This window comes from Mytilus edulis, chromosome 9, assembly GCF_963676685.1.
Source record: "Mytilus edulis chromosome 9, xbMytEdul2.2, whole genome shotgun sequence".
Taxonomy (NCBI): domain Eukaryota; kingdom Metazoa; phylum Mollusca; class Bivalvia; order Mytilida; family Mytilidae; genus Mytilus; species Mytilus edulis.
The window spans coordinates 24,566,914-24,711,092 of record NC_092352.1 but is presented as its reverse complement, the minus strand read 5'-3'; the positions used below and the strand labels follow the sequence as shown (position 1 = coordinate 24,711,092).

The window sequence follows — 144,179 nt, the reverse complement described above, 5'->3', positions numbered from 1 at the left end:
TTTTTAGAGAATAAAAGAGTCATCAACTCCATTGGTTCGACTCAGAGGGAAACAGAACTAATGGAGCTTTTGGATATACTGATCAGACCGTTATTTACTTAAAGTTTATCATGTATCTTTATAGAACGTTTCGTCTATGTAACTCTATTTTACACCATTGGACATTAAATGGGGTTAAGATATCCGAAACGTTTGTAACGCTTTGCACATGTCAGGAAATTCGTCTGTGGTTGTCCTAATTCTCATATGAGGATGTGTGGTAGATCTTCGAAAGTAGTTAATTTGTTCAGATGCTGCCTAGCCTAGAGTCAATGCAAAGCTTGACAAATAATACTGAAACGTCGAGAAAAATATATAAATGTTTGAAAAGTGTTATTAAAAAAATATCGTTATAGATTGATTTGGCGATTACAACCGGATTTTAGGACAGCTGTTAAACACATTGGTTCGTTGCTTCATAAAAAGTAAAGATCGTGAAAACAACTTAATATTTCTTTTGATAAGGTCAAGATGTAAATAACAAAAAATGTAAACTCACACAAATATTAGCAATAAGATGTTTTGAAAGATCTTAAAATCAAAATACTACTTTAAAATTTAATTGTTATACTGTATGTTGAATATACGTTAACATATTTTGACTGAATTCAGAATATTTAATACGCACTGAATATATGACCGCAAACTTTTAAAATCGATTAATGTCTTTGCACGAAAGCGCATTGCAAAAAGATCTAACTTACCAAACAGTATTCATGAGATTTACTGGTTTAGGTATACCCCTGGTAAAAATATAGACTCAGATAGAAGTCTTTTTTCTTATCACTAATTGAGATATATGACTTTACGATGACATGCATATACACATTTTGAATTAACTGTTGAATCAGCTGTGTATTGGAATGTGGATGTTATTGAGTACCACAGGTGTACAAAATAGGAACAATTATTTTATCCAGCCTACTTCATAACAATGTAAAAGAAGTTCCGTGTACCGTCTAGAGAGCTAGTTTAGACGTTTGACAGATCAAAACAAAGAGCTATGTAGTCTATAATTAAATATTCCTTATATCTCATAATGTTTTATCACAAAATTTATCCAGAGTGGCAAACAAACAACACAGAAATACCCATATCGAGGTAACAATATACAAGAAATATACACACATAATGAAAAAAGAACTTTATATATTCTTTAATCAGAAGCGCTTTTCTAGAGTTCCTTCGATGGGAACACTCAAATTCCAAAATTGTTAATTTAAGGATTATAATTGCTTGAATTCGTGATGATAAATCATAATTGCGATAAGGTTTTGATTGTATCTGCTCTTTTACTATACCATCCTCTTGTCTCTAGTTGATAGTTGTTGCATTGGAAATCAACTACATCTATTTAAGTATACATTCTAATTTAAGTCTTCATTTTATATCTATTTATTTTCGCTTGCTCTTGTTTGTGCCTTTTTAGGTTAATTATGTTAGTGAACTTGTATCATATATACATGCGTATCTGTTTTTCTTTTTTTCTATTACATGGAAGAAATAAGAGCACTATGATAAGAATATCCCTTTATTTATTTGTATTCTGTAATTCAATTACTGATTTACATAAACAATATTAGCGGTAATTATAAAGAAACAGAATCTTGCGTGTAATAGCTTCTACTAGTAAACGATACAAATTGTTGATATAAGTAATAACATCTACTATCAACAGACGCATCTGATGCTAGTTAATATGTCCAGTGTTGTATTGTCATCTTGGAAGACCAAGTAACGGCCTCGCTGGTTTAAATATTTTGACCTTTCTTTCATGGACTACAGTCATACGTACCATTTAAAACATAGATCAATGTAATAAAGTTGTTTGATGCTATATCTGTTTTAATTTGTTTTCAATCTCATAAACCAATTTTTTTCTTAATATGCCCCTCCTTAACACTCTCTTCTCAAGTTAATAAAACCTCATAAAAGAGCTGCTGCGGTTGAGACGAAATCATTTACACGAAACAGGGAAATATTGATTAACAAAACAGCTGGTGATAGGTTTATACCCAGGATAATACTGAAGGTGTACCAATCGAATTGGTGTATTACTTTCTATTACTTTCTGACATTCCACTAATTGTCATATTTACATCATGTCAAGCAATCGGAGTTTTTTCTAAGGTTACTTATATAATGGAGATTCTGACTTCATTACTTTCGCCAGAACAGATCAAAGTGTCTATATATCATAATTTTCGTATAGAACGTTTCACGATTGTGAGATTATGTTCTAGGCGTTTGGTAATCAAGTGTGCATAAAATTATTATGTCTGTTTTATCCGTATTTAATGATTTCAACAAACTAGATCATTATTTAGATATTCGATGATTGCAATGTTTGATATTTGTACTCAACCGAATTGCTTAATTGCTCTAATATTTGAAACGATATTAGTAGATACAATATACATATTTAACGAAGGCAAACATGTTTATGCAACTGGTTCTTGATATATATTTGTACACACATGTACTTGAAAAAGCCTGGTTGAGATTTTTAACAACTTCTATGACAAGAGGGGAATACATGTGTTTGAGCCAACCCACCCTCTCGATCAGTTTGAGATGGTTTAACGCCCTATAATTTGTTAAAAACATCAATATTATTATATCGAAAAATCATTTTCTGTCTGTTTTCCACACGTGAAAAAATTGGGTGGACTTCAACAAATATTCATGATTTTTTTATTACGTTTTTTATCCCAAATTAGTTTATGATGAACAAACTGAAAATATATCGTTTTAATTTTGTTGTAAAACAACAAGAAAGATGGCCTTAGTTTTCCATTCTCCTAGAAAAAAATCATTCCCAATAATTTAAGACGCTATCTTCAGATATTATTTTTGAACAGCATATTTGTGGTCCAGTTTTTCTTCATTTTCATTCAAATGTATTTTCCCCACATTCATACAAAATAGTGCACAAACTGTAGCTTTAAAACAATCTCGGTGACAAAAACTATTGTTCATATAAAAGTAAAGAGATACTTTCCGGAAACATATTATCAAACTTTATCAACCAAAGTAACATTTAGTTAAGAATCCCAAGACACTTAAAGTGTTAAAAATCTACAAATTACTATATAAATGGAAGTTTAAAATAAGATAATTTGAGTAGCATTTTAGTCTACAAAAGAGTTTCAATGAATCAGTAACATGAGATAACATTAATGTACCCAAGAGAACAGTTCGACACAAATTGGCAGATAAAGCAATTGTTATCGTAACGTCGTTCAGTGCAAAGCTTTTGTATAATTTGAGTTTTTAAGTGAGATCGAATAAATTGAAAAATGTTTTGATTGTATTTGTATTTTTTATCTGGTGATAAATATACAAAATAATCTCGATCTTTAACTTGTACAACTGCAACAACGACAACAAGAAATATAAAAAATTCTAATGATTCAAATAGAAAAGACACAGGGATAAAATCACAGAAAAAGTGTAAATGTTGAAGGAACTAGAAATGATATTACTTGATGTTCTTGAAGAAACCAAGCTTCAAAAGAATATAGAAAACCTGTTGATTGTGTCGCATAAAAGGAAGAAAGAAGTAATGACATGTACGACTAGATCAAGAAGGTCGTCAAATTGAGGAATATAGCTGCATGTTAGATATTCACCATGAGGTTGTACTTTACTTTGCAAAAGAAAAGTTACCATTAACATATACTTCATGGTTAAGAAGAATTAAACAAAGACAACAAATCAAAGCGAATTATTTTGGTGCCGACGGAGTAACACATATCAGAAGATGAAAACATATAAATATATTCTTATCAATTAAAGGATAAACTTTTATAAGATTTCAATCAGTTAATGAAGATAGAGAAAAGAAATACAGAATATATATTACATACATCTTGCATTAATTTGTATATCGGTAACGCTAAATTTTATCTACAAACTTGTCCGACTACTGTACTTACAAAAGACGCTACAGCCGTCGGACAGCGAAATTACATTTATAACTCTGATTTATTTAGTGTACACCAAAAATACATAATTCTCTGACCACTGCAAACAAATATAGAAAACATTATCCATAAATACATCAAAGTAAACCTATGAACTACCAATAACATACAATTAATACTACTCGAATTGTAGGGAATTGATAATATGTCTGAAATTTCAAATAATACTAGTGGTGAAGATTTAGCTTGTTTGTAGCTAGAACACAAATCATGAAATTCTCAAAAGTAAAAAAATGTTACCCATAATAATCCCATTTTATCTATACTGGTTGCTATTTCGCATTTTATTTATGAGGTATAAAATGAACCAGTTATTGAACTATAGGTGATTTTGTTTTTTATTTCCATCTCGTTACATATACTGTTTCTTTGGTGTAAAGCATTTTATTCACATTTGAAATAGCTTATCAAAAAAACATTTACTCTAATACATGTATTCTTTCCATGCAATTGCAATTTTATAGATATTCCTAACACGAAAAGTTAGAAATCAAATTCGATTTGATAATTTTTCGTAATTTAATTTATTGCATTTTCGAAAACTTGGTAATGTTTAACATTCTTAAGTTAATGGATCTTAATTTTTTACAGGATTGTCTGATTGATTGTAATGATTTACCCATGCGCTTTGGTTAAGACTCGAGCTAAATACAATACAATGATGATATAAACATTGTAATAGTACTAATCTTGTAAGCAGGCTCAATTATTTCCGTCTCTTGTGGTACATATTAAGTAGGACATAAATAACTGATTATTGTTTGGCACTAGGTCAGATTATATCTCAAGTTGAAATATACATTGTATTATAAAGAAAAAACTACTGAACTGACGTTGACTCTTAAACAAAATGTGTATCATGACCATGTTAAATAAACTCATCATAGATACCAGGATTGAAATATTGTATTTGCGCCGGACGCGCGTTTCGTCTACTAAAGACTCATCAGAGACACTAGAATCAAAAAATTAAAAAGGTCAAACATAGTACGAAGTCGAAAATCATTGAGGACCGAAAGTTCCTTAATGTTTTCGAAATATAGCTAAGGTAATATATTCTTGAGGTAGAAAAACATTTGTATTTAAAAGTTCAAAGTTTTGTTAACAGTTAATTTATAATTATGAGTATATCAATGATAATTCAAGTCAACACAAGAGTGCTGAAAACTGGGCTAGTGATACCCTCAACATTAGATCAAAGGAATACTCATGGACTTTTAAAAGGCCGGTTGTTTAAACCCGATAGGCCTTTAATGTAAGAAACCTATGAACTGATAGATCGTAAAACTATCCCGATAGTACGAAATGATTATTTGACTACTGTATTTGGAAATTTTCGATTATCAATAACTCTCTCTCTTAGTATACATAAGAAATGAAACTGTAAGAGCAAATTTAGAACTTAAACCTTTCGATCAAATATTTTAGGTCTTAGCATCAATTACTACAAACTATGGTGGCCGGTTAATGCCATTTCGCGCTTTCGCCTTTCATATTATATAGGGCGAAAACGAGAAAACACGAAGTCGCGAAATCGAGAAGTCGAAAACGCGAAAACGCGAAAACGCGAAGTCGAAATTGCGAAACCGATTTCTCGTTTTCGCGATTTCGGTTTTTCGTCTTTTCGCGTTTAAACGATATACATGTTATTATAACATAACATTTTAATTATAATTGGAGACAAGACTACAAAGTATAAGTCATTCAAATGATTCTCATATAAATTTCATATCTGTGGTTTACTATTATTTTCATAAATTAGACAATTCCTTTACATTCATTGTTTCAAATACTCTCACAAGTCATTATCTTTTTAAAAGTGTCAAATTTATTAGTTAAGCCACAATGTAAACTATAGGCGGTTTTTGTTGTTGAAATTATATTTTGTTTATATACATCTATTGTTTACATGCATATATTAGTAGATTAATTATGCTTTAGTCATGTAGTTGATATTGTATATAGAGAGCCTTATTTAAAATTAGTTTAATCTAAATGAGTTACTCTATTTAAATAAAGATATTAATATTATCATTATTATTATTATTATTGTTATTATTATTATTATTATTATTATTATTATTATTATTATTATTATTATTATTATTATTATTATTATTATTATTATTATTATTATTATTATTATTATTATTATTATTATTATTATTATTACTGAAAAAATTTAAAAACAGATGCATTTGTAAAAAATGCCTTTGAGTTTACCATTTGCTTGAAATCATACTTTTGACATTTTAAAATATATTTGTTAATTGACCAGATTCAGTTTTTCTATCTGTTTTGTTAATCTGGTTCTGACACGTGGAGGATTGTTGTTATTGTCTACCGTATTCAACAGTATATCCCTTGTCCCTTGGTGTCTCGTGTAGATGAACAAATTTCCATCTTTAAAATTTTAAATATTAATCAATGCGTTTAGTAATATATGGGAAGCACATTCTACATTTACATGAATTTTCCATAAATCCAGGTTACTTTTTGTTAAAATTAAAAGAACATGCGACAGGTTTAGGATATCTTTGCTAAGATCAACCTACGACAGTTTTGAGGCGAGGTCTTGGGCAGTCCTAAGAGGATCATAAGATATTCTAGTATCTCATAACAGGTCTTCGGATAGCTTCGTCCCAAGTTTTATTTGACAAAAATCTTATCTCCACAATGTATTAAATTTTAAACGTTTTTTACACAAGCTAATTTAAATATTAAAAATTTTAGATTAACAACAAGAGCATTAAATGAAAGATTATGTAGTTTAAGTAACCATGGCGATAATAATGATTAATTTCGTGTTTTTTTTAAATGTCCAAACTACAACTTTCAGCAAATTGTACATTCAAAGGCATTTTATACAAATGCACCTGTTTTCAAATTTGTTCAGTAATTGTCAACAAAGAATGTAGAGAAATTGTCTAATTTATGAAAATATTTAAAACACGTCACAGATATGAAATTTATATGACAATCATTTGAATGACTTATACTTTGTAGTCTTGTCTCCAATTATATTTGAAAGAGGGACGAAAGATACCAAAAGGACAGTCAAACTCATAAATCGAAAATAAACTGACAACGCCATGGCTAAAAATGAAAAGGACAAACAGACAAATAATAGTACACATGACACAACATAGAAAACTAAAGAATAAACAACACGAACCCCACCAAAAACAAGGGGTGATCTCAGATGCTCCGGAAGGGTGAGCAGATCCTGCTCAACATGTGACACCAGTCGTGTTGCTTATAAGATAACAAATCCGGTAAATAGTCTAATTCGGTAGGTCACATTTATGAAAGTGAAGGGGATTGTAGTTACGACGTAAGGAACATGTCCGATATCATTTGTGAAACGGTTAATCCATAACGGTCAACCAACTCGTAATGGCGTCCGTAAAATTTACGAAGAGATGATTTCAACTTCAACATTTGGAACTCTTGATATAATAGCTTCCTTGTGAGCAACAACCCTCTATCAAGAAAATCATGATAGGAAATGCAAGCACGGGAATATCGTATCAATTGGGAGATATATACACCGTATGCAGGTGCTGCTGGAACATATAACATGTATATCGTAAAATCACGAAAAGGCGAAATCGCGAAAACGCAAAATTTCGAAATTGCAAAAACGCGAAATTGGTTTCGCGTTTTCGCGTTTCCGTGTTTTCGGTTTTTCGACTTCGCGTTTTCGCTTTCGCATTTTCGCGTTTTCGACTTCGCGGAAAGCTTTTGTTTAGATCCAATGCATACAGCTTTCGTTTTAGATACACAAAGAATACTTTATCATAAATAATTACTAATGTATAAAGCAAAACATGGCTTAGCTCCTGAATATATGTCCAGTCTTATTTTATCAGCTTCTGCAAACCAGAAATGCAATACGAGATTTTCATCCTCAGATAATTTCTTAATTCCAAAACCAAATACAGAGTTGTATAAGTCTAGTTTCTCTTACACTGGACCAAAAGTATGGAATTGTCTTCTTAATTCAATTAAAACATCAAATACAGTGTCAGAGTTTAAACATAACTACAAATCAATGTACTTTTAATATTACCATGATATGTGTACTGTATTGCCATATCATAATTGTTTATTGTATTTTTAAATTGTATTTAATGTTTATTTATCATTATTATTGAAAATGTATTGTTTATTTCTAAGGTAATTATTATTGCATTAAGAGAGCCTTATTGAAAATTGGGGTAATCCAAATGAGTTACTCTCTCTAAATTAAGATATTATTATTATTATAATTGTACATTTACAGCCATTTTATTGTCATCACACCAGCGAAAACTATCTTGTAAAACCGTATTAAGTTTTTGACTGATGTAACTTTTGTTTTGTCCAATGACTGATATGGTGCTATCATCAGCATATAAAATCGGTGTTATGATTAGGATTAGACAAAGGAAGATTATTAATAAAAATTAAAAGCAACACCGGTCCTAATACGGATCCTTGAGGTACACCCGTTTTTGTTTTTGTACGTCTGGTAATGTATTTGAAATAGATACTTTCTGATATCTGTCAGCCAAATATGATGTAAGCCAGTTGAAGGACGCCTCCGGGTGCGGGAATTTCTCGCTACATTGAAGACCTGTTGGTGACCTTCTGCTGTTGTTTTTTTCTATGGTCGGGTTGTTGTCTCTTTGGCACATTCCCCATTTCCATTCTCAATTTTATAATGAAGTATAAGCAAATTTGTATTTGTTTAATTTTTTAAAAAGCAGTTCATGATTAAGAAATTCAAAGGCTATAGCTAGATCTAGAAACACTGCTCCAACAAGATCGTCATCATCAATGGCTTTAAGCCACTTATCTATTAAAGCTGTTAACGCAGTTTGACAAGAATGGTTTGCAGTGACACTCGAATAGAGGACAAAAATTCTTAAAAGTTTTGCCAAATGCAGCTAAGGTAATCTATTCCTAAGGTAGAAATGCCTAAGAATTTCAAAAATTCTAAAGTAAACAGTTAATTTATAAATATGACCATATCAATGACAATTCATGTTAGCACAGAACTGACTGTTCCTAGAGGGGGCCCGCTCTAGTCCTGTTTCAGTGATTCCCTAAATAATCAATAAAATTTTTAACCACCTATGCTATATATAAGTAACATCGATACTGTCCTGCATTGGCGGCTGTGCTGTTATAATAGACTGTTTCGTACCGAACGCAGACGAAAAACTTAAATTTTTGAAAAATATAAATGTATTAGTGTGAGGCTGATATAAAGGAACAAATGCGAGGCTCTTTGATTTCTTGTGTTGTTTCGTAGTACACTGTATATTGATTTTTTTTCTGCAACCAAGCACTTAGTTAAAAGTAAAGTATACAATCCATAGCCGTTGTCGTTATTTATAAATCGACATATGAGGATGAGGAACACTGAAGCTACACTATAATCATGACCATGAACTTTGACGTAAATAGTAATTCGACTATAATCGTTCGCTCACAATAGAAGCACACAGGAAGATTTTATTTTTGAAATAAAAGAAAAATACTATCGTTGTTTGTACAGTTTTTGCATGGATATGGTCGAGTGGCAAATTGCATGATAACGATTGATTGCACAAGAAAGTTGTAACCTCCTTGGATAGGATATATGAAGTGTCGCGCCATTTATGTATTATATATGTTTAAAATGAAAGTAAATTATTTTGGTATTTACTATCATAGAGTGGAGTGTCTAAATAAAAGGATATTGGAAAGTCGTTGGTTCCCATTTATACTGGTCTTTCTATTCTCTTTATTTTTTATCAAATATCATGTAGGTCGAAATATTGTAGCTACCATGTTTCCCTATTTCAATTACTTAATTTTGAGTGTATTAGTTTAACCCTTTTACATTGTTGATACATTGCTTGTTCTTTTTTAAATTATTTTTGGAAAGGAATTAATTAGTTCAAGCAAATATAACTAGCTCTGATAACAGTAGTGTAAATCTGTAGTGTGAGAAACTCATCATTGTTATTATGGTGGCCAAGCATGATGTAAAACAAAGTGTTTTTTTCTAACCGATTTGTAGACATACAGCAGAGTTTGGAAACACAATCATGTATTCTGGTAAAGCCATTGTTATAAAAACTGGTCATACGTTAATTAGTAAACCACCATTTTTTTTGGTCAGGATTGTACGCTTAAAAAAGAATGGAATGTAAATAACTTGATCTATTCTGAAAATGAGAATCATTTATTGTTATAACTGGTCGTAATTGTGTCATTGTTGTCGTTTTGAAGTGACCTATTTTCATTATATTGCCTTAAAACAAAATTGGTTACAATTTAGCATGAAAAAGGGTAAGTGATGGTTGAATCTAAAAAGGGAAAATCGTAATGTACATGTATCGTGCAAAATTGGTTTCAAACGTTCCTGTTATTAGTGAATACAAACAGAAGCTTACAAAGAAGCACACTAATTCTGTTTGACGTAGTCCGCACTTAAAACAATATCAGTAAAGATAACCACGTATACTTATTTTCTATTAAAGTAAGTTAAGATAACGAAAATAGTTGACAAACATTGTCGCACCGAATTCAGTTAGAAATATTCTTAACTAGATGGTTTTAGTATCAAATGTAAAAGAAACCAGGACATACTTGTGTAGGAACAAAAGTTTGATACGTATTAGATACAATGTATACGTACTGCATGTAAACACATCATGACAAAAAGTATGTATTGTTTTATGTTGTGCAGTTAGATCACGCTATATATATTTTTTACATCACTGGGTCGATACCTCTGCTGGTGGACTATCAGTCCCCGAGGGTATCATCAGCTCAGTAGTCAGTATTTCGGTACTGACATGATTAAACAAACTTTTCTAAAATGGTCCGTTTAAAAATTTATAAATTATTAAGAAACTAAGGTTTCAACTCCCTCAGGCAAAGTTGGCTTTAGATGAATTTGGCTATTTATTTTAGGTATTTTTGACATACAGCTCTTCAACGGTTTCGGTACTTATACATCTTCGGATTTCAAATGTTTGGCTTTGAGCGTTCCTGATGAAGGTAAATCCAGAAAAGCGCTTCGGACGCAAGAAATTAATAACGTGTTGTTTCAATATTTTTTACATCACTGGGTCGATACCTCTGCTGGTGGACTATCAGTCCCCGAGGGTATCATCAGCTCAGTAGTCAGTATTTCGGTACTGACATGATTAAACAAACTTTTCTAAAATGGTCCGTTTAAAAATTTATAAATTATTAAGAAACTAAGGTTTCAACTCCCTCAGGCAAAGTTGGCTTTAGATGAATTTGGCTATTTATTTTAGGTATTTTTGACATACAGCTCTTCAACGGTTTCGGTACTTATACATCTTCGGATTTCAAATGTTTGGCTTTGAGCGTTCCTGATGAAGGTAAATCCAGAAAAGCGCTTCGGACGCAAGAAATTAATAACGTGTTGTTTCAATATTTTTTACATCACTGGGTCGATACCTCTGCTGGTGGACTATCAGTCCCCGAGGGTATCACCAGCTCAGTAGTCAGTATTTCGGTACTGACATGATTAAACAAACTTTTCTAAAATGGTCCGTTTAAAAATTTATAAATTATTAAGAAACTAAGGTTTCAACTCCCTCAGGCAAAGTTGGCTTTAGATGAATTTGGCTATTTATTTTAGGTATTTTTGACATACAGCTCTTCAACGGTTTCGGTACTTATACATCTTCGGATTTCAAATGTTTGGCTTTGAGCGTTCCTGATGAAGGTAAATCCAGAAAAGCGCTTCGGACGCAAGAAATTAATAACGTGTTGTTTCAATATTTTTTTCTAGATAATGAGAAGGTTTGACGTTACAAAATATCTTTAAACAATTTAAGCAAGGAGAGGTCCTCCAATGTCTGTCACTTTTGTTTTTTCGTTATAATTTGGCTATTAAAGAGATCGTTGATTGTTTTCGCTTATATTTTCTCAATGGTTGTCATGTCGGGCCTATTTAATAGCCGACAATGCGATATGGGCTTTGCTCATTATTTTAGACCGATCTGTGACCTATAATTTATTAAATCCGTTTCATCTGGATTCTAATAGGTACTGTAATTAAAGTTATCTCTTTGGCAATCATATATTATTTTCATATTTCATTTTTGTATGTTCGTGATTGTATATATTCAACAATGTTCCTTACCACCTTGATCCTGCATGTGTTGGTAAAAAACAAAGGAACGAAGAAAAGGCGATTATGGTTCTATTTGCACGAAATCTTAAATATCAACGTAATCATATTCAATAAGCCTCCTTGATCCACAAATTAAATAGAAAACAACACGTGTGAATTAATATTTAATACCAGATATGCAATATATATAAATATTTAATAGAAATAGAATATACGATCACGCTACAGGGTCTTCTCAAATAATGAATTGCATTGTGTTTGTATTAAAAAGCATTTACGTAAGTGAAGTTCAGCGCCCTACATATTCCTGAACCTATCATGCTTACGTTACCAAAAATAAAAGACGAAGGCCAGGTATCACCTGCATCGAGATCGTGTTCGTAATACAGAGACTATGCTAATAGAGAGTTCGATAAGTCATGTGTCAGTATAATGGGGTATTTCAAAAGAAGAAATAGAAATGTCAGAAATCTTTGCCATTGGTTGCGTTTACATAGAAGATTTCGTGAAAATAGAACCACAATCGCCTTTTCTTCTTTTCTTTGTTTTATACCAACACATACATGATCAAAGTGGTAAGGAACATTGTTGAACATATACAATCACCAATATACAAAATGAAATATGCAAATTTGATATGAAAATCTTAAAAAAAAATTGGGTCTTTCAAAATAGGACAACTTCATATGTTGTTTTAAATAAGCGACAAAAAAAGCGAACTATATGTACTGTTATATAGGTATCGACATGTAAAACTTTCTCATACTAAAAAAGTATTATATGTTCATTTTGTAACTAATCATGCAAAATATTTACCACTGGACATAGGGCAACCAACAGTTAATCAATCAATCGTTTTGTAATGGGTTTTATACTTATTTTGGATCGTTCAAGAAAATAAAAAAAGATTCCAAGATTCTCATATGACACAAGTAAACTGACCTAAAGGAAGCTTTAAAAGAAGCAGATTAACACCAATTAAAAAAACACACCATAGAAAAATTAAAGCTGAGCAATACGAACCGAAACCTGAATTGGGGGTGATCTCAGGTGCTCCAGGAGGTTAACAAACGGGCTGATAAAACATTTATAGCTTTTGAGTAATAAGATATTTTATTTAATTTCGGCAACCGTATATTTATAACAATGTAACTCATTAACTGTACTGTAGATGTTTTGCAGAATGGTACTATTCATTTTGATGATCTCCTGTTAAAAGAGATATTCATTATCATTCAACAAATCTGTAAAAAGTGTGTTTTACGATCCATAACATGTAATCACGTTAAAACATAAGTTCAACAAGGTTCTCAATCCGCTTCCTTTCATCAGTTAAGTCGAAAAATTCCTTGATTAAGAAATGTTTTATCAATAATTTATATGAAAGTACTTGTATCAGAGAGAAAAACATGAACTTTTCAACTTCGTTCCTTTGTTGTTTTTACAATTATATATTTATTGATGGTTCGACGTTTTAATGGTTTCTTAAGGAAATCTCGGAAGGCTTCATTTAACATAAAACAAAAGAAATGTGAAGGGAAGACTATAGAAGTATATCTTGACAAATTGCTGATTTGGGAAAACCATCTCGTATATTTTAATTATTAACAACAACGTATATTTAACTCTATTTTCTTTTTCAACATTGCATGCCAACCGATATGTGACAATAAGACGTTCAATCAATATACACAATCTTTTTAGTCTATAATTATTTTAATTATTAATATAACTGCTTATCATGAAGTAAACTGTATCAAATCCCTGTAATATCAGCTATGATTCTCTAGTAGTACAACTGAATAATTTTGAAATTTACATTGAAAATCCAGATGTTTATAAAGTCTCTGACATTTTTGTTAAACCCACGGCACTTAATCGCTTTACAGTCTCCAGAAAAATGCCCTAAAACAAATACTTGACTACCGGCGACGATAACGCATATAAACAGTAAAGTATATGAATTTAATACCTATCATTGCTCTGAGTATTATTGCTGCAAATCACTCACGTCACTGTATAAAACGTAAAATCACAATATACTGAACTCTGAGGACGATTCAAAACGAAAAGTTCCTAATCGAATGGCAAAATCAAAAGCTCAAACATATCAAACGAATAGGTAACAACTGTTATATTCCTGACTTTTGTAGAAAATGGTGCATTAAACCTGGTGTTATAGCTAGCTAAACATCTCACTTGTATGGCAGTGGCATAAAAATTCCATTATAATCATATTGACAACGATGTGTGAACAAAACACACAGAAAATTCTGTTATAATCCTAATCATATAAATAAAGGCAATAGTAGTATACCGCTGTTCGAAAGTCATAAATCGATTCAGATTCAGATTCAGGAAAAAAATCCGGCTTATAAACTAAAATAGATGTGAACTCATCAATTACATGTATAAGAAGAAAACAACGAAACAACAGAGACTTGTTGAAGGACATTTGAAAAAAATGGTTGGTTGAATCTGGTTTTGTGGCTAGCCCAAGCTCGAACTTTTATATCAATTGTTAAATATAACACTGGTATGACTATAATTTATAGAATCGCCTACATGCAAAGTTATGCAAAACCTTTCAATGCACAAACCACTACGATAACGGAACTCCTAAATGTCTAAATAAATAAACTAATGTTGATCCCTCAAATTCAAGTGTCGGCACATGTAGAAAATTATTGGTTGGAATATAGGCGGACCAGATATGAATTTGACATTTTGGTTTACTTTTTCTAAATTATATTAAAGGGCCTTTCAGGTTTTGCCTCCCTGACAGTTTATCTTTATTCTATCGTTTATTATCGTCAATTTAGTAGTATTTAAACAATGGATAATTTTCGAAAGTGATCGCATCTGATTTAGGAGTATGAATGGGATTATTTCCTTTTTCGATCTTATCTTGTGCTCTTAAGTGTTGTTCTCCAAGCAATCACAAGCCAATACCTTAAGGTTTGGATGTTTTATAAAAATACATTTTAATAAAGCGAAACCATTGATAATATGTGTTTCTTGGCTTCCTATCAATGTGGACATCAGACAGATCTACTAAAATAGGGAAAAGAAAGAAGATAAAAGTACTTTGTAGGATTTCAGATTTCATAATTACTATTTAAACAACACTTATACCGCTTAAATTTTACTGGATACGTAAAGCTACATAAAAACCTGTCGGGATAATTTTACTCCATTTGGCATTGTAAATCAATTCAAGGCTATTATATAACTACATTTCGACATTTATAACATTTTTATTATGCAAGATCATGCACGTTTAATTGGTATTTAATTTCAACATAAACACGAGTTGAATTAAACAAAATAGCATTTTTTGTTTGATTTTCTAGTAAACTGATCTTACTTGAAACGTTAAGTATTATATAGAATTTTATATATATAATTGAACTTGCTTCTAACTTACACACATTCATCAATTACCTTTGCTTTCTGTAATGTAAATTAGCATATTGTGTAACTTGTACATAAAACATAATTAGCATAACATTACCGTGTTCTTTAATTTACATTCCGTTTTAAATAATTGACTTTGAAAAGTATTTTCTTTCAAACAACATAAATAGCATCAAACTAGTTTACTTATCCATAATATTAAGTATGTCGCGATGATTTAAACATTCAATCAATTTGGCTGCTGTTTTTGTTAAACAAACTTGACGGTATAAAACTATACTCTCATATTATTTATCTTTTATAATTTAAAAGATTCGATTACGACTGATTTTCGTTTTGTTTATGTTTATGTTTTCTTTTATCTGCTTTTGGCTATTTGTTGTTTTGACAATCAGTTAATTTGTTAACGTTCCTTTTGTGATTTTTTTCAGCGCATAGTATTTGAGCAAAATGTATGTATATACATTAACATTATCAAATTTCAAGTTGTATCAGAATTATTAACCGGCTCGTTTTTGTTTTATACATAAAAAATAAAATTCAAAAACATTTCAGTCTCAATAGCTTTCTTAGATAACTAACCACTCTGCTTCAAACCGCCCCTACAATGTGCAGTTTCACAACAACTTAATAGCTCAGCTTTGATTGAATTCATTTCAAAATTGGCAGAATATTCCTTTGAATGTTATAAATTGAGGATAAATAATTAACGTAGTTAGTTTTCTTTCCGGTTTATTTTAAAACAAATGTTTCAGCGTGTGTTGCACTCGTAAATATGTAAACTAGAGTTCATGGCAAAATAAAACAAAAATATAAAAGTTCGGCCTTGAAATTTTTAGTTAATGAAACTCTGCAGATTTTTCCCTAGATGTTGATTTGAAATAGGAGCTGTTTGATTCTATTTTGTCCTTTGAACTCACACTACCAAGGCGTATTTAATTACTTCTAACATTATGGCTTAATAATTAACATGAAATTGTCATTCCATAATGCCCGCGTCACACTGTCCCGATTTTTATATACGATAGACACCTGAATGCGAAAATTGTAAGTTCGTACGAAGTTGGTCCCGATCTCGTTAAAATACCAAAAAGTGACCGAAGCAAGTACGATGAATAACGAAGTCTATACGATGGTGCCGAAATTATATACGATAGCAAAAGATGGACATACGAAGGTTAACCGAAGACGGGTTTTTAAGCTTCATATATCAGCCGAAGCCTACACGATGGATCACGAAGGCTACACGATGGATTATGAAGGCTACACGATGGATTACGATGATGGCGCGATGGCCATACGATGTCTAAAAGACGTCGTGTACAGCTTACGATGCATTTAAATTATATGCCGATTTTAACCACATTTGGCATATTGTTACTCCTTGTAATGATCTGACATATTTTACGTTCAAGGCCAAAGGTCTAGGTCATGCAGATGGACTTTTTGTTTCTCCTTGAAATAGCATAATACACAGGAAATTGGTTGCTCATTTGTTTACCTGCTGGTTCTAAAGACAATATTAAAGGTATTTCCAGTTACTGAATGTTTTTGTTGATTTCCAAAAAAATAGTTTATGTATCAAATATGCACATTCCCCATTTCCATTCTCAATTTTATATTCAATTTACCATTTTCTGCATGTGTCATATACAAATATAGTGTCCATATTTGTTCCCAATATGTTACATACGAGAGGATGCCACGCTCGGCATTGCCTTGTTTGAACTGTAAAATGTGTGCACTAGTCTGAATAATCACCCATAATTATGCCCATGTTAACTGATCTATCTTAAAGGTAAGGTAATGGGTTCGTTGATCCCTTTTATTCAAACAGAGCTCTTTCCAGGAGAATATCATAATAATATAGACAAAAGGAAGGATGTGGGGAAAGCAACAAAATAATGAATGCGGCCAAAATATGACATCTAGAAAACAAAGTGGTTATGGAGTAAACATTCGTGTGACAACAACTCAGACGATACATAAAAAATCAGAATAATGAAGAAAAGATAGTTTCCCTATATACGTGTACCTGCAGTGTTGGTGTACGAGGAGCGTTTATGATTTTCATTATGTTACTTGATATGAAAAATTGACAAAAAATAATATTTTACTTGTAAAAGTAAATCGGATGCGGATCCAGAACTTTTCCTAAGGGGGGGAGCCTGTAATAGCTGCTCTTCTGGTTCCATTTGAATTAATAGAAACAACGCTGTCGCCTTTCTTGTTCTCATAGAATCATATGATATGAGCTCCATGTTTTGTGAACGTCTTTCTTAACTGTCGTATTAGACTGACCAGTGCATATCGCGCATGGCACTTTAAATGTATTTTAAAGCGAAATTTAACTTACATTTAGCTGGATTTATTGCCGTCGTAGTTCCATCTTGTCGCCTTCGTACTTTTATTCGATGTTAACACGACGGAATTACGAGGTCTTCACGAAGTCGTGTTGCCATCGTAAGACCTTTGGATAGCTTCGTGATTCATTCGTGTAGACATCGTAATGTCAAAACTGCCCGATGGAAACGATGGAAACACGAATGCAATACGATGTTCAAAGATGCATTCCCGGTGACACTACGATGATACGAACAGTGTGACGCGGGCATTATGCCCGCGTCACACTGTCCCGATTTTTACGCCGATGGCAACACGATTATGGAAATTTTCAAAATCGGGACTGATCGTATTCAGATCGGGCTATTCGTAGTGCCATCTTTAACCATCGTAGAACCATCGGCCACTTTTTCTAGTCTTCGGGGACAACTTCAGGAAGGGTTCTTAATTTTTTAACATGTTAAAAAATCCCCGAAGGTGCGTCCGATGTTGAGGGTTCGTATTGAGTTCGTATCACCATCCTCACTATCGTAATGTCACCGGGAATGCATCTTTGAACATCGTATTGCATTCGTGTTTCCATCGTTTCCATCGGGCAGTTTTGACATTACGATGTCTACACGAATGAATCACGAAGCTACCCGAAGGTCTTACGATGGCAACACGACTTCGTGAAGACCTCGTAATCCCGTCGTGATGCCATCGAATAAAAGTACGAAGGTGACAAGATGGAACTACGACGGCAATAAATCCAGCTAAATGTAAGTTAATTTTCGCGCTTAAATACATTTTAAGTGCCATGGGCGATATGCACTGGTCAGTCTAATACGACAGTTAAGAAAGACGTTCACAAAACATGGAGCTCATATCATATGATTCTATGAGAACAAGAAAGGCGACAGCGTTGTTTCTATTAATTCAAATGGAACAAGAAGAGCAGGTAATACAGGCTCAGGATTTACTTTTACAAATAAAATATTATTTTTTGTCAATTTTTCATATCAAATAACATAATGAAAATCATAAACGCGCCTCGTATACCAACACTGAAGGTACACGTATATAGGGAAACCAACTTTTTCTTCATTATTCTAATTTTTTATGTATCGTCTGAGATGTTGTCACACGAATGTTTACTCCATAAACATTTTGTTTTCTATATGTCATATTTTGCCGCATTTGTTGCTTTCCCCACATCCTTCCTTTAGTCTATATTATTATGATATTCTCCTGGAAAGAGCTCTTTTTGAATAAAAGGGATCAACGAACCCATTACCTTACCTTTAAGATAGATCAGTAAACATGGGCATAATTATGGGTGATTATTCAGACTAGTGCACACATTTTACAGTTCAAGCCCCTTGTATGTAACATATTGGGGACAAATATGGACACTATATTTGTATATGACACATGCAGAAAATGGTAAATTGAATACGCATATTTGATACATAAACTATTTTTTTAGAAATCAACCAAATTATTCAGTAACTGGAAATACCCATGGTCTTCCGTCTTATGATTAAACCAAAAATTAAATGTACAATATAATATATATTCAATATTGATCAAACAATTTAAAACGCGTGATGCCTTCGGCATATAATTTAAATGCATCGTAAGCTGTACAGACATCGTATGGCCATCGCGCCATCATCGTAATCCATCGTGTAGCCTTCGTGATCCATCTTGAAGGCTTCGGCTGAGATATGAAGCTTAAATACCGTCTTCGGTTAACCTTCGTATGTCCATCTTTTGCTATCGTATATACTTTCGGCACCCTCGTATAGACTTCGTTATTCATCTTACTTGCTTCGGTCACTTTTTGGTATTTTAACGAGATCGGGACCAACTTCGTACGAACTTACAATTTTCGCATTCGGGTGTCCATCGTATACAAAAATCGGGACAGTGTGACGCGGGCATAAAAACACTACAAAGACAGGTAACAGTCGAACAACACGAACCCCTCCAAATATCTGAAGGGAACTAGAACCTTTCAGAAGAGTAAGCAGTTCCTTTATCTCGACCGAAAGTGTTTGATACATTATTCTTATCTCTGTCAATAAAAGTTCTGGTCCAATTGTTACAGTAGTTTGTATCGCGAAGCCATATTGTTCAGATTTAAAGAAGTTTTACAGTCTAATCTGATTAGGCTTTATTAGTAAAACACCCGTCTTACATGTGCAATGAAAAATTTGGGAAAACATTTCAAACCAACTTTTTTTTATTTATTTGAAATATTTGATGACAATTGTTTGGCTGATAGATATTTTAAAGAAAATGCTGCAACTCGCACATGCATAACTAAATTTACACAAATTCTGTGAAATATAAAACAAAAAGAAGATGGGAAATGACTGCAATTGAGACCAGTATCCACAAAAGACCAAATGACATAGAAATTAACAACTTTAAAAAGTCCATTTTAGGTTTTGATCCTCCAAAATAGAACATGTATGTGTATTTGGGTTCCTATAGCGTATATGATGCTGATTATAAAAAAAAGAATGATGAATGTTAGTCTAGATTAAAGAGCCTTGTGCAATGACTCCAATATATTATTCCTATCTGACCAAAGATGGCTAGGATAGATCAATTCTTGAAACAATAAACTAAATCTCTTAATTCTTAAAGACTTTTCACAGATTTGACCTAAATACAAATTGATAAACGGCATTAGGTCTCATTTAAAGTACTTCTGTGATTCGGTATTTATTGAAGAACATTTATAAAAGATACAATCACATTCCCTCGATACGTTATAAATTAAGTTAAAATAGCTTTATCATGGTGATTAATGCAGTTTTCTTGTTTATCTGTGCATTAACCGTGTATACCTTATAACAATTCCGGTCAATTAAGATGTACTATTGTACCTATATCGTACGTTTTGGGTTAGTTGTGAAGGACGATAACCGAAAGAAATTACGAGTACAAATAACTTGCCGTTACTGCTTCATTTAGAAACAAAACATCTGAGTAACATTCTTTTCATTGCAAGAAGAACATTTCACTACAATATTTCGGCACTTAATATGTATACGAATTCCTGCCTGTTTTTAAAACAAAAAAAAAGAACAAAGTAAACAGAAGCAAATAAATTATTTTCCGGTTAAATGCGTTAAGTTTAACAAGTATATTTTGTACAAAAGCTTTAATTTTAAATTCAACCGATACTAGAAAAAATTATTAATCCTAGAGAACAGAGTACAAACGATTTTTAAAACATTAAAGATTTGGTAAAGTGAAGCAGTTTTGATACACCTTATTGCTATTTGACCGCCATTACTGGACATCACAAAGGTTCTCGTCATAATACAAAATATCTGACGCTTCAATGGCAAATTGATTGTTGTATGTCATCAATAGTTGAAAAGGCGCAAATTTCGGGTCAACCAAAGCAAGTTTCCAAATCACGATAAGTTGTATTCGTAAAGTAGGCACCTTAAAACCATGTAACTTTACTTCCAGTATTATCGTATCAAAGTTAAGAATGTTCGTCTATCTAATTATAGCAATCATTCGTTACCTTAGAAATTTGCAAAAAATCATTAAAAGGATACCAAAAATACAAAATAACGAACTCCAAAGTAAATTCAAAAAACGGAAGTCGATAAAACTGCCAAAATCAAACGTTATCATTCATGGGAACGATTGTTCAACAATTCGCGACGACGTAACAGCTTCAACATAAAAACTGAAATCGTTTGCTACAAAACCAACTACACCAAAATATGTTACTTTTATGTTAATTCTAGTAAAAATAGGCACATTGATCTGTAAAAATAACCTACTTCAATAAGAACAGAAAGTAACTTATTTCAAAAAGCATTAAAATTGAAATACAGCCATATTTTTTTCGACATCAGAAGATGTCAGCTGCAAATGTTGTTTCTTGATAGAAATTAATAAACATACAAACATGCTGATAATTTAAGTAATAAAAGCAGCCTTGATTGGTTATGTAAATGTCATTATATATTGAACCGTATGATGTTATTCGTTTTTAAACTGTAAACAATGTTGTTTTTTACATATTTGCGCCCACAATTATGTGTTAGATTTTTATTTGGTTTACGTGCAGTATCAGCACAATAAGGTAAAACCATCTAAAAGTCTGTTTGTAATATCGTTTGTATATAATGTTGTACTCTGTGCTAATTGTAGATCGGAAGTTAGATGTATGGTCATTGCTATCGTAAAGCTTTTTGTATTCCCGGTGGGAAAACAATATTTTTTTTGTCGAACCATATTCCTCCAAACTAAAGAGTTTTCATGGCAAAGATAAATAAAAACGTAAACGAGTCGACAGGGGAATATGTATGTAAATATTTGAAAGTTATGTTTATGGAACTAATCTTTATAAATGTAAATGTGATAATGTTTTAAAAAAGTTAAACACGGTTGACCTTGACACGATGTAATGATGCCGTTTAATTTACAACAGACGTAATAATAGTCCTTACACTTAAGTTATTATACCAAAACTGATTAGAATTATAAACTGAGCTTTTAAGTTTCTTCATGAGAAAACGATATTTGACTATTTTATATAGATTTCCATTTGGTTTTGGTGCCTCAATTATATAGCTATCAACCATATGTCTCCAATAAGTGTCCAATAAAGAGTGCGATTCAAATGTTTCCATTCATAGCTTTCCTTTTTTTGTACTTATATTGTTTTAACATTAACGTTATGTAACTTTATTACTTACAGCCAAAAATTGAATTTTACAATATTTCGTGGACTTGTAGAAAAAAAAAATGGAAACGGTAATGTAACCAAGAGACCACAATCCGACCAAAGAGCGGAAAACAGCCCAACGCCACCACTGGATCTTCAACGCGCCAAGAAAATCCCGCTAAGAAAACTAAAATATTTGCGCCGAAATGTAGTTGGTTGTAAGCAATTAAAATCAAAGAATGACTTTCAAACAAGAAAAATTAGCATACAAACGGCAGTTAGTAGCTTTTATGTGCTAATTCTTCTTTAAATTATTTAAGGCTGAAAGGATTTTTTCTGCTATACAAATGTTAAAAACCTTATGATTATGCTTTTATTATTAATTACTCATATGTTGTGCATTCAAACAGCTTTTTAAGCTCTTTGTAAGTTTGCAGTATACTGTTATTAAGAAATAGATTTTTAGTGTTTGAATTTTTGTTGCCTTCACAATTTGTCATGACAACTTAATGCAGATAGCATTTCATTAGTTTGATGAAGACTTGCGGAATTAACTGGTACATATGTAACTAGCATGCACGATTAATAGCAATCCATCATTCTTATACCCGGTATAAAAGTGCGTTATAATAAGTATGGAATGTTTGTAACTTCGCTTGTTATTACACATACATGTTTAAGCATGTTAATTACAGGGTTGCTGCTCACAAGGAAGCTATTAAACCAAAAGTTCCAAATGGTGAAGTTGAAATCATCCCTTCGTAAATTTTACGGACGCCATCACGAGTTGGTTGACCGTTATGGAATAACCGTTTCGCAAATGATATCGGATATGTTCCTTACGTCGTAACTACAATCCCCTTCCCTTTCATAAATGTGACCTACTGAATTATACTATTTACCGGATTTGTTATCATATACGCAACACGACGGGTGCCACATGTGGAGCAGGATCTGCTCACTCTTCCGGAGATCACCCTTAGTTTTTGGTGGGGTTGGTGTTGCTTGTTCTTTAGTTTTCTATGTTGTTTCATGTGTCCTATTGTTTGTCTGTTTGTCTTTTTTCATTTTTAGCCATGGCGTTGTCAGTTTATTTTCGATTTATGAGTTTGACTGTCCCTTTGGTATCTTCCGTCCCTCTTTTTTTCCAATATTGATGAAATTAATATATAGTTTTTACAAGAGCTAGAGCTTGTATTAATTAATCTCATTATTTTGTTTTGAGTCAGACTGTCTTCGTTCAATTGTCATCTTATGTGTTGTTAAATGGCTTTGTTCAGACCTTGCCTGCATATGTCATGATTGCTGTCTTTATGTTGCTTTTTTATTTATTGGCGTTATATCAATATTCATTAACATTATGAAAGCATCAATAGCAGAGTAATTATAGGAAAGAATACGAAATGAGAAATTTGCCAAAGAGTCAACAAAGAGCGGTAAACAGCCTAAGGTAAGTTCAAGGAGAAAATCCCTTACCCAGTGGTGGACATCAGAGGATTCATAAACAATATTGTATTATCGTTCAGCAAAATGGACGCCACAATTAACTCGGAAAAATTTAAATAAACCGACAAAAAACCCACTAAAATAGTAAAGGGTAGCGGTAAGTGACATTGGAAAGACCCAAAAATGTGACAGAGTTAATCATTTTTTGTGAGATCGCAACCATACATCTAGCCAATGTGGAATTAACAAACACGCAGCAATATGCACAGTAAAACTCAGTTAAAACAAGTCCGAGACCGATGTTATATTAGCTAACAGGAAAAACAAAAGAAATGACAATGGTCCACATAAATTAACAAAAGACTACTAGTGGGTATTGACATGCCAGCTCCAGACCTCAATTAAACTGATCATGTCTGTATCATATAAACATCAAGCACAATCACTCTCGTTAAGTCTTGGTATCATGTCATCATAAATTATACGAGATAAATATCATGCAAACAACTGTTTTTAAAGTATTTAGGTGTAATGCTCTTCGTTTGAACATAAAATGCGGTTTGCATATACGAAATATGCGTTTTATTTGTACATAACTATAAAATTATATAAATATGCATTGCATACATGATTATCTCATTGCCCCGAGGAATCCTTTCATTCAATTGGAGCAGTAATGATAGCAATATGTTTTATTGAGGCTATCGATATTGCAAAGATACATATTGCTGAAATTCGGTCAACAGATTTTGTTCTTTGTTTCAAGTAATTTCATTTCACTTTAATTTCGTCAACCTAAGCACAACAAGTCTGTCAGGATGATAAAATTAAAAGCAGGCCTAGCTAGTATTTACCCAAAAATATCATTCAAATATTTGCATATTCTTTTTCTGGAAAATACCCTTTTCAAATACTACTCGTCCTGATACATTACCAATAACAACATAGTTAAACAGGTACGGTAGTTAGTCTGCTTTTCCATGTTCCAAAAAGACTTTTAACTATATCAAAAGTATCGGAAGCCTTCTATTTTCCTTATCTAAAAGACCATTTTAGACTCTAAAAATGTGTGTCTTGAATTAATGTAACATTCCTCTTCTTTCAAATATTGATAAAGTCATAAATACAAAAATGTGCAAAATAATAATTTGCAATCGCAGATATCTCAGAGAATTGTATCTTTTACCTTTTCAAAATCATTACATGATGAACATGATAAAATGATATTTCATATTATGTGAACAAATTATTTTGATAAAAATTAACAGCATTTTATTTTTTTGTATCTAACTGTCGAAATGGGAGTATGATAGTATCTAACTTTCGAGATGGGAGTATGATAGTATAAAGAAAAACGTTAAGTGTTGTGTAAATTGTTTCCTTATATGCTAAATTAGTTCAGACACCTGGACTCCATAAATTTTACTAGTAATTATATATTTTTTTTCATATATATAAATATTATGTAATGATATGCTATTCCTAATGGAATCCAAGGGTTTTGCATATTTTGGTACAATTTTTGTTGTATTGTTTGATTATGCAATAACATACGCAGTAGAAGATCACACGTGTTGTAAATAAATATATTACCTATGATACACTAGATTGAAATACATGTAAGCATTGTATTCTTGTAATTATCGTAAACAATAGGAGGTACTTAGCTAGATAATAGACAATGATATTACCAGAAGTTTATTGTTTCGGATGGTTACATTTATCAGTAAGACAATACAACATTTTCATAGTTTCATTGACAAAAACTATTCGCTTTGACGTCAGAAGTAATGGTTGATTGTCCCTATTGCCATTTCTACTTCGTAATATCTAATATAATAAAAACTTATAGTCTGTAGAAGTACAGACTTGGTTATATTAATTGGAAGGGATGTGTCTAGCTTAGTGTAATTTAAGCTTAAGCACTGATGTAAGCCATGATTGCATACGATTTCTTAAATCTTTCACCAGCTAAAAAGGTATCTCAGTAAACTACTTTTGTCCTATTTCATATACGAGAATTTTACCAAGCCTGTATCTCGAAAACAAGATAGAATGAAATTCAAAACAGTGTAGCTGTGGCCATTGATTGACACATTAAAATCATCCATTGACTGGGACAATTTAGGTGAACGTTTGTATGTAACGACCAATGCTCACTATGTACTTTTTAAAGACACTTAAACTATGGGGTCACCAAAGGTTCTCAACACCTAAATAAAGTAATTCGAAAAATTAATCAGAAATAACACGATATTTTGATTTATATCAATTATATAAATCAAAACACAAAGGTTATTCCTGATTAATTTTTTAATTTTATTTTATAATTAAAGGCGTTAAGAAACCTTTGGTGACCCCACAGTTTAAATGTCTATCGTAGGTACGTCGTGAACAGTGGTCGTTACAGACAAACGTTCACGTAAATTGTCCCAGTCAATGGATGATTTTAATGTGTCAATCAATGGCCACAGCTACACTGTTTTGTATTTCATTCTATGTAACTATGTTTTTTATTGTAATATTTTCACATCTTTGAAATCACAATATAAACTACATTTGGACAAGGAATATAAAAATTCGATCATGTTTTATCTATATACTATAACACTATCTTTTCAAAATGTTATAAGATTCCAATATACAATCTTCCATTTCATTTCGTATGAGATATGTTTTGATTAGTCTAAGACATGCTTTTGGATTATGACATAAGACAATATTTTAAATAAACCTATAAAGATAAATTTTGAAACAAAATAAAATTATAAACTTACTCAGTACTAAAGCTTTGCATCTGCAATACCATGAAGCTTTTTATCCGTTTGAGGTGTGAGAGGTTTTGATTTAGGCATTGATTTTACGTTTTGAATTTTCCTTACAGTTCGGTAATTTAATTATTTTATTTTTATCGAGTTCTTTTCCCTTATTTTGGTATTTAGAACAAATAAGAGGCCTGCATTCCCTTGATTAAGCGATATGTTCAATATTGAGAGAAATAAATTCATACCAAACTAATTAAAACAAATCAAACTTTCCGAATACTAACGTTCCACAGAGTTCCATATCGGTCATTCTACCGTTGGTATAGAAGAAAGATTCATTTTAAAATCATATTCCATTTGGATAGACTGCATAACAATCGACAAACAGGGAAGTTTAGACAAGAAACTTGTTTCTAAAGAACAAGATGCAATAACATTACAACTATAAGAGTGTACTACTAAGACTCCCTTATAGTACAGAAGACAATTGTAATTGTATTTTACATTATTATTTACTTTTAACACGCGATTTCTATATAATAGCTAGATACAAGAATTTATTGGCTGCACATTCATCATATTCCTCTACAGGTACTTACGCACGTAATTGAGCCATAAACAAATAGAAAAAACATCAAAGTATAGCGAGAGATAAGAGTGAAATCATACTTAATTATATTTCCCCACAATAAGGAAGCAATTCAATTGAATTAACACGTCTAAATCTTGTTCATCATACCAATATAACAAGATTCCTAGAAAGAAGATTTTCATTATTGTTTATTTGGTCTTTTTGTTGTCGTCCACTAAAAGCCGTTTTGTTTAATATTAAAATGAATCACTTTTGTTATTTACTATCATATGTTTCGAGATAATAAGCAAAAAACACTAAAATTATTTGAAATTATCATTTAAGAGTGCATTCCAATGATTTCTATCGTTTTAGCCTTTTAGTAGAAATTTGGTCTATCTATTTATTCAAGCTTTTAAGAAAATACGCAAATAAATGCAACAGTAGTATACTGCTGTTCAATATTCATAAATCGGTTAAACGAAAACAAATCTGGGTCACATACCAAAACCGATGGAAATACATCAACTTTATATATAATAGAGGAAAACAATGGAACAATAGAAACACTGAACTGATACAAAATACGAAACTCAGACAAACATTCAAGAAAGATAGCTCCTTATCAAGTCTTGGTTGTTTGTGTTATTAGCATTAGCCTCTTGTTATGCGGAACATATTCTTTTGGAACAGTTTCTATCTATTTTAATAGTTTTTGAGTTAATAAGCATGCACTTGAAAATAAACGAACATTCGTCATTGAAGGGCAAACACTCGCTCCCTTTATTTACAAATAATGTTCGTGAAAATTTGAGGTAGATGGATCTTGACATCCTGAAAATTTGTTAATTGTTTAATTCTTCGTGTATTGTGGTATTCATTATATGAGACATGTAATGAATCGTATGTTCTTTTTTAGCTATGGTGGTAAACCGTTTGGCGACTTAATGGAATTAAAAGCACACACTTTATGATAGATACACTTAGGAGCATTCACATTATTAGAAAGTTTGGTAACTATTGCTTCAGTTTTTTTCAAAGAAGATTGCATGTGAAATTTTAACAACGGCGGACAATGCATGACGGATGACGACGAGTGTCAAGTGATAATAAAATCTCACAAGGTCTTTAAGACAAGGATAGCTACAAATCACGATTCGGGGTCAAACAGTTATTTTAAGGAACATCCAAGGTGACCAGATCTAGACACAGACTGTTAGACTCGCTGTTACACTGACATCCCACCTTCAGATGAATGTTTGTCGTTACATACTATCAGTAATCTACAAGACTTGATTTATTCCTGGCACCTTTGATGTTGTATGTAATTAAATGATAAATATCACATGACCTTCGTTAGAGGTTTGCACCTTTTGATATATCCATGCAATTGCCTTGATTACTTTTACCTGACTCTTATTTATCAAAGACCGGTAAATAAATCATATAAATAAGCAAGCAACATTTCACATCTTGTTTTTACTTACCACACATCACGTTCGAATAGATTTAAGGAACTTAAGTTTTTTCTTTCATTTTTGATTAGATAGGATTGCACCTATGAGACTGTAAAAAGTATTCTGCTTCATACTTGGTACACTCTGAACTATTTGCCCTTACTATGCTAAAGGTGGCATTTAGTTAATTGTTTTAAGACTCGACAATTCCTGGTAGGTTTGCTTACATAGTTAGTTTTGTTAAATGTTTTGCAAAATTTAGCAACAGATAGTATAAAATTGCCAACAAATTAATGTTTGGTGTTTCTGTTATATATTTGCGGATAACTTATATATATTGGTCTTTAAGAGTTAAAAATGTCTGTAGTAAGTGACATATTAGCATTTAATATACAGGTACTGTTTTACTCACAGTCACACTTAACTTTACAAAATCGTACACACAGCAAAGGTTTGAAGAAAAATGTGAATAATTGGTAATTTTATTATCAGTATTTGACAGATATTTTTTTTTATTTTCAGTGTAAATGTTAAATTTATTTCGTAAAGAGGAAATCGAGTGCTATGAACCAACGTATTTTCGCGAATATTTAATATCGAATTTATCCTTTTCTATACCACTTCGCGTAAATTTAATTTCGCAATTTTCGAATTTATTTGCTGTATTTCAATACACCTTATCGCTTTTCCCGGCTGATCCGATAATATATCCTGCTTGAACTATTGACGTCATACAACAATCACTTTTCCATTGTGGCGTATGATATTTTGTATTTAGACGTCAAATATTAACGGGAACCTATGTGATGTCCAGTAATGGCGGACAAATAGCGAAAAAGTGTATTAGGGACGTTGAAAGTTTTATATATTCGCGACGGTTTATATCTAGTGTTAGTTTTCTTGACGCTAAAGTCGTAAATATAATTGGCTCGCGAAATTTGTCTGTATACCTAATGTTGTAATGCATATTTTTTGTTAATGAGGAAACAGATATTTGTAATTTTATAATCTTTTTGCATGTATTTCATTTATTGTTAAGTGAACAGTTTAATATAATCTGCAAATTTTTAACTTAAATGTCAGTTATGATGCCATTATGACGCCATATAAATGATACAATCAATTGAATGATGCTACAATGGCTATGTCATGGTGCCGGATTGGATGTTTTACTTTATATATAGTGAATCAATCCTGGCGATATTTAAACTATTTATTTTCTTATGAAATGGTATGCAATTTAAAGTATAGACTGATTTCCAATTTGAGAGTATATGAAAACCTGAGTAAAACCAAAGATACAACTTAAAACAAGACGTGAGCATAGACAACTACACACAAATGTTTGACTATCTAAAATCCACTTGAAACCATAAAAGTTTAAATCGGCATAACGTGCATCGGAAGAGATAGGATATACTGGTCTGCTCACTAGACCCCTGTATAATTTTTGATGACTGGGTGAGAAGCGTTGGAGGCAGTAATATGGTCCTATCAATATCAACTTCAAAGAATAGTCAACAATTTTAATATTATTAATGATATTGTTTAAGGCTAGTTTTGTTTCGATGCATGATTAGAACTTGTTGGATATGTTTATGGAATTATAAGTTTATAAGTGCTCTTCAGACCACTGATGTGTCTTATGAAGACACAATTCATATCTGGCGTACTAAATGATAAGCCTGTTCATGTGTCTTTGATACAATTTGTCAACTGCTGGATTGATAACATTGCTGGTAGACAATTCGTCGTTGGCCGGTAATTGGCAGTCCAACAGTCAACGTTACTGTGTTGATATGAAATATTAATGCAATCATGTTGTTTAAAATTGATATTTGTACAACTTTAGAATAATTTGAAAACACATGTCTTGCGTACTAAATCATTAGTTTGCATTTTTGTTTTTGGATGTCCTCTTCCAGCAAAACTAACCACGATTTCTATGATAAGGCGTCAATGATCTGAATTTTCTTCAGTGAATTGATTTCGTTTAAATCTTCTGTGTTACACTGATCCATTATGCTACTATGTACATCTTAAGGGTAAAATATGGGCATATTCTATGAAATTCATTATGATTTATAAGGTATACAGCCATCTAGCATTCTAAATTATTTTCTTTTTAAACGCCAAAAAGAATGCTCTTTTGCATAATGATTTTATAGTAGCATCCACCGTCTACTTTACTTTCTTTATTGCAATTTGTACGTATTATATAGTGGATTTGGTATTGGTTTGACATGAATTAAGATTCGATTGATTCATTTTCATTTTTATTAGAATACTTGTTTCCGAAGCAATGCAAGATGAAAGTAAGCAAGATGTTAAACGGTTATACATAAAATTTTATTGAAGTGTTGAAAAGTATAAAAATATTTATATACCATCAGTTTATGATGCTTATAGAGATTTGTAAAAAAAAAGATAACTCCATAACATAATCACAGAAAATTTATAAGAGCTATAAATCAATAGTGAAAAAGAATTTGGTGGTTAAGACCAATCTAAGATGATTATGACATCCAAATTATTCACTAAAAATGAAAATAAACTGTTGTTTTATTTGAATAGCGTTTCGGGTGAGGGATATTCTGTGTTTGCTTTCTAATGTTTAATAATTTGGGCTTTCCAAACTTTTGGTCTAGTTCTCACCCAATGGAGGTAATAAAAATAACGAAGGGAAGTCAGTATCATACTTTTAACCTAAAGTGATCCTCGACAATAGCAAAACAGTACTTTTTACTTTTATCTAATACTACTTTGTCGATATAACTATTGGTTGGCTGTTCATCCAGGAGGGCGCGAATCTAAGTAATAAGATAACAATATTTTCTTTATATTGCGTGCGCAACAAAACAGGTGCGGTTTACTTTATTTTTCACCCACACAATGGATACTTATATAGGTAGAATGAAGGTGCCATTTATCTAATAGTAAATGTTTTTGTTTTGACACTATTAGTTACATCATTTTATTGTCAGTTAAAAAATTATGTTAATTTAATTCTATATTTATACCTCTTTTTTATTGATATTTGTTTATTCCTAGTTTGATTTCGACTTTTTTGTTGAAGACTGATCGAGAAACGGTATTTTTGAATTTGATTACGTTATTTTAGCAAACTAAATTGTATCTATATGTAATTTTTAGATAAAAGTTTCTTGTCCAACATTATTCCTATGCTGCATAAGAAAGCATTCTTATCCAGTTATTTGTCCTGAGAATACAGATGCCTGTGTCGTTTTAAAAACATGCATTTTAATTGCTAGAAATATGTTTTTATAATTACGGTGATGCAGTTTGACCGCAACATACCGTCACTCAAATGACAGAAATTACTTTTATCAGACTGATTATGCAACTTATGCAATCATTGCATCATACACTGTTTCGCGAAATTATATTTTAATTGAAAGCAAAACAATTCGTGATCATCAATATCCCATCTTTATTAAAAGAGAAAAGTCAAGAAGAGACACGTCATGTTCGATTTGAAGAATACAGTGTTCCCATTAACTTATAAAACAAATGTAAATACGATTGACGTTATTCTATTTCGTTTAATAGTTTTTGTTTTTGCAACAAATAGAGTCAACAGATCGGTACAACATTTCAAGTAGAAAGAAAGTCAAACGGCTATAAGGGGTTAACATTTATTGCTTGCATCGAATGTGATCCTATATATTAACCGACTTTAGGAACCAGATATGCTTATCAATTAATTGTTTACCTAGAAGAACATTGTTATACATTTGTAAATTACAGATACATGAAAAAACTATTTACGTGAATTGGAGGTAAATAAAGTTGTCTTTAATAATGCATTTCAATGTAAACAATGCATTGGAACGATGAAAATCATTCAATGGAGTAGGTTATAAATCGTAGAGAAATAAATGTAAAGGTAAATTGAAAGTATAAGTAAACAAAATCCCAAATATAATCAAAAAGGATTACAAATGGTTAAAACAAAATATTTCGCCATGTTCGTTTTTATTATGAACCCGATTATAAATTCACTATCTTCTGTATACAGACAACTATAAAAATCTATAGCACTAAGATGCTGCAGTAAAATTGTAGGCTTCGATGGATAAGCATTAACATATTGTAAGTTTGAATTAATTATCAACAAAGATAAGTATGCATGATAGCAGAACATAGCACTACTATTTTGAGTGAAATGATATCTGAGTAAACAGTTTGTATTCTGAACAATTGTTGTGGTCTTTGATTGTCACTTCCTTCACCTTCAAGCATTTCCTTAATTTACCCAGCATTAAAATTTATTTTTAACCGAGGATGCCGAACATCAAAGATAATTGAAATTGGTAAAACAAAATACAGTCGATTTATTTTATGTACAACCTTTCAATCATTTCATTGACAAAATGTCAGTTTCACCACAGGAAATAGTCGTCAGAAATTTGTATTGTAGCAGTGTTGTTTCTGTTGGACAATAAAATAACAAATCAACATCTTTGAGTGTTTCCTTATATCCACAGATATAGCTTTAATTATAGAATAAAATGGTCTCAAAAGGAAAAGATAAAGTATTACACTGGTAAGAATGTGTATCATATTCAGATCTATTACATAAACACTTGTATTTATTACTGAGAGTTTTAGCTACTTATAATACCAGGTTGATCCGCCGTTATCTACATAAGAAAATGTCTGTACCAAGCCAGGATTATGGCAATGCTTTCAATTATTAATGTGTTTGAGCTTTTGATTTTGAAATTTGATTGGGGACTTTCTGTTTTGAATTTTCCTCCAAGTTCGATATATTTTTCCTGCTAGATAAACAGTTTATAGAATTTGAGTAAACACCCTGTGTTGGGTAAATTATAATCATCCTACATCTTTGACTACCTTATACAAGTTGACGTATTAACTGATTGCCTAAGAAGCTCTCAATATTAATTGACTACTCGATAAACATCTTAAATTGAGTGACTGCTATTCAAATAAACACCCTGTATTATGGTCTGCTTTCATTCAAGTAATAATTACATTGCATTTATGTTTCATTATGATGCGTTATTTTGATTGGCTAACAATCTCGCGTCCTTCTGAAATTGACATTCATTACACAATGAAATATAACATTCATGATGACACGAGGTCCAACAATAGAGTGAACAGGTAAATTAAAGAAAAAACTTCCGCGCTTCATACAAAATGTACTTCGGTCAACGCTTTTACACCCCAATGAATATACAAAAGAAGCATTAAATTCTTAAATACATCAAAACACAAAAAAGTCAATTCTTAATGTGTTCATCACAGGAATATTTTTTTTTATTGTAGCAGTGTTGTTTCTGTTGGACAATAAAATAACAAATCAACTTCTCTGATTGTTTCCTCATATCCACAGATTTAGCTTTAATTATAGAATAAAATAGAATTAAAAGGAAAAGATAAAGTATTACACTGGTAAGAATATATAGTTAGTTATCAAATGTACCAGGAGCATAATTTAAAACGCCAGACGCGCGTTTCGTCTACATAAGACTCATCAGTGACGCCCAGATAAAAAAGTTATATAAAGCCAAACAAGTACAAAGTTGAAGAGCATTAATGACCCAACATTCCAAAATATTGGGCCAAATACTGCTAAGGTAATCTGTTCCTGGGATAAGAAAATCCTTAGTTTTTCAAAATATTCAAAGATTTGTAACAGGAAATTTATAAAAACGACCATATAATTGATATTCATGTCAACACCAAAGTGCTGACTACTAGGCTGGTGATACCATCGGGTACGACACGTCAACCAGCAGTGGCATCGACCCTGTGGTGTAAATAGTTATCAAAGATACCAGGAACGCGCGTCTACATAAGACTCATCAGTGACGCTCAGATCAAAAAAGTATCATATTCAGATCTATTACAAAAATACTTGTATTGATTGACTGCTAAATAAACACCTTGTAGAATATAAATACACATCCTGTGTTGACTATATGATAAACATCCTCTATGTTGACTATCTTAAAAACAATATGTATTATCTCATTACTTAACAAACACTCTGTATTAATTGATTACTTAACAAACACGCTGTATTAATTGATTACGTAACAAACACCCTGTATTTTTTGACTTCTTAAAAAACACCTCTTATTGAGTGACTGTTTTTCGTATAAACACCATGTATTAAGTGCCTGCTATACCAGTAAATAAATTAGAAAACAAGAGTCGATACAATTCAGGTACCACTTATTGAAACATGAGGTATTTTCAGTTCTCGTTTGCTGGAGAGACGTTTCAGCAAGATGCAATATATTGACGGTGTCTCACTCACACTTCGAATTTTACAAATAGATACATACAAATTGCTGAGAAACTAATCATATTCGTTTTTGTTCTAAATTTGTCCGTATTGAATGTATTATCAAAGCTGCGCTTACGCACCGAATCAAACTTCGTATTATGACTCGCAGTTTGTATTTACAATATCTATGTTCAGAAAACCAGATAATCGGTAAATATCAGCTGACATTGTTATATATGTGCTTTAAACATCTTAACGATTCTAGGGCATAAACTTCTTACTGCTTCTAACACCCAGCTGTAAAATTAAAATATGAAATCACACACGCAGGTATTCTAAAGTGTTACTCATAGCCTATCAATAATGATTTGTTTTTGTTCTGTTCTCGTTATAAGGATATGTTACAAATGATCGCTCTAAACATGCTTAATACAGACATCAACAAAGAAGAAATATTATTTCATTTAAATACTGATTTAAAGCCAGTAAACTTGAAAGAAATGTGTTGAATTGAATTCAAAAGGGGAGCTATGTATGTCATGTAACATGTAGGCCATTTGAGGTCTCATGCATTTGAAAGTACGTCGTATCAATTATTGCATTACATTTCATCATCAATTATACAATTCTAATGTATAATAAATGATGACTTTTGAAAAGCTTCAAAGGGAGGTCAATGTGATCACGCAAGAATTTTTACTGATATTATAGATCATGATATAGACTGATTTGTTTCAGATTTCTAAAATAAATCATTTTTCCTGAAAATGGTTATTTACTTTTTCTTTTATTCAATCAAGAACAAAGCTTAATTTACTTTTTCTCTATTAGACTTTGTAGCGTATGTCGTCTGCGATTACGTCAAAAATGAATTTACCCATGATGATAAGAAATAATAAGCTTCATATCAGATATATGGTTTTGATAGCAATATGGTCTTTGTGTTCTAAATCATTAATTTTAATTGCAAAAGTAACACAATAAATGATCCATAAGTAAACTGTTTTTATTTATTGCCTTTTTTTAACGCTGCATCATAAAATATCTTTCTTCGTTTATTTCAACCATCGTCATCGTATTAGTAACATCATTAACAAATTAATTATACGTATCTTAGCATATATTTTGTACTTTTGCATTCTGTAGAATAACGGTAACTTTGTATTGTAACAGATGGCTTTCATCCGTTTTGATGTAAAACTACTTTGGAGGGCATGTTTATTGCATAAATGATGATTACATGCATTTTATGACATCGGATACGATATTTTACTGTCATCGAATAGCTTCCCCTAAAGATGTAAAACATTCATTTAACGTAATTACATTTAGTTCTTATTTCTCGGATATTGAAAACTTTTTTATCGACTATAACATTTCTAAATTATCCATTGAACATTTTCACCTGCAACTATGTTTAAAAGTATTTGCTTCATTCTTACAAATGGAAAAACAAACTGTTTGGTACATGTAACCTTTACAAATATGACAATCGCCACTATTATAAATTATAGTTATGGCCATGCGTATATTATAAGGAAATGTCATATTGTATACAATGTCAATAAATTTTGCTCCGATGTCAGGTTTTATTTTAAAGGGATCGTTTAAAGTCAGGCATTTTTCTGAAAAAGATATTAGAGATACTAGCCTATTATCATTTTTAAGGTTCATGTGGACCCTACGGTTAAAATGCCCGTATTTTCACCTCAAAATTTACTCTGAGAACAGACAAACCTGCGCATCTGTAAAAAAATTTCAGGCATAGCATGCCCTAGATAAATAAAATTTAAATATGTTTTATGATTTAGAAAAATAAAAACTTACCAGGATTTTGCTGTGCACTTTTTTTCATTCCTCCAGAAGGTGCAAAAATATACTAAGTTGGGAAACAGGTTTGAGAACTTCCCCACAGGTAATAATTGAAGTGAGCAGTATTGATTGACATGGACATTAGATGGACAATAAATACATGACAATAATTCACTGGGGTAAAGCTGATGACCGTAACTGCATTCACGGTCATCCCAAGATGTCGGATGAAAAAATAGGTCAGTATCTGTATTGTCTGTTACAGTGTTTCTGTATCATTTTCTTTACAAAGGAGACGTTGATACGATGTAAATTTATAAACGATTCACACGGAAATCACAAATTACTTCCGAGAAATGTGCATGAAACAGGAAATTCGATTTAAAAAAATCGCTAAGATGACCGTAAATCACAATCGAGATGACCGTAACAGAATCAGCAATTCATAACAAGGGTGACCGTAATTGGTTAAAAGATGACCGTACTTTGTAAAGGATGACCGTAATTTGTAATTTGTAATTCGTCAATTCTAAGAAATATCCGTATTTGTATAACTACTTTTTTTGTATCAAATGATTAATGGTGTTGATATAAAACGTATTTATATGAGAGTATTTTCCTATAGGTAGGAGAAAATGTGACGTGGTTTAAATACAAAGTAGTTCACCATATATATATTTTTTTTTACGGTAGAGGGTATAATTTTTAAAATGAACATACAACAAGACATGCACATGAAAAAGTGGGGAAAACATGCAACAAAAGCGCGATTAAATGACACCTTACAAGTATAATAAAAAAAAAAGTGTGCTGAACAGCCTCCAACTAAAAGCCAAAAGATTTATTTTTATTTCTGGAATTCCTTGTAATGACATATAATAAATGCACTTTTTTAAAAAATGCCAATGGATGTACACCCATTAATATTATATCGTCTTTGATTTGTCTTCTATTTTGTCTTGCAAGTAAAATAACAGAACCTGTTTTTAAAATACTACGACCAAACTAGTGAAGGCGAGCTCCAGCAAAATAGATCCTTAAAATAGTCTTGTGCGTATAGCGTATCACAAGGGGCAGGGGCGGATTAAGCCATCTTAAAAAAAAGGGGGTCCCAACCCACGGTAAAGGGGGTTAAAACTATGTGTCCCCATTCAAATGCACTGATCGGTAAATAAAAAGGGACCCCCCTTGTTTCCACCACTAAGGGAAACCTTGTCGATTTGTATATACAGCAATGTTATCCATATATAAAGACAAACTAAGATTTTAATCTGCTTCCTCTGGAACCATACACACAGGCTCGATTACCGGATATTCCTATGTTTGATTAGTGTTTTATGCTCCATTCATGGGCATTATGTTTTCTGGTCTGTGCGTCCGTTCGTTTGTTCGTCCGTTCGTCTGCTCGTTCGTCCGTCTGTCCAACCTAAGGTTAAAGTTTTTGGTCGAGGAGGTTTTTGATGACGTTGAAGTTCAATCAACTTGAAACTTAGTACATATGTTTTCTATGATATGATCTTTTTAATCATAATGCTATGATCTTTTTAATCATAATGCCAAATTACAGTTTTTTTCCCATTTTAACGGTCCACTGAACATAGAAAATTATAGTGTAGATGAGGCATGTACTAGAGACACCTCAGAGGGACACATTCTTGTTTCTTCAACTTTTCGTCGTATCTCTGTCAATTGGTATTAAAATTTTAAAGTCGTTATCAATAAATATTTCATTGTTTACGAGAAATTTGCAATTTACTTATTGTCATGGACTCAAAATACGGCAAATAGTTAAAAATAGATTGATGAAACATGTTTATATCCGCTAACTAAGCCCCTATTGAGACAAACACAACAAAAAGCTATGAATACAAATACGGATATTCTTAGAATTGAGGGTCATCATTTAAAAGTTACGATCATCCTTTATAAATTACAGTCAATCTTTACAAATTACGGTCATCTTTTACAAGTTACGGTCATCTGTTTACCAATCACGGTCATCCTTGTTTTAAATTACGGTCATCTTGAAAATATTTTGATAATGATTTACGGACATCTTAGCGATTTTTTCAAATTGAATTTCGCGTTTCCTGAACATTTTTCGGTAGTAACTTGTGATTTCTGTGTGAATATTTTATAAATTTACATCGTATCAATGTATACTTTGTAAAGAAAATGATATAGAAACACTGTAACAGACAATACAGATAATGACCTAATTTTTCATCCGACATCTTGGGATGACCGTGAATGCAGTTACGGTCATCAGCTTTATCCCAGTGATAATTGGTTATTTAAACTGTGTACCTGAGTGGACCATATCAAGGTAAACTCAACTGTTTGTTAATTTTATCATCTTCTGCAGGGACGAAAAAAAGTGTACGGCAAAATCCAGTTAAGTTATGAATTTTCTAAATCATACAAAGTGTACGGCAAAATCCAGTTAAGTTATGAATTTTCTAAATCATATAATGCATTTGAATATTAGTTATCTAGGGCATGATATGTCTTCCAGATGCCCAGGTTTGCCTGTACTCATAGTAAATTTTGAGGTGAAAATATGGCCATTTTAGCCATAGGGTCCACATGAACCTTAAACAAACCATAATTGCTAAAACTATGACAGTGTAGATAGATTCCCCAAATGTAAAGACTTAACTGCAATTTATACATAACTCTAACTTCGTACTGCAATTAATTAAACTAAACGTTCTTAACATAAGTTTCTATCAGATAAAGTAATGAATTTTCAGGTTAGCTTTAATTCGCGAGTTACGTGTAAAGTTATGATGGCATTCCATTTTCTATTTACACATTTGTTTATATCTGATATACATTTTAGCGTTATATTAAACTAATTACGCCATTCCAGTAATATAATACAAATGTTGAATTCAGAAAGCTGATACATATTGTGCATTAAATTTACTGTTAAACATATACGGTATATAATGTTTTGTTCTTTTGTTGGTTTTTTCTGTATGATGTATTGTAAAATTATTATGTTGATTTATGTATGCCTTCAACCCATATGGGTAAAAATGTGCATTTATATATTCAATAAAGATAAATGTTAAAAGTAGGTAAGACAAAGTACCCTTGAATAAGCAACCGTCAAACTTTATTCACAGATTATTAGTTATATACGAAAACGAGGGGTACAATCTCACAAACATCATAGATTTAAACGTTATGCAATATTCGATTAACTCAAGATGCCACATATAATTGTATTAATCGCAGGGAAATTCTTGTAGAATCCCTTGGTAAGCAAATTATCATGAAAGAGGTTTAGTTACACCCATTACATACAGCTATCCTTTCATTGGTATTTGATCACATTAAGAAGCTGTGAGTTTACATTGTACATAGTTTTCCGTTACAAGTTTACATATTTCTAAAGCAGTTACAGTATTGTATAAACTATTATAAATATAAATGACAGAAGATTTGACGAATATTCAATAATACAGTAACCTAGTAGTACCATACTAAATCACATTAACGTCAACAGGTCTTCAACCATAGACAAGTGGCTACACAATGTATCAAATACTCACAATTGCTCTCGTCTCTACAATTAATGTTAAGTTTAACAGAGACGTCAACAGAAAGATGGATACGAAAATCTGAATAATACGGTTTTTTTCCCACTTCTATTGGTTCGGTACAGATAATGGTGGACTTTAAAATTCCCTTAGTTCCCAGTACTTTCGTATTTGCGTTAGTTATAAGATACACTTGTTTCTTGAATTTCAAGTTCATCACCTATGATCACCTATGTGTTCCTGCAAAAGTTGCAACTCCACTTGTGTCGTGTTTTATCGAATGTTTCATATTAAAAAAGAAGGTGTTGTATGATTGCCAATGTGACAACTATTCACAAGAGATTAAATAGTGTTAGTGTTCCATATAAGAGCCTTGATAAAGGTTATTCAAGAGGTGCGTGTTGACCAAATGAAACTATGAATCATATAACAAGAAGAATCGAACCAAAGACAAAGAGGCATAGCAGTTAAACTGATATTGTAATGGCAACTTGACCTGAGAGAGGTACTACCATAGTTTGAGAAAAAATTAATATCTTATCACTTTAAAAAGTCAAATTAGCATTAAGTAGCAGTTTTTATTAATTTTTTATCTGAAGAAAACGTTAGAAGTGAAAAACACATTCAATGGACTGTGTGCTGAAAACTTGCTCCTACTTATTTCCGCCCTGGAATTAAACATATGTTTAAAAAAGGAAAAACATTTTATTTTAAAAAAGTTACCTTTATTTTAGATTTCAGCCGTTGTCTGTCTCTAGCATAGTCTTCGTTTCCTGGTGCCGTTCTCTTCCATAAAATAATCCCAACAATAGTATACGTTATGGTTAATATCAATAATGGGATAATATACGTAAAAAGTAATATGAAAATAGTATATATACGACGAGACTCTGCACTCTCCCAAGTCTCTATACATTTAAGGTTCCCACCACCAACGTCAACCGCACGTCCTTCAAAGAACTGAACACAAGCTAGGGAAAATGCACATATCCAAATGACGCTGATGACGTACTTCTTTCTCGAAAATGTCACACGTAGGTGAAGGGGAAATGTTACTGCTAAAAAACGATCTATCCCTATGGCCATGTTTGTTAAAACACTTGCTGTCACAGCCAGAAGCTGTACAAACAAAACAATAGGGCACATTGGTTTTGAAAATATCCATTCGTTTAAAATGACGTCAGCAAAGGTAAATGGCATACAAAACATTGCCATTACTAAGTCTGCTACAGCTAAATTGACCAGAAAGTGTCTCAAATCCGTCCTAGAATGGCGCCCCTTTGTAAAAACAAGGACGGCAAAGGTATTTCCAGTCACAGAAAACAATGTCGTTAAGGTATAAAGTACGATGAGTCCAGCTAACGACTCGTCTGATAAACTTATTTCATGGCTAGAACCATTCGACGAGCCGTTCAGAAAATTTGTTTTCGTTCGATTCCAAAAAGTATACTCCAAAGTTTTTAAAGAATTTGCATTTATAGTTGTCGCCTGTAATTCCGAAAAATATTTATTCGTTGTATTTTCAATGTCTATTTCACCAGCCATATTATGTATCATTATGTGGCTAACTACCTGTTGACAATAGTCAATTGCAAATAAATATATTTTGAATTCCAAAATTTAGAAGAAAAATTTCCATTTTCGGTCAACCATCAATTACGGTATAAAAACTTGGATTTTTTTTTTGCTTATAAGCCTCCGTCTAACTTAGGAAATAAAGTATGTGGCGTTATTCTCAATTAAGAAATTCTTCTTACTTTCACACCTCTCCGAACTTTCAACGGAATCAAGTTATTTTCTGTCGAAGGCGGGACAATCTCCACGTGGATGCCAGATCAATATAATTATCTAAGACAATTCAACCAATACACACTCATCACTAGAACTCCTCATTAACAACAATAATGATTATCACTTTCTCTCAATATACATCTCTTATGTTGTCTATTTCCTTTTCTTCCACTTCGCTGTCTGTTCATTTACTGGATCAATATCTGATCAGTAGTAATATTTTTATAAACCGTGTCCGTTTAATTGCAATTCTATATAATCCTCTTTTTTAAATCAACGTTAAGAAATGGTGACATATGTATTTTCTTGTTGCAGTGTCAGATCGCTTAATTTGTTATTTTGTTTTTTTTATCACTTTAATTTGTTTTTATATATATTGGGTAATTTTTCTTAGTTTTTGCCAATCGGATACCTTCAAGGACATTACATTCAAGATAACATTAAGACTTAGCCATCACCTAATAGAATATTTATTAACTGACTGGTTCAAAGCTTTAGATTAGCCAGCAATAATTTCAATCTTGTTATTGCATATACCTACTAGTATATAGTTGAAATCAGATACACAAAAAAAGTCATATAGTAGATCAGCTTCTTTTTTTCTTTCTTTTTTTAACCTTGCGATTTGCAGAAAAGAAAGCGTGAGATCTAGTAATGTTAAATGATATTTCTGATCATCACACTACTGAACATTACTATTGCAAGGTAATGCGAGAGTCGATGGTACATCATTACAAAAAGATAAAGTTTTTCATTATCTCATTTCATTTATTCTGCATGTTTGACAGATTCCGTTCGTTTTATCGCAATTTTGACTGAAATTCATATTATACGTCCACTGTGAATTACGCAATCAAAGCCAATGTTATTGTTTTATTAATAACATATTGTTCTTCCAATTACTATTATAATTGTTTATTTATAGAATGTTTTAGCATGTGTATTATAACTGACTTGCGTTTTAATAAATCTGCCCTTTCTGTTATAGTTCTTATACATAAATAACACACATACTGTAATTTTAGTCAAGAAAGAAAATGAATGAAAATTTACTGCCATCTCAAGTGACAAGCTTAAGTCATCTAGTTTTGCTAATACCAGTTTGGCCTCTCATAACTTGATATTTTTTTCTTTCCAAGCTATATGACTTGTGCAGACCTAATCAGGTTATTCCATAAACAACTGTCGCGGGCACTGGTATTGGCAGTATTCTTTTCTATTGCACAAACTGAATATACAAAGCGCGTTATACAAAAAAAATGATTCTATTTGGAAGCAATCGACTATTTGATAGATGCCAAATATAGAAGCAGATATACAACATACAACTCACTCGTCAACATCCCCTTTAAAAAATATATATATATAATATATACTACCAAAAAATAAAAAAAATAAAAATTATCAATGGTAGTGTAATCACTTCGAGTGTTGGAGGTCGGGGTTGCTGCTTCAACGTTTGGCTTGTGGAATTTAGGAGTTTGAGTACGGAACATTTAAAGCAAGTTAGGAATCTGATTAATCGTGTCGGTTTAGTGCAAATGGATTTATATTCATAGCACATGCACTTCTTTTTATCATTAAATATTACATTTTTTCCATTATCACCGACATCCCCATTAAATGTGAGGAAAAAATCACGTGATACTTAATTGTATAAAAAAGATGTAGCAAAAATTGACATTCCGACACGACAGTTATTGGCCTTAACCATACAAGACAGCAAACGAAGCAATACAAATAAACGAATTGGTATAAAGTTATTTTTCTATGGACATTACTTAGACCACATGGGTACTTTTCGGATAAATCACAACCCCTTTCGAAAATACACACAGTGGCTCGTTCTCCGACCAAAAAGTGGAACAAGCTTCTTACTGAAACTCTATGTCCTTAATATTTTGCCAGAATGTTGGGGTATCGGCGGTTGTCTTGCCTGTTTAGGGTCGATTTAAAGTGACTTTATCCCGTCGATCCTTTTCGTTCTTAAGTGAAACCACGTAGAACATATATTGCATTCGCAAGCTCGTGCAATATAAAATTCTACTCGGGACAATATTTCCCAATATTCATGCAATAACCCTATAGCACTGCTTATGGAATAAGAATAATAGTTTACCATTATTAAATAGTATTTCCGATAAACATTTTGTATATGATATCAAACAAGTTTCCTTTTTGAACAACAAAATCAATAGTTTAAAGCTTTTCTTTTGCAAAACATATCAAGAGTCCATGCTTCTTTAAAATGGTTAATGATTAAAAGAATATGATGATGTTATGAAATTTACAATATTGAACCACTTAAACGGAAGAATGAATTCATCAAAAATATAATTTATGTATACTAAAAAAAACAATAGCAGCAAAAGGAAATAACTAAAAAAAAAATCAAAAGCGCCCAAATAGTAAAAGTCAATATACACTAGCGACTTTCTTGGAAAAATCGATCACAGCGAGAATATCTACGATCTGAAAAAATGAAAACGACTCTTTATTTTATTGCGTAAGGATCCCGCTTTTGGAATTACATGCACAAGGAACGTCCGAAGCCAAATAGTTGACAGCCAAGAATATAGAAGTTCGAAACATTTGAAGAACTGTAATATCAAAAAGTACTTTAAGACAATAGCCAAATCCATAAATGTCACAGTCCTGACATAGTACATACTATTTCGACACCTCCCACTCATAATACACCTATATCCATTTAATCTTACTTCATTCATTTCGTTTTACTTTTTGAATGACGTACGGTGACATGTAGTTTAATATCCTTGTCGTAGGATACATGTTTCATATTGGCAATCATAGAACACTCTGATAACATATTTATGGGATTTTGTCTGATGCTTGGTCCGTTTCTGTGTGTGTTACATTTTAGTGTTGTGTCGTTGTTCTCCTCTTATATTTAATGCGTTTCCCTCGGTTTTAGTTTGTTACCCCGATTTTGTTTTTTGTCCATGGATTTGTGAGTTTTGAACAGCGGTATACTACTGTTGCCTTTATTTATAGTCTATCGGACGGAAACCAAATATGAAAAGCAGACAAAAAGCTTAGAACAGGGATGATTACATCTGGTAATGAGAATCATAACGTTTTCTGACGTCATATGTACCAATGAGATTTGGTTATGTTCAAAATATTAAGGAAAAATTTTGGTATAGAATAATAAATAAAAAAAGCGAAAATAATTTGAGGTACAAATACCGGTGTATTCCCGATTGTCACACTTTGTTTTTAGGTTACTGGTAAAAATTAATTAAAATTAGTGGAACAATCTGGAATATGTTTGAGGGACGATTGGGAAATTAAATGTGGAACAGTTGTGAGTGGTTATTTGATTTTAAATTGTATAGCAGTTACTAGTAATACAGGTTACAAATAAATGTTTCTTACAAAATGGCGGAAAAAAACTTGATTAAATAATAATATTTACATATTTTGTTTTGCACATAGTAGGTACAATTGAAGTATCACCAAACATGGAATATAAAATGAAGTCATATAATTTTAGTCTTAGATGCATGATTTCTTTTGAATTATTAGTTTTTTTATTGGCTTTGAACTCGCTAGTAACTGCTCATGTTTATAATAAGTGGTTTTGTTGTGGGGATGTACAAGTAGCCGTCCATGTCCACTCTGTTTTTTGTAAGATGTATTTCTGTTTGTCCACATCTGATGAGATAAACCTTTTTCAACTGATTTTTATAGTGCATTCTTATATTGTACCGTTACTGTTACAACACTTTCCAGGTATAAGTTGGAGGGTTGGCGGCTTTAAATAAGTTTAACACTGCCACATTCTGTATGTGGCTGTCCATAAAAGGAGCCTGTAATTCTTTTTTTTTGTCGTTTGTTGCTGTGTGGCATATTTGCTTTTCGTTCATTTTTTTGAAGATAATGATATCGTTAGTTTTTGGATTTACTCATTGTTGAAGGCCGTGTGGTGAACTATAGTTGTTAATTTCTGTGTCATTTGGTCTCTTCTGGAGAGTTTTCTCATTGGCAATCATACATGTATTCTGATGTACAGTAGTTGTCGTTTATTTATGTAATTTAAACATGTTTCTCGTTTCTCGTTTTTTGTATAGATTAGACCGTTGGTTTTCCCGTTTGAATGGTTTAACATTAGTAATTTTGGAGCCCTTTATAACTTGTTGTTCGGTGTGAGCCAAGGCTCCGTGTTGAAGGTCGTACATTGACATATAATGATTTACTTTTTTAAATTGTTATTAGGATGGAGAGTTGTCTCATTGGCGCTCACACCACATCTTCCTATATCTATGTATTACATCAAGTGTTTTTTTTTTGTTTATAGTTGGTGGCGAGTTCTGTTGACTACACTTTATGGTAAAGACACTAGTAATATTGGAAAAACACAATTAAGTAGTGATTCTTGGAAAGGCTGATCTGGCAGAGTTCTAGACAGCAGCTTTGTTGTCAATAAAGTAGGTCGTTGGGTTCAGGTGAATCTGATTTTGGGTGTTAGCAGTCTTCAATAGTGCAGAGAATGTTAATTGCATTACTGACTTCACGTCTAGTAAAATTGCAAAGACTAGTGGAAACATCTCTCCATCATTTTCCATCAACAAGTTCGGGTGTATATAAAAAGTGAAGAATGTAAACGAGTTTATACTTTCTTTCTTTTTTAAATTGCATGCATTATTTTTAGATTTATTTAAAAACTTTATAGAGGAAATGTTATTAAAATACCGGTATTGAATTATTTTTTTTTATAAATAACGGTATTTGACAAGGATGAGATTTAGGCGAATCATTTATAAGTCGATCATGACTCCAATTAACATTGCATTGAACAACAAATCGGAGGACTTACGTTGTTTGTATTTGATATATGCCTACGCTTCACAAAATTCCGTACAAATAACGGTACATTTTCATCTTCATGTTCGACTAAAGAATTGTCTGTTACAAATGTATATTGACAGCAATGGTGTCCGCAGTGAAAGAGTGAAATTCAGAAATACTGTGAAACTGTTTACACACGTTGTGGTATTAACTAAAAAAAAAGAACTTCTAGATAATTTTAAACCTCGATATTTTTCTGAAATTAGTTCTATCAAAACTTTTGATTTTTTTAAAACAACTCCCATGTGAAATTGAACAATCATCTCAAAGAAGAATCCACAACGCTTTTCAACATAAAAATGGTAGCATACGCTATAAATTTATTACTTTGGAATACCATAAGGCATATTTTGTTAATAGTCAACAAAAAGGTAAAACATCCTACAAGGAACAAGTAATCAGTATGCTTGAATTTCTTATTGACAACATATTTGTTGAATTTGGAGGTAGACTTTTACAACAAGTTGTCGGCATTCGTATGGGAACTAACTGTGCGCCTCTCCTTGTCGACCTCTTCTTATTTTCATATGAACCGGGGTTTTTTTTCAGACGTTTGTCAAAAACAAAAATATATAAACAATCAGGTTCAATAAATTCACATTCAGATATATTGATGATGTTCTTTTCATTTTAAAACAATCCAAACTTTTCTGATTGGGTTTCATTGATATATCCACCAGAACTAGAAATTAGAGAAACAACAGACACGGCTTCCTCTGCTTCATTTTTAGACTTATATCTAGAATTTGACATACACAGAGTCTATGACAAACGAGACGGCTTTAATTTGGAAATTACTAATTTTCCCAACTTAGTTGCAATATACCAACTTCACCTGCATATGGGATATACATTTCCCAACGTACTGGGTATTCAAGAGCTTGCAGCTCTTACTCAGACTCTGTAAAATGTCACCAGTATCTGAGCAGAAAGTTGATGAACCAGGGGTATGTCAAAGAAAGTATCGTCCTTTTTTCTAAAAACAGTTCATCGGAAGGTACCAAGACATTGTTGATAAATATTCCGTATCAACTTCACAAATAAAACATGATACCCTTGAAGTATAGATTCTGGATACTGACGTTGTTTTTAAAATCTTAACGTGTTATAGTATTCTTTTATTTGTCTTTATGAATTTTACTTCTACTGTCACATATGACCTGGCTGTGTACCTTTACATCCCGTCTACGTGTTATTGTTCTATAATTTTTATATTCTTGTCTTTCATTTTTTGCTTAATTAAATGTTCTTAGTCTATATGCCTTTTTGTGTTTCCTTGATACATATGACGTAGCTCTGTACTTATACATCCCGGCATTGTGCAATTGTAAAACATGTTGTACTCTTAATGTCTTTAATGTGCTTTCTTTTTAGGTTGGTGCTTATACGCCTCCGTAAAATTGATATAAGAAGATGTGACAACTTTCCCAAGTCCCAATTTAAAAGTAATCCATTATAGGTCAAAATATGGCTTTCAGCCTTATTTTATAATCTATTCCGATAAGCTGAGCGTTTTAAGATTTTCGCAACGTTCGTAAATAAAATATATCGCGAAAATAAATCGTCGCGAATATGTCAAACTTTGATTTTTTTTCTTACTTTTAAAAATACATCAAGTAAATTTGAGAATCGCGAAATTAAATATGGAAGTCAAGTTGGTTACCTATTCCCTATTCCCTATTCGTTACCTATTCGTTACCTATTCCCTATTCCCTATTCGTTACCTATTCGTTACCTATTCCCTATTCCCTATTCGTTACCTATTCGTTACCTATTCCCTATTCCCTATTCGTTACCTATTCGTTACTTATTCCCTATTCCCTATTCGTTACCTATTCGTTACCTATTCCCTATTCCCTATTCGTTACCTATTCCCTATTCCCTATTCGTTACCTATTCCCTATTCCCTATTCGTTACCTATTCCCTATTCCCTATTCGTTACCTATTCGTTACTTATTCCCTATTCCCTATTCGTTACCTATTCGTTACTTATTCCCTATTCCTTATTCGTTACTTATTCGATTTTTAATATCCTTCCCCCTTTTTAATAAAGTCTCCCAAACAAAGTTTGGAGACTTATTGTTTTTGCTCAGTTCTTATTATTTTTATGGCACCCTCAACGGAGTTGGGGTGACATATTGTTATTCTACGTTTCTTTTTATTCTTTTTTTTATTATTATTTTTCTTCCACTATTTTTGTCCGGAGCAGTTCTCAGAATAGAATGGACCAAAGTTAATGGAACTATGGTATAATGTTGACCACCATGCGAAGTTGTCCCTCTGACTTTGGAATGGTCAAGATGGCCGCCGTTTCCATGGAAACAGCACAAATGCGAAAAAAATCAAAGTTGTCCAAACTGGAAGAAACTCCACAGGAATGTTAACTGGCATGTGCTGATTTCCAGTTTGACGTTGGAATTTTCAAAATGGCTGCCGTTACCATGGAAACAGCTAAAATATCAAAAATTCTAACTCTTTCGTTATAAGATCCAACTGGATGAAACTTTATGAAAATGTTCTCCAGTATGCCAAGATGCCAAGACAATATTTGGATAGTTCAAAATGGCCGCCGTTGTCATGGAAACTGGGGCCAAGTTTTGCATTGACCCTATGGAAAAATGCATAAAATCAGCATTTTCTCAGAGAGTATTGCACCCAAGTAAATGAAACGGTATTGATATATAGCATGACATGTGGCAATGAGATGTACGCTTTTAGAATTTTGGAATTATCTACTGTAACCATGGTTGCAGCACAAATGTTAAAAATTTCAAAAAAAAAATAAAGTGCTGCAAACTGGATGAAACTTTACAGGTATAGTGACTGACATGTGCGGAGTTGCATTTTGAAGTTGGAATTTTCAAAATGGCCGCCGTTACCATGGAAACAGCAAAAATATCAAAAATTTCAAAATGCTTCAAACTTAATGAAACTTTGCAAAAATGTTACTAGACATCTGTAAATGCATTCTTCGACTTTGGAATTTTCAAAATGGCTGCCGCTCACCTGTCAATGAGGGGAAGGGTGCCATCCGTTATTGCTAGCAATTACAAATCTAGTTATTATTCTTCTTCTTCCTCTTCTTCCTCTTCTTCTTCCGCCACTTTAAAAATGAACTTGTCCGCAGCATTTCTCCAAAACTACTTGTCAGATTTAGTTAGGGTTTCATAAAATGTTAGACTAATATGTCTAGGTGAGCCATCAATCGTTCATTTGTGCATTGGGGTCTATTAAGGGGTATTTTGGGGGCAGAAAGAAGGGAGGGGTTAACTATAGAACCCTATGGGATTTTATTTTCTAAAATTTTCAAATGAATATAACTTGAAAACTGTAAGTGATAGATACATGCAGTCTTCAGAAATGATTAAAGGAAAATAAAACAAATTACATGAAATATAAGGGAGTCCCTGGGGGGTCATCCCTACCCCCTTCAATTCGAGAATATGCTTTTAACTTGTAAACGATGAAGATCCCCACCCCTAAACCATATATATTCTTGTATGGGACAATAAAACTAATCAAATCAAATTAAATAAAAGTCCCCGGGGGTCATCCCCACCCCGTTCAATTTGAGAATGTACTATTATCTTGTAAATGGTCCAGATCCCCACCCCTAAACCATATATTTTCTTGTAGGGGACAATAAAACAAATGAAATGAAATAAAAGGAAAGTCCCTAGGGGGTCACCCCACCCCCTCTTGTTTGAAAACTTATAAACAGTCAACATCCCCACCCCTAAACTATATATATTCTTGTAAGGGACAATAAAACTAATCAAATGAAATTAAATGGAAGTTCCTGGGGGTCACCCCCACCCCGTTCAATTTGAGAATGTACTATTATCTTGTAAATGGTTTAGATCCCCACCCCTAAACCATATATATTCTTGTAGGGGACAATAAAACAAATGAAATGAAATAAAAGGAAAGTCCCTAGGGGGTCAGCCCACCCCCTCTTGTTTGAAAACTTGTAAACGGTCAACATCCCCACCCCTAAACTATATATATTCTTGTAAGGGACAATAAAACTAATCAAATGAAATTAAATGGAAGTTCCTTGGGGTCACCCCCACCCCGTTCAATTTGAGAATGTACTATTATCTTGTAAATGGTCCAGATCCCCACCCCTAAACCATATATGTTCTTGTAGGGGACAATAAAACAAATAAAATGAGATAAAAGGGAAGTCCTGAGGGGGTCATCCCAACCCCTCTTGTTTGAATACTTGTAATTTCCACCAGTAAGCCATATATATTCTTGTATGGGACAAAAAATCAAATCAAATGAACATGGGACCATATGAATTGCGAGTTATGGGAGCTTTGTTTGGGAGACTTCGTAACAGCATCCTGTTACAATTACTTCTTGTTGTTTATACTCTAACTTATATCTGGTAATAGTTCTAAATTTGTTGAGGTAAAATGATCTTTTTATGACCTATTTATATGTGTTTGTGCTCAACCGATCCTTTTACTTTATGTTCAATACTCATTTGTTCCTTATTTGATTTTTATACGTTCTACCTTTTAACTGCTTTATGTCCGTATGTTTGAAGATGGATCTTGGTTCGAAGGGATGAAATCACCGTGTTAGCGCTTGCATAAAAAAAAAAGATGTGGTAGGATTGCCAATGAGACAACAACCCACAATAGACCAAAATGACACAGAAACTATCAACTATAGGTCAATGTACGGCCTTCAACAATGAGCATAGCCCAAACCGTGTAGTCACCTATGAAAGGCCCAGATATGACAATTTCAAACAATTCAAACAACAAAACTAACGGCCGTATTTCATATACCAAAAAATAAACGGAAAACAAATATGTAACACAAAACCAAACGATAACTACTTAATTTTAGGCTCTTGTCTAGGGACAGGCACATACTAACATAATGTGATGGGGTTAAACATGTTAGCAGGGTGTACATCGTTTCGGAGCATGCTATTAGCTTGTTTAATTCGTTCCATCACTCGCTTATAATTCGCTTATAACACGTGTATCATACGTTGCACCTTTTAAAACATGATTTTCAATTATTTTGTTGTCTCTGGTGGTAGATTTGGGTTCTTAGAGGTGATATAACTGTATAAGCGCATATGTACCCGTTCCAGCGCTCGGATAATACACTGTTAAATATTCGTTACTTATTCGTTACTTATTCGCTTTTAATACGTTTGTTGTACGTTGCACCTTTTAGAAAAGGATTTTCAATTGTGTTCATATCTCTGGTGGTAATAATATGTTCTTATAGATGAAATATCCCTATTAGCGCGTATGTACCCGTTCCAGCGCTCGGATAATACCCTGTTACTTATTCGTTCCTTATTCTAATGCGTTTGTTGTACGTTGCACCTTTTAGAAAAGGATTTTCAATTGTGTTCATATCTCTGGTGGTAATAATATGTTCTTATAGATGAAATATCCCTATTAGCGCGTATGTACCCGTTCCAGCGCTCGGATAATACCCTGTTACTTATTCGTTCCTTATTCGCTTTTAATGCGCGGGGTAAGTATACGTTGCACCTTGAAATAAATCGTTTTTTAATTGTGTTCATGTCTCTGGTGGTAACAATGTGTTCTTAGAGACGAAATGACCCTATTAGAGCGCATGTACCCATTCCAGTGCTCGGTTAATACCCTGTTACCTATTCGTTACCTATTCGTTACCTTTTCACTTATAATACGTTTGTTGTACGTTGCACCTTTTAGAAAAGGATTTTCACTTGTGTTCATGTCTCTGGTGGTAACAATGTGTAATTAGAAATGAAATGACCCTATTAGCGTGCATGTACCCGTTCCAGCGCTCGGTTAATACCCTGTTACCTATTCGTTACCTATTCGTTACTTATTCGCTTTTAATACGTTTGTTGTACGTTGCACCTTTAAGAAACGGATTTTCAATTGTGTTCATATCTCTTGTGGTAATAATGTGTTCTTATAGATGAAATACCCCTATTAGCGCATATTACCCGTTCTAGCGCCCGGATAATACCCGGTTACTTATTCGTTCCTTATTCGCTTTTAATGCGCAGGGTATACATTGCGCCTTGAAATAAATCGTTTTTAATTGTGTTCATGTCTCTGGTGGTAACAATGTGTTCTTAGAGACGAAATGACCCTATTAGCGTGCATGTACCCGTTCCAACGCTCGGTTAATACCCTGTTACCTATTCGTTACCTATTCGTTACCTATTCGTTACCTATTCGTTACCTATTCGTTACCTATTTACTTATAATACGTTTGTTGTACGTTGCACCTTTTAGAAAAGGATTTTCAATTGTGTTCATGTCTCTGGTGGTAACAATGTGTAATAAGAGATGAAATGACCCTATTAGCGTGCATGTACCCGTTCCAGCGCTCGGTTAATACCCTGTTACCTATTCGTTACCTATTCACTTATAATACGTTTGTTGTACGTTGCACCTTTAAGAAAAGAATTTTCAATTGTCTTCATGTCTCTGGTGGTAACAATGTGTTCTTAGAGATGAAATTACCCTATTAGCGCGCATGTACCCGTTCCAGCGCTCGGTTAATACCCTGTTACCTATTCGTTACCTATTCGTTACCTATTCACTTATAATACGTTTGTTGTACGTTGCACCTTTTAGAAAAGGATTTTAAATTGTGTTCATGTCTCTGGTGGTAACAATGTGTTCTTAGAGATGAAATTACCCTATTAGCGCATATGTACCCGTTCCAGCGCTCGGTTAATATCCTGTTACCTATTCGTTACCTATTCGTTACCTATTCACTTATCATACGTTTGTTGTACGTTGCACCTTTTAGAAAAGTATTTTCAATTGTGCCCATGTCTCTGGTGGTAACAATGTGTTCTTAGAGATGAAATGACCCTATTAGCGCGCATGTACCCGTTCCAGCGCTCGGTTTATACCCTGTTACCTATTCGTTACCTATTCACTCATAATACGTTTGTTGTACGTTGCACCTTTTTGAAAAGGATTTTCAATTGTGTTCATGTCTCTGGTGGTAACAATGTGTTCTTAGAGATGAAATTACCCTATTAGCGCATATGTACTCGTTCCAGCGCTCGGTTAATACCATGTTACCTATTCGTTACCTATTCGTTACTTATTCGCTTTAAATACGTTTGTTGTACGTTGCACCTTTTAGAAAAGGATTTTCACATGTGTTCATGTCTCTGGTGGTAACAATGTGTAATTAGAGATGAAATGACCCTATTAGCGTGCATGTACCCGTTCCAACGCTCGGTTAATACCCTGTTACCTATTCGTTACCTATTCACTTATAACTGGAACGTGAGCGCTGGAACGGGTACATGCACGCTTATAGGGTCATTTCATCTCTAAGAACACATTGTTACCACCAGAGACATGGACACAATTGAAAATCCGTTTCTAAAAGGTGCAACGTACAACAAACGTATTACAAGTGAATAGGTAACGAATAGGTAACGAATAGGTAACAGTGTATTAACCGAGCGCTGGAACGAGTACATGCGCGATAATAGGGTCATTTCATCTCTAATTACACATTGTTACCACCAGAGACATGAACACAAGTGAAAATCCTTTTCTTAAAGGTGCAACGTACAACAAACGTAATTAAAGCGAATAAGTAACGAATAGGTAACGAATAGGTAACAGGGTATTAACCGAGCGCTGGAACGGGTACATATGCGCTAATAGGGCCATTTCATCTCTAAGAACACATTGTTACCACCAGAGACATGAACACAATTGAAAATCCTTTTCTAAAAGGTGCAACGTATACAACAAATGTATTATAAGTGAATAGGTAACGAATAGGTAACGAATAGGTAACGAATAGGTAACAGGGTATTAACCGAGCGCTGGAACGGGTACATATGCGCTAATAGGGCCATTTCATCTCTAAGAACACATTGTTACCACCAGAGACATGAACACAATTGAAAATCCTTTTCTAAAAGGTGCAACGTATACAACAAATGTATTATAAGTGAATAGGTAACGAATAGGTAACGAATAGGTAACAGGGTATTAACCGAGCGCTGGAACGGGTACATGCGCGCTAATAGGGTCATTTTATCTCTAAGAACACCTTGTTACCACCAGAGACACGAACACAATTGAAAAACGATTTATTTCAAGGTGCAACGTATACCCTGCGCTTTAAAAGCGAATAAGGAGCAAATAAGTAACCGGGTATTATCCGAGCGCTGGAACGGGTAATATGCGCTAATAGGGGTATTTCATCTATAAGAACACATTGTTACCACCAGAGACATGAACACAAGTGAAAATCCTTTTCTTAAAGGTGCAACGTACAACAAACGTAATTAAAGCGAATAAGTAACGAATAGGTAACGAATAGGTAACAGGGTATTAACCGAGCGCTGGAACGGGTACATATGCGCTAATAGGGCCATTTCATCTCTAAGAACACATTGTTACCACCAGAGACATGAACACAATTGAAAATCCTTTTCTAAAAGGTGCAACGCATACAACAAATGTATTATAAGTGAATAGGTAACGAATAGGTAACGAATAGGTAACAGGGTATTAACCGAGCGCTGGAACGGGTACATATGCGCTAATAGGGCCATTTCATCTCTAAGAACACATTGTTACCACCAGAGACATGAACACAATTGAAAATCCTTTTCTAAAAGGTGCAACGTATACAACAAATGTATTATAAGTGAATAGGTAACGAATAGGTAACGAATAGGTAACAGGGTATTAACCGAGCGCTGGAACGGGTACATGCGCGCTAATAGGGTCATTTTATCTCTAAGAACACCTTGTTACCACCAGAGACACGAACACAATTGAAAAACGATTTATTTCAAGGTGCAACGTATACCCTGCGCTTTAAAAGCGAATAAGGAGCAAATAAGTAACCGGGTATTATCCGAGCGCTGGAACGGGTAATATGCGCTAATAGGGGTATTTCATCTATAAGAACACATTGTTACCACCAGAGACATGGACACAATTGAAAATCCTTTTCTTAAAGGTGCAACGTACAACAAACGTATTTAAAGCGAATAAGTAACGAAAAGGTAACGAATAGGTAACAGGGTATTAACCGAGCGCTGGAACGGGTACATATGCGCTCATTGGGTCATTTCATCTCTAAGAACACATTGTTACCACCAGAGACATGAACACAATTGAAAATCCTTTTCTAAAAGGTGCAACGTACAACAAACGTATTATAAGTGAATAGGTAACGAATAGGTAACAGGGTATTAACCGAGCGCTGGAACGGGTACATGCACGCTAATAGGGTCATTTTATCTCTAAGAACACATTGTTACCACCAGAGACATGGACACATTTGAAAATCCGTTTCTAAAAGGTGCAACGTACAACAAACGTATTATAAGTGAATAGGTAACGAATAGGTAACAGGGTATTAACCGAACGCTGGAACGAGTACATGCGCGATAATAGGGTCATTTCATCTCTAATTACACATTGTTACCACCAGAGACATGAACACAAGTGAAAATCCTTTTCTTAAAGGTGCAACGTACAAGAAACGTATTTAAAGCGAATAAGTAACGAATAGGTAACGAATAGGTAACAGGGTATTAACCGAGTGCCGGAAGGGGTACATGCACGCTAATAGGGTCATTTCATCTCTAATTACACATTGTTACATATACCACCAGAGACATGAACACAAGTGAAAATCCTTTTCTAAAAGGTGCAACGTACAACAAACGTATTATAAGTGAATAGGTAACGAATAGGTAACACTGTATTAACCGAGCGCTGTAACGGGTACATGCGCTCTAATAGGGTCATTTCGTCTCTAAGAACACATTGTTACCACCAGAGACATGAACACAATTAAAAAACGATTTATTTCAAGGTGCAACGTATACTTACCCCACGCATTAAAAGCGATTAAGGAACGAATAAGTAACCGGGTATTATCCGAGCGCTGGAACGGGTAATATGCGCTAATAGGGGTATTTCATCTATAAGAACACATTGTTACCACCAGAGACATGGACACAATTGAAAATCCTTTTCTTAAAGGTGCAACGTACAACAAACGTATTTAAAGCGAATAAGTAACGAATAGGTAACGAATAGGTAACAGGGTATTAACCGAGCGCTGGAACGGGTACATATGCGCTCATAGGGTCATTTCATCTCTAAGAACACATTGTTACCACCAGAGACATGAACACAATTGAAAATCCTTTTCTAAAAGGTGCAACGTACAACAAACGTATTATAAGTGAATAGGTAACGAATAGGTAACAGGGTATTAACCGAGCGCTGGAACGGGTACATGCACGCTAATAGGGTCATTTTATCTCTAAGAACACATTGTTACCACCAGAGACATGGACACAATTGAAAATCCGTTTCTAAAAGGTGCAACGTACAACAAACGTATTATAAGTGAATAGGTAACGAATAGGTAACAGGGTATTAACCGAGCGCTGGAACGAGTACATGCGCGATAATAGGGTCATTTCATCTCTAATTACACATTGTTACCACCAGAGACATGAACACAAGAGAAAATCCTTTTCTTAAAGGTGCAACGTACAACAAACGTATTTAAAGCGAATAAGTAACGAACAGGTAACGAATAGGTAACAGGGTATTAACCGAGTGCCGGAACGGGTACATGCTAATAGGGTCATTTCATCTCTTATTACACATTGTTACATGTACCACCAGAGACATGAACACAAGTGAAAATCCTTTTCTAAAAGGTGCAACGTACAACAAACGTATTATAAGTGAATAGGTAACGAATAGGTAACACTGTATTAACCGAGCGCTGGAACGGGTACATGCGCTCTAATAGGGTCATTTCGTCTCTAAGAACACATTGTTACCACCAGAGACATGAACACAATTAAAAAACGATTTATTTCAAGGTGCAACGTATACTTACCCCACGCATTAAAAGCGATTAAGGAACGAATAAGTAACAGGGTATTATCCGAGCGCTGGAACGGGTACATACGCGCTAATAGGGATATTTCATCTATAAGAACACATTATTACCACCAGAGATATGAACACAATTGAAAATCCTTTTCTAAAAGGTGCAGCGTACAACAAACGTATTAAAAGCGAATAAGTAACGAATATTTAACAGGGTATTATCCGAGCGCTGGAACGGGTACATATGCGCTTATAGAGTTATATCACCTCTAAGAACACAAATCTACCACCAGAGACAGCAAAACAATTGAAAATCATGTTTTAAAAGGTGCAACGTATGATACACGTATTATAAGCGAATTATAAGCGAGTGATGGAACGAATTAAACAAGCTAATAGCATGCTCCGAAACGATGTACACCCTGCTAACATGTTTAACCCCACCACATTATGTTAGTATGTGCCTGTCCCTAGACAAGAGCCTGCAATTAAGTAGTTATCGTTTGTTTTTGTGTTACATATTTGTTTTCCGTTTATTTTTTTGTATATGAAATACGGCCGTTAGTTTTGTTGTTTGAATTGTTTGAAATTGTCATATCTGGGCCTTTTATAGGTGACTACACGGTTTGGGCTATGCTCATTGTTGAAGGCCGTACATTGACCTATAGTTGATAGTTTCTGTGTCATGTTGGTCTATTGTGGGTTGTTGTCTCATTGGGAATCATACCACATCTTTTTTTTATGCAAGCGCTAACACGGTGATTTCATCCCTTCGAACCAAGATCCATCTTCAAACATACGGACATAAAGCAGTTAAAGGGTAGAACGTATAAAAATCAAATAAGGAACAAATGAGTATCGAACATAAAGTAAAAGGATCGGTTGAGCACAAACACATATAAATAGGTCATAAAAAGATCATTTTACCTCAACAAATTTAGAACTATTACCAGATATAAGAGTATAAACAACAAGAAGTAATTGTAACAGGATGCTGTTACGAAGTCTCCTCAACAAAGCTCCCATAACTCGCAATTCATATGGTCCCATGTTCATTTGATTTGATTTTTTGTCCCATACAAGAATATATATGGCTTACTGGTGGGATCTCCACCATTTACAAGTATTCAAACAGGAGGGGGTGGTGGTGACCCCCAGGGACTTTACCTACATTTCATTTTATTTGTTTTATTGTCCCCTACAAGAATATATATGGTTTAGGGGTGGGGATCTGGACCATTTACAAGATAATAGTACATTCTCAAATTGAACGGGGTGGGGGTGACCCCAAGGAACTTCCATTTCATTTCATTTGATTAGTTTTATTGTCCCTTACAAGAATATATATAGTTTAGGGGTGGGGATGTTGACCGTTTACAAGTTTTCAAACAAGAGGGGGTGGGCTGACCCCCTAGGGACTTTCCTTTTATTTCATTTCATTTGTTTTATTGTCCCCTACAAGAATATATATGGTTTAGGGGTGGGGATCTAAACCATTTACAAGATAATAGTACATTCTCAAATTGAACGGGGTGGGGTGACCCCCAGGAACTTCCATTTAATTTCATTTGATTAGTTTAATTGTCCCCTACAAGAATATATATGGTTTAGGGGTGGGGATCTGGACCGTTTACAAGATAATAGCACATTCTAAAATTGAACAGGGTGGGGATGACCCCCGGGGACTTCAATTTAATTTAATTTGATTTGTTTTATCGTCTTATTCAAGAATATATATGGTTTAGGGGTGGGGATCTGGACCGTTTACAAGATAATAGTACAATCTCAAATTGAACGGGGTGGGGATGACCCCCAGGAACTTTTATTTAATTTCATTTGATTAGTTTTATTGTCCCATACAAGAATATATATGGTTTAGGGGTGGGGATCTTGACCGTTTACAAGTTAAAAGCATATTCTCGAATTGAAGGGGGTAGGGATGACCCCAGGGACTCCTGTATATTTCATGTGATTTGTTTTATTGTCCTTTAATCATTTCTGAAGACTTCATGTATCTATCACTTACAGTTTTCAAGTTATATTAATTTGAAAATTTTAGAAAATAAAATCCCATAGGGTTCTATAGTAAACCCCTCCCTTCTTTCTGCCCCCCCCCCCCAAATACCCCTTAATAGACCCCAATGCACAAATGAACGATTGATGGCTCACCTAGACATATTAGTCTAACATTTTATGAAACCCTAAGTAAATCTGACAAGTAGTTTTGGAGAAATGCTGCGGACAAGTTCATTTTTAAAGTGGCGGAAGAAGAAGAGGAAGAAGAGGAAGAAGAAGAATAATAACTAGAATTGCCATTGCAAGCAATAGCGGATGTCACCCTTCCCCCTATTGCCACTAAGCGGCAGCCATTTAAAAAAATGTTTAAAATTGAATGCACAAATATACATGACTATACATCTTTCTGTAATTTTTTTAGTTCATTTAGATCATTTTAAAACAAATTTCATTTCTGTCGTTTCCATGGCAACGGCAGCCATTTTGAAATTTTCAAAGTCATATGTCTCATCTATACATGCCAGTTAATCAAAATATCAAGTTTCATTAAGTTCAAAGCATTTTGAATTTTTTTTACATTTTTGCAGTTTCCATGGCAACGGTGGCCTTTTTGGAAATTCCATCATCAAAAGTCTCATCCAGACTTGCCAGTCTACAATTATATAAAGTTTCATAAAATTTTGAGCATTTTGAAATTTTTGAAATTTTTGACACTTTTGATGGTTCCTATGGCAACAGAGACCATTCCCAAAAGTTAATGGCATATACCACATTGGTACATGGGAGGGACCATACCATCAAAGTTTCGATCAATTTGACCTACCATTTTAAGAAAGTAAATGCCACTTTAAGGTTTTTGAACCATTTTGACCTGTTTTGCATTGTTTCCATGGTAACGGCAGACATTTTTGAAATTCTAACGCCAAATTCCACATCTACCAATGTTGCTCATCGTTACTGTAAAGTTTCGTTAATTTTGGAGCATTTTGATATTTTTGAAAATTTTGGTGTAGTTTCCATGGCAACATAGTAGTTCCAATGATTGCCAAAATCCTCTAAAACCAGTATATAGTGGGCACTTACATTGTATCAAAATATAATGATTCTGAGTTTAAGCATATCCAAATAATTCATTAAAACCAAAAACTGATTTTTTCACATTTGTTCTGTTTCCATGGTAACGGCAGCAATTTGTTAGTTCCAAAGTTGCACTGCAACTCGAAAGTCAGGGTTCCTTGTTATAGTGAACTATCATTTAGATTGGTTCCTTTGGTTCCGAGAAAGCGGGCGGACAAAATTAGGTGGAAGAAAAATAATAATAGGGAAAAAGAAACAGAGGAAAAGCAATATGACACCCGACATTGTCGATCGGGTGACATAAAAATAATAAGAACTGAGCAAAAACAATAAGACTCCAAACTTTGTTTGGGAGACTTAATTAAAAAGGGGGAAGGATATTAAAAATCGAATAAGTAACGAATAAGGAATAGGGAATAAGTAACGAATAGGTACCGATAGGGAATAGGGAATAAGTAACGAATAGGGAATAGGGAATAGGTAACGAATAGGGAATATGGAATAGGTAACGAATAGGTAACGAATAGGGAATAGGGAATAGGTAACGAATAGGTAACGAATAGGTAACGAATAGGGAATAGGGAATAGGTAACGAATAGGTAACGAATAGGGAATAGGGAATAGGTAACGAATAGGTAACGAATAGGGAATAGGGAATAGGTAACGAATAGGGAATAGGGAATTGGTAACGAATAGGGAATAGGGAATAGGTAACCAACTTGACGTCCATAAATTAAATCGCCGCTAAAAGGGCTAGAAAGGGCGAAACGCGAAATGAAATATGCGCAAAAATAAGTTGGTTTACAGTATTTCAAGCTTTGAAACTAACACAAGTCAGGTTAGACAAGATGTGCATAAATTGAGCAGAGATTTTCTCCATTTTGATGACGGCTTGTCTAAAAACAGAGATAAATACAGTTAGTATTCTCGATTTGAAATATAACACAAGATTCATTATGTTTCAATACCAGAGATCACCAGATATATGTTTGGACTGAATCAATCGGTTGTCAGGAGAATTGAGAGTGTGAAAATAAAGCGTTCATAATGTAAAAAGACTTCTTCGTTTACTTGTTTATCTTTATGTAAATAAAATCTGATGATTTACGGAAGTGTCTTGGGAGCTAATGTAATAACCCACTGTGGAGGAAAAGTCTTGAGTTGCTATTATACATAACAGTTAAGTGCTAAAGGTAAGATTAAAAAAAAACTGATGGATTTTTTTCACGTAGGATCTGACATTCTTTTAGTGACAAGAGTATGGAAATTGTTAATTTATAACAGTTATAATGTCCGAAGATGTAATTTCAAGATCAACGGAAATACTTCAGGTTATAAATTGAAAGTATGCCTCTGATTCGACTGAATTCTTTCTTTTGTCATATAGAGGCCGAGTACAAACAGAGAAAAAAAATCAACACCAATAAAAAAAAAGAAAAAAACATGAAATTCAAACAGCAAATTTCTTCATAAATTACTTTATTTTAGATTGTTAGAAATGTATGCTTTTTCAAATCAATTAATATTTTTTGCAGGGTTTTTCTCTTCAGATTTAGGGGGGTCTTTTGGTACTCAATAGTAAATTTATTATGTTTAAATGAACACATTGCAGAATGTGCAGATTCCTTTTTTTTCATCTGTTACGTCGCAATTACATAAAAAGATTATTTTTTTTTGTAACTTTTCATAAGTTGGTCTGAACTTAGATACCGTCATTATAATTGGAATGGACAATCATATGATAACGAACTTCTGCCTCGGTATTTAATTTGTTGGAATAGACTTTACATTAAGTTATTGTATTACGACGCTGCTAATGAGATTTCCAAAATGTAAAGTTAACACCTTAAGATATATCTTAAATTGAAATATGTTGGCTATTTCTGAACAAATTCACTTTCAAGGTTTTGAACCTTGAAATTATCGCTAATTGAAACTAATGTAATTGTGTGTGTAAACTAAAAGAAAAGCATAATGTTTGCGTCGGAAAATAAAAGTTTTTAGATAACGTATTTACTATATAGGTAATTGGCCGATAATTTGGATTTGTTCAACATTTTGTATGCATTTAGAACTAATATGCATTTAGTTCTGAACTGCAACTAAGATTATAAAAATGACAAATCTTCGTTACAGACCAAAGAATGAGGATTTGAACACCCAAATGACACTGCATTGCCTTCAAAAATGAACACACTCCATAATGTATTGTAAGCTATAAACGGTCCTAGTATGGCCAAATGTAAATTAGCCAACAGAGAAACCCAACGACAAAAACAGTATCACAGGTTCACAGACTTGGGACAGTAAATATACAAGTGAAACATGTGAAACATGTTATGGAGCGCCAAATCTTCTACTAACATCGGACAGTGCTGCTCCAAAGAAAATTAGAAAAAACAGCAGTGGGGAAAAGGCGTGACTCATCAAAGGCACTATTTTAACACAAAGTAAACCAAACAAAAAGACAAAAAAAAAAACCAAACAAGAATCGACTGAAAGAGCCATGCATGCAGTTGCTGTCACCTAATTCACAATCAATTCTAAATAAATGTAAATCATATTTCTCCAAATCACAAAGTACACATCCCTATGGTATTGTGTAAAGACGCGATAAATAATCTGCGAAAAGCGTATTATCTTTATGCATTGCGAAAATATAGGTGTACGTATTGAGAGATGTTTAAAGCATTATTTTCATACCAGTTAGCCCATTGCAATACACATTTTGGATTTTTTCTTACAGAATTTCTAGAATTACGATCTACAGTTGGTATAAATAAAAGCTCATAATCTACGCAAAGGTCAATATTACTCTTGGTCGTTGTTTGAATATGTTCAATGTTATTTGACGTATATTTTTTTGCACTACGCCTACCGTCTTTTGTTAGACTTTTAACGTGTTGGATCTTTCATTGAATAACTATTCTAAATACAAACAAATGAGAAATGTCAGCATTGCACTTCAAATAAAGCAAACCAGATCAGCTAAATTGTTTTAAATGTCTCAAAGTACAAAGAAGACACATAACAAACTGATTAAACACATAGGGATTGTCAGGCATGATGTTAGTTCTCTAAAGAGTGTATCGGATTTCTGTTGTAACGAAGTAAAGTACAGAGTGTTAGCTATATTTACATAGAAGTGTTATCGTTAAAGTTCATCTGCAAAAAGATCAGATTTTGGTTATTAATCCAGAAAAAAGACGATATAGTACAGCGATTCATATTGCCATACAAAAGCAGTGAGTGATAAGGTATGGATTTGATGACAGAACAATAAACGCTATTCAGCTTATTCCAAATCAAAAACTACAAAACATCTTCTGACAGTATAATACATCTGGAAAATTTGCGATAATGACACTTTTTTTGTTTTATCAAAACTATAATTGCGCTTTTTCGAACCAGAGAAAAGATCAAATAAAAAATGTTGACGCACCTAAGATATGAGAAGCTGACATCTTATACATGTATAAGATATATACATGTGGTTGTAGGCCCGTTCTCTGATTGAAAACTGCAGAATATCACTTTGAATGTCAATAACCCGTAATTTAAATAAAATATAAATGATGAAGAATTAGTGTATAACGTCCAGTGGCAAATATTACATGTATATCAAGACAACAAATGTAATATCAACTAACACTCTCCTACTAAATCGATTTAAACGTGGTCACTAGTAATTTTGGGGCCCTTTATAGCTTGTTGTTCGGTGTGAGCCAAGGCTCCGTGTTGAAGGCCGTACATTGACCTATAATGGTTTACTTTTTTTTAAATTGTTATTTGGATGGAGAGTTGTCTCATTGGCACTCACGCCACATCTTCCTATACTATTGTTCACAAGTAAAAATGCACTAGAGTCCTAACACATTTTCTTACTTCTAGCCATTTAGATTTTTTGTTTTCTTACTCGTAAATGGCGCATGCATAGCCAGAAAAAGCAGCAAATATAAAAAAAAAAAAAAGATGTAGTATGATTGCCAATGAGACAACTCTCCACAAGATACCAAAATGATACAGAAATTAACAACTATAGTTCACCATACGGCCTTCAACAACGAGAAAAGCCCATACCGTATAGTAAGCTATAAAAAGCCCCGAAATGACAATGCAAAACAAATCAAACGAGAAAACTAACGGCCTAATTTATGTATTAAGATGAACAAAAAACAAATATGTAACACATAAACAAACGACAACCACTGAATTACAGGCTCCTGACTTCGGAAAGGCACATACATAGAGAATGTGGCGGGGTTAAACATGTTAGCGGGATCCCAACCCTCCCCCTAACCTGGGACAGTGGTATAACAGTACATCATAAGAACTTTCAAGTCTTTGAATGACACGGTCGAGATCCAACAATCGACATCTCGCACTGTAGCATCCGAGGTTGTGTGACTAAAGGGAATTGTTGTTTATACTTCAATTAGACGACTATACAAAGAATCGAAAGACAATTGTTTTACGTTTTTTATTAAATGACTAAAATTCATACATATCCCAATTTTTAAAACGCGTATTCAATCACGGTTTTAACTTAAAATTTATCAAAGTTATTTGTTTACAGATATTATTTAGGAGAGCCAATATATTACTTTCTAATCAGTAACACGATACAAATAATGGAGCATTAAAATGCAAAGCACTAGGTGGCGGTAATTGGCAAAAAAGTCCTAACTTACCCAAACAAAAATCCAAATAAAGAGATCGGGTATGATTACCAATGAGACAAATATACACGTGACACAAAAGGACATGAATGTATTAGCAGCTATGAATCGCATATGCTAAAAAAGAATTAACGTAAATCCAATATTGCAGACAGCAACCACAGATATTTATTGACATGTAGGCTCGATCCTGACTTGAGACGGGAATTGGCGGTTGTTATATGTAATACAGAATAAGGAGATGTGCTATAAAACATTCGTGTGTACGCTCCACTTCCCTGCAACACGAGACAGTCTTGTATATGTAACATATACAACATATTAAGATCAAACTGTAAAAATTAATTGGAAAGGGCTTGACTGATTGTTCAAACTGTTATCATGGCAATGGATTTAATGCTCTACTGAGTATAATAAGACCCTTGCAGTATTGTGACATTATAGACATTTAATTTGTATGATGTGCTGGCTTGCTGAATATTCATTAGATTCCGTTCGCCATAATATCTTGGTATTAAATTTGACTTATAGGGATAATCGGCTAATTGGAGTTGTTCCTGCATTTTCATGTATTGCTTTGAAAAACTATTGACCAAGGTGGTCAGAATAATTGGCAAGTGGGTGACTAAACGAAGGGATTATGACTTTTTCTACTAGGTCTATTAACATTCTTATACCAAATGTAGGTGTGCTGAAAGTAATAGGATAGTCATACAAAAAAATGTCCATTGCAATTGAACAAATTTAAATAGATTGTCAAAATACAAATAAAAGATTTTTGTTTGTTATGCGTTGGTCAAGAATAATCTTTAATCCCTAATTTCTATTGTGATTCATAGTAAAAGCACCGTGGTCAAAGCTAGTTTTTGTGTTTCGGCTGACTATCGAATCGATATATTCAACAACATGCAACTCCTGCATGCAAAATTAACCTCACACACCATTTATATTGTTGTTAATTTCGGAACTTTTCTTATGGCATAAAACATTATATCTATATTTTTGTTTTATACAACTTCTGGTTTCGAGCGTACCAAAAGGAAACTTTTTCAGATACACGTGTTGTGCGTACGGATTACCGAGTACCATCACGTGACTTTGCACATTCACATCACCTTAAATGATAAATCAACATAAAAATTATGTTCAACTGTTTCTAGAGCAAACCGGATACCTGTACAGCGACAACTTGTTGGGCTTGTTGACAGGAAATCAGAAAAAACAAAACGAAAGTATTCACGTTGTTACTGGCTATCTGCATGAAAGCTTAGTCGTGACCTGCTTAAAGGTTCATGAAAATATATGTCATTTTAACTGACAAAAATGTGTATAGTATTCGTTTACCATCAAGCATTGCACAAAAAGAGTTGATATACAGTAACTATTATTATATAGGAATCTTATCGGTGCATTACATTTCAACTTAATTTAGTATTAAAAATTTCATAACAAATTAGTAAATTATTAAATTTTAACAATACTATATGTTTGTTTCGTTTGCTAAGCCTGGAAGAGGATACTTGGTTGACAAACTATTTATTTCAACTTGACCTTTTAAACACTGTCCCTTATCCGGGCCTGGGCCTTTTTTTCGTGGTGCTGTTCTAATACAACCAACGTCATAAGATTGAAATGAATTATTCTCAAGTAAAGAAATTTTGCCAATGTCACAGGTGCACCCAATCAAAATGGTCAAATGCTGTAGTTCCATTGGACTATCATTCTCACACACAAAAATTGACATTCTTGTATGATACTAAAGCCAATTACGGTAGGAGTTACAAAGAACAATGTAATGGACTAGATGCCCTTTATCTTATTTTAAGGGAGGATGAATAGGTCCCAAACATGCCTTTTCTGAGGCAGGTAAAAACTAGTCGAATTGTAAATTTTAAAAGTATTTAGTTAACAATAATATGAATATATGTTAGTTACTCTGTATTACGTTAATATTACAGAAAAAAATAACCTGATGCTTAAAGATTCATTTTAAAAAAGATTTGACTTTAAGGATTTCCACTTAGTTCATCATTCTGTGTGTTAGTATATGGAACTGCAAACACAGATTTGATCATTCAAAAATATACATGGAGACAGAAAATTGGAAAATATTCAAATTAAAGTACTTTTAATCCTTAGCACTTTTCATATAACTACCACACACAATATCAAATGATTTTCTCAGAACCAATCTTCAATAAAGGGAATTTGATTTCCGACATCCTGAAAATAAAATTGTTAGATACATTGTGTAATGTTCCTAAAAGAATTTGAAAACGTGAATACTTTCAGGGAGATGTAACGAGGAATCAGAATAAAATCAATGTGTGTTCCAACATCAAACTAATTTAAATAATCTTGAATATATGAATACAGGTTCATGAGTTAACGCATGTTTAGTATGCATAATTGGCACAAAAAGTCGATATACTCTTGTATATTCCGCGTTTTACATCAACTTCGTGGATTTTCAATTCTTCTGTTATATAAAAAAAAAAATAACACATACATGTTCTTGCTGCTTAAATATCTATTCAGACAATGACCATTTCAAATGGGCAATATTTTTTCATCTTAGTGTAATAGTTTAGAAAAATAATGCTTCTCTGTTTAAGAAAACATTCAACACCCCGTTAATGAGTTGAATATAAAATAAGGCTGTGTCTTTGTGAAGTAGCATATTCACAAAGCATATGTAGTAACAACTGGATTATAATTTTCAAACTAAAGTACCTACGAATACTCAATGACAGACATAACTGATAGTTTAGATGTTCAACTTAGAGATTTTTAATTGGCTATACAACTTCCCATATGCATCCTCAACCATGACATTATGAAGGTATATTTCAAACAAACACTAAAATCACAAAACATTTCGTACGTTTCAGTTTTATTTTGGAAATCTGCACAACAGATACGAGAAAATTGCAAACGATACATTGTAACTAAATGAACCTTTCACAGTTGTGAATTCTAGACAACAATGTTTTCAGTAAGCTGTTATTGTAGTTTTACTTTCAACGGCTTTGAATAGCGAGCAAATTGACGTTTATAGTAAAATACAATATTTATTGTATCATAATTTATTTACGAATTAGATATACTTGATCTTTCAACCGTATATATTGCTATTTCTGACATTTTTTCTATCTTAAAAATGTTTTAGTTATATCATATGATAAAGACATGTGGCTCAGTAATTATTAGTACATGTTAAGTAATAATAAATTATACATTTATTTTTATCAACAATATTGTTTCAATTTACGTTTACCCTTTTTACAATTATCTGAGAAAAAACTCAAAACAGATACTAATATAATATGATAGTCTAAGTTCATACAACAAATCAAAGTAAGTTACTTTTCTCAATCAACTCTTTATAGGTTTTGTGTCATGTTTTCCACTACACAGACTGCTCTACTATCCTTTATAAAGTTTAAGGCTGAATTTACATATACTTATCCTATATCATCTCTTACCCTAACCTAATCTGATTGGAACTAGAAATCACTGTACTCTATGGTTATGGATGACGTACGTCTGGGGAGATTCACTTTGACTATTGAAATACTATTATTCTAGAAAGTAAAAAACGCAAGAAAACTTACTAGAAGAAAACCAAAACAATAGGGATTGGTTTAACCCGACTAGTCCAGTCGTTATATTCCAACTAACTATCGATCGCTAAATTAACGAGAGGACACTGACCAATAAGGGGCGCCGCTGAATCATTCGAGTTAGGATTGGTTATATGACTCAGAAAGACGGGAAATGGTTATACGATCGTGTTGGTCTGTTTCGTAATGACTTGTCATGTACAAAGGAGAAAAAAGATATATTTGTATACATCAACCTTGATTTTTGTTCAGTTTGATGTGTGTATTTGAATTGACTGCATGTGTTATGCCCCCACGGCAAAATGTCTGTCCGTCCAGATAAAGATACATGATATGTCTGGCTATCTGCTCCTTCAATTTTTGAGCTACAGCTTTAACGAATGTAGGTCATTTTATCTCATAATAGAGGTGTTCAGGTCCATGTAGGATTTTGATTTTTAAAGTTAAAATTCCAGGTATTTTGATTAAGTCATTTTTGGTACTGGCTGCCTCCTCCTATAATTTTTGAGTAACATCATTACAAATTTCTAGGTATTGTACATGTAATGACTATCAAGTTTTACATTCCAAAATAGACAACATAGGTTGTTTGAAAACTGAATTTCGATCACTTATTTTTACAACACTTCATGTCACGCATGTGTCTGTATTCTAAAGCACAATAACGTTGCATATGTTGTTTGTACTATAACTTATGACGATGATTTTGCCTTGAATCAATGAAAATAGACTCAGAAATGTGGATGCAACAAAGTTCTTGTATAACTAATTTGCGTGAGAAATGTACTCTGACATGTGTTGTCCTATCAAAGTTCGGCATTATTCTGTAATTAACAACACAGTCTATGATGAAACATTGGAGAAAAAAAAAACAATTTAAAAATGTTTCCGATGATAATTATTAAAAATCGAATGCTATAATGAAAATGAAATATAAAGGTTTGTGATAATGCGACACAAGAACGCAAAGTTACCAGAACGCTGAGAAGTGTAGTTACAGACCAACCTACCGTCATCTATTATGGTATATGTTCACAGATCATGCATAAGGCTTTTAATCATATCATTGCATCATTGCAAAACGTAAACCGATGGTCTGACAATTATAGTTAGTTTGCAAGACTACAAAATGAGATTACATTAATCTATATTGCTGTAAAATTAGGGCGCTAAAATTGTAAAATAATTTGGAAATATCCCGAGAATATTACTGAATCATTTATGAACATTTTCAGTTCTTGAGAGTTCTAGCACGGAAAAATGTGCTCATACAAATTTTAAAAGAATTGTATAGATATTCGACTCCAGTAAGTCTGTGTTCTGATAGAATTAGGGGGAAAAGTGAACGAATGGTGTCACTGGTGAGGCTTCATTACTCTTCGTAATTTAACACGGGATGAATACATATGTACAAGCTCACCTTAAGTATTAAATAAAAAAAGTAAAAATATGTTTAAAAAAGATATACTAGTAAAAGGTTTAACAAACCCAGCATTGTGTTTATTATTTACGGAAGTAATGACCTCGGAAACTATGCCAGTTTTCGTGTTAAAATGTGTGTGTCCACCTATTAAAAGTAATTAATTCTACGTATTATTATAAAGCGATGCACTGTTTGTTATTAATATAACACGACCGATATAGCTGTAGATACTACTCTTCTCCTATCTGTTTTACTGTTTTATTTGTACATCTTTTACTTCCAGTTTGTCGTGATCGAAATTAAAGTTGGACGGATGCAACAACCTTTGTTTTCATTTGTCTGTACTCATCCAGATGTTCATAAATTGTCTGTGGAATCTGGTGTTAATTCAATACTTGTTTCTCCAAAACATTCTAAAAACAAAGACCGTATAGCAATATATACAACATATGATATAGATACAGTATTAAGTTCAGACTTCGATTGGAAAGTTCAGTCGTAGAGTTCATATTTAGCTACATATAAAATCAAAACATATTGATTTTGAATGCATGTCTGCAAAGTTCCCCATTTCCATTATCAATTTTATAGTAAGTATTTATCAAAAACTCTAAAATGACTGTTTCAATTTTTTTAAATCGAAAAAGTTAGGATTGTCTATCTCATGAATAGATTACCATAGATGTATTTGGCAAAACCTTTCGCAATTGTCTGTCCTCAATACTCTTCAACTTCGTACTTTATTTTCTTAACGTTTGGTGTGCACAATTTTAATCCTGGTGTCTATGAACTGCGCTACAGCCCAAGATAAAGCCGACGAGCCATGCATCACGTACTAACGAAGGCTGTATAAATACATCCTAGTTGGTCGATTGGTCTACGTTATATGACCGCCATGGTATTGTTTTCGGAACCCAGTGCTGTAGGAGTTGCTAAGATGAAACAGAAGCATGCATATAAGTTCAAATCTTTGAGGACAAAATTTGCTAATTTGCAAATATTAGTGCATACGTTGTTGGGCTAATCAGAACAAGTGTTTAATATGCATATAACATTTATCCATCTATTATTTTCCAATGTTGTAGCCAATTTACGCACCCTGGCTTTCAAATGTCTTAGCGTTGATGAAGGTTAACCCAGAAAAAAGACCACGAAATTTATTTCATCTGTTATTTTTATCTACTATCTGACCATGTAGATTGAAATTTCGGGAGTGCATGTTTATTTCATTTGCCAGCACTGTGTAGATACTGCATGATGTTAGTCACACAGGGTACTAAGTAACTCAGGGTATCATCAGCTCAGTGGACGGTGTTTCGATACTGATTCTTTATAACATTTATAACTACCCGTTTATAAATTAAGAAATGATTAAGAAACAATAGTTTCAGCTACCTCGAATAAATTTAACCATAGGTGAACTGATAATGTCCTGTTGGTAAAATAGCTCCTGCGGTTGTATTCAATTTTACCATTGATGTATTTGGCTCTCTTCTTTTAAAGATAACTTTTTTCATTCATAAGTCTGATAAAGTCGGACAAGAAAGCACATTTAATGAATGGAATTGATAGTATCTGCATTTCTTTAATAATATTATGTTATTGTGTTGTCGAGAAGGAAACTTGAGTGGGTGGCAGAAAGTCCTAATGATTCTATAAAGAACACTTGAACTAAATTAATTTTACACTGCTATTGACAATCTTGTAAATTAAGACAACAAGTTAATATCTTTATTCGCTAAATTTAACGTTTTCCACATCGACAAAGAGACATTTTGCTTATTAAATCACAATTTCTTACTACGCACAGGTCATTTTATTGTTAAAAGTACATACAATTAGCCTTCATCCAATTGAGAGAGATTTTTAAGTTAATTTATGACTATTACATTATAACTATAAATATCAGCTTGGACTGAGTAGGTTCTTCTAACTTCTTGTTTTGTCAATTGTTTTGCGTTTTCTTTATATACATAATGAACTATGGGTATCTGTGTCATTTAGAGACTTCTTACATTGAAAATAGTAGGAATGATGAAGCTATGAAGATTGTAAGTTTTTATCTCTATCAATCGAATGTGCTTTAGGCCTCAGTGGCCGAGTGGGGCAAGTAGCTAATCTGCAGATTGAGGCAGCGAGATAACGGTCTCACCAAAGTTTCGATCAAGAAGATAAAAAAAAGAGAATGACAGAGAGGCAAAATATACCAAAGTATTACACATTATACCAGTGAAGATTGTCTCAATCTTTCTCCACCCTTAACTTAGTGAAAAAGTCAAAGAATATAAAGTGCATCTTTGTTTCATGAAAATTACTAACATACATGTAGCTACAAATACATAAGTCCTTGATTAAGGGAACGGACAAAATGTGAAACTATGATACTTGGTTTTATTTCATCAAAACTATGAGAAGGTTTGTGGAATCATGTTTAATTGGTTCATCGAAACCAAGCTTCGGGCGAAGTAACCGGTAACCCCTTCAAGTGGCAGATCCCTGGGGTGGGGGAGGTCCGTGGGTTTGAACTCCCTTTTTTTACGATCAATACATTTGGGGACATGAATACATTTCGGGACATATAGTTGGAACCCCTTCTATCCTGGGATGGGAACTACCATTTAAAAATGGCTGGATCCGCCCCTGTCTCTCTACTTTTTATCCCCTGAGTTTAAGCTAAAAGGTATCATTTGTAAATTGGCAAGTTGCCATTCTGAGAGTAGTTTTAAAGATAAATAGACATTTCTGTATAATTTACCGTCTTAAATCGACACCATATTGTAAATCAAGGATCTGATGAAATTAAAAGAAAACGTTGTATGTTATCAAAATAATATTCTGAAGAAAAAATACAATTTCTGTAAAACGAAAGATAACTGGCATGGCTTTTTTTTGTTGTTGTCAAAAGTAAACTCATTGTTAGTAAAACAATCAACTGCAATTTTAATTGAATTAAAGCAACGATTCAAGGCACGACAAATTCAATCAACTTTCTCTGCAGCAGCAGTTTGGAAGCAAAATCAATATCATAACACTAAGTAAGTGTTCATTTTCGTTCGACGTTATATAAAATTCAGGAAATCAATTCAAATTAACCGAAAGAACGATATTAAAAAAAATAAAAATCAAACAGACAAACTTGAAACATCTTTACAGAATATCAGGAGCTTCTGATATAATGAACTTCAACAAATAAATGGATCAATCATCTTAAATATTTTCATGTTACAGTAAAATTAACATTTCAAGTTTAGCTTATAGTCGCACATATATTATTAATATATGTGCGACTAATTATTCCATTCGTATTTTTATATTTCAAAATGACTAACTGACCCATAATACTATACTTTTAGACGGAGAAACGGTTTGATTGTACTATTACTATACTACATTTTGTAAGTTGAAGTCACGGTTTCAGATTTTTGTTGTCAAGCACAACTTTGGCTTGGAAATAAAAATTCACAGATTTTAATCAAATTTTATCACCAAATTTTATATATTTTTTCTTATGCTTTCTTGTTTTATTTGTTGGATAGACTTTTAATACAATATGTGTAAATGATAAGATATTCACGACGGTTTGAGCTTGTGAGTTCATTTCATGGCATTCATATTATGATTTATTGATGTTTTTGCGAAAGTCAACTCTATCAAGGATGGACCTGTCATGGTCAGGTCAAGGCTGACTTAAGATTACTTTGGTCTGTTACTGTTCAGATACAGTGTGCAACCAGAGGTTCTTAATTTACAACGTATCTTATTGTGGTGCTCCTCCAGAAAGGAGGCTTATACAGAGCATACATTAAAAAATCGTTTCTTTCCCTCCCCATAAAATGTCCCAATCAAAAACACGAGAAAGTTACAGTTGAAGATGTTCATTACCTTAAGGATAGCATTTTGTCGTAGTTACTGTACCAGAGCTGCAGCGCAGAACATTATAAAGAAAGAGAGTAGAGTAAACAATTGAAAATTTCCTATAATCCATGTCCCTTTAGGTTCATCATAACAAATGGATAAAAATGACAGTGTTTAGACTTCAACAACTACTCTGAGTACAGACAAACCTTTCTAGTTGGAAAAGTTTTAAGCCCTGGTATCCACAGACCACTAGATATGTAAAGGGAAAGAAATGTGCTAATTTTCCTGTCAATATAATACTAGTCTTGCCAAAATGATGTATTTCCTACCGTAGTCTATAAATTATCATGCAGTCATCATGTTGGTTTTGTTCGGACTTTGTTATTGTACTTATCACACAGAAACTCTGCATTGATGTCACAAGTCTTTATGCAGAAAAAGTTTATTCTACTCTTCTAAATAAAAAAAAAATTTCTTATGATATGTTTTCATTGTTACATGTACATGATGTATACTAAAGTATTGTACAAAAATACCAATTCTAACACACCCGTGGTTAAATATGAATATATTGCCAGGGCTGTTCCGATCTTTTTTATAAGAATATAAGCATTTTACAGGAAAATACATGCTTGTGAAATCAAAAATCATCACAACAAGGAAACGTAAACAAACGATGCTAAAATGTGGTATAAATGTGATATAAGCTATTTTTTTTTATACATATGTATGCATGTAAGACTAATAGTAAATTATCATTTAGATTCATCCAAAAACTATTAAATACGTTATGGTAAATAATTTAAGCATGTCACTAATTCAGTTTACTCCGTCCTTTTACTCCAATTTGATAGTGCTTTTATTTATGGAAACGGCAAATATTTGCCTCCACCTAGAGCACTTCGATCCAAAATAATTGCATTATTTGTCCTATTAGAATAGAAATAATTCATAGGGGCTTAAATATATCGTGATTTTACCACAGGTTGTCCCTTTATGCTGATATTTTACCCCTTGCTATCGCTTACATTTTTGTACATGGCTTAGGGTAAAATATTTGTCTTAAAGGGTCCACCATGTGGTAAAATCACGATATATTCAAGTCCCCATGAATTATTTCTTAATTTTCTAGTGGCCATTTCAAACCTGACTTTCTCAAAAAAATCTCTTTATATTTGAAAACAATCATTTGTTTATAAGAAAAATGATTTTTATTACCTATAACTATAATGACATTATTTTGCCAAATTAGTGACCAAGACGCTATAAATCCTTTAGATTAACAGTCAAGTGTATAACTTAAATAAGTTATTAGAAAAAAGTACTGTGCATATGATGTCTTACATTGTAAATAATATTTTGTAGGAATTCAAGAAAAGATTTTTTGATACATTGAGATTATATGTAAAAGGTGGCTCTGGTGGTCAAGGATATTCCAAATATGGTGGTGTAGGTGGGAAAGGAGGTGATGTTATACTGCGCTGTGTAGGTGCTAGTTCTCATCTGACAAAAGTTAAAGACAAATATCCTGAGAAGAGGTGTTTAGCACAGACGGGTAAAAACAGCGGGTAAAGTCTTATAACATCCATAAAACATGTCAGAGTAGAACAAGTATATTTTTAATTGACTATAATTTCTGTTAAAAAAAGACAGTACAATGTAGATACCAAAGTGACAATAAAAGAAATTTCAAGTTAAAATGAGAAAAACAACAGTAACATTACAATGTACAAAAAAATAAAACAAAGAAAATAAAAACAACAGCCTATAAAACACTACATCATGTACATAGAAAATAAGGATTGGTAAAAATAAAAACATATTTTTCAATGAAAAAAGTTGGTAGGTAAAAAAATGAATCAAAAATTCTAGGAAAATTCCTGTCTGAAAAGCATTTTTAATATAATACATATATACTTGTCATTCTTGTAACAATTTACCTCTAAATTTTTTTAATATTTTTTTTTTTAATTAGAATGAAATTCAAATTAGTGTGGCTGTGGCCATTGATTGACACATTAAATTCATCCGTTGACTGGGACAATTTACGTGAACGTTTGTCTGTAATGACCACTGTTCACGACGTACCTACGATAGACATTTAAACTGTGGGGTCACCAAAGGTTTCTTAACGCCTTTAATTATAAAATAATTCGAAAAATTAATCAGGAATAACCTTTATGTTTTGATTTATATAATTGATATAAATCAAAACATTGTGTTATTTCTGATTAATTTTTCGAATTACTTTATTAAGGTGTTGAGAACCTTTGGTGACCCCATAGTTTAAGTGTCTTTAAAAAGTACATAGTGAGCATTGGTCGTTACATACAAACGTTCACCTAAATTGTCCTAGTCAATGGATGAATTTAATGTGTCAATCAATGACCACAGCCACACTGTTTTGAATTTCATTCTAAAGCATCAAAGCATTTGTTTATAAATGTAGTAACCTCAAGGCTCCTTGCCAACACAAAAATATCCAATGGAAATATGGTGCTTTGTAGATTAAATAAATAATTAAAGGATATAATTTTGTCACAATTCAACCCATTGAAGATTTTAGTATAATGTAACTTATTCAACAATAGCAATGGTACAACAAGAAAGTTATGATAAATTGACTGGATGAATAACACTATATACTGTACTCTAGAACTTATTTGTTGTGTTTGGGGGGGTGGGGGGAAGACAAGCAGCCTGAAAGTAAGGAATAAATTTAAATCACCAAATGTTTATGGTTTTAGAAATTTGAGACATTTATTAAAAGTCAAAATAGAATAAAACCCAATGGTATTATATTAGGCTGGTTGAGATCTCTTAACTGCCTTGAACCAAAGCATACTCACCACATCTAGAATTTGGAACATATTCAGGGGTAGTTACATTTGTATATCTCAATTTTAAAACCCTTAAAGCAATATGGTGTTGATTGCAGATCTTTGACAGTCTGTAAAATTTATTCAAAGCATTTTGTGACTTGTACAAACCTGCCAACTGTCACCGTTTAATGGAGATTTTCCCAATGAGAGGTATTGACAAACAAATATATATTTTGAAATTCTTTGTCACATTAACTAAATATCTCAAAACAGGCACTCAAATGAAATAATAGTAGGTAGTAGATTATAAACACTTATGACAATAAAAAAGGAGCATTAGGTCCTCTTGCACTTAAAATCCCCCATTGAGATTTTGAAAAGTTGGCAGGTATACTTGTAGTATTTCCTTTTTTGGGGGGTTGCTGACTTATATACATCATGCATGATATATGTATTCCCTTATCTTCTGTTCATATGAATTCCAATCATAATTTATTATGTTGCAAAATTTCACACGAAGAGCTTTTTGTCATATTTTTTTATGTATATTTTTACTTTCAGTAAACGCCATTTGTTAGGAGACAATGGTGAAAATTTAACTATAGAGGTGCCTGCAGGGATAATAGTTAGAAATGATGAAGGAAGAGAGATAGGTAAATGAACTTTAAAAAAATAAATAATCAGAATACTAAGTTGAGTATTTGTAACAAAAAATATGTTCCGGCGTGACATTTGTTCCGCTGGAACAAATTTCATAGGAAATATGTTCCGCCGGAACTTATATCACAGAAAATATGTTCCAGCATTGTAAAATTTGTTCCGGAACTAATTTTTTGACCAAATATGAAATAAGTTCCGGAACAAATATCATAGCTCTATGAATTTTGTTCCAGTTAATATTAAAAGTTTTAAATAAGTTCCTGTGATATTAGTTGAAGACCAATATGTACATATTTCAAAGAAATCAATGAATAAGTTCTTCTCAAACCTATTTTCACTGAAATAAGTACCTTTGCAACATATTGCACAGCGAAACATTTTCTTGTTACACTTAAATTATAAAGCAAGCTAAATGCTGCACTGAGTGTGCTGGCATGGGATACTTGTGCAATTGTAGGCATGACTGTAAAGTTCTACAGGATAAAGTGATAGTAATTTATCATAATTTCTATCTATGTTTTATGTGGTATTCCTCCTAGGTTCCTGTTAAATGTCATGGCCCTGTTTCTAGTCATACATGTACTCGTCATGGAACAGTTTCAAAAGAGTGTGTCTTTTGTTTCTTCGTGTCCTATGGAATCATTAATCAGTTATTTTGTCCTTCTCAAATTTGTTCATATGTTCATGTTCATCTTTGACTTTAATTTTTTCTGAAAGATTTTTTTTCATCCTACTCTTTTCTGGCTCAAAGTGGGACTGTCATTTTGATATTTTTTACGTTTATAATTAAACATTTGCTACAGTCCACACTGAGATTCTTATTGGATGATTTACATTTTTCATTTATTATATTATCAATATATTATACTTATTTTATAATGCACTTGAATGATAACTTTAAACTCATTGATGACAAATGTTCAGTATATAAGATAACCTGTTTAACCAGTGGAACATATTTCACAGACTAGGAACTTATTTTACCAGGTGAGGAACAAATTTCACAAACCCAGAACTTATTTCACCAGGTAAGGAACAAATCTCATAAATCTGGAACCTATTTCACTAGGTAAGAACAAATTTCACCAACCCGGTACTTATTTCACCAGGTAAAGTGTGGAACTTATTTCATAGAGATGGAACAAATTATATTGAAATTATCTATGAAAAAAGTTCTCCCAGAACATATTTCCTGTGATATTAGTTCCACTGGAACTTTTTTCACAGGAACAAATTTTGGCTCACATATTCACTTAGAAACAACAACAAAAAACCAAAATTTATCACTGAAAGTTTACAGAAGACACACTGACAAACAAATTAGTATATGTAGTATATATTGCATACAAGGCTCATGAAGACCAAACTTTGACCAATAATGGGTAACTCATAAATTGTGACTTGAATGGAGAGTTGTCTCATTGTCACATCTTCTTGTATCTATGTATATACAGTACCCTTCAAGAGTACCAACTCTCCCACACCCTACACCGAGGAAAATGTCGGAGCCACTCCGAAAAACTCCGATATTCCTCCCAAAATGTTGGGAGGAATTTGGGAGTAATCTCTCCCAAAATCAGGTAAATGTTTATTGTGATAACGAGCTCACTCTCTACACCGAGGAATTAATTGCCCTTATCCTACTTTGATCTATACCGGCACAAGACTGAATGGGTAATTGGATTACCTGACAGGTAAAGGTTGAAGTAATAAAGAATTATATTTCCGGTCTACTGTACCAGTTTAAGTGTCAAACAGGTGTATAATTTTAAATGTCTTTAATACTAATTAAATTTCATTTGTGGTAATAAAAATTAAAGTCAAAATATTTTCGTATTTTTTGTTAGCCCATCTAAAAATATCTTAACCTTAATGTACTTGCTTTAAAAAAAAAACGATTATAAAATATAGCGGAATATGTGAAAAACAAAATATTCTACTTCAAAGTTAAAGTCTTTATTTAAAAATTATAAGTCTAAAAGTTTTATATATGCAAGTAAAAAGGAAAATTTATTCACCATTCATTAGACAAAATAATTGCCCCGTAATAATTGTGTAAATCTACGGCATTTTCTTTTTACGATTATCTAATTGCTGGAATGAATAAAAGATTTAAAAGCAAAATGTTGTTGTTAATTCTTTCAATTGTATTCAAGTTTTATAAAAAATGAAAACTACTTAATTTTGACCTCGATGTCTTCACCAGTAAATTAATATTTTATTGACGAAATGAGCATACTTGTGTAAAAATAACCGGAAACTTTCGCTAAAATAATTTGAGCAGTTAAATAAAATTACGTGTTTGAAAGTTTTGTATATTCAAGTAAAAAGGAAAATATTATTCACCATTCGTTATGCTTAACAATTACGGCATTTTCGTTTTACGATTTGTTGGCAGTACAGCAGAATAATAATACATTTCCGTTAACTTACAACAGGAATACTTCCAGCTGCATTAATTCAACTTTGTTTAATATTAACTTTCGCACAATGAATGTAAATTTGTGTATTTTCAACAAAAGATTTTAAAAACAATTATTTGCCGTGCGAAGACAATTCCACGATACGCATCTCAGTTATCAACAGTTTGGGTTGAACTTGAACTTGACTTACTTAACAATGTTAAATGCTAAAAATAGTTAACATCAATGTTATCCACAGCACGAGTTTTTTAAAGGGCGGGAAAAATATCGCGTACTAGTAAACTCAGGTGACCTTTCTGGCCGACCGTGGGAAAGTCCATTCAAGGTTTCTAAAGTTGCAGAACGACATTTTTGTGCAATCGTATTGAGGCTCCAGAAGGTCCTTTTACAATTGATTTATCGGGAAAATATAATTCTTATCCGAATAAACGTGAACACATTTTTAACTATTTGAATTTTAATGTTTTATCTTTCAAAAAAGAAAGTACATTTATAGTTATATGTCCATGGTCAATAATATAGATTTACAGTTGGTGATGTATTAATTGAAATTATGATGGAAATTGTCCGGGGTGATTAATTGTATTCAAATGACAATAATCATGATAATACGATAAAGAAATGCCAATTGTAGGCGGTTGGGAAATTTTGAAAATAAAATGATGACTGATTTAACAGGAATAGAATATTATGATGGGCAATTATGAGGTTTGATAAATTTTATTAATAATTAAAGGATTAGTGACGGACCTATCGGATAGCGATAAGCGGATTACTTATCATCACAACTTTTAACATCTTTTGTAAACATAAAATGATTGAGCGTCATAAACTTGTCAAACACCGGTAGAATTATAGTACATTTATTATATAATTAATGTGAAAATATTTTTCACTTTCCAAATTCAAATGACGAAATTGATATAAATACTTTCGTCAATTTGAAAACCGTTCCGTAAAATGCGAAAATGACGAGCACTATCAATATCACTTGAAATTATTTCCTTTGTCAACAGAGTTGTCATTTAACAGTTTCTGTTCGTAATTTGAATTATTCTAGTCTGTATAAATGTACCGAGGTGGTGAAACATAATATTTTACATTGCTCAATAAATTAAGTTTACTTGATGATCCGATGAATCGGGTTACCGAAAAAACAACATGATTTTATTAGCCAGTTGATTTTTTAATAATGAACAATTAATGCGCTGATATTGCTTATTGAATAAGTTATAAAAGAAACTAACTGTGGCAAAATCGTCCTTGCTGAAAGAACACAGTTACACAATGTATGACCTGACCGGACTGTAATAGAAACACAAATTAACAATTTTCTTCATACTTTTTCGTATGTACGTTCTATTTTAAAGATAACGGCATAAGACACAAATATAAAGGATAATAATTATCTTATTCTAAATGATATTGTCACATCTTTATCTGTCAAAGAAAGGAAAACATTTGTTCAATTTATAATACCGTGATTTTAAAGCACACCTGTGCAACCAAGATCGATTAAATGTTCAAAGGTAAATTATCTGGGTAATCCAATTATGTTGTCACGCGTCGTTAATTTGAAGTACATCCGATGGGCAATAAACCAATTAACAGCCACGCGGTGTTGGGAGAGAATCTTTGGAGGATTTTAGGAGTGAAATCCGCGGTACGCGGTGTGATTCCGAGAAACACGGAAATCGGAGAAAAAAGTTATCGAATCGATATTTTTGAAGAGTACTGTAATGTCTATTCAATAGTTCATATCATTCGCCAAATTAATGTCAAAGGAAAGGGAGAGAAAAATTTGAAGAATTTATTCAGTAGAAGTTACCTATCAGCCATATCTTTTGATTGGTTTTAGGTTCTAAGTGATACTTCAAACATATACATGTTTTACATTGTCTTATCGGGGACTTATAAAGCTGACTATGCGGTATGGACTTTGCTGATTGTCAAAGGCCATACTGTGACCTACAGTTGTTAATTACTGTGTTATTTTGGTCTCTTGTGGATAGTTGTCTCATTGGCAATTATACCACATCTTCTTTTTTATACTAACCATAATACACCATTTTTAGCTCACCTGGCCCAAGGGGCCAAGTGAGCTTTTCCAATCACTTTGCGTCCGGGGTCCGTCGTCGTTAACTTTTACAAAAATCTTCTCCTCTGAAACTACTGGGCCAAATTAACCCAAACTTGGCCACAATCATCATTGGGGTATCTAGTTTTAAAAAATGTGTCCAGTGACCGGGCCAACCAACCAAGATGGCCGCCATGGCTTAAAATAGAACATAGAGGTAAAATGCAGTTTATGGCTAATTACTCCAAAACCAAAGCATTTAGATCAAATCTGACAGGGAAAAATTGTCAATCAGGTAAAGATCTATCTGCCCTGAAATTTTCAGATGAATCAGACAACCCGTTGTTGGGTTGCTGCCCCTAAATTGGTAATTTTAAGGAAATTTTACTGTTTTTGGTTATTATCTTGAATATTATTATAGATAGAGATAAACTGTAAACAGCAATAATGTTCAGCAAAGTAAGATTTACAAATAAGTCAACATGACCGAAATGGTCAGTTGACCCCTTTAGGAGTTATTGTCCTTTATAGTCAATTTTTAACCATTTTTCGTAAATCTTAGTTATCTTTTACAAAAATCTTCTCCTCTGAAACTAATGGGCCAAATTAAACCAAACTTGGCCACAATCATCATTCGGGTATCTAGTTTAAAAATTGTGTCCGGTGGCCAACCAACCAAGATGGCTGCCATGGCTAAAAATAGAACATAGGGGTAAAATGCAGTTTTTGGCTTATCACTCAAAAACCAAAGCATTTAGAGCAAATCTAACATGTAGTAAAATTGTTTATCAGGTCAAGATCTATCTGCAACAACAAAAGAGAGTTTTTAACCACCTCAGCTGGCTATACAACCCTTGCACAATCAACTGAATTTTGCAGAAATCATTAACAGGATAGATTGCCCTTATATGATAATTTTTTATTATCTTTTTGGTTTTTTTGGCAAAGGGGGAGGGGGGTTGCGCAACAACTTCACAACTTCACAACTTTCTCATTACTTTGCATTTCTCGTTTTTGGCCCCAAAATATAGCAGTTTTACAAAATTGTTAAAATGTAAACTTTTAGTCATTTATTGGATAGTAGAAAGGTTCTGCTACATAAATATGGGCTCTTTTTGCCAATACAATGCACATATATTGAGAACTAGCACCATTAATTCATGCTAAATTACTGAAATCTTCACAATTCCAGCATTTTAGTTAAATTTTAGACGGTTTCCGTGTAAAACGAAAGTGGCCGCATTCGTGTTCATCCAAAATATTGAAATGGAAGTTGTATTTAATGATATTACATTACATATATAAAGATTGAGGATGAACACGGATGCGGCCACTTTCGTTTTTGACAAAAACCATCTGAAAAGTGACATTTTTTTGCATATTTGGTAGATTTCTCATATTTGAGCCAGAATCGGATCGTTTTTAATGACTAAATAAGTTAAAATCTTTCACATAAATTAATTGCATCATATGAAATAGACACTTAAGTGTTTAAAAAGTGGTCAAAATCTTTCGTCAGATGAAACTGAAATTTGAGGCCAAAATCGGTCCTTACCGGACCTACTCCTTTTACAAAATTCTCCCCTGAAACAACTGTCAAATTTAAACAAACTTGGTTTAAATCACCACTAGGATATCCAGGGACCACTGTGTATGATGACCCTGCCTGGCCACATGGCTGAAATAAAACATAGGTTTCAACAACTTCACAACTTCACAACTTTCTCATTACTTTGCATTTCTCGTTAGATAAATTTTTACAAAATTCTCCCCTGAAACAACTGTCAAATTTAAACAAACTTGGTTTAAATCACCACTAGCTATATAGGATATCCAGGGACCACTGTGTATGATGACCCTGCCTGCCCACATGGCTGAAATAAAACATAGGTTTCAAACGCACTTTTTAGTATTATATCTCTGAAACTAAACAACAGTACAACAGTTGCATTTATCATGCATCAATTGTAAATAAAAATATCAGGTGAGCGACACAGGGTCCTTGGACCCTCTAGTTTGTAATGTTAAATTCTCTCTTACTGTAAGTAATAGGATAACTATATTTAGTATGTGCGTACCTTGCAAGGTACTCGTGCCTGCCAGACAGTTTTCACTTGACCTCAACCTCATTTCATGGATCAGTGAACAACCAACCAAGATGGCCGCCATGGCTAAAAATAGAACAGCGGGGTAAAATGTAGAATTGGCTTATAACTCTAAAACCAAAGCATTAAGAGCAAATCTGACAAAGGGTAAAATAATCTATTAGGTCAAGATCTATCTGTACTGAAATTTTCAGACAAATCGGACAACCCGTTGTTTGGTTGCTGCCCCTGAATTAGTAATTTTTTAGGAAATTTTGCAAGTTTTGCTTAATATCTTGAATATTATTATAGATAGAGATAAACTGTAAACAGCGATAATGTTCAGCAAAGTAAGATTTACAAATAAGTCAACATGACCAATGGTCAGATGACCCTTTAAGGAGTTATTGCCCTTTATAGTCGTTTTTTACCACTTTTTCGTAGTATTTTGTAATCTTTTACAAAAATCTTCTCCTCTGAAACTACTGGACCAAGTTTAACCAAACTTGGCCAAAATTATCATTGGAGTATCTAGTTTAAAAAATGTGTGGGGTGACCCTGCCAACCAACCAAGATGGTGGCTATGACTAAAAATAGAACATAGGGGTAAAATGTACATTTTGGCTTATAATTCTGAAACCAAATTGTTAAATTGTTAATCAAGTCAAGATCTATCTGCCCTGAACTGGTTGTTGGATTGCTGCCCCTCAATTGGTAATTTTTAAAGAAATTTTACCGTTTTTGGTTATTATCTTGAATATTTTTATAGATAGAGATAAACTGTAAACATCAATAAAGTTAAGCAAAGTAGGATCTACAAATAGGTCAACATGACCAAAATTGTCAGTTGACTACTTAAGGAGTTATTGCCCTTTATAGTCAATTTACAAAATATTTCCCTCTGTTACTAATGGGCCAAGTTCATTGTAGATATAGATAATTGTAAGTAGCAAGAACGTTCAGTAAAGTAAAAAATTCAAACACATCACCATCTGACACCAAAACACAATTTTGTCATGAATCCATCTGTGTCCTTTGTTTAATATGGACAAACACCAAGGTGAGCGACACAGGCTCTTTAGAGCCTCTAGTTATGTTTACTACTGTTTGCTACAATGACAAGTGAAGTCTCTATTTGTGATTATATAAAAAATTTCTTTACAGCTGATTTGAATAAAGAAGGACAGGAGTTTGTAGTGGCTAAGGGTGGCATTGGTGGTCACCCTGGTAACAATTTTCTTGGAAAAGCAGGAGAGCGTAAAAGTATTACACTTGTGCTGAAACTTATAGCTGATATTGGACTTGTAGGGTAACATTCCTTTCAAATTTTTTTATTGAATATTTAAGCATTGTATTCCAATACTACTAGTTATACATAGATTTTAGAAGATATATAGTCTTTAAACTGTAATTTTGTTAAAGACATTGAAATATTTGAAGGAGAGTTTTTGACTTAAGATAAAGATTTATAGGTAACTGAATTGGCATTGTTAATTTTATGTTTCACTGTTGTCATTTAATGTTGAGTAATTGTATGGTGAGAACCAAACAAATTGGTAAAGAATTGTTCCTGTAACCATGGTAACTCCATGTTCAAACAATCAAGTGTCCAAATGCTGTCAATATTAATATGGTAGATTCTATATGATGTATATCAGGGCTTCCCAAACAAATGTAAGCCAGTTAAAGACTTTTTCAAATTCAGTTTTTAATCTAATTAGAATGTAACAAAAGGCAGTAAAAGAGTAATACTGAAGTGCATACATCATACTTTATCATTTTAGGAAGAGCTATAAAAAATCCACTACCAATTAACAAACTTTAACCTTGATTATTTCTAACTTTTAACAAATAAACACGACATGTAAGGTTACTGTGTCCTTTCTTATGCTCATATATTATTTATTCATGTATCAGAAACAAAATTGCACAAGTAATTTGTTTTATCTTTTCAGTTTTCCAAATGCTGGAAAATCCACATTTTTATCAGCAATTTCAAGAGCCAATCCAAAAGTAGCTAGTTATCCTTGTAAGTAAAAAGTTAATAGCACTTATATAAGAAAATCTTTAAGTCAACTGGTTACATCGAAAGTGAACATACAAACAAGTTTGTATTCCTTTTCTTTCCTTGTTGATCACCAACTTTGCATTTATTTATTTTTTAAATAAAGGAAATCATTTACTCATAATTTTGTATCTAGTCCTAAGTGTGCAGTAAACTTTTATGAATAATTATATGTATGATTATTGAAAGAAAATCACAAATTACTGCTTCTTAATTTTTTTACTGTCAGATTGGCCCCAAAAAAGGGAGTTATATTAAAGAGCAATTTTGTAAAAAAAAAAACACCATTGCATTGGCACAAGGGAATACTCCCCTTCTCTTTTGAGCCACTGTTTTACCCTGTCAGATGAAGAAAGAGAAGTTGCTTTTACCTATGATTCTGAAATAGTGTGATCCCACCCAACATGTATTATAAAAAGTGCATTAGACCTTGTTATATGGTGTAATAATTTATATATTGATAATAACTTTGGCTATCTTCAGATTTCTACTTCAATAAGCTTGGGTTGTTGGGTCACTGTTGGTTTTATTCATGTGTATGCAACATGTCCTTTTAATCATATGAAAGATTTGTACTTTCTCAAAAAAACATTATATAAATGAGATATTATACATTTGTTTGGCTTTAAACATTGTATTTTTACAATGTTTTTTCTTTCCAGTTACAACATTAAAACCACAGATTGGTATGATGGTATATAATGATCACAGACAGGTAATGTTATCAAACTTATAAAAATTATGTCAGAGTTCTCTCATACTAATTACAGCAAGCACTTCAGGCAGTTTTGTATATCAAAATTGTTCTTGAATTCAAAACATGAACTTCAGGTTCAACTGCATATAATGAATAGGGAAATAAAATTGTATTACAGAGATCTGAGATACATCATTCTCAAAAAAATGTTTTAAGGTGTATGTATTCGTATGCTGTCTGATTGTCTCCTTTTGAATAATGACTGATTATCAAGTCCTCATTACATTCATGTGGTAAACTAAAAAGCAATTGCTAGAATAACAAGAGATTAACAGATCAGTTACAAGGTTGTGTATAAATTGAATTTATATGATCTGTCAATTAACCTAATAGATGGTATCCTACTTTGCTTTGCAGAAGTTTTAAAATTTTGGGATCGAAAGGTTAAGTAGATGATTCAGAGTGTAAATTATAAATGAAAATTTGTAAATTTCGATGAAATTACTATTAAGGTAAAAAAAAATATGATTGTTTTTAGTACTTATTTTTCTCTTCCAGATAACAGTTGCAGATTTACCTGGCCTTATTGAGGGAGCCCATGTGAATTATGGACTAGGACATAAATTTTTGCGTCACATAGAAAGAACTAAGTTATTATTATTTATGGTAGATCTGTTTGGATTCCAGTTAAAACCACATACTACCCTACACAGAACAGCATTTGAGACAATAATATTACTAAATAAGGTAAATTTGCTTTTAACCATATGTCAGTAACAGGTTACATGGTTCAAATTATGCTTGCATAAAGTCAATGTTAGGAATGATGACATCTTATTTTTCTGCATTTATGGGCAGTAAACAAAAAGTATTTATCAAACAGTTTTACAGGGTTCAAATGTTTAAGATTTAGTTAAATTACCTGGAGGAGTAGAAAAGAGAATCTTTCCAAAAATAATCCCAGTTCTGATGAAGTTTAACTCTAAAAGCTTACAATAACTTGGTTTTTCTGTAAGTTGTTATCTCTTTAAGTTCATTTTTGTAAACATTCCAGTAACTGTTAAGATGTAGAACAGCTATTGATGGGATTGGTTTCCACATGTTTGTGATATTTCCATATTTCAAGTGATGTTCAATTCGTCATATCTGTATTCCAATTAACTGGTATATATTTTACTTTTAGGAGTTAGAGCTTTACAAAGAGGAGTTGTTGGACAAACCAGCTGTTTTAGCTCTAAACAAGATTGACTGTGATCCAGAAGGCAAAGCTGCTGAGGAAGTTTTACAAAAACTCAAAAATCTACCAGGTATGCTTATAAATTGTCAAAAAGGGTTTCTTAACCAGTAACTGTTTTCTCTTTATATAGAAAATCATTCTTGAAATTCTGTTAATCTGAGTTCTAGGGTTTCATCAGGACCAAATGATAAGCACACTTGATAAGAATTTCAAATGATACCTGTAGATACAACATGTATGTAAACATTTTGTCACACAACCATGATTTTAAGCCAAGTAAAAACAGTGTCAAACATCATTTAATTGTGTGTTGTCCATATACATTTAGAAATCCAAAGATGTGGTATGATATGTTCATGTTGTTCACAAACTTGTCTAGATAGAGCCATCCAGGTTGAACCTTATCCGTTCTTGAACATGTTGAATACCATATGAGAAAAATTAATGTGTTTGCCTCCACTTTAATAATGTATCTTATACTTCACTTCAGTAAGATACATTATTCAATCAATTCAATTCAAGTTCAATTAATGATTTACTGGAGAAATTTAAATTTTATGATTTTTCAATATATCCTTCCTTTTTAACAGAAAAAATATTAAACAGGTGGTATGATGTCATTGAGATAACTATTCAACAGAATCAAATTAAAGCAGATTTCAGCAAATATAGGTCACCATAGGTCCTTCAACAATGAGCAAAACCCATACCATATGGTAAGCTAATTGAGGATTGAACCTAACAAAATGAGGATCAATTTTAACTAGAAAACAGCCACAGCTTATCTTATCATAAACAAAATACTAAATACAAATACGCCAGACAGCATCTAACTGCAAATAATTGAATAACAGGCTCCTGACTATTGTATTTCTTTGATATTATTTTAATTTGATGTAAGAAATTAAATGAAAGTTTTGATATTTTAAATTATTTTTGTACATTTTTTAGAATCATTATCAGAGATTCCAGAGGAATTACGACCACAAAGACTTGTTAAATTTGATGAAATATTTGTGATATCTGCTCAAGACCACAAGGGAACTGACAATATGAAGTCAAAATTACGTCAATTACTGGATGTGTATGCTGATCAAGGAAACACAGAGTTAGCACTTCAAATGAAAGAGACATCACATATAATTGAAAAATCTAAAGAACATAGTAAATGGAAACTTGTGTAGTTTCAAATGAAATTTTTTATTTTAAAATAGTGCTTTGAATTATTTTCTTTTGAAATTTTTGCTTTTGAGCAGTGTGAGATATTGTCCAGTAAACTCTACACATCAACACTTATATTGAACCACCTATGATTTTGTCGTTAAATACTGGGTTTTAATTCATATTATACTTTTCATTTGGTAGTTAGTAAAACCAGACCAGAATATATCCACAGCCAGTTGGAAGTGGTTAAGAGCTTGCACTACATTTGCATTTGTCCATCATTTTGAATTTTGAGTCCTCAATGCTCTTCAACTTACTACTTAATTCTGGCCTTTTAACTATTTTGATTCCAGCATTACTGATGAGTCTTTTGTAGACAAAACATGAGTTTGGCGTACACAATTTTAAGACTTGTATCTATTATGAGTTTATTGACTTTGTTAAATTTACCTCTAATTCATCTGGCCAAGTTTGAGCCATTTCTTATAGTATCTTAGAACCCACCGACCAGTGTGAGCTTTTCTTATTTTGTTTGCATGTATTCTCCTATGTAAACATAATATAAATCATTCTAATCATAACAGTTGACTTATTTTGACCTCCATAATTTTTAGGATGTCAATGGAGTCTTGTTTCAGATTTATTCTTCTAATCTTAAAGGTTACTCCATTAATTCATTTTTTGGTAAAGATTACATGAAATGCAATCAAGACCCTATGAAACTGACTTGATATCCAAACCTTCCAAGGTTAACCACTACTTTGATGATACACAAAAATCAAAACATTCTAAACAATATGTTCAGGAATTATTCAATGGAATATATGCTCAGATATTCAAGTTACAAAATTATATTATACTGGTCAAGAAAATTACATAACTTGTGCAAGGAGCAGAAATCTAATATACGTCCTATAAATTATTGTTAAGAGTAATGGTAAAAATTGGAAAAGATGGAAACTGATATTTAAAATACACAGGAAAGGTTATTGCAACTCTTATACATCCTCGGCTTTCAATTGTTTGGTTTGAAATGCACCTAATGAAGGTATTTCCAGAAAAGTGCTTAGTGCATGGAATTTATAACTTCTGTTTTCATTATCAGATTTTTCGAAAGGCTCTGTGTTGAAGACTGTACTTTGATTTATAAAATACAGTGCACATCTATAGAATCTTTAGATTCAGATTATCAGGTGTATTTATAATTATGTATAATGCAGATGAAAGTATATTCCAGGTACCAACAATCAGCAGCTCATTCTATTTCATTGAGTAGATTCCATTACTGATTAGTATAGATTGATATTATGCATCTAAATGATAGGTTGAATTAAAACAGAATCACTAAATGGTAGTTGCCTACTCCATGCATGTAGACATGCTTACCTAATTTTAATTCATAACCAATTTTTGTTATCAGTATTCCTCAAAGAAAAAGTTAGTCCTGTACAGGTCATTCTTGAAAAAAGAGTTTAGTCACTTGATGGTTTGTTTTTTATGATCACTCACTTTGTTTTTAGCTCACCTGACTTAAAGGGCCATGTCAGCTTTTCCAATCACTTGGCATCCATTGTTGTTCTTGTTTTCCTTATCTTTAAATTTTTTCAAAGATCTCTAAAAACTATTGAACCAATTTCAACCAAACTTGTGATGAATGATCCATATGGTATGTGTGTTTTATTCCAGTCAGTCAGCAATAATAAACAACACAAACCCCAACAAAAACTAGGGGTGATCTCAGGTGCTCTGGAAGGGTTAGCAGATCCTGCTCCACATGTGCCACCCGTCGTGTTGATTGTTTTATAACAAATCCGGTAAATAGTTTAATTCGGTAGGTCACATTCGTGAAAGGGAAGGGGATTGTAGTTACGACGTAAGGAACATATCCGATATTATTTGTGAAATGGTTATTCCATAACGGTCAACCAACTCGAGTCGTGATGGCGTACGTAAAATTTAGAAAGGTATGATTTCAACTTCACCATTTGGAACTCTTGATTTAATAGCTTCCTTGTGAGCAACAACCCTCTATCAAGAAAATCATGATAGGAAATGCAAGCACGGGAATATTGTATCAATTTGGAGATACATACATTGTATGCAGGGGCTGCTGGAATGTTGCTACTAAGAAATGGAAAGTTCACAATTGGGAAAGCTGAAATCATCTCTTTTGTCGTAAAGTTTTGTTTTCAATCGACCCTCATTGTCAAGATATAAGTGTTGACATTTTCTGATGATTCATACAACTTATTTGGAGTTGTTGCCCCTGAAATAATAATTTGTATAAAAAAAATCTGTTTTTGGGTATCTTGAAACTTTTGGATAAAAAAAATTATAACATCAAAGTTAGATCTACCAATTAGTTGAACATGACCGAAATTTTCAATTGATCCCTTATAGGAGTTATTGTTCTTGAATGATAATTTTTACTTATTATTATAAACTTTTCTCAGAAACTATGATAAAATGAGAGAAACTTCAAACAAACGGTCCGAGTACACAGTTATCGTCCCCTGATTTTCGTTGTCCACGAATATAGTCCCTACTGTGGACAGTGTGTTACTTGTCAATTTTTTTTATACCCCTTCCAAATTTATTTATTTATGTTTTATGCCTCAAGTAGCAAGAAGGGGGATAAAATTACACTGTAAAAAAATTTGATTCATGAATTATAATGTAAAGTAGTGATTTGGTCCAGTTGAAAAAGGTCAAAAATTAGCATTTCGGAAGCTGTCAAAAGATTTCAAGCCCCCTTCACATAAAATTGTCCATATTTTGAGTTAGAGCTGATGAAGTTTTCTATAATTTTGATATAATTTGTCCCAAAAGTAGTACAACACACTGTAAACATATTATGGAGAAAGCGCAGGTGGGATTTTTTTAATTTCCATTTATTGTCTAAAGGAAATGCACTACGAAATAACTGTGTACTCGGACCAAACAGCAAACATGTTCAACAAAATGAGAGCTACAAATGAGTAAACATAACCTGAAATTGCAGATTTATCCATTAAAGGATTTATTGTCCTTGATAGACAATTTTTACCTATTTTATATTTCTTAGACACTTCATCCAGCAAAAATGTTCGGCAAAGTAAGAACAACAAAAAAGGCAACATGACCTAAAATGTCGATTGATGCCTTATCAGAGTTATTAGCCTTGAAAGATCATTTTTTAAGGTTTTTTGCAGAAAGCATTATAGATAAAGAGAAAGAGAATAGGCTTTTCAAGACCAGTTGAAAGTACGTCTCCCCTTTGTTCAATACCACTATAATAGTGTATATCTACTACTAATATCTGTCAGTACAAAATTCCGGCTAGTCATATCTTCTGTAATTTTCTAACTTTCTAAAATGTTCATGAATTTAGAAAACGTCTTAAACAGCTGAATTACCGGTATTTACAAAATCTCTAGATATCTCATAAATTTTACAAATCGAACTAACAAGATATTATAATTTGTCACAGAACAGCGTTCTACTCACTATTATACATCTACTCTTTTTTTCAGCTAAAATTTCGAATTTAAAAGGATATAGCTTGAAAACTATCACGATTGTTATGGAGTTGCTTCTCTTCAATAGGAAAATTCATATTATTTAATTCTAAAAGGTTATGTATCTAGTCAATTAAATTCTTTACAGACTGATTGTCAGATATCCTGCCGAATGCCAATGGTTCTCTGGGCACTCTGGCATCCTTCAAGAGCAAGAGCCATAAACTGGCAGCCACGATATAGCCATGTCAGCTCTTATACATCCTCGGCTTTCAATTGTTTGGTTTGAAATGCACCTAGTGAAGGCATTTCCAGAAAAGCGCCTAGGATGCACGGAATTTATAACTTGTGTTTTCATTAACAGATTTTTCGAAATGCTCTGTGTTGAAGACTGTACTTTGATTTATAATGGTTTACTTTTACAAATTATCACTTGGATGGAGAGTTGTCTCATTGGCACTCATACAGCATCTTCTTATATCTATATATGATTTGAAGGAAAATATTGATAGTGTGAGCATACATAAAATACAGTGCACATCTATAGAATCTTTAGTACAGATTATCAGGTGTATTTATAATTATGTATAATGCAGATGAAAGTATATTTCAGGTACAATCAGCAGCTCATTCTATTTCATTGAGTAGATTCCATTACTGATTAGTATAGATTGATATTATGCATCTAAATGATAGGTTGAATTAAAACAGAATCACTAAATGGTACATTTGTAGTTGCCTATTCCATGCATGTAGACATGCTTATATATGTACCTAATTTTAATTCATAACCAATTTTTGTTATCAGTATTCCTCAAAGAAAAAGTTAGTCCTGTACAGGTCATTCTTGAAAAAAGAGTTTAGTCACTTGATGGTTTGTTTTTTATGATCACTCACTTCGTTTTTAGCTCACCTGACTTAAAGGGCCATGTCAGCTTTTGCAATCACTTGGCATCCATTGTTGTTCTTGTTCTCCTTATCTTTAAACTTTTTCAAAGATCTCTAAAAACTATTGAACCAATTTCAACCAAACTTGTGATGAATGATCCATATGGTATGTGTGTTTTATTCCAGTCAGTCAGCAATAATAAACAACACAAACCCCACCAAAAACTAGGGTGATCTCAGGTGCTCTGGAAGGGTTAGCAGATCCTGCTCCACATGTGGCACCCGTCGTGTTGATTATTTTATAACAAATCCGGTAAATAGTCTAATTCGGTAGGTCACATTCATGAAAGGGAACGGGAATGTAGTTACGACGTAAGGAACATATCCGATATTATTTGTGAAATGGTTATTCCATAACGGTCAACCAACTAGAGTCGTGATGGCGTCCGTAAAATTTACAAAGATATGATTTCAACTTCACCATTTGGAGTTCTTGATTTAATAGCTTCCTTGTGAGCAACAACCCTCTATCAAGAAAATCATGATAGGAAATGCAAGCACGGGAATATTGTATCAATTGGGAGATATATACATTGTATGCAGGTGCTACTAAGAAATGGAAAGTTCACAATTGGGAAAGCTGAAATCATCTCTTTTGTCGTAAAGTTTTGTTTTCAATCGACCCTAATTGTCAATTTCTAGATGTAAGTCAAGATATAAGTGTTGACATTTTCTGATGATTCATACAACTTATTTGGAGTTGTTGCCCCGGAAATAATAATTTGTATAAAAAAAATCTGTTTTTGGGTATCTTAAAACTTTTGGATAAAAAAAATTATAACATCAGAGTTATATCTACCAATTAGTTGAACATGACCGAAATTTTCAATTGATCCCTTATAGGAGTTATTGTTCTTGAATGATAATTTTTACTTATTATTATAAACTTTTCTCAGAAACTATGATAAAATTAGAGAAACTTCAAACAAACAGCAAACATGTTCAACAAAATGAGAGCTACAAATGAGTAAACATAACCTGAAATTGCAGATTTATCCATTAAAGGATTTATTGTCCTTGATAGACAATTTTTACCTATTTTATATTTCTTAGACACTTCATCGAGCAAAAATGTTCGGCAAAGCAAGAACAACAAAAAAAGCAACATGACCTAAAATGTCGATTGATGCCTTATCAGAGTTATTAGCCTTGAAAGATCATTTTTAAAGCAATTGCTTTTATGCCGTCGCGTATGGCCATCTTTGTGACCCAGATCAGAGACTCCGCCCAGATCAAGCCATAGTATTTTGTTAAACAGGCTCCTGGTCAGTCATTCTTTAACATCTATGTATGTTTTCTAATGCAATACATAGCTTGAAACTTTAAAAAAACGTTAGTGGATTTAAGAAGTTTCAGAATATGTTCTTGTAGATGTATTTTTGTATTTAAAGGGTCAACCGTTTGACTATCAAATAACATAGAAATCCGAGTGAAAAAAAAGTACATTTTTATAAATGCGATTCCGTTTTCCGCCGTTCGTACGATGTTTCAACAAAATATGGATTCATTTCAGTTGTTGATTTAGTATTGAAAATTTAACTGAATTATCTCCTAATAAATACGGTTTTTTATGTTTAATTTGTGTTTCTTTAAGAGGTCAGGTGCTCTTGTTCATTCATAAAATTATCGTTCATTCATACATTTATCGTATAATCAAAATCACTACACAGGTTAATGTGTAGTGTCAAATTATTACCTGTAATCTAAAAATAGACAAACTTTATTTGCGCAAATAATTTAGCGGAACGAAACCCTTGTTGAAAACACATAACAATAAGTTCGTTTTCCTTTTCTGTCAAAACTCCGTAATATTTATCGATCACCTTACTAATGAAATGGACCCGTCCAAACGTAGTAGATGCCAAGTCGGTCCAGATGAAGAGATATTTACAATTTGGAATTTTCTAGTTTATTAATACATAGATTGAAAAAAAAGTACGTCTCTTTAAATATCATGATCAAAACTGGGTTTGCATAAAATTTATGTCAGATGAAACCATTATCCTCGTCTTTTCAGTGAACAAGTCTACTACGTTTGTTGACACTCGACGGTCCACCGTGTTAGCAATTTTATTTCACATGTTTTCGAAATATTGAAGATCATTTTTCGCAATGTTTCCTGAAAATTGATAAATATCAAAGCAACGTAGAGCTGTTTGTTCTTGTTCGTATAATAAAATTGAGAATGGAAATGGGGAATTTGTCAAAGAGACAACAACCCGACCATAGAAAAACATACAACAGCAGAATTAAGGTCACCAACAGGTCTTCAATGCAGCGAAAAATTCCCGCACCCGGAGGCGTCCTTCAGCTGGCCCCTATACAATATATATACTAGTTCAGTGATAACGATTTAATGTCATGTTTGTCTGTGATTACCCCCCTTTTCGGGATTGCATGAGAATTGTAGTTATCTCGTACCCACATGCACTTGTTTCTATCCATAGGAAGGTCGACTATCCATATAAAACTATTTATATGGATAATCGACCTTCCTATGGATAGAAACAAGTGCCTGTGCTCGTACCGCATCAGAAGGACACATATCAACTGAGCAATAATGTTTGGAACTTAGTTTTAAAAATGATGACAAAGTAACATTATGAAAATATTTTTATTAAGCTGAAATATACATTTATTCTTTACATGTTTATGTCTTGTAAGATATTTTGTTTCTTTCCCGTTTTTTAACATTTGCGTCTGGAAAGTTGAAATGTTTTAACTTAATCATTTGTGTTAATGGTTAAATATAAATTAATAATGAAAATTGTTAAAATTAAATCAATAAAGGAAATTATTGCCAAGGAAGTTACAAACACTACCAGGGGATAATCCATGATGATTTCTTTTTGAGTTATATGTTTCAGCACATGTATATTTGACCCCAACTTTAGCCTGGTAAACGTGTTGTCTCCTTGTGAAATATAAAACATATTAAAAATGACTTTCTGCTAAAGTCTTTTATTTATTTAAAGTTAAAACCTTCTTACTTTTAACTAGACAACACTCATGTCAGGTTTAATTCTTGTATATATGTGGATGAAAAATAAAAGTCCCCAAACATTAACATGGCAGCAATTGCTTTTACAGCCTTTAAGGCTTTGATTTAAGGTTTTTTGCAGAAAGCATTATAGATAAAGAGAAAGAGAATAGGCTTTTCAAGACCAGTTGAAGGTACGTCTCCCCTTTGTTCAATACCACTATAATAGTGTATTTCTACTAATAATATCTGTCAGTACAAAATTCCGGCTAGTCATATCTTCTGTAATTTTTCTAAGTTTCTAAAATGTTCATGAATTTAGAAAACGTCTTAAACAGCTGAATTACCGGTATTTTCAAAATCTCTAGATATCTCATAAATTTTACAAATCGAACTAACAAGATATTATAATTTGTCACAGAACAGCATTCTACTCACTAGTATACATATCTACTCTTTTTTCAGCTAAAATTTCGAATTTAAAAGGATATAGCTTGAAAACTATCACGATTGTTATGGAGTTGCTTCGCTTCAATAGGAAAATTCATATTATTTAATTCTAAAAGGTTCTGTATCTAGTCAATTAAATTCTTTACAGACTGATTGTCAGATATCCTGCCGAATGCCAATGGTTCTCTGGACACTCTGGCATCCTTCAAGAGCAAGAGCCATAAACTGGCAGCCACGATATAGCCAAGCGCGATGAAAGTGGCTTTAAACAACAGCAACAATCAACCTATCATATTATTTTTTAGATAACTTGAAGAAAAAAACAAGTTAGAGTTACCTATCTTTGCTTATCCCAGATTTAAGTATTATATCTGAGAAGACAGTGTCCAGAATTTTTGAAAGGGTCAACGAGATTCTAGACAACTGAATATATACGTAGTACCAAAAAATTTGAATTTTTTTTGCTAAAAAACGTATTTTCCAATTAAAGGAGTTGGTGTACTCCATCTACAACCCAATTCGTCATGGAGTACTGTATACAACATAGAAGTCTCATATAATACTCCAAAAATAGCATTGGGGTATGCACGTGGTTTTACTGGTAATGTTGTTTTGCTTTTGAATAAACCAACAGAGCTTTAGTCATATGCATGTACTTTCCAATTTTGCAACCTTTGAACTCGGGTATTCGACAATACTTTTTGTATACTAGTAATTGATATGCTATCAACTATCTAATGATCGATATAAACGTATGTGGAAGTTTTCAGAACAACGTCAGACTATATATAAAGTACATAATAGTTTCGTTTCTCCGATTTGATTCATTCACAGTGATGGGTGAAGTAGCTTTTGATACTGATCAACTGGTGGTTTCACATCCTGATCTGTTTATAAAACTAAAACCATCTGAAATTTACTTCAGTCAAAATAGAATCAACGCACTTTTCAGATGCCGTAGGTCGGTTGGAGGAACTCTCGACGATACAATGGAAGGGAGATGTAATATTAAAGACATTCCAATGATTTCTGTTATGAAAAGGGATGGCAATGGGTTACAGCCGATAACAGGAGACTTTGGGTTTTCAAGCATCTTGAAAAACTCGACAAATGCAGTAATATTATAGCGATAAAGACTAGTGAAATTGCAGAGAGCAAATTAGATCACTGAGTTGTGTGTTTGTTCTTAGAACTCTAAGTCCTTCGTATTCTGAATTTATATTTCGATACTAAATACGATGACTAAAAATAGCAGCATCTACATAAAGATGTGATTGTTTCTTTTTGTTGTGAGTTTAACGGTTTATAGTTTTAGACTTCTTGAGATATCTGTTTTGAGTGAATAAATGTAATTAGTATGTATTTTCGTTTTTGTTGCCCAACATTACCACCTCAAACAATCTTTCAACCTTTACTCGAATTCATATAAACTATATCAACATTAAGTTTGTGACAAATACAAAATAAGTAGATAATATAACTAAAATACACATGGTACGACAGAGCTAAAATGTGTACACCCTTGAAGTTCTAGAACAGCATTGCGTTTCATTTTAAAAAAATGTTATCGAATTTGAAATGCTTAAAAGTTCGATAGATTTAAGCATATATCATATATGTAAAAACATTGAAGAATCAGTTATCAGACTCTAGAATGGGCGTTATGTGCAGTTTCATTTATGTGTATTTTCACTTTCATTATTCCTTTTCAGGAAACGATTGATAGATATACACTAAATTAAATAATCAGATGACTTTTTAAACTAAACAAATGACTGTTATCGAATATAATGTAAAATCTATTGATTATCATATCTAGGGGGGAAAACCCACCTAGAATAAGTAAATGCGTGATTTCAGTCGGCGTTCTGGATTAATCTTCATCAGGTATGGACGGGTCTAAAGTTTGGGAAGCCGTTAACAGTTTGAATAGGAGTTTGTAGTATAAGAAAAGGCAGCGAACCTTTCAGATTTAGTTAGCTCGAATGCATTAAAAGATCATGTTGTCTTTGGTTCCGATCGATATATGTTCATCCAATATAGCCACTTCTTACCAGTCTTACTTTTATAAATTGTGACTTGGGTCGAGCGTTGTCTCATTGGCACTCATACCACATCTTCCTATATCCAATTAACTGTTTTAGTGATAAGATGACAACACTGTTTAAAAATCAAAATTATGAAGTACTTGAATTAATGCGTGTTATTTTCTCAAAAGAGCCGGGTGTTGGTGATTGGTTGTGTTATGATATTATACTAGTCAGTTTTTGTATTCATGTTTTCCTTTTAGGTGTTAAAAACGTTATTGTGTCATCACCCAATTATATGAATATTTTTCTGCATGAAAACCGTATTATTATAAAATTTAATCTAGATTAGTCGCGTTTGAGTTCAATATCAAATCCCTCTAAAAAAATCTTCTTCATTTTTTTAATAGAAATATTACTTTGCACTTAATTTGGAATTTACACATTAGCTATGTTAGGACTTTTCCAAAACTGAAATTTTTGTACTCACGGTTCATGTAGTTAGTAATATTTCACATTTCCTCATTAACCTGCAGAATTGATATTGATAATTTTGGAAGAGGAGCATTTAGCACATACAATGACCAAACGTTTCTTGATATGTTACTAATTTGAAAATGTGGTAATACACTTGCATGTAAGTATTGGAATATGAAGATGCATTAAGGATTATAAAGTAACAACTAAATACAATCAGACTCTTTTCCCTCTCTATTTTAGAAAATATCCATACCTATCTAAAATACAAGGTGAAAGATATCAAAGGACATTCAAACTCTGAAATTGATGATAAACATTTTTTCTTCTGGTTTATAAGATCTGAATTAAATTATTTGGATGTTTTGTTGACACGAAATGGATCCAACATGTTTCTACTTGTTATGGACCCTTTTGACGTATGTCAAACTGTTTGCACCCAAAATCTCTCATTTAAAACCACTGAGATAAAGCTTAACAACTGTTATGACTACCGAACATGATTGTTTTTACTGGAAACAGTTGTAAACATTAACATTACCCAAACTTATTCAAATACTAGTATTATTAGTTTTTGGATTTTAAAGTGACTACCCCAAACCGTAAATTGAGGGGTACCACATTAAAGGGCTAAAATACAAAAATGTGACCATTCTGACCATTGCTTTTATTCTGATTTTATTCATGGAATGAACTCATATCATATTAATAGTTTTAGTCTAAACTAAATGCTAATCTATCTTGACACTGTTGATGGACTCTTTTTTAATACATCAGAAATTTATGTTGATCATTATTGTTGATCGATTTTGTTTTACAGATAGATCACCTTTTGAAAAGGTTCATTTATCATTCTGTAAATATATACTGGGTGTTAGAAAATGTTAAACAAATTTGGCAACTCGTCTTGAAGTTGGACGATTACCAATTATTTGGATTTTGATCCTCAATGCTCTTCAACTTTTTACTTGTTTGGCTATATAAATATTTTGATAAGAGCGTCACTGATGAGTCTTGTGTAGACGAAACGCGCGTCTGGCGTACTAAATTATAATCCTGGTACCATGAGTTCTAATGTATTTTTGAGACTGTTACATGTACAGTTAATTTTATTAAGTATGCAGTATGTTCCTACCAAATATAATACATTATCGCTGTTTTGCGAAATTTTCTGAGAATTTTACTGAGAATTTCCTTTCCTTTCCCAGCACAGTATAGTGATATGAAAAAACGTCGTCATAGGTAAAACAGCGATAAACAGATTATCATTGGTCATCTCAACTCGATTGCTTTTCTCCCTTTTGCCGTACTAGCTCAAGCGAGAAAATCAATCTCGTTGAGATGACCAACTATAATCTATCAATAAAAGAAATTCAATGTTCATACATAACACTATTATGAATTGCCTTTTTTGGAAATCATATGTACTTCCCAGATACCTTTGCACTCGGGTATCCTAATATATATAAATATATCATATGACCATACTTTTTATACAATCTATGTATATCTGGATATATAGTAAGGGTTTAAACATTATGTAATGAAAATACGCAGATGAAAATTTCCAGAATAACATCGGACTAAATATAAATTATACTCTATTTCCGCCGGTATTCTCAGGTTTGCTTAAGCTTAAGTGATGGATTTGGTAGAGTTATGTCCTGCTTTATACATCAAACTCAAACCATCTGAAATTTATTTTAGTCAAAATAGAATCAATTCAGTTTTTAGAGGCAATAGACTAGTAGGAGGAACCCTTGACGATATCATGGAAGGCAGGTGTAATATTAAAGACATTCCAATGATTTCTGTTATGAACAGGAACGGAAAATGGGTAACAGCCGATAATAGAAGACTTTGGGTGTTCAGACATCTTGAAAAACTCGACAAATGTACTGAAATTACCGCGATGAAGACTTCTTTCATTCCAGAGAGCAAATTAAATTCCGAAAATGGTGGGCGAACGGTAGAGTTTTATATTGGAATGGCTGCAACTGGTGAATGGCATAAAAAGGTACCAACTATAGAGATACCAGATAGTGAAACAAAACAAAATGATATAGTTTCAGAGTTAGAACAGTTAAAACTTTGAAGAATTTATCACTGATAATTTAGTTTGTTTGTAGTCAATCTAAGACCTATGTATTTTTAATTTTCCTTTCATGCTAAATATGTTGACAACAAATTGCGGCATAGAAGGATAACATTGTTCCTTTTTGTTTTAAGTTGAACGGTTTTCTAGTTTTTTAGACTTGTTGAAAGATCTGTTTTGAGTAAATAAATGTAACTATTATGTATTTTCGTTTTCCCAACAAGACCACATAAACAATCTTTCAATCTATGTTCTATTTCATGGTACGACAGAGCTAGCCAAACATGTGTACACCTTGAAGTTAAAGAGCAGCATTGCGTCTCATTTTTAAAAATGTTATCGAATTTGAAATGCTTAAAAGTTTGATAGATATAAGCATATATCATATATCATATATGTAAAAACATTGAAGAATCAGTTATCAGATTCTAAAATGGGCGTAACAAGTGCAGTTTCATTTATGTGTACGTATTTTCACTTTCATTATTCCTTTTCTGGAAACGATTGATAGGTATACACTAAATTAAATAATCAGATGACTTTTTAAACTAAACAAATGACTGTTATCGAATAGAATGTAAATCTATTGATTATCATATCTAGGGGGGGACAACCACCTAAAATGCGTGTATGTGTGATTTCAGTCGGCTTTCTTCGGCTAATCTTCATCAGGTATGGACGGGTCTAAAGTTTAGGAAGCCGTTAAGGGACGACATCAAAAGATCAATGTAAGATAAAAAAAAAAAAAAAACTATGGGAATTAAGTTTTTCATCCTTCATTGAACTTTTGATGTCGTCCATAACAGTTTGAATAGGAGTTTGTAGTATAAAAAAGGTGGCGAACTTCCAGATTTAGGGACTTATCATTATTTATTGGGGGGGGGGGGGCTTGTCAAAATACAGGGGGGATCAAGTTTTTTCCTGTATGTGGTATAGGGAGGGGTTCAAATTTTATTGTAAATTCAAAATGGGGGGATCAATATTTTTTGCACAAAGAAATCAGTAGTTTGAACATCACTAATTATCGTACCGTTTTTATTAGCTCACCTGGCCCAAAGGGCCAAGTGAGCTTTTCTCATCACTTGGCGTCCGTCGTCCGTCGTCGTCGTCGTCCGTCGTCGTCGTCGTCCGTCGTCGTCGTCGTCCGTCGTTAACTTTTACAAAAATCTTCTTCTCTGAAACTACTGGGCCAAATTAATCCAAACTTTGCCAAAATCATCTTTAAGGTATCTAGTTTGAAAAATGTGTCCGATGACCCGGCCATCCAACCAAGATGGCTGATATGGCTAAAAATAGAACATAGGGGTAAAATGTAGTTTTTGGCTTATAACTAAAAAACGAAAGCATTTAGAGCAAATCTGACATGATGTAAAATTGTTTATCAGGTCAAGATCTATCTGCTCTGGAATTTTCAAATGGATCGGACAACCCGTTGTTAGGTTGCTGACTCTGAATTGGTAATTGTAGGGAAATTTTGCTATTTTTTGTTATTATCTTGAATATTATTATAGATAGAGATAAACTGTAAACAGCAATAATGTACAGCAAAGTAAGACCTAATAATAAGTCAACATGACCAAAATGGTTAATTGACCCCTAAGGAGTTATTGTCCTTTATAGTCAATTTTTAACAATTTTCATAAAATTTATTAATTTTTACTAACATTTTCCACTGAAACTACTGGGCCAAGTTCATTATAGATAGAAATAAATGTAAGCAGCAAGAATGTTCAGTAAAGTAAGATGTACAAACACATCACCATCACGAAAACACAATTTTGTCATGAATCCATCTGTGTCCTTTGTTTCATATTCACATAGACCAGGTGAGCGACACAGGCTCTTTAGAGCCTCTATTTTATTTTAAGATCCCTTTGAGTTAATTTATAACTCTCATTCCCTCAAAATCTGTATTTTTTAGGCTAACAATTCAAAATTTTGGGGTTTCTATCACACATAAATTTATGAATGAAATGTGTCAATAAATGAGTAAGTATGATCGAATAACCAATCCATATAAACCTTATGGAGGTTTCAATAAGGCCTACTGTAAGACTTAAGTTTCAAGCAGGGTCCAAGAAAGGAACATATACTGCGGGTAATAGATATCCCACTTAGTAAATAATGTGTAGTTGCTGTATCAAAAAGTTTACTTTTTACAGAACTACTTAGGAAAAAGTTTTCTTCAATAGCTCAATATAGGAAATTAGGAAAAAAAAGGTCAGAAAAAGCTTTGCTGCCTACCTCTTAAAATTCATGGAAGAGCCCTATTTCAAGGCAATGTTCCCTCGAATATTGTTTTTGGACTCAATCCACTGAGAATATTTAATGTTTGCCTCATGATATCTATGATATAACAAATATTTTGCATGTTACAATTTTGACATGTTTAATAGAGAGGGGATCACATTTTTTAAAATGTTTTGTAGGGGGGATCAAATAAAAAGTGAAATATTATGGGGGGGGGGGGGGTCAAGAAAATTTTATATGTTTGAATTCAAAATGACCAGCCCCCCCCCCCCCCCTCCCAGGTAAATAATGATAAGTCCCTTAGTTAGCTCGAATGCATTAAAAGGTCATGTTGTCTTTGGTTGCGATCGATATATGTTCATCCAATATAGCCACTTCTTACCAGTCTAACTTTTTTAAATTGTGACTTGGATCGAGCGTTGTATCATTGGCACTCATACCACATCTTCCTTTATCAATTTAACTGTTTTAGTGATAAGATGACAACACTGTATAAAAATTTAAATTATGATGTACTTGAGTTTATTTTCTCAAAAGAGCCGAATGTAACTGTTGGTGATTGGTTGTGTTATGATATTATACTAGTGTAACGAAGCATTATATTTATTCATACAAATTTAGTGTTCTCTTCAATCAATTTAGAAGCAACCAGATATATGTGAAAATTAGTTAATTCGTCCGTTTAATTATAAAGAGAAATTTAAAGGGGAACAACCCAGTTCATCATTTACATCTACAGTACGTACAACGAGGAACGTATCCGGGCAGTGTGCGGAAAGTGTGCAGGCCGAAATTTGTTTGATTTATGTTTATTTCATGACATTTTGTTTTGTTCCGTGTGTGTTTATTTAGTTACATTTGTGTTCTCATTTCATATTACATTTTTGTTGAATTTACTTTATTTTGTTTTGTTAATTAAATTTATATTTTAATTTGGTTTTGTATGACATTGGCCACCTGACAATTCCCAAAGCTTTGATGTATGTGTAGGCAATAATATAAGCACCTTTTGACCAACTTCAATCTTTCTGTCTCTAGCTTTTCTATCATAATAAAACTTCTGTCTTTGTTTCGCTTTTGTTTCATTTTCAATGGCGTACTCAGCCATTGTTCTCAACTTTTCTCTAGTGTCTAATAAATAACTCAACACAGAGTTTTGACATGTACTAGGCTCTTCCCACTCTTCTTTAAGTACTGCTAGAGGTCCTCTAATGTGCCTGCCATATAACAATTCAAACGGTGAGAAACCAGTACTCTCATTTGGTACCTCCCGATATGCAAATAATAAGTAAGGGATATATGCATCCCATGTTTTTGGTGTCTGTCGTGCATATGCCTTCAACATTTTCTTCAGTACACCGTTAAACTTTTCACAGAGTCCATTACACATAGCATGATAAGGACTAGTGCGTAACTTACTTATCTTTAATAGTCTACATACCTCAACCATCAGCTCTGACATAAAGTTACTGCCTTGGTCTGTCAACAGCTCCCTGGGTATGCCAACTCTAGAAAATAAACTTATAAGAGCATTAGCGACTGTAGAAGCTTCTTGATCTTTTAAAGGAATTGCTTCTGGATATTTAGTGGAATAATCGACGCAAACAAGTACATAACGGTTTTTGTCATCAGTCATAGGCAAAGGGCCAACAAAATCAATAGCAATGCGCTGAAATGGCTCATCCATAGGTGGTATGCTAATCAATGGAGCACGTGGTACTCTACCCTTCGATGTACCTATCTGACAATCTGGACAAGACCTACAGTATTCGGCAATATCATTAAATATACCTGGCCAGAAAAAGTGCTGCATGATTCTGTCTCTTGTTTTCTTATTCCCAAGGTGACCTGCCAACGGAATATCATGTCCCAACGAAAGAACTGTTCCTCTCAACTTGCTTGGTAATACAATTTGCTGAATAACTTCACCACTTGGCTTAGTATACACTCTATATAGTAAATCTGAATTATATATAAAATAAGATGCTGGGTTATCATGCACATCACTTACATAAGATTTTACCTTATCCAAAGTCTCATCTGTCTTCTGTAACTCAATCAACTGCTTCCTATCACAAATCTTAAAATCATGGCATACGTCTGAAAAATCTATAGAATGAGATATAGGTATATCGCTACTACGCTGAACATTCGTCTGATCAATCATACTATCTGCTTCATCCTGCTTCTTCTTTCGAGATCGAGTCTCAACTGCATGACATGGGACTGAGTCACCTGAAACAAAAATATCTTCTCCACTAGTCACTGATAAACCATCGACACTATGTGGTACTGATGTGTTCACATAGTTTCCAACAATCAGATCTGCAAACGGTGTATCTAAGATCAATGCAATAATATCACCTGAAATATAAGGAGTAGAAATATTAATACATACTTCTGGACACTGCTTCACTGAACCATCTGCTAAACATATGTCTCTAGTCTGACCTGTAAGACAATCTGGGTTAGTAAACCTACTATGAACAAATACAGTAGAACAACCTGTATCTCTCAAAACTGAGATTTTATCACAATCGATCTTACCTTCTACTATATCAAGTCCATGTACCTGTACCTTGTCGCCATTACATGAAACACCAGGCAACTTAACAGTCACACCACTAATATAATCATCTACTCTATACTCCTGTCTACTCTGTATGCACAAACCAAACTTACCTGGCTTAAAATTATCCTCCTTTGACCGGTTCGTCCTTGTAGGACAGTGCGTAGCTATATGACCAATGTTCTTACAAATAAAACAAGTCCTAGTGTCAGGTTGTCTTCCTTTTGATTGGTTATATCTACCTTGTTGTTTAGATTGGTCGGTGTCAATTCTCCCAACTGATTTAGAACTTACCTGTTCATCTTTATGTGCTTGCTGAAAAGCCTCAGCTTTGTCTACCAACTCATCAATTGTTTTCGGTTTCTGTTCCTTGATCCAAAGTTTGAGCTCTTTATTACAACTTACCATTAACTGTTCTCTAGTAACTAAATCAACAAATCTATCAAAATCAGTGCCTATCAACTCACGCTCCAACCAATGTCTAAGAAAACCTACTAGTCTGACTGAAAATTCCTTAAATGACTCATCCGAAGACTGGCGTTCACTTCTGAACTTCTCCCTGTATGCCTCGGCAGTAAGCTCGTATCTACATAAAATAGCAGATTTAATTTTATCATAATTTTTACTGTCCTCTTCAGACAATCTAGAAAATGCCTCTAAAGCTTTCCCACAAAGTAAAGGGACTAATCTAAGGGCCCACTCAGACTTGGGTATTTTATGCAAAACCACCAATTTCTCAAAGGACCTTAAAAATACATCTGGGTCTTCACCTTCCTTAAATTTAGGAAGTTTCGACTTCAAACTTGAATGTGTCTGTGGTGGTGCAACACCTTGAGCCATTTCTTTCTCTCTAATCTCTAACTCTTTTAAACGTACCTCTTTTTCCATCTCTATCTTTCTCATCTCTCTCTCTTCCATTCTAGCTTCTCTCTCAGTAGACTGCATGTTTTTCAACATTTCTAAACATGTCTCCAAAGTTTCACCCTTCTCTAACATCTCCGGAACCCAAGCGGGTAATACACTTCCTGCCATACTGTACAATACAAATAATAATAAAATGATAATGTAAACAAATAATAAAACATAAAAGTTCAAACAAAATATATAACAAAAAAAAAAAATCCCTGTTGTCTATCTGACAATATTTTCTAATATAACAATTGGCACAGTGACAATCCCACCGCTGCCACCATTGTAACGAAGTAAGTTCTTTGGGAATTGTCAGGTGGCCAATGTCATACAAAACCAAATTAAAATATAAATTTAATTAACAAAACAAAATAAAGTAAATTCAACAAAAATGTAATATGAAATGAGAACACAAATGTAACTAAATAAACACACACGGAACAAAACAAAATGTCATGAAATAAACATAAATCAAACAAATTTCGGCCTGCACACTTTCCGCACACTGCCCGGATACGTTCCTCGTTGTACGTACTGTAGATGTAAATGATGAACTGGGTTGTTCCCCTTTAAATTTCTCTTTATAATTAAACGGACGAATTAACTAATTTTCACATATATCTGGTTGCTTCTAAATTGATTGAAGAGAACACTAAATTTGTATGAATAAATATAATGCTGAATAACAAACTATAACTGCTTTAAACTGCATAAATACTGCACGGACTTCTCGATTTCTCAACTAAAAATGTATATAATTTTACGGACTTTTTGCTCCAAATAAATAGAAACGAACTATAAATTTATCACCGCCTCCATGCGTTGTAACTCCAACCAATATATCACCGAGTTGTTACCATTTTTAACCCCGACACCATTAATTCATCGACACCATTATCTCCGACCAGTCGACGATTAGCAACGTGCCAACGCACACTAAAACCGGGCCTAAAAACCCCTGCAAAATAATAATTGAACCCAAAAATTACTTACGTTATCTATAAATATGAATAATATGGCAATTATCCGTACATTTGGACCGCGAGCAAGAAATATCATCTCGACAGCAAATTGACCTCAATGTACCATAAAATATAAGTAAAATAACTTACCTGAGTGTTGTTTCAATTAGCCTTTGGACATCCATGTCCTGTCCTGACAATTATAATGTCCAAATTGCTATCTAAACCACAAACCCAACTGCACAAACGTGTGCTACTCTCAATGATCATGTGCCGACTGATTTGAGACTCACCTGTTAAATTTCAATAGGTGCGTAATCACGTGATAAACAAGGTCTGCTTGACTAGATTACCGGTGTTAGTGAAAATAAGAGATAACATAAAATATAGTCCTAGGTGTAAAATAAATCATATAAATAATTAACTGAAGTTTGTTACAACTAGTCAGTTTTTGTATTCATGTTATCCTTTAATTTAGGTGTTAAAAAAGTTATTGGGTCATCACCCAATTATATGAATATTTTTCTGCATGAAAACCGTATCATTATAAAGAATAATCTAGATTAGTTGCGTCTGGGTTCAATATCACACCTCACAAAGATTTTTCTTCTTCATTTTTTAACAGATAAATTACTTTGGAATTTTACACATTAGCTATGTTAGGACTTCTATTTTTAAAACTGACATTTTTTATTGTACTCACTGGTCATGTAGTTAGTAATATTTCACAGTTCCTCATTGACCGGCAGAATTGATTTTTATTATTTTGGAAGAGAAGCATTTAGCACATACAATGACCCAACGTTTCATGTTAGGTTACTTATTATAAAAATGGCAACACACTTACATTTAAGTATTGGAATATGAAGTTGTCTTTCTTTGATTGTTTGCTCTGATATGAATTTAAGATTTTAAGTAAAAACTCTTTTCTCCAAATAATTTTAAAAGTATCCATACCTATCTTAAATACAAGGTGAAAGATATTGAAGGACATTCAAACTCTGAAGTCGATAATAAATATTTTTTCATCTCGTTTAAGATTTAATTAAATTATTTGGATGTTTTGTTGACACAAAGGCTTTTTCGTCTAACTGATCCAACATGTTTTTAGCTGTTATCGACTAACATGACTAACTTGACGTATGTCAACTTGACTGTTTGCACCAAACATCTCTCATCTAAAACCACTGAGATAAAGCTGAACAACTGTTATGGCTACCGAACATGATTTTTTTTACTGTTAACAGTTGTAAACATTAACATTACCCAAACTTATTCAAATACTTATACATGTATATAAAATGAAAAATAGGATATGAATCAACGAGACTGCAATCAAAAGACGAAAAAGCTAAAAGATGGTGTCTAAACCATACATACCATATGATCCTGCATATCGAAATCAAAATCATTACGAATTTAAACAGGCAGTGAATGAATTAACCAAAATCAAACAAAAACAATCAAAGATCTGCAATCAACACCAAATACTGTAAAAATAATGAAGATTTGACATAAAACCACTACTGACGATATTCCTGACTTGGAAGTGTCGAAGTTAATACCAGTTTTGACAATTTAACGCCTTCATTTTTTACTTTCGATCTAAAAAAGACATAGCATACAGGAGAGAGAACTTATACAATCAATATGATCAGTGCAGGGGAAACTTCTAAATTCTGAAATAATTATATACTAGATAACAAAAACACAAAAATAAAGAAATAAGGGATCGCAATAAAAAAAAAAAACGATATGATTGCTAACACAAACACAAAAATTACGATTTAGGAAAACAAATCACACAAATACTGAACTCCGAGGAAAATTCAAAACGGAAATTCCCCAATCAAATGTCAAAATCAAAAGCTCAAATACATAAAAGAACAAATGAACAAAAACTGTCATATTCCTGACTTGGTACAGGCATTTTTTTTTATGTAAGAAAGGGTTGAGCGCTTACAAACCTGTTTAACCCGAACACACATTCTTTGAGTTCAAAGAGCGCAAGACATTTCAAGCAAACATTTTAATTTGAATTTCTATGGAAAATTTAACGTAGGATTAATCTGTTCGAAAGCCCACTTTAACGAAAACTTACCTGATTGAACAATACCCACCATATTAAAACCATAAACAGTATTTAATGCTGCCTGGTGAATGTCTATTTTGTTTTGCAATTACACTTTGGTTCATCATGGAAATGTTACACTTGGCGGTATAATGTCAGATTTGTTCTCTCTCGCTGAAGTGTTCTCCGTCAAGTACCCATCTCATTCAAGTCGGGAGCCTGTTGCTGAGACAAACAGAGGAAATAAAAGTATAAAATGTGATGGCTACTGTATAGACAGAACTGAAGATTAGATGTTTACAACTAGGCTTTGGAAAGAAGTTTTAGGTAACTCAAAGAGAATAAATAATGACCCAGAGTCGTTCAATACTAATAATAATGTGCAATTTTGTAGTTGTTACCCAGTTATTTACGTTTCTGTGTACTATCATCAAATTGCAAACAACAACATATGTCAAAATAAAAAGCATAGTGTTAGTGCACCTCAACCTACTGCCTAACGATACTTTTATTTTGGCATTGCACAATTCATGTCTTCTTTGAATGTCCATGACGTTTAAACACTAAATGCCTGGAACGTGTTTTAATTGATTCTAGTCTCTGATGCATGATTTTTTTATTATTATTAATTGTTATTGGCTCTAAACTAGCTTTCAGTAGCTGCGAGTAAGCTAGATTTACAGCCGAGATTCTGTGGGGTGTGTACTGCTAAATCTTTAGTTCTTGTTAAAAAAATTAATGTGCGATTGCTTAAGCATTTTTTGCCTTGGGCGTGATATTATAACTATAATACATTGTACAACATTTATTTTTAGTCAGAGTAAGAATTAATATTTGATACACCTGTAAAAGAGATTTACATATCACATCTGGTTTGATATTCAGTTGTTCTAACCACTTTACACCAACATACAAGGGGTTATCGTAGTCAAAGGAATAAACTACTCAGGAGTATATGTACCATAAATAAGTAATATTCTAGGTGTAATGTGGTTACAAATCGTGATTTTGGCAGCTTTTATGAGTTTTTAATTTCTCACGAAAAATAAAATCTTAGCCTGCACTTTAACTGTAATGACCTTTTACGCTAAAATAAAACATTTTCGACCACTTGGCGACTGAATTATGCCCCCCAAAATCTTTGTTGTCCATGGGCAAAGAATTGAGTAGGTCATAAAAATACCGGTCGTCCGTTCGTCCTTCCTTCCGCCGGTCATTGCAAGCGCTCTCAGGTGTACAATTATTACATAGTTTAATATTGATTATGGGTACTTACGTTGTTTATCATCTTAAAATCGTGTTACAGTATTCATTTTATTTATTTTCTTTTGTTACCTCTTCTGACATCAGACTCTGGCTTCTCTTGAACTGAAGTTTACTGTGCGTATTGGTATGCGTTTACTTTTCTTCATTGGCTAGAGGTATAGGGAGACGGTTTGAGATTTTAAAAAAACAGGTTCAACGCCGCCGCATTTTTGCGCCTGTCCCAAGTCTAGAGCTTTTGGCCTTTGTGAGTCTTGCATGATTTTTAATTTTAGTTTCTGGTGTATAATTTGGAGTTCAGTATGACGTCCATTATTACTTCAAACTAGTATATATATTTTTTTAGGGGCCAGCAGCTGAAGGACGCTTCCGGGTGAAGGAGTTTCTCGCTGCATTGGCGACCTATTGGTGACCTTTTGCTGTTGTCTGTTCTATGGTTGGGTTGTTGTCTCTTTGACACATTCCCCATTTCCATTCTCAATTTTATTTAATTTGTCTTTATGAATATTACTTTTTCTGTTTAGTCTGTTTTTGGTGATATCTATTTGACGTGACTCTGTGCTTATACATCCTGTCATTGTATTATTGTTCTATGATAATTTTTACATTCGTGTCTTTTATTTTTTCCTACGTGCTTTTTCTAAACAGGAATATATATATTGACTTATAGATATACTGTTTCTATGTCTTTATAGAAGATGTGTTATAAGTGCATATGAGACAACTCTCTATCCAAATCACAATTAATAAAAGTAAACCATTATTCAAAGTACGGTATTCAATAAAGAGCATTGGCTCACACCAAACAGCAAGCTATAAAGTGCCTAAAAATATTAATTGAAATGGCTTAACTGAATCACATGACATATTAACAAAAGTGAACATACACTATATGTCTTTTTGCGCATCTTTGTTGCATATTTGTTTGTTTTTATAGTGATAAAATTATCACACTATGTTGACTGCTGTACCCCTATTTGTGTCATTTTTATCTATTATGTCTGATTGTAATATCTTGGAATTTATGCGACGTGCATACAAGTGAGAGGTTTAGCTAGCTACAAAACCAGGTTCAATCCACCATTTTCTACACAAGAAAATGCCTGTACCAAGTTATGAATATCAAAGTTATTATCCATTCGTTTGGTGTGTTTATGCTTTTTATTTAACCATTTGATTAGGGACTTCCAACTTTAAATTTCTCGAGGAGTTCAGTATTTTTTTCGATCTTACTTTTTAATGACTTATATATTGCTAGTTAACATCAGCAATGTCTCAGACCAGTTAGAAACTCAGTGCCACAAACAACTGTTTTTAAAAAAGTTATACCCCTTCAAAATGTAAAGCATATGCAAAGTTGAATGTAAGGTAGCACTGTAGTTTCCCATTTTGGCCCCTGTGGATTTTTCAAATATAAGAGCTAGTGTGCAATAAAATTCATTTTTGGATAGCTGAGTACCAAAATAGCCTTCGTATTGGGTTTATATGAACATCAAGGTTATGTAATGTATGTAATATGGGCTGTTTGGTCCGGCAATTATTGCAATGTTTTTTTCCAACTTTTTGTTGCACCAACTTTGTGATTAGATTTTACGAAAAAAAATGAGGAGAAAGACACCCATGTTTTATTTGATGATTGGGAAGATTTATGCGAACAGTTTCTAAAAAGGTATCACTCAAAGGCATTGGGATTCTAGTTTGACCCAAATTGTGAGGGGATATGTGACATGTTCACCCCCTTTTAGCAATATTTTATGGTAATTAAATTTAGAATGTTGCCATGGATATACATAAAAGGAATTATTTTTCACCCTTTTAACTTTTGAAAATGAAATCTATGGAAGATATACTGATTACATACATATACACATGTACAACACAAACAGTTAGGTTAATGCACAGGGGTTTGTTACAATTGCCGGGTTTACTATCCATAAGAACCCCTAAAAAACGCGTTTTGCTTAGGGGTTTGTATGGATAGTAAACCCGGCAATTATAACAAACCCCTGTGGTTAATATATTAGAAAACCAGGAATAGGAGATGATAAAACATTTTGTGGCTTATTTGTAATTTTATTTTCTAACTGTGGAGTGCTACCTAAGCCAACAAACATTGTATAACTGTTATGAAATTTATACCAAAGGTTTATAAAAAAAAAATGTATGGAACGGCTTTTAAAAAAGCTTCTTTAGTTTTAATATTTATATATAAGTGTTAGTTATTTTTACAACTGTTTTGTGTTATGCAGCGAAGAAATGGAATACAGGTTAATTTAGAGTCAACTTTGCCTGAGGTAGAGGTAATTTTGAAAAAAATCATAATTTTTCTTAAAGAGATTGTCGCTTTTAAAATAAGAAGAAGCAAGTATCACATATTTCGTTCACAATCTTGGAAAATTTAGACAAAATTCAGATGAAGAACATGGTTCAATGAGAAACGTTCAATTGCATTACTAGAGTGTTTTATTAATTACAAATTGTTCCAAGCAGACAAAAAAAAACTTTTTCCATATTTACATAGACCTTAGATATAGCTATGTCGGATGGCATCACATCTACACGACAGATGACACCCATATATAAATCACACGACTCCTGCTAACAAGGATTAATAAATGCATTGTTGACAAGAAGTTCTTTTTATTATAAAGAATGCTGATATGCATCATGTTGCTTTTTTTACTTGATAAAACGTAATCATATGCCTGATTCACAGCATATTACTGATTGCATTGTCACGAAACATGCGTTTTGCAAATTGTAAAAATAGATACGTCAATCACATTGGAAGGCAGTTGTAAGAAATGATATGGATTAAAAAGCTGATGATTTATTTTATCATTTGGAAAGATTCACAGTGATAATAAATATTTGACAAGATGTTTAACAGGCCAGGGTGTTTCATTTACTTGCTATTTTCATTAACACGATATTTATGTACTTATTTTCTTCACTCTTTGATTCATTACTATTCATATTGAATTTTATTTGTTATTTCGCTAAAACAACACTTAAATGGCATAAAGATCAGACATTCATTTGGTCTTTAACTTTTTGATAGAAAACATTTTGTTGGCAATAAACAAAAAAGTCCTGGAGACATTTTTTATTACATACAATAAGCATAATAGGTGTCCACTATTTCAAATACCAATGAGCCATATGTATCTACACACTTTTTGACAGAACAGATGCAAACGTTAATTATTTTAATTTTGGCTGAATCATACTTAAAAACAAGGGACATAGCTTTCGTTTAGATTCAAAAAGTAAAATAACAAAAAATATCGAACTACAAGGAAAGTCATCAACTGAAAGTCATAAAGCAAATGCCAAAATCAAAAGATGAAACGCACCAAACGAATGGATAACAACTGTCAACTAATGCTGCAAGCTAAGACCAGTCTTATAAAATAATTAAAAGTTGTGAAAGGCTTAGCATAGATATGAGACAATATCTGAAAAAGTCTAACTTTTGGAAATAAGAAGAAACATAAAAATAATGTCTTTAGACCCGGTATTTTAATAGCACAAATCGAAGAACACACATTGAGGATCTAGGAACTGTTGTCTGTAATTCAAACAATTGTTAAATATTGTAATAATGGCAATTTAGAAAATGGTACAAAAAATTCCAGTTCTTTCCTGTTACCAAAGTGAATCAATTTTAAAAAGTTTCTAATGGGAATACGGAATAAGTTTAAGACACTATTTGTGGTTTACTAGTATATCCTGCAATAGTTTACCAAATGCCAATTATTGATTTTAGCATTTCCAATACAAAAGGTTTAGAAATATACTAAAATATAGTCAGATATGTCGGTAACATGAAAAAATCTTGAGTAACAGGACAAAGGTAAAAGACAGAGATGGTAACAGAAAGAATTTTTTTTTATCAAAAAAATGCTTTATTTTATAATTTAAGAAAAATACATCATTTTAGATTGGTCACAATTGGAGGATAACAGCAAACAATGTCATTTATTCTTTGAAACTGTATTTGCAAGATGAAAAATCTGTCTAGGTAATAAAATATTCTAAAATCAATTCCTTTTTGTTACTATCTACTATACTAGAATTGCACGATGTTCTCTGCTGTAATCAAAAGCAAAGAACCTATTTTTTTATTAAATATACTGTATATTATTTTGAAATTTATTTAGTATGATGATGATAACTTATATTAAATGAAATGGTTGGCATATAGTAGATTCACTTTTTGATTCATCAGTTAGATTGTCTTGAACATCCTCCCTGTTACTGATTATGGTTATGCTGTTACTTGTTATCAGGTAACATAACATAACGTAACAGAAAGGAATTACGCAGTCCTTTTTGTTCATTTAATCGAACTGTGTAGAAGTTTACTTCTATCTACATATCAATTTGATAAGATGCTATAAAAACACATGTACTGTATAAGTGCTGACAATGAAATATTCTCAGAAGGTACACAAAAGGCTGTAAAAAAAGAGAACAACAAAATTATTTTTCTCCAAATTCTGATCTTTGAGGAGTTCAGATTTTTAAAACTGGCTGCTATTCACCTAAACATATGGAGTCATACATTCAGGAAATGATGCTCTTCACATTGCATTACGAGAAATAAATTTTTGATCTTTCAGACGTGTCCACAGGTGGAAAAAACAACAGCGGTAACAGGAGGGAAATTACCCCTGGGGAAACATTTAATAGACCTTAAAAATGCAAACTTTTCTTACATGCTTTAGTTATAACACAATCAGACCAGTAATGGAGAAGTTTTTTTTTTTATATAATCTATCAGATTTGTGAAAATAAGAAGGCTGTTTACCTAATTTAGATATTCTTTGAATGATTTAATTTTCAGAACATAACCGGGGACAATATGATTTTTTTGGGGGTTGACCATTCAAATTATGATATTTGATTAGAAAAAAATATTAAAAAGAATGTTAAATTGGGTGCAAAAATAAATTTTCCAAAAAGATGCCTGAATAAAAAAAATGCTGATGAAAGATGGGACATGGAAATGAAACTTGTTCAGATATTGTCTCATATATAAGAATTGAACCAAATAGCATGTGATCTGTTGATGTTACTATACAAAGATATTAAAAGAAGTGAGGATATGCTTGGTCACCGTTGTGTTTATTTATATAATGATTAGTCATTGTTTGAATGGCGCATTAAATTTATGAACATTGTGGAATTTAACGTAATATTTCACTCTAGTATAATATTTATAAATAATTCGTATTCTTTTTGACCAACAATGTTAGATCTGCAAATTATGGTAAACAAATGGTTTTTTTTTATTATTTTCTCAGCAGAATTCAAACCCTTGCTTCTGTGATATCATAAGAAAATCGTATGCACTGTATCCAACATCTACTAAAAAACGAATTTTAGTTCGAAACTGTTATTCTCATCGCACCATCATCGGAAAAGACTGAGCAATAAAAGTGGGTCGAAAGATACAAGAGGTAAATTCAAACTCATAACCGAAATTAAACTGACAACGCCATGGCTAAAAAAAAAGAAAGACAACCAACAATAATACACAAGACACAACATAGATAATTAAAGACTAAGCAACACGAACCCCATCAAAACTAATGGATGATCTCAGGTCCTCTGAAAGGGTAAACAGATCCTGCTCCACATGTGGCACCCCTCGTGTTGCTTATGTTATAACAAACCCGGTTAATAGTCTAATTCCGTATATCCTATTCGTGGAAAGGGAACGGGATTGCAGTTACGACTTAAGAAATATATCCCATATCATCTGTGAAACAAATATTCCGTTAAGGTCCACCACTCGTGATGGCGTCTGTAATTCAATTATGTTATCATTTGCAGTCTGTCAGTTAATTAACATATTTATTGACTGCGGTAAATTCAGTACGTTTCACACATTTAGTCCTGGTATCTATGATAGGTTCATTTACTTGCATATAATTCAATACTGATCATTAGCTTTTCAGACAACTCAACATTTTGTTGGTCTTTACAGGTGATGTATAACCACTGTACAGTCTAAACATAGAATAATGAATAGATATTAATTGACTGCACGGGAATGGACAGTCTGAACGTTACTGTTGATATTTACCGATTTATCAAAAAAAAAAATGAAAAATTTAAACAATTATTGTTCAGTCCTTTAAGAGCTGTTCAGATCGAATGACCTCTTGAGACTAACATGCATTTACTAGTGATCCATGAACAGTATTATCCTTTACGAAAAACAAATACTGTTTCAAAGATTGGCGGTCGTCGTTTTTAATAAATTAATAATGACATTTTGATTTGAATCTTTATCCTTGTTTGCCTAAACAATTCCGATCCAGGTGTGTTTTAACCGAGGTTTCAGTGCATGCATAGGATATGCAGTCATATATAGGGTTTTCTGCCTTCAGCTTTGATATACATTTACAACACGTACACGCTATATATAAATAAAACTATAAAAAAAGTCATTCAACTCTGAGATGTATTTGAATATCTTAAAGTCTTGTAAATTGTTTTGTGATATATACTGATTTCTTATTTTTCAGCCTTTATTGATGTACAAATTTAGGATGAGGAATTCAAAACATACCCAAAAGAAACATTGTGTCGGAATACTAAAATTAAGAGCTGTATAGGTTTTCCAAATTTTAGAAACTATTTCCTCCGTAAGGAAAATTTAATCAAAGTACTTTATTATTAAAGGTATAGAAAGATAAACTGGTTATACAATTATATTACAAAGCTATTAACATCATGCCCCCTACTACTATGAACTGATAAAATCGACCTGTCACTTACGTTTTAATTACATCAAAAGATAACCAAATTCAATATTTTCTGTACTGATTTACTCTAATGACTTACTTTTCGGTGGATTAACGAGGTCTTCTTGTAGCAAAGAAAAAACTTTAAAGACTTTAAGTATGTTTACAGTAAATGAATTTATACGGTGGTATTAGTAAGTCTCAAAATAATCATCTTACGGAGGAAAACAGGTGGTTATGTGTTGGTTTCGACATCTTTTACAACAAATGTTACATAAACAACAATCAAAGATACCTGTCTTATCATGTCACGTAGACTTGAAACCGATCGTCGCAAATACGTTCAGTATGATAATAGATGTAAAAACAAAATTTTCTATGACGACAGAAAATTGACAATTTGAAACTAATACCACACAATTGTAAAACAACTTATACACTAGATATATAGTTATTATTTAGTAGTTCAGTTGTTTTCCATTTGTTTGATGTGTTTGAGCATTTGATTTTGCCATTGAATAAGGGACTTTCCAATTTGAATTTCACTTGCAATTCGGATGTTTGTTGTTTTACTTTTTATACTGAAGTTATAATTTTTGTAAATCGACTAGGAAAAGTAACAAACAAAACTGAAGGGATAGCACGAACTCCAATAGGAGTTTGATAGTGTGTGTCTACATCGTCTCCTGATCACGGTTGTATGTTAAATGCCCTCTTTCACCAGTAGTATTTACCAGTCTTTACTGCCCCGGTCGATACCACTGATTTGGTCGAAACTGGCAAATACTAATTCATTGAAATTTTGTTGATCTTTTAAAAGAGTAAAGTATGATTTCTAGTAAAACATTGGTTAATGAAAGTTTTTTTTTTTTTTTTATAGATATATGATATTGATATGTTATGATAACCATTATGCCCGCGTCACACTGTTTCGATTTTTATATACGATGGACACCCGAATGCGAAAATTGTAAGTTCGTACGAAGTTGGTCCCGATCTCGTTAAAATACCAAAAAGTGACCGAAGCAAGTACGATGAATAACGAAGTCTATACGATGGTGCCGAAATTATATACGATAGCAAAAGATGGACATACGAAGGTTAACCGAAGACGGGTATTTAAGCTTCATATCTCAGCCGAAGCCTACACGATGGATCACGAAGGCTACACGATGGATTACGAAGACTACACGATGGATTACGATGATGGCGCGATGGCCATACGAAGTCTAAAAGACAGCTTACGATGCATTTAAATTATATGCCGAAGGCATCACGCGTTTTAAATTGTTTGATCAATATTGAATATATATTATATTGTACATTTAATTTCTGGTTTAATCATAAGACGGAAGACCGTGGGCTTGGAGGGTAAAACTTGACTCTGAGTCTCTGCATATAATGCCACCAAAATCAGGGAGAGGAAGAGGAAGAGGGAGTGGTATCAGTCTAGCAGGAAAGTACAAAACCAAAAGAAAAATAGATATAGAAGTGGAAAGTTCGGAATCGGATACCCATAGCACAGAGAAAAAGAGACAAAGAACTGGAAAAAAATAGTTTATGTATCAAATATGCATATTCAATTTACCATTTTCTGCATGTGTCATATACAAATATAGTGTCCATATTTGTCCCCAATATGTTACATACGAGGGGATGCCACGCTCGGCATTGCTTTGTTTGAACTGTAAAATGTGTGCACTAGTCTGAATAATCACCCATAATTATGCCCATGTTTACTGATCTATCTTAAAGGTAAGGTAATGGGTTCGTTGATCCCTTTTATTCAAAAAGAGCTCTTTCCAGGAGAATATCATAATAATATTGACAAAAGAAAGGATGTGGGGAAAGCAACAAATGCGGCAAAATATGACATATAGAAAACAAAATGGTTATGGAGTAAACATTCGTGTGACAACAACTCAGACGATACATAAAAAATTAGAATAATGAAGAAAAAGTTGGTTTCTCTATATTCGTGTAACTGCAGTGTTGGTGTACGAGGCGCGTTTATGATTTTCATTATGTTACTTGATATGAGAAATTGACAAAAAATAATATTTTACTTGTAAACGTAAATCCTGAGCCTGTAATAGCTGCTCTTATTGTTCCATTTGAATTAATAGAAACAACGCTGTCGCCTTTCTTGTTCTCATAGACTCATATGATAGCTCCATGTTTTGTGAACGTCTTTCTTAATTTTAAGAAAGACTAAATGTAAGTTAATTTTAGCGCTAAAGACTGACAAGTGCATATCGCGCATGGCACTTTAAATGTATTTTAGCGCTAAAATTAACTTACATTTAGTTGGATTTATTGCCGTCGTAGTTCCATCTTGTCGCCTTCGTACTTTTATTCGATGGCAACACGACGGGATTACGAGGTCTTCACGAAGTCGTGTTGCCATCGTAAGACTTTCGGATAGCTTCGTGATTCATTCGTGTAGACATCGTAATGTTAAAACTGCCCGATGGAAACGATGGAAACACGAATGCAATACGATGTTCAAAGATGCATTCCCGGTGACATTACGATGGTGAGGATGGTGATACGAACTCAATACGAACCCTCAACATCGGACGCACCTTCGGGGATTTTTTAACATGTTAAAAAATTTAGAACCCTTCCCGAAGTTGTCCCCGAAGTCTAGAAAAAGTGGCCGATGGTTCTACGATGGTTAAAGATGGCACTACGAATAGCCCGATCTGGATACGATCAGTCCCGATTTCGAAATTTCCATAATCGTGTTGCCATCGGCGTAAAAATCGGGACAGTGTGACGCGGGCATTAACATGAATAATGTCTAATTCCGTTCTTACGGGTATTTGTATTGCACACTTTATGCATATATAAAGTATTGTCATATTAAAAATATCATGTTAACAAAACTTTGAAATAATCGGTATACAAATAACTTAATACCCAAGGAATGCATTACCTTAGCTGTATTTGGCAAAACCTTTCGGTTCTTTTGGTCCACAATGCTCTTCAACTTCAAACTTATTTGACCTTTGGAATTTTTTTTTAATTCGAGCGTCTGTTGTTGGAAAGTTTGTGTCTGGCGTACGTAGTTATAATCCTGGGGCCATGTCATCGGAAGCGTCCTAAGATTTTTCCTAAGATATGTCTTAGGACAAATTATAGAACAGTCTTAAGACTGTCTTATGATATGCCTCAGACTGTACATCGAAGCTATCCTAAGATAATCTTAACAAAGATGTCCTAGCGTAGTCCTAAGTGAAATTTTCTCGTTGTCGTATAATGATGCAATTAATTTAACAAGAATATACAAAAATAATAGGCTTTCTGTATGCTACATTAAGTTTGCACACATATTATGCTTAAACTTAAATCTTACATAATAATATAAATGTAGGTTTCAAAATATTTCTAATCGAATAAAAGGAAGAAAATGAAGAAGAAAATGTCATTTAAAATGAATCCAATTTATACCGTTAAATTGTGTACACGTTAATATACAGTAAAATATATGTTTAGTATAGTCAGCACTTTTGAGTTGACATGTATTATCAATAATATGTTGATTTTCTGTTAATTTAATGATATTTTCTAAACGAGGAATAAATTGTCTTTGTTGTATTTGGCAAATTTTTCAAACTTTTTTTTCTGATTGAAAATGACAGTTATAGCAACTTATTTAAAATCAATTTTCAAATACGACATATATTTTGCAATGAGTATTAGGTGCATATATATCTTGAAATGCGTATTTGGTGCATTAACATTGGTACCGTTTGTGTTAATTTGCACATAATGGTAACACCCATGTTAATTTTATTCAGATTCGTTTCAAGATGACTATATTTCAGCTTAAGTTAGGTCAGACAAAATTATAACAGTGCAACAATATATAAACTAATAAACTTGATTTCATATGTTTCATGCTAACAAGAACTGATAAACTAAATATGCGACATGCTAGTGGGTAATTTCAGCAAGTGAGTATTATCTGTAATAAAAATTGAATAATATTCATTAGTGATTTAGTAGTAAAGACAGTGCCATGTTCCCTGTGGTATTATGATGTCTTCGTCACGACAAACTGTATCTTGTAAGTTCTATAAAGATAAATATGCGTCATTAAAAGTGTCTGCTAGTGATTTATTGCTCTGACATCGACAGGAATTTCAAATTTAATAATTTCTACTAAATGAAAAATGATAAAATGTTCCTGATAACAAAAGTGAAATTTCAACATTTTGTTTCATTGCATATTTTGACCTTTCTGCACTTGTCGTTTTGCACGGAATTCTTGTATTGTCCTAAATTACGAATTGATTGATTATTCTTTCAAGATAGATTATCTCCTCACAGTTGATGACCGAGAAATTTCTAAATTATCGGAACAAAACTTTTCAAAGTTTTTTTCTTTCTTCTTCTTCAATCGAGAATATTGCTTTACGTATTATGCTTTTTCTATAACAGTTTTTTAATACTTTTTCTTATTTTCTGCGATTGTCCGTGCTTAAATGGTGAAACTGCATGGCTAAAAAATACTATGTACACGTCTTAGAAACACTCAAAAAGGATCTTACATTTCACAGTATTTTGGGTGCTGTACACTTTTAAGACAGATAGTTTGTTATTTTTTGTACTGTTTCGTTTTTCTTTCTTCATAATGATCAAAGCCTTCGTGTAATAATGATCATCGAGAATTATCAACACCTATTTGGTCTAGCATAAATTATCATAGTTGTTATAGATTTTTATGTTTGATTTTTATTTTGCAATATGCAAAATATAGGCAGTACTTTTCGGCGGATGCGTCGGCGGCGATGTAAAAACTAAATAACTAAAATACTGAACCCCGAGGAAAACTCAAAACGGAAAGTCCGTAATCAAAAGGAAAAAATGAAAATAGCTCAAACACACCGAACGATTAGAAAACAACCGTCACACTCCTGACTTGGAACAGACATTTGCCTAAGCCAAATTTCTTACCTGCACGACGGACGCATACATTTTCACTATATTGACAATGATGTGTGATCAAAATAAACATACATTATAGGTAAATAGGTAAACAAAAATATGGGTTCAGCAGTCAATCTTGTCTTAATCGCTGTAAAAACAAACAATTTTGTAACAAAGAAACATAAAAAGGCATATAAACAAAGCACGTTAGCAAAAATGAAAGACAAGGATACAAAAATTTGTATTTGTATATAAAGTTTTATATTTTAAAGAAGATAGAAGTCCTAGATGCATCATGCTTTATATGCAGATACCTTATGTTACGAACTTTCAGTGTGTCATATGTTCCTTGTCCTTGCAACGCGCTTACCTAACCTTGACCTAAGGTTAAAGTTACATGATAAAGTTCATTTCTCAGATACCGTCAGCAGTAATTCCCCTATATGCGGTGTATGGAATGATTGCAAAGAGTACATGCCAGTCTGGCAGGTTTCATTTTACCTTTACTGCAAATGATCATTGGTTGGTGTTAAATTTACGTGTTTTTGTTCTTTGGTTAGTACTGCTAGCAATAGGTTAACAATATGTAGTGTATAGCATAATTGTATGGTGTACATGTCTGTCTAGTAGGTTTTATCTGACGTTGACCTCATTTTCATGGTTCTTTGAGCAATGTTTAGTGTATGTGTTTTGTTCTGTTTTTCAAATACTATACTGACGGACTGTGAAAACTTAACACTAGATTATTATGTTGTAAGTACAATAAGACGAGTTCCTGGTGTGAAATTGTCTGGAAACAGCATGTTCACGAATTCCTGCTTGTAATTTGCTGATGGTTTGATTCAGTTTTTCAATGTTCAGTCTCTACAATATGGAAATGCAACATTTTGTTAATGATTCAAGTGATGGTATGGATTGAAAGAATCGTTTCACGTAAACAGAATCTGCTAAAAATCAATCAGGTAAGTCAGGTGTCAAAGTTTCCCAAACATAAAGAAGTATGGTAAGCATGAATAGTAGTTCTATGATTCGAAAAAAAAATCACAAAAAGTGTTATGTTTCTTAAGTCCGTCAGTATATTAGTATGTCAACTATATCTAGTGTATGGAATAATTATAACGTGTACATGTCAGCATGACAGGTTTGGACTTGACTTAATATTCAGGGTATATTAGTCAGCGGTAAGTTTTTGTGTTTTGGTCTGTTTTTCCAGTACCATAAATAAAGGCAACAGTAGTATACCGCTGTTCAAACTCATAAATCCATGGACAAAAAACAAAATCGGGGTAACAAACTAAAACTGAGGGAAGTGCATTAAATATAAGAGGAGAACAACGACACAACACTACAATGTAACACACACAGAAACGGACCAAGCATCCGACAAAATCCCACGAGAATAACAAATATAACATCAAAACCAAATACATGAATTTGGGATAGAAAAGTACCATGACTCGTCTAATAGTAATGTGAATTCACACTCAAAAATAGGAGAAAACAAACGACGCAACGTTAAATTGTAACACACACAGAAACGAACTATAATATAACAATGGCCATATTCCTGACTTGGTACAGAACATTTTTAAAGTAAAAAATGGTGGGTTGAACCTGGTTTTGTGGCATGCCAAACCTCGCACTTTAATGGCAATGTTAAATGTAACATTGAAATGACAACATAATATTAACGGACTACAATACAAATAAATAGGAGAACGTATTAGACAAAGAAACATTTGATTGATGAATAACAAAAAGCATCAGGTTTAAAATTCAATACGCCAAAAACGCGCTTATATCATAAGCAATAGGTTAACTATATTTGGTATATTTGAAATTTTAAGATGTACATGTGACCTTCTGCTGCTGCTGTCTCTTTGACATATTCCCATTTTCCATTCTCAATTTTATGTCTGTCTGACAGGATTTATCTGTCCGTAACCTCATTGCCATGGATGCAATTTAAAAATGTTCTTATTATGTTATAGTAGTAAAACCTTCATCTTTAAGACTTTCAACATAAAATCAATGATCAGAAAAGCAGATGAAATATTTCAGCGTGTTTACTCTTGTTATTTATAATAGTAGCCATTTTCTTATAGGTTTGAATCATAAAACTATGTTTCTCGTCACTTTTCGGTCCTGTTCTATTTTTACATTTACTTTTGCCCAGCCCCATAATATCAAACACTTGTAATAGAAATACACGTAAAACAATTTGGAGAACTGCGTTAACAAAAACAATCAAAAGTCAAAACCAAAAGTAGGACTAAAATAGATCGAAGCACAGCATTCAGTACACACATTTTGATTTTGCTCGTGATGGCTTTATAAAATGACAACAATTTGGATTGTTTGTGCATTTTAATGAAAGAGCGGTGTTTTGATTCTTATTTTCATTTGTTTCACTAGAATCATAGTTGCCTGGATATATTTTCAAGGTTTTTACAAATGCTCAATTGATATGTTAATGTATATCAAAACATGGAGGGAAATAAAATGGTCCATATTTTTTCGAAATTTTTTTCAGGACTCAATTGTTTTCTGTTTAATTAAACGTTTATGCTTAATGGAAACATATATATAGATTTTGTTAAATCTCGTATTTTTTGGGGGATATCAATTCAGGACAAGAGAAGGATATCATGTTTACTGGAAGTGGTGCAGCCAAGTAAAAACTTCCAAAAAACACAACTTCACATTAGTACATACATGATAGGGGCATGCAAATAAACTCATCATAGATACCAGGATTTAAATTTTATATTTACGACAGACGCGTTTCTTCTACAAAAACTCACCAGTGACGCTCGAATATTTCTTTTTAAAAGGCCAAAATTAGTACAAATTTGAAGAGAACTGAGGACCAAAAAGTCCTAAAAAGTTCTTCTAAATACAGCTAAGGTAATATATTCCTGAGGTAGACGACAAGCCTTACTATTTAAAACAATTAAAGTTTTGTTAACAGTTGATTTATAATTATGAACAAATCAATGATAACTCAAGTCAACACAGAAGTGCTGACTGCTGGACTAGTGATACACCCAGAGAATTAACACTCCACCAGCAGTGGCATCGACCCAGTGGTTGTAAATAAACTCATCATAGATACCAGGATTTGAATTTTATAATTGTAGCATTTTTCATTTTTTTATTTTCAAAGATAAGCTGTTTTGCATGTAAACCTATGGGGCAGTCAATTACAAGACTGCAACCTTTAAACAGAGAAGATGAAGTCGAAGATAATTAAGCTGTAAATGCTCTGGCAAAAAAGAAAAAAAATCAATAAAACACAGCATGCAACATACAAAACTAAATAAGACTGAGTAGAATTTGGCATATGATTCTATGATTTTGCATAATGTGTTATTTTATAAAGAGTACTTACAAATCGGTCTGTTTACTAGGATCTTATCTTTCAACTATATGTTTGACCTTGATTTATAGTACACTAACATTATCTTCAATTAAACCCATATTTGAATAATTCAAGGTTTCATTTTACGTCACAAGACAGAATCCCCAATTAAGTTACGTTTGAAACAGGGTACTGTAATCACTTCCTTGTGGTTTGTAGCTTTTTTCCCGGATCCCTACATGCAGGAAATTGCACTTCAATGTGCTTGCTCACAGAACATATTTAAAAGTAGTGACGAATGCCTTTCTTTCTTTGCCTTTGTGAAGGATTAGTTTGTACTGTAAGATTAAAGTCCGCATTTGTTAACGCACTTTCTCAGTAGGTCACGGACAAATGAAGTGAAGTTTTCCTAAATCGGTCAATATGATAAACTTATAAGTTATGTTAGGGACCTTTACCTTTGCATTTTGTCATTGTTATAATTATATATTGTGATGAAAATATTATAATATAATGATGACGCTATTATTCATTTTTGCTGTGTTGCCCCTATTTTTCGATTTATTTACCAAAAAAAGTTAGTTTTGAAGTGATATGTTTCAATTTTATTTTAGATGTCTCTTTTCACATTATTATCTTCTTCCAAAGTTTAAGAATATTACATGTCCTTCAACTGTTTTACACAGCACGTTCAACTTCATATTTTTTACTCATATTCACTTTAGTTGAGAAAGCTGTCGGTAAAAACCTGTTGAATTTAAATTAGCCTAAATACTCACTACTAATGTTTATAGACATTTTGTTTTTTCGATAGACAACCTTTGTACATTTTCTTTAAAGACTGAACTTATTAAGGCTGGTACCTTTGCTGGCTGTTTGGTTTGCAGAAAATTTGGGAAAAGCTCACGAACCCGTATGTGGAATAATATCGGTACAGGTAAATGAGCAAATGAGCCAATATAGTTGATCTTAATAAGTTAAACATATGATAAGGAAACAAACATTTATTTTAAATGGGAGGGATGGGTTTTTGTCTGAGCCAGAAAATTTGTTTTGAGGTTTTCGACACTATTAATTATTTTATTTCTTAAAAATTTAACACTATATGGTATTAAGAAAATCTAAATTTAGAATATTTGTTTTGTCATCTGCATGACCATAATATATCTGTTTCATCAAATAAGGGATCAAAATATCTTAGAACTTAAATGGTCGTTCCCTAAGGTTTTCCCATTGATAAAAAGTAAAATCACAAAAATACTGAACTCCGAAGAAAATTCAATCTGAAAGTCCCTAATCACATGGCAAAATCAAATGACAAAACACATCAAACGAATGGACAACAACTGTCATATTCCTGACTAGGTAAAGGTATTTTCAAACGAAAATATGGTGGATTAAACCCGGTTTTATAGCGCTTAACCTCTCACTTTTACGACAGTCTCGTCAAATTCCGTTTTATTTACAACGGTGCGTGAGTAAAACATACACAATAAATAAAATAAGTAAAAAATGTGGGTACAGCAGTCATCACTGTGTTAAGATCTTAAAACAAACTATTTTACAAAAAAGCACAAAAGCATCTATCAAATTAAAAACACATTCATTGCTTCGCGTGTCTGACGTCAGAAAATTTTTACGTCACATAGGAAGACATTTTGTCGGTCAATGTTTACACAAAACGATTTTATAATTGTCCAGAGTTTTGTAGAATTTCTAAGAATCCACATACCACTACTGATTAAAGAAGAACAACATAATGAAGGGGTCTTTTAAAGTACAGAGTCACGTTATAAGAACCAAAGAAACACAAAAAGTCGCATATACAAAACACACCAGCAGAAATGAACACATTTTCGGGAGGCCGAGCCACGTCAAATGGATATCACAGAAAACAATCTAAACAGTAAAAATAATATTAATAATAGAACGAATACAAATGAAAGAAAAATATAAAACGTTGTGAACAACGTCAGTACACAGAATCTATACATCAAGACCATCATAAATTATTTGTAAAGTTGATACGGAATATTTATCAACAAGGTCTTGGTACCTTCCAATGAATTTTTGTAGGTAAAGGACGAGACGGTTTTTGACATACCCCTGGTCCATCAAATTTATGATAAGACACTGGTGACGTTTTACGAAGTCTGAGTAGGAGCTGCATGCAAGCTCTTAAACATCGAATACGTTTTGAAATGTAAATCCCATATGCACGTGAAGTTGGTATACAGCTACTAAGGTGGGGGAATTTATAATTTCAAAATTAAAATCGTCTCGTTTGTCATAGATTCTGGAACTGAGATGACTGTGTATGATAAAATAGATTTATAGTACACAATGGGAGGAATAAGGAATCATATATTTGAAATTTGATAAGATTTGAGATAGACTTGAACCAGGTAAATATTTCTAAATAAAACGCAAAGAAAAGAAGAAATGACTAAAAAGTGCTAATTGTTTTTAAAGCCTTTTACCCTATGCTACGTGCGATTATTTTCGTTTCGAATAAACAGTTTACTACTGTAACACACGACACCGTATAAAAAAAACTAATTGTCTAGTACACTACAGTTTATAAATTATTTTAAAAAATTGAATCATTTTGGAAAATCGATTGTGTTTTAATATTTTATTTATTTGGAAGATACTTATATTCATTTATATTCCCCTTACATTTACTTCCGTAGAATTGTACGAACAAATAGTTTATAAAAACATTTTAATTATCATTAATTGAATGAATGTCAATCACTTTAACTATAAATTTATCAATACAAAAATGTAATTAGAATTTACTATGTCAATGTCAACTGCCTTAATGCAGCTTTGAAAAACAAAACATCAAAATAATAAAACAAAATTGATTAAATGTTTTAACATGCGCGTTCTTGGTAAAGGTAAATTCAGAAATGGATTTCGGACACACTACGTCATACCAGTGAGAGGTTTAGCTAGAGCTATAAAACCAGGTTCAATCCACACTTTACTACACAAGAAGATGACTGTAAAAGTCAGTAATAGGCAGTTGTTATTATTCGTTTGATGTGTTTGGAGCATTTGATTTTGACATTTGATTAGGGATTTCTGTTTTGAATTTTCGTCGGAGTTCAGTATTTTTGTGATTTTACCTTTTTTATATAGTGTTATTTTCATATCTAATATATTTCAAATGGATTTTTTTTTATTGTCGACGGTTTAAGAAGAAGTAAAACTAGATGCGAGTTAATGCAACATGAAAATACGAAGATAAGTTATGATTGCAAATGTAACAACTTATCCACCAACGTTCAAATGAAATGAATGTGAGCAATTAAAGGCAATATATATAATATATATTTTTTAATCTGCACCTATTTCTTTGCAAGTGTTATGCTGATTTTTTTCCCACACGAGTTTCTATAATACTTTCAGCATGGTTATACGGTATTGTAATATAATAAAGCACTAGTTTACCTACAAGTATAGCACGGCAACACATTATCATTGTTCTTATCTGACGGATAAAATATCGGGACAAGTATGCCTATTCCGAAAATTTACATCCCAAATAATGTTTTGACAAAATAAAAAAAACCTAGTTGTATGGTGTCCCTCCCTTCTATCTAGATCTTCCATTGATTTCCTTATCCATGACAATACTTTCAATGAATATTCCGAAATTCTTTAAGAAGAACAACTATGTTTGTCTTTTCTTAAACCCAGCATGTGTTTAGGTCTTTTCCGTAGCAGAATAAGATTGTGATTTCTATATATATATGGTCTTCATTCCTAATGTCAAACTGTATTTCTATATAGCACGTGAAAGAATTTATGAGATAAGAGCCTACCTTAAAACACAATGATATAATTTTGCATGTCTTTATCAACTTGTTACAACCATAATTATTTCAATGAGTTGTATTAAAGATTCAAGTCATATATCTACAATATGGTAAGTCAATTTTTGTAAACCAGTAAATTGATTTCAATGGATGTGTTTTGTTGTATCTAAATATTCTTTCATTTGTTTGTGAATCACGATTCACTTGCAATGACGCTTAAATATCGAAGCACGTGTAACAAAGCCATCAAAGTGCGAGGTTTGGCATGCCACAAAACCAGGTTCAACTCACCATTTTTTTCTTTAAAAATGTCCTGTACCAAGTCAGGAAAATGGCCATTGTTATATCATAGTTCGTTTTTGTATGTGTAACATTTTTACGTTGTGTTTCCGTTGTGTCGTTTGTTTTCTCCTATTTTTGAGTGTGAATTCACATTACTATTAGACGTGTCACGGTACTTTTCGATCCAAAATTCATGTATTTGGTTTTGATGTTATATTGGTTATTCTCATCGGTTTTTGTCTAATGCTTAGTCCGTTGCAGTGTGTGTTACATTTTATGTTATGTCGTTGTTCTCCTCTAATATTTAATGCGTTTCCCTCAGTTTTAGTTTGTTACCCCGATTTTGTTTTTTGTCCATAGATTTATGAGTTTTGAACAGCGGTATACTACTGTTGCCTTTATATTTCATATGATAAAGTTGGAGTCATCCAATTAACAGTTTTACTGACGCCAAAATAATTTGATTGACCGTTCTGGACTAACCCAAGACATGTCCGCCTGTCGTAAACATATGTCTTTCCTATTTTTTCTCGATTGTGACATCAGAGAATGCGATTTTTTACCGAAAGTTAAAAACGAGACCTGTTCTAGTGAATAAATATTTTAAGTGCCTATCCCAAATCAGAAACTTCTTCACTGGCACTGGTTGTCATATCTTAATGGTTGTGATGGTTGTAATTTGTGTTTTTCATTTTTGACAACTTGGTATTGATAGTACTTAGATAAGGATTCATGCATGATTCTGAAAAGGGGGCGCCAATAAGGCAACGTTAGGAGTATGATTTGTATTAATCATATATTTAGCTCCCTCAGGGTCCCCGAAATCCGCCTCTTAGCAGATCAATGATAGCTTTTGTTAAATCAACTGACATTTTAATATATCGAAATTTTGACATAACGAATTGAGCCTTGCCTATTTTAAAAAAATGATATTAGTTGTCCTCAAGATTTCATTTTGTCATATTTGTGTTACCGTAATATTATTAAAATATACCCCACATCTCCTTGTTTTTAATATTTTTTTATAATAAGAAAATTTAGTGTGGAAAAAAAACGATTTTTACATCATTTCATGTCAATAATGTCATCTATATATTGACAACACACAATTTAATATACATACAAAATACATTTATTCATATTTAATAACTACACATTTTGTCATTTATAACTATACGTGTACTGTTACATCAAACATTTACACATATGGATTTCCCCTTTTTATTATGCAACACACTAAGCATTTCCTAATGGTGACCCAAATAACGCTATTTCCGCAAACATATTTTAAAAGTACTGCCGTAGGACTTCATGACGTCGAGTAAAAAACAAAGAAATAGATGAGAATAGGGACGAGCCACGAGTGTTATTTTTGTCGTGTGTCCTAGTGTTTCTTTTTTCAAGAACATTGTTTTTTTCTTATTTCGTTAGTTATGGTTTATTATCTTTATCTAAGGGTAAACTTTTCAAACTAGCTGTCAGTAGCTGCGAGTACTCTCAAATCGTATTTCCTTGTTAATTCGACCTGTTTACTGTTACTGTTTATATGGATCTTGTCTTCAGTTCTTCTTACTACATTTGTATAAACTTCAAGATTTACCTGTATTTTTTTAAAACTGTTTTTTTTTCTAAAGTGAATATTTTCGAAAGGTTAAAAATTTCGCAGTGGTGACTTGCCATGGCTTTGTTTGGACTTGTTTGTTTGCTTTTTGGCCTTGAATGTTTGTCCCTAATATTTTATTAACTGTGCATTTACATTCAGATATCGCAGATCAAATCACAGTCGTATGAATTTTAAAAATAAATAACCCAAAAAATTTTTTAAAAAGTCGCTAGATATACCCATATTATATATATATATCTAGCGACTTTTTTCTACTTTTTTGTTTATTTATCACTAAAATTCAAACGACTGTGATCAAATTTATTCGTTTATATTGTATTTATGTACGTTTTTTGATTGCCAATTGATATTTTACCGTGTGTTTTTCTATGTTGTGATATTGTTTCAGAAAAAGGGAGAAGGTTTTTGGATCCATTAAAATGTTTAATCCCGCTGCAAATGTTTGCACCTGTCAGGAATCTGATGTACAGTAGTTGTCGTTTGTTTATGTAATTTATACGTCTTTCTGGTTTCTCGTTTTTTTTTTAAATTTTATATAGATTAAACCGTTGGTTTTCCCGTTTGAATGGTTTTACACTAGTAATTTTGGGGCCCTTTATAGCTTGTTGTTCGGTGTGACCCCAGGCTTCGTGTTGAAGGCCGTACATTGATCTATAACGGTTTACTTTTTTTTAAATTGTTCTTTGGATGGAGAGTTGTCTCATTGGCACTCACACCACATCTTCCTATATCTATATCCTTTTAAACTTAATTATTCATTTCCAAAAATCAACACACACATTTAAGTGATTTATATCACTAAAAGTATTCTATTTCATATTTTAAATGATATAAGAACTAGAATTTTGGAGATCACTTCCTACTAGAACATACTTTTATATAAGTTATGTTATTATCCATTTCTTGCAAACTGTTGATCATCCTGAAACATGCATGAAATATTTTTCGCTGGACGTTAAGAAACCTCAAATCAATCAATCAAAACTGTAGGTTTCAATTGTACCTACTGCAGATTTTCCAGAAAAGTGTATACTATTGATTTATACAACTTACACGTGGGGTTCGTGTTGCTTATTCTTTGGTTTTCTATGTTGTGTCATGTGTACTATTGTTTGTCTGTTTGTCTTTTTCATTTTAAGCCATAGCGTTGTCAGTTTATTTTCGATTTATGAGACTGTCCATCTGGTATCTTTCGTCCCTCTTTTATAACAACGGTATACTACTGTTGCCTTTATTTATGCTTTTCACTTTTCAATACAATTGTTTTAGAGGAATGAAGTGCACCTCAAAATATTATATATTTATGGTGATAACAAATAAAGATGTGGTATGATTTCCAATGAGACAACTCTTCACACGAAACCAAATGACACAGAAATTAACAACTCTATATATATGTCACCGTACGGCCTTCAACAATCAGCAAAGCCCATACCGCATAGTCAACTATGATAGGTTCCGAAATTTAAAAAAGAAACATTTCAAACAAGAAAAACTTAAAGAATTAACGTAAAACAAATATGTTACAGCAGGAAACGACAATCACTGACTTACCGGCAGATTGTGGCGCAGTTAAACATTTTAGAGGGATCCCAGCTCTTCTCCTAACCTTGTACAGTCGTGTAACAGTACAACATAAGAACAAACTATAAAATGTTGAAACAAGCTTAACTCATCAGATGGATACAAATAGCAATACATCTAACAAAAATACAGAGTTAACGTGACAAGAAGTTCTCGTATATCTCAAACAACAAAAAGATAGTAAGTACAGATCTGAGAGTAATCACAGTTACTGACGGCTAGTTAAAAGCCAAAAATAACTTTAAAAAAAAGATACATCTCAGACAAAATTAGTAATCAGTTCACATCCAACATCCAATTGATTTAGTGTAAAAACGTCAAAAACAATCAGAGAAAAACATGACACCGTACAGTGCCAAGATATAGGTATCGACAGATTGTAGATCCATAAAAGTGCATATGAATATAACAATAATATTTAGTTTGCTTTTAGTTTACCGATAACAAGATAAATATTCTAATTATAGTGTTGAATTGATATCCTTTTAAAATAAGTTTATTTAAAGGATCGATAAGTTTACCTGGATATTTCTAAATTTCCGGGCACGGTAAACAACATCTCCGTAAAATAAGAATGTGCTATTTCTACAGGAACAATCCAACGTTAAAACCAAATCTGTATATCTATGATTGAATTTAGTAAAGGTTTTAAGTAATTTGTGGTAACGAAATCCGATGGCCTGATTAATAATTTACCCGTAGTACATTTATTACGTACGTTAAAAGCCAAAATGTCGCTACAGACACGAGCATAGATCACTAGTTGTGAAATATAAACACTGCAAGATGGTGCCAAAGGAACATCACCACCCAAAAAAGAAAAATTAACAATAGGGAAAAAAATATCCTCCCTTTTATCTTAAAATTTAGTGTAGAGTTTCCCGTGTTAAACTGAAATATCTTAATCTAGGAAATAAAATTGAGAATGGAAATGGGGAATGTGCCAAAGAGACAACAACCCGGCCATAGAAAAAAAACAACAGCAGAAGGTCACCAACAGGTCTTCAATGTAGCGAGAAATTCCCGCACCCAGAGGCGTCCTTCAACTGGCCCCTAAACAAATATATACTAGTTCAGTTATAATGAACGCCATTCTAATTTCGAAATTGTACACACGAAACTAAAATAAAATAATACAAGACTAACAAAGGCCAGAGGCTCCTGACTTGGGACAGGCGCAAAAATGCGGCGGGGTTAAACTTGTTTGTGAGATCTCAACCCTCCCCTATACCTCTAGCCAATGTAGAAAAGTAAACGCATAACAATACGCACATTAAAATTCAGTTCAAGAGAAGTCCGAGTCTGATGTCAGAAGATGTAACCAAAGAAAATAAACAAAATGACAATAATACATAAATAACAACAGACTACTAGCAGTTAACTGACATGACAGCTCCAGACTTCAATTAAACTGACTGAAAGATTATGATTTCATCATATGAACATCAGGCACAATCCTTCCCGTTAGGGGTTTAGTATCATACCATCATAACATATATGAGAAGAACATAACCCGTGTCATGCCAACAACTGGTTTTTGAATAAATGTGTTTAGTTCCGATGCAAAGACCCTATAAGTGAATCAATATTAACGCCAAAATATGCAATCTTTAATGACCTGACAACAGTATCGTAACTATATCCCTTCTTAATAAGTCTATTCAAAGGTTTTGTAAGTTTTTGAGGTGAATACTGACACCTTTGTGCTTTATAAAGAATATTTCGATAAAAAATTGGATGTGAAATACCTGAACGTATAAGAAGTCTGCATGTTGAGCTATATTTACGAATGATGTCGTTATACCGATGATAAAATTTAGTAAGTACAGTTATTACCTTTAGTGCAGAGTTTCCCGTGTTAAACTGAAATATCTTAATCTAGGACAGTACAGTTATTACCGTTTATATTTTTACCTTTAGTGCAGAGTTTCCCGTGTTAACCTGAAACATCTTAATCTAGGAAAGTACAGTTATTACAGTTTATATTTGATTTATTTTACGACAAAAAATCATTAAGATAACGGTATAGGTAAGTGTTGTTGAATTTGTCAATTTAATGCAATTTAGACGGGTCCTTACTGAGTTTGGTCGTAAACTGTGAGTCTTAACAGTACAAAAACAAGTCTGCTATTGATAGGGTGCAATCAGTGTCCATAAGAATGCATATAACCTGTCTAAAACCTTTATTGGCAAAAAGTTATTCCTTTAATCTTTCACGAATATAAAATATTTCCTGATGTTTGATCAGAAATCATTATCAATAGGACTGACAAAAAATGCCAAATAAGAAATTAAGAATACATAGGCAAGTCTTGGCAACAGATCCTGTCTGAGAGTGCGTTGAGGTTCACGTTAATCACATTTAAAGGAACCATTTTTTTGCAGCAGATTTGCGTTTCGACATATCCTATTGCTAAAGTGATACTCAAAGATAAATATGTGAAATTCAAAACCTTTAACCTTTTAACTTTGACGAGACTGAATAACAGAAAAGGATCAGTAGAACATACTTATTCAATGGGATACATTACTTAATGTTATAAGATTTCATAGATTTTATACCAGCAACTTTCGATACAAAAAAATTGAAAACAACACGTTTAATAATTTCTTGCGATATAAATTTGAAAAGAACAAAACACCTATTAATCAATTTATTTCAAAGTTATCAAAAATAAATAAATCATTATTTCAGTAGGAAGACTTATGATTTAAATCATAAATTTGAATTGAGTTATTCAATTTTTTGAGTGCCTACAAAAGGATATGTGTTTATAATCTACAGAAAAGGTTCCACATAATGAAATTGTCAGCTAAAAGTTGAGTTTCAATGAATCGTCTTTGCTGCATATGTAAGATATTCAAAACGAATATAATATATTTGGTCCATTGAAACTGAGAGGTTGTATGAGATGTAAATCTTACTTTTGATAAATTATTGAATTGTATGAATAAAACCAATTATCATAACGTGCCTACAGCTCGAATTTCATTATACTTCTAAATACAAAAAGGTTTTACGTAAAACATAAAAAATACGTGATGTATCATTAGGGTTACAGACGTCGCGAAAAAACTGGTACCTTTGATTACTAATTAGCTATATTTCCAGAGGCCAGAGGAACATCCCTATTGAGAAATACAAGGAAACAAGAAAGGTTATACTATGAAGGTTAGCTATGTGGATACATGATCTCTGTACTTTTAAATCTTGTGAATTGCCTAATTCTAGGAAGTAACATTTCAATACAAAATACCCTAGTGAATGCTGCTAAGATAATATATGTACATTTGATCGTTTGTTCTGGGTTTAATTCATTAAAAGCTGATTACAGATCAGATGTTTGACAAGATATAGATAAGAACTAATGACTATAAATCATCTACCTGTGACTTTATTTCCTTCATGCACTTTCACTAATTACCTCAGTGTGATTTGCATATCAGGTAAATAATTTGTGGAAAATAGCATATACCAAGTCAAGATGTTGTGCAATTAATCTGATTGATTAACTGGTCGAGTGATCGATTGATTGATTGATTGGTTGATTGATTGATTGGTTGGTTGATTAATTGATATTAACTGACAGCGTGTAACACAGCGCCAGCGCATGAAATTTTAATCACGACGCTATGATAACAATACAAGTTAGCAGAAATTAAACTCACTATGTTAAAGGGGGAATCAGAAATTGTAATGCAATCTTGTATGCCATAATAGCTTTTTGTTTGTTGTTTAATACATAAATCAGGCCATTAGTTTTCTGGTTTTATTTGTTTTACATTTGTCATTTACTTATTATTCGATATTGGTTTTGCTCATTGTTGTAGGGGTGACGTTGACCTACAGTTGTAAACTTGTCTGATGGAGTTTTTCGTTGCTATCATACCTCGTCCAAGGATTTATATAGTCTCACTATAGAAATCTTTGCCTCATCTTGTATTTATATAAAAATAAATCATTGACTAACATTTATCGTTAAATGCAGAATTTTTGACAAATCTAGAGTCCAAATGAATTGTTGACATCCACAAAAACTTGATTAATACAATGTGATCGAAAACAAAGCAACACCTACATCAAACATGTCGCTTTAATGAGATATTATCAACAGAATTGTCATTTTGACATATTAACTGTCAAGATAATGTGAACAATTTTAAAAACTTAAATTATCAGAATTGCTTATGTTAAAGTCGAATTGAGCATGCTCTTGTACTAAAACTGTCCATTTTATCGTCTTGTTGACCTTGGTCTCCTCATAGTGCTCTTAGTATTTATTAGAGATATACCAAAATTATTACTCAGATGAAGAAGAGCTACTGATTTATTTTGATTCAAGAAGAAATGCGTAAGATACCAAAAGGACATTCAAACTTACATGACGAAAATAAACTCACAATACTATGGTTAAAAAATAAAGATCAACAGACAAACAGACAAACAACAGTACACAAATCACAACATAAAAACAACTGAAACTGAACTTCACGAGTCCTACTTAAACTGTGTGATCTCAGGTGCTTCTGAAGGTAAGCAGATCCTGCTGCACATGTGGCACACGTCGTGTTTTGTCGTGTTTTTCATGTAAGTACAGGCCTGTTAATAAGTTTAATTATGTAGGTCACACTCGGGGAAATGGAAAAGATTGTAGTTACGACATTTGGATCATATCCGCTATCATCTATGAAACGAATATTCAATAACGATCAGTTAACCCGTCATAGCGTCAGGAAAAAAAATCGGAGGGATTTTAACTTCACCACTTGAAATTCTGTACGTTGCCATTTGTTTTATGAAACAAGGCTTGACCAACTCCTTCAATTTGTCTTCTAGTTTGGGATAAGTAATCTGTGTGTAAAGTGTAGAGGAGTTAAATGTTTTAATACTATTGCAAGATGAAACATTCTTAGATCATATGTACTCTAAATGATCTTTGTAATTTTTCAAAACTTCCTCTGTCACCCTCCAAGTGTCTTAGTTCTAATTTTAATGACGTATTAATAGATGTGTATTACGGGTGAGGTATGTTTATTCCTTTTAAAGTCCCTGCAATTCCGAATGTTCACACTCCCAAATTTGTCTGTGAATTGTGTACCGTAACAAGTACTAACAGCAGTAAGTTTACTAAAATTATAAATATCTTTTAAAATGGCTTATAACGAGGACTATAAAGTATGTAGTCTATCTATTCGTAGTAGAGATGTTGATATTTCCTCTATGAAATTAATAACTTGGAAAACCCACGTTACTAAAGTTTAATCCTGTCAAAGAAAAGTGAAAAACATTTAAAAACTGGCTTCAAGTGAACATATTAATATTATTCAAAAGCAAAGCTTTATATGAATAAAACTATTTAAGACACAATATTGTATTAATGCTATTTGCACCTCGCAATTTATATATACACATTGATTGCAAGAGGACAGCATCCAAGGACAAAGAAGAGCACGCTGATTTCCTCATGTCATATAAACAGTTCTACATTCAATTTTTCTCGACGAGTAAGAAACACACCACAAAGTGAACTACAATATAAGGCCCTGCCTCATCATTGCGAGATAATTAATTAGGGAAATAATTTTTTTATGATAATGCTAATTGCGGGCATGATAGGGCAACTCAGTTTGATCAGACAGAGACAGAAAAAAAACTATTCAGAAAAGCCACAAACATTAACATTAAATTCAAAGAGCATGAATATTACAAGTTTGAGTAAAATGTTCATCATTTTAAAATGCAAAGGATAAGTACATTTTGATAATTAAAATGAATATATGTGTGTTAATATATGTTAATTTCACACGTTCAGCTTTGACGAAATGACATAATTAGAACTAAAATAACAAGATATTACACATATATCGTTGAAAATGTCATGTATAATACATGACCAAACATAAAAGATTAATCAGTTTTCTATTTTTAGTGTTGCATTTCTGTGATTAGATCAGGCCAATACCAAGAGTCTCTGGTCATTAACTAACGCCTACAACTGAAACGCCTAAGTACGTAAATTAGAATGATCTATTTTTATTTGTTTTATTATTCTGTGGAGTTCCGTGTCCACTCGATCAATGACCCTTTTACCTGTTCTTTTCAGAGGAAGATATACATACCACGTGTTGACACAATTTGAAACAGTCCAAATAGGAAAACCAGTGAGCTTATTTATACTAAAAACATCAAAAATGAAATCTTATGGCATACAGCAACAAATGACAACATCATAATTACAGGCTTGGGACAAACCAATAATGAATGTTTCGATGTTAAATATGATTGTGAGCAACAACCATTCACTAACCTTTGACAATGTTAAAAAAAACCACACCAGAACACACAGTAAAAATCAGTTGGAAAATTAAACCTGCACTTAGCTCACATAATCCATTACAAATAGACCAACAAAAGCATAAAGTCTACTACCTAAGACAAATAGCAGCTGAAAGCTTAGCATAGTTTTAAGCCAACTTTAACTTTTTTTTCCAAAATCTTATAGTCGAGTAAGTTTATGTTTTTGAAAATGTCTCGTAAACATAAACAAAGTGATAAGGTCTACAATTACGTTCGACTATAAGCCTTTATCCCTGTCATTTCGTACTGGGTAAGTGTATTGATTGAATAACTCTTACAATAGATTGTTTCCTTTTGGCCTTGTTTCTTCTTGGTAATTTTACACAAAGTATCAACATGTCTTCACGACCATTTAAACATTGGTCTTACTATGTTTTGATTAATCATATTTTTTTCAATACTTACTTCATAAAATAATACATTACATGTCCATAATGTCATTCTGCAGATTCTTTATTCGTACAAATGATAAAACATATTGACACTGCAGTTTATAAGAATATTTTAAAGTACAAACAAAAATTGAATACAAAGTTGTTTCCCGGTGCTATAAAGTCAAACATTCAAGCTACATACAAAAAATGAAAACCACAATAAGCGGAGTGTACATGTAAATTTATTATGTAATTGAAACCGTTGAATTTATTGTGATCATTAAGAAACTAAGTTGTTGTTAACATATATGATATTTTAAGCAATGCTAAAGAACAGATCTTCTAACCTTGATTATCATTGTGATCGCCTTTTTGGTATTGTTGAAAACAGATAGCAATCCTTCATTCCATTTTCAACTTTATTTTGCGTTATAATTGCAATGGCGTACAAAAAAACGCTGCACTTGGCTAACAGCGACCCAAACAATTGAACATTCCCCATTGATGTCGCAGTTTTTTCTTCATTCTGGATTACGAGTATTGAAATTACTCACATGCCTTTAAATGTAAATCGGAGAATTTTAAAATTTACTCCATAATGAGGAAAAAGGAAGAAATCTTTCTTTTCACAGTCTTGTATTCACACATACACATGGATAATAAAATTCGTAAGAAAACTACAATTGAGATATTTCTGATACTGAAACGATCCACTGAAGTTACGCAGACAAGCATTTTCATCAGATTCGATATATTCGTTCATACCGAAAATTTTTGAGTAAGATTGGATTGTAATTTTTTGTATTTTACATTAGAAAATTATACTCACAAAGATCGGGTCCTACATACTAATGACATTTCTATGTTTTTATGAATGATCATTGGTATGGTCATAATTATAAATTTACTATTCACAAATCTATTTTCGAAATACTAAGGATGTTCTACGTAGGAATATATTACCGTAGTTATTCTGTAAGCACAACGCCATATCATTTTGCAATATTGCCTTGTAATCTTTTATCCAGTTTAAAAGCGTGCATTGGTACTATTATGGGTCCTGGTGAGTTGAGATGTTGATTTGAACATCTTTAACAACAGTCTGGATTTACTTTTTGGTTTGTTTTTCTTGGTATCAACTTGTCTACCTCTTCCAATAAACATTTATCAAACTAGTTACAGATGAATCATTTGTTTCATGTTAACTTTAGAAAAAAGAAATATCTGTATATCCATTAAAGTATATTTCCGCAAACATGTATGATTATAGGTGTCATAACACCAATTACTCCCTCAAATTTAGAACGTATGTGAAAGTAGGCCTACTCGCACAAAAAATAGTGCATTTGATGTCATTGTTAACCTAAACTAACCAACAAATTTGCAGAAATGAAACTTTTGTTGAAAGAGAAATATATTAAGACCATTTTGAGCCAAATTTTACCTGTCTAGGAGTTTGCATTTAAAATTGAGGATAAATGCGCTCCATGATATACTAATTTAAGATTTCCAGAAACCAGGGGTTATTTTTAGTGGTACCTCCTTTCGGGAGCTCTCTTCTTTATTATATGATTTTGAATGTATGTTGAAAATTGGCATGCAAAAAGGTGACACCTGTACAATTCAGGATATACCTAGTTTCTATGAAGTTAAACTTAAGGTAAAATATTTGGAAAGCTGTGAAAATTGCAAAATTTGGTTGAACAGATAGGGACTTTTAATTGGTGGTATGACACCTTTAAGCGAAATGCGGTGAAACATCAAATTCAGAAAAAAACATTTGATTTTTATTGGTCTTAACTGATCATTTGAAATAGTAGTACGGTGAATTCAATAGTATCATGTTATTTTTAGTACAACAAAGTCAATCATTCATGCTACATATGGAAGTGTTGCGTACTTGTAGATTCACATAAGTTTCAAAATTGTTTCCCAATCCACTATAAATAAATATGTTTAAACTAAAGAAAAATCAATAAATTGGTTTTGGAGGATCTTTAAGAAACGAAATCGTACTCTTGTGTCTTTCTGTAAGCAATTTTTTTCACTGTTGAAAACTATAAAGTATGATGGCGACAATCATTCCAAATGGATTGAGTAGAACCATCCTTGTTAATTCATTTCTGCATAAAGAGAGCCGAAATATACCAGAGGGAGGTTCAAACTCATTCACAAAAAAAAATCTGACAACGCCATGGCTAAAAAGAGAATAAGAGAAACAGATAAACAAAATTACACACAAAACAAAACTAAAATCTAAGCAACACAAATCCCACCAAAAATTGGAGGTGACATCAGGTGCTTCGGAAGGGTAAGCAGATCCCCCAACGCGTTATCCAGTTCCCTGAATGATGATAAAATTAAAAACATATACTTGTAGTAAACGATCCGTAATGTTCATGCGGTTCTCCAGTTGAAGTTGATATCAAACAATTTTCAGAATGCCGATTATATTACAACCAAGAATATTTCTTGTCAATGATCTTATGAATATTAACATATGTATTGATATTGAAACGCTGTTGCCTGAAATAGACAACTACGAAACTAACTTTAAAATGTTTTATAAATGTCGTTGCTTCATCAGGTAGCCAAAGCGGTTTTAACATTCCAT

At 32.7% G+C, this 144,179-nt stretch overlaps 3 protein-coding genes across 3 annotated transcripts in view; 1 reads left to right on the top strand and 2 right to left on the bottom strand.

Moving 5' to 3' along the window:
• Positions 1–42,403, bottom strand: part of LOC139487871 (substance-K receptor-like) — a 46,561-nt gene extending 4,158 nt beyond the window's left edge. The window contains exon 1 of the mRNA XM_071273036.1: positions 41,227–42,403. Coding sequence (XP_071129137.1) covers positions 41,227–42,060 — 834 coding nt within the window. The 5' untranslated portion in view covers positions 42,061–42,403. The remainder of the gene's footprint in view (positions 1–41,226) is intronic.
• Positions 42,404–74,688: 32,285 nt separating this feature from the next.
• On the top strand, positions 74,689–90,011 carry LOC139487870 (GTP-binding protein 10-like). Its single transcript, XM_071273035.1, has 9 exons — positions 74,689–74,832; positions 76,101–76,303; positions 78,119–78,210; positions 85,966–86,110; positions 86,757–86,830; positions 87,529–87,581; positions 88,122–88,310; positions 88,747–88,870; positions 89,752–90,011. The coding sequence occupies exons 1-9, from the start codon at positions 74,749–74,751 to the stop codon at positions 89,982–89,984; spliced, it is 1,197 nt and encodes a 398-aa protein (XP_071129136.1). The 5' UTR covers positions 74,689–74,748; the 3' UTR covers positions 89,985–90,011.
• Positions 90,012–105,616: 15,605 nt separating this feature from the next.
• LOC139489884 (uncharacterized) lies at positions 105,617–109,562 on the bottom strand. The gene is made up of 2 exons (XM_071276728.1): positions 109,279–109,562; positions 105,617–109,124 (listed from the first exon to the last, which is right to left on the bottom strand). Exon 2 carries the CDS (start codon positions 108,287–108,289, stop codon positions 105,617–105,619), a length of 2,673 nt encoding a protein of 890 aa, XP_071132829.1. The 5' UTR covers positions 108,290–109,124; positions 109,279–109,562.
• Positions 109,563–144,179: the final 34,617 nt, after the last annotated feature.

What these genes read in the sequence shown, in the direction of transcription:
- LOC139487870 (XM_071273035.1), top strand. Translation starts at nt 74,749, where the DNA reads ATGTTCATTACCTTAAGGATAGCATTTTGTCGTAGTTACTGTACCAGA. An exon ending in TGATGAAGGAAGAGAGATAG is followed by an intron (nt 78,211 to 85,965) that starts GTAAATGAACTT and finishes ATTTCTTTACAG; the next exon opens with CTGATTTGAATAAAGAAGGA. An exon ending in GCTGATATTGGACTTGTAGG is followed by an intron (nt 86,111 to 86,756) that starts GTAACATTCCTT and finishes TTATCTTTTCAG; the next exon opens with TTTTCCAAATGCTGGAAAAT.
- LOC139489884 (XM_071276728.1), bottom strand. Translation starts at nt 108,289, where the DNA reads ATGGCAGGAAGTGTATTACCCGCTTGGGTTCCGGAGATGTTAGAGAAG.